Source organism: Melampsora larici-populina, assembly GCF_000204055.1.
Source record: "Melampsora larici-populina 98AG31 unplaced genomic scaffold MELLAscaffold_16, whole genome shotgun sequence".
Taxonomy (NCBI): domain Eukaryota; kingdom Fungi; phylum Basidiomycota; class Pucciniomycetes; order Pucciniales; family Melampsoraceae; genus Melampsora; species Melampsora laricis-populina.
The window spans coordinates 106,379-250,557 of NW_006768780.1; the positions used below are offsets into that span (position 1 = coordinate 106,379).

The 144,179-nt window shown below is 41.7% G+C and overlaps 16 protein-coding genes across 16 annotated transcripts; 5 read left to right on the plus strand and 11 right to left on the minus strand.

The window, feature by feature from the left end:
* Positions 1 to 2,734: 2,734 nt before the first annotated feature.
* Positions 2,735 to 10,354, plus strand: MELLADRAFT_85900 (uncharacterized protein; the record flags this gene model as incomplete). Its single annotated transcript, XM_007409408.1, has 35 exons — positions 2,735 to 3,121; positions 3,239 to 3,481; positions 3,534 to 3,736; positions 3,808 to 4,059; positions 4,366 to 4,432; positions 4,508 to 4,524; positions 4,700 to 4,850; positions 4,948 to 5,060; positions 5,137 to 5,224; positions 5,346 to 5,370; positions 5,440 to 5,469; positions 5,532 to 5,792; positions 5,864 to 6,127; positions 6,212 to 6,352; positions 6,423 to 6,488; positions 6,548 to 6,593; positions 6,660 to 6,696; positions 6,760 to 6,861; positions 6,946 to 7,321; positions 7,393 to 7,418; positions 7,498 to 7,618; positions 7,703 to 7,732; positions 7,804 to 7,894; positions 7,978 to 7,993; positions 8,060 to 8,144; positions 8,213 to 8,394; positions 8,439 to 8,553; positions 8,637 to 8,690; positions 8,766 to 8,924; positions 9,036 to 9,227; positions 9,293 to 9,319; positions 9,407 to 9,522; positions 9,630 to 9,950; positions 10,030 to 10,105; positions 10,185 to 10,354. 35 exons carry the CDS (start codon positions 2,735 to 2,737, stop codon positions 10,352 to 10,354), a joined length of 4,650 nt encoding a protein of 1,549 aa, XP_007409470.1.
* Positions 10,355 to 23,680: 13,326 nt separating this feature from the next.
* Positions 23,681 to 25,986, minus strand: MELLADRAFT_35703 (uncharacterized protein; the record flags this gene model as incomplete). The annotated part of the gene is made up of 7 exons (XM_007409641.1): positions 23,681 to 23,986; positions 24,073 to 24,177; positions 24,305 to 24,380; positions 24,483 to 24,622; positions 24,737 to 25,203; positions 25,322 to 25,741; positions 25,809 to 25,986. 7 exons carry the CDS (start codon positions 25,984 to 25,986, stop codon positions 23,681 to 23,683), a joined length of 1,692 nt encoding a protein of 563 aa, XP_007409703.1.
* Positions 25,987 to 26,517: 531 nt separating this feature from the next.
* On the minus strand, positions 26,518 to 29,755 carry MELLADRAFT_116329 (uncharacterized protein; the record flags this gene model as incomplete). The annotated part of the gene is made up of 7 exons (XM_007409640.1): positions 26,518 to 27,038; positions 27,126 to 27,235; positions 27,338 to 27,763; positions 27,839 to 28,126; positions 28,203 to 28,515; positions 28,571 to 28,859; positions 29,059 to 29,755. The coding sequence occupies 7 exons, from the start codon at positions 29,676 to 29,678 to the stop codon at positions 26,907 to 26,909; spliced, it is 2,178 nt and encodes a 725-aa protein (XP_007409702.1).
* A 12,393-nt stretch (positions 29,756 to 42,148) lies between these two features.
* MELLADRAFT_62745 (uncharacterized protein) lies at positions 42,149 to 44,580 on the minus strand (the record flags this gene model as incomplete). Its single annotated transcript, XM_007409639.1, has 6 exons — positions 42,149 to 42,161; positions 42,230 to 42,801; positions 43,756 to 43,791; positions 43,860 to 44,029; positions 44,093 to 44,436; positions 44,504 to 44,580. 6 exons carry the CDS (start codon positions 44,578 to 44,580, stop codon positions 42,149 to 42,151), a joined length of 1,212 nt encoding a protein of 403 aa, XP_007409701.1.
* Positions 44,581 to 49,878: 5,298 nt separating this feature from the next.
* Positions 49,879 to 50,605, plus strand: MELLADRAFT_71747 (uncharacterized protein; the record flags this gene model as incomplete). Its single annotated transcript, XM_007409409.1, has 1 exon — positions 49,879 to 50,605. The coding sequence occupies one exon, from the start codon at positions 50,231 to 50,233 to the stop codon at positions 50,408 to 50,410; it is 180 nt and encodes a 59-aa protein (XP_007409471.1).
* Positions 50,606 to 50,907: 302 nt separating this feature from the next.
* On the plus strand, positions 50,908 to 51,624 carry MELLADRAFT_71748 (uncharacterized protein; the record flags this gene model as incomplete). The annotated part of the gene is made up of 1 exon (XM_007409410.1): positions 50,908 to 51,624. One exon carries the CDS (start codon positions 51,007 to 51,009, stop codon positions 51,283 to 51,285), a length of 279 nt encoding a protein of 92 aa, XP_007409472.1.
* A 6,446-nt stretch (positions 51,625 to 58,070) lies between these two features.
* On the minus strand, positions 58,071 to 58,746 carry MELLADRAFT_62747 (uncharacterized protein; the record flags this gene model as incomplete). The annotated part of the gene is made up of 3 exons (XM_007409638.1): positions 58,071 to 58,493; positions 58,562 to 58,665; positions 58,716 to 58,746. The coding sequence occupies 3 exons, from the start codon at positions 58,744 to 58,746 to the stop codon at positions 58,071 to 58,073; spliced, it is 558 nt and encodes a 185-aa protein (XP_007409700.1).
* A 14,353-nt stretch (positions 58,747 to 73,099) lies between these two features.
* MELLADRAFT_62748 (uncharacterized protein) lies at positions 73,100 to 74,308 on the minus strand (the record flags this gene model as incomplete). Its single annotated transcript, XM_007409637.1, has 1 exon — positions 73,100 to 74,308. The coding sequence occupies one exon, from the start codon at positions 74,306 to 74,308 to the stop codon at positions 73,100 to 73,102; it is 1,209 nt and encodes a 402-aa protein (XP_007409699.1).
* A 693-nt stretch (positions 74,309 to 75,001) lies between these two features.
* MELLADRAFT_106012 (uncharacterized protein) lies at positions 75,002 to 77,394 on the minus strand (the record flags this gene model as incomplete). Its single annotated transcript, XM_007409636.1, has 7 exons — positions 75,002 to 75,103; positions 75,254 to 75,297; positions 75,327 to 75,343; positions 75,579 to 75,613; positions 75,688 to 76,028; positions 76,394 to 76,963; positions 77,211 to 77,394. 7 exons carry the CDS (start codon positions 77,392 to 77,394, stop codon positions 75,002 to 75,004), a joined length of 1,293 nt encoding a protein of 430 aa, XP_007409698.1.
* Positions 77,395 to 84,446: 7,052 nt separating this feature from the next.
* On the minus strand, positions 84,447 to 85,682 carry MELLADRAFT_85907 (uncharacterized protein; the record flags this gene model as incomplete). The annotated part of the gene is made up of 5 exons (XM_007409635.1): positions 84,447 to 84,658; positions 84,785 to 84,860; positions 84,920 to 85,072; positions 85,133 to 85,552; positions 85,614 to 85,682. The coding sequence occupies 5 exons, from the start codon at positions 85,680 to 85,682 to the stop codon at positions 84,447 to 84,449; spliced, it is 930 nt and encodes a 309-aa protein (XP_007409697.1).
* A 1,970-nt stretch (positions 85,683 to 87,652) lies between these two features.
* Positions 87,653 to 88,924, minus strand: MELLADRAFT_62750 (uncharacterized protein; the record flags this gene model as incomplete). The annotated part of the gene is made up of 4 exons (XM_007409634.1): positions 87,653 to 88,126; positions 88,149 to 88,301; positions 88,355 to 88,780; positions 88,856 to 88,924. The coding sequence occupies 4 exons, from the start codon at positions 88,922 to 88,924 to the stop codon at positions 87,653 to 87,655; spliced, it is 1,122 nt and encodes a 373-aa protein (XP_007409696.1).
* A 2,028-nt stretch (positions 88,925 to 90,952) lies between these two features.
* MELLADRAFT_106015 (uncharacterized protein) lies at positions 90,953 to 91,405 on the minus strand (the record flags this gene model as incomplete). The annotated part of the gene is made up of 1 exon (XM_007409633.1): positions 90,953 to 91,405. One exon carries the CDS (start codon positions 91,403 to 91,405, stop codon positions 90,953 to 90,955), a length of 453 nt encoding a protein of 150 aa, XP_007409695.1.
* A 4,025-nt stretch (positions 91,406 to 95,430) lies between these two features.
* On the plus strand, positions 95,431 to 96,100 carry MELLADRAFT_85909 (uncharacterized protein; the record flags this gene model as incomplete). The annotated part of the gene is made up of 4 exons (XM_007409411.1): positions 95,431 to 95,433; positions 95,523 to 95,668; positions 95,746 to 95,934; positions 96,013 to 96,100. 4 exons carry the CDS (start codon positions 95,431 to 95,433, stop codon positions 96,098 to 96,100), a joined length of 426 nt encoding a protein of 141 aa, XP_007409473.1.
* A 9,214-nt stretch (positions 96,101 to 105,314) lies between these two features.
* Positions 105,315 to 108,107, minus strand: MELLADRAFT_35660 (uncharacterized protein; the record flags this gene model as incomplete). Its single annotated transcript, XM_007409632.1, has 6 exons — positions 105,315 to 105,438; positions 105,484 to 106,581; positions 106,667 to 107,192; positions 107,367 to 107,535; positions 107,601 to 107,702; positions 107,775 to 108,107. Coding segments are annotated over 6 exons (2,352 nt in total), but the record flags the coding sequence as incomplete, so codon positions are not given.
* Positions 108,108 to 108,393: 286 nt separating this feature from the next.
* MELLADRAFT_106018 (uncharacterized protein) lies at positions 108,394 to 109,787 on the plus strand (the record flags this gene model as incomplete). The annotated part of the gene is made up of 4 exons (XM_007409412.1): positions 108,394 to 108,489; positions 108,598 to 108,694; positions 109,159 to 109,467; positions 109,762 to 109,787. The coding sequence occupies 4 exons, from the start codon at positions 108,394 to 108,396 to the stop codon at positions 109,785 to 109,787; spliced, it is 528 nt and encodes a 175-aa protein (XP_007409474.1).
* A 5,769-nt stretch (positions 109,788 to 115,556) lies between these two features.
* MELLADRAFT_116330 (uncharacterized protein) lies at positions 115,557 to 116,746 on the minus strand (the record flags this gene model as incomplete). Its single annotated transcript, XM_007409631.1, has 3 exons — positions 115,557 to 116,050; positions 116,292 to 116,476; positions 116,635 to 116,746. The coding sequence occupies 3 exons, from the start codon at positions 116,744 to 116,746 to the stop codon at positions 115,919 to 115,921; spliced, it is 429 nt and encodes a 142-aa protein (XP_007409693.1).
* Between the last annotated feature and the right edge of the window lie 27,433 nt (positions 116,747 to 144,179).

Below are 144,179 nucleotides of genomic sequence, written 5' to 3' on the forward strand. Positions count from 1 at the left end.
TCACTTGAAACGTGCTGACAAATCTGACTGTCACACTGTTGTTATGGTCCTCTATCACGGATCACGGTGGGCTATGTCACAGACTGCAACACTTCACCCAGTGTTGGGTAACTGGAGAGGCACACACCAGTTGTATCCCTTTTCCTCGTGCTACAATAACTATCATATGTGGATCACCTCACTCTCCCTTTGCCCTGACGCGCCAACACCCAGACCCGGGTTCTAACACATTGTTCCAATTCTGATTCATTACAATATCATCTTGAGGTGTTTTGTCTCATGTAACTTTTCTACATGATGAAACTCCAGAGGTTGTGATTGTGGGGACCCAATATGAGGATGTGAATGTTGGACCATCCCCTCACCCTCACACTTGACATTGGATTGGGTTCAGTACACTGAATTGTCTGTATATATGAGGTTTACAAACTGTTCTCACTACAAGCAATGAGATTGCATAAGATTGTGTTCATTGTGATCAATACATCCTTTGGTGGAATGATTTGAGAGGTGGATACATTTTTTGTTGGAAAGATTTAAGATGACACTTCCCTTCATTACCCTATGATGTTTGTGCTGCAATTTGGCCAGAGCGAGGAAGGAACATACCTCATAACTATCTACACGCTGCTGGTGTTTCATCACAGCAGACAAATTCGCATTACTCTTTTGGTAACATAAAGAATTTTATTCCCTTATCTTGTTTGGATTTTGTTTTTTTATCAATTGTCCATCTTTATAGGAAAAGGTGTGTTTTCCTCTTGACCTCATTATTGCTTGGATTATCTGCAAAGATCTCTCTGATACGTTATATATAAGTAGAAACATAAATAGCAAAACATAGTTATCACTCTAACCTTTTCAATACCTAAAACCTCCTTTGACAGACCAAGTCCAACAAGCCCATCACCAACACTTCATCGCAACTCATTAGTATTTTACTATAGAAGCCAGGTCAGTCCTTCAAACAACCATTGCTATTTCATTCGTCAATTGTTGATTTGCTTTGAAAGTGAACAGATCTACCTTATACATTGAAGATGAATCTTGCCAGCTGTTTACTCTATTACTTAATCAGTATGGAACACTTAGTCAATGGAATGCATTTGGCCCATCGCGTACCACCAGCAGACATTGGTGGCACTGGTACTCCAAGTATTGCCTTATCCTCCACAGCGGCTCCAATGAGTGAGGAAAAAATCAATAATGATCGACACCTTGCTGAGAATTTCGAAGTATATCAAAGCAAATATATGCCAGCTTCAGCCCCACAGGGCTTTCAAGACGGTTTTGAATCACTTCCTATTCATAACACGGAGGTGGAGCACAATACTTCTGCCGGTGATGTTTTCAAGGCAATTGGGATAGTCTTTGGTTCCCTTTTTGGTGTTTTTGGTCTTGGTTATGCGGCATGGATATCATTGGGCCCAATTGCTGATTGCCTGGATAAACTGGATGCAGAAAAAAAGATGCGTCAAGTTACTCCAGTCTAATCTCAACCACAATCACTCCTGCCAAAACAAAATTTGATTACACAACTTTACATACATGACTCCCATGGATTAGCATTGTGAAGTCATTTTTGGATCAGAAGGGTGTTTGTGTATGGTGGCTCTAAGGAGGAACCCGGAGAGCTACTGTAGAGGGGCATGAGTCACAAGATTTTATTTTCTTATGTTTGCTGTCAATTGCTGTGTATTCTACAGCCTCTACACCACACCACAAACTCTTCAAACTTGTGTAGGTATGGATTTCAAACCGAAAAAAGTGTTACGCTCCTGGCTGGTCATCCATGAGGCAGGAGCAATGGACTTGATCAAGTTTCTATGACTTTAACCTGTGGTGAAGTGTGTTTAGTGTAGGTCAATATTTTATGTCATGTACCTCAATAAAGGGTCTCCTGGGTCCTCTCCAAGGTGCCACTTGAGTCAAAACCACAAACCATGAAAATTGCCTCTGAAACATCCTCCAAATTCCTTGTGGAGCGTATCACAACCCTTCTCTGCTGCGCTGGCCAACAACTTTTTCATTGTCACTTCCCATGTGTGGCCAGTGTGTGTTCTGACACAGTCTCTCCTAATTGTATACTTTCATTTAGGTGTAAGGGGCTTAAATCACTCGTTTGGATGTAATCTATGAAAAACGAGACTTAAAGAGAAAGGTCTGTAGTGTTAGAGTTTGAGTTCTTTTGAAAAGAATCCTCACCCATTGATCCTTATCTTTTGAACCACCTCCTAACATTTGACTCTCGTCTTGGCCTCCTTCTACTTTTACTTCTTGAACCTCTGCTCTCTTTTTCTCTAGGGCAACTCATTGAGCTCTTGTAACCCTAGTCACGTTTTCTTCAGCTTTTCTTTCCAATAATAATTTTTCCATTTTGTTCTATGCATTCTTGAGTTTTTAAGTTCTAATTGAATAATGCTTCAAAAAAGGATATGATTTGAAAAAACTGAGCAATCAATGAGTCAAGCTTGAAGTTGAAGTGGTCTGTGGGTCAAATCTCGGAGAGTTCCGTGTAAGTAATCTCTCCGAGGATGAATTTCTTATTCATATTCCCTCGCGTACCCGAACCTCGGGTCGGCCTCACAGTCCCGCTCAATCCCCATGGGCTTACGAACCAACGCGTCGGTTCTAGCAACCTCAAACGTCTGATCGATATCTCGTCTTTTGCCACTCAAGTTCTCAATCAATAATCGTCTAATTATCAACGCCAGGTAGAAGCCAGACTCTTTGCATGATGGCCGATACAATCCCATCTATCGGTCTTTGGCTACTTCATCCCGCCTTCACATTGGGTTCTCTTTCGGCTCAGATTAAGCCAATTGCCCAGCAACAATGGGGAAACGCGATGACGATGTGGCTTCCAGCCGTCGCCCTACTTCTTGGCTCTCTTCCATGGCGCATGGTCTCGAGTCGTCTTATCGAAGACTTCGTGACCCTTTCAGATCTCGATACTGTGCACTTTGTGCACATCACGTCGCCTCGATGGAAAAAGCGTCTACTGTTGGTCATGAGCACTACCGCTATTCCACTTTCAGTTGGTGTCCTTGCGTTTCACCTGGTTAAAGACGGAATCCAAGGAGATTCAGTCCCATCGGATGTAGTTGCGCTGATGAGTTGGGTGGGTCTATGTCACCAAGGGTTTCGTGTTGCGTCTATTTGTGCGGCGACTAATTGCGCTCTCACCTGATGGTCGGCCCGATACGCGATGGCCCGCTATGGGATAACCATGTCACAGGCGTACTCATCAATCTATATTGTGCGGAATGATATTACGCGGCCTCCTGGTGGCTTGATGCTGATATGGCTCAGCCGGATTATCGCGGATTTGTCGATTCTTGTGATTGAATGGCTCCGAGGCGTGTCTATGGCCTGGCCATTGCTTGTTACCGCTATCCTGGCTGTCGCTGCGATCTGTGTAGCAGGAACATACCCTCTCGCTCCCGTCTTGCCAGCCAAAAATGTGGCAAAACCTGGATCAGTTCAGTCAGATTCCCAACGTCTTTTTCATCGATCCTCATGATTGAGTTCAGTTCGCATTATTCCAACAGCAACCGACGATGAGCGAGACGTGCCCGGAGGACGCGACCACACTTTGGGGTTGGATGACCTTTGGATTTGTCGAGCCCCTAATTCAATTGGCTGGCAAACGTACCTTGACTGAGGCCGATGTTTGGCAACTTTCACCATTCTTTCAACACCATAACATATTTCAAAAATTCTTGATATCACCCATGTTTGTGATCTCTCTGTACCATCATGCAACGAACTTCTATGTCTCTTATTTTGACGATTGTTCCCCTACAGGACCGGCAAGGAGCCCAAAGGTTGGATCCTTCGGCGACTTGTACGTTGGAATAAGATCGATTTGATGATCGAACTCTTCACCGAGCTTTGGTCCACAGTAGTGAGCTTTGTTGCCACCTACGCTCTCAAGCGTATACTGGACGCTCTTGCAGCGGGTGGTCAAAGAGAGGAGGCAGCGACTTGGGCAGCTGTCCATTTCTTATGTAACCTCAGTTTTGCTCAATTTGACCTTTTCGGGAGGTGGCACAGCCGGTATGTGACGTTTTCCCCTCCGTTTTGACCTTTACATCCGCATCCCCTCTTTCACAATGTGCCTGGTCTTCCAACTTTGCTTTGTCAATCTCAGTGCGTTCCACCTGAAAAGTACCATATTCGTCTTAAATCAAATCTCAAAAGACGCGTGCGAGGTTTCCCGTCTTGTTTGATATGAGCCATGTCCTACGCGCTCCCCAGATTGTGGCTGTCTGTGACTGATGTGAGGCACGCTTGTGTTGCACAATCTAAGCAACTATGTATTGTGGTCGTCACCTAAGTCCTGTTTTTAAGCCTAATGAGCAGCCAGACCCCTATCATGATCACCAACTGGCCAAAACAACAATTATGTTTGCCTAGTGTCTCAAATCCTGTGAGCAGATAGCCTCCACATAGCATATATATCTGGTCCAGGAATCTATCTGATAATCTCATACGCTCTCGCAAGGCCTGTGAAATTTCAGAGTATCGGAAATCGGCACAACGCGCGAGTGTCCTATTTACAGACTATTTTTTTTCTTTTTTCTCGCCACCGAAACACTCTTATCCATCACTTATTGCTACACATCAGCACCGTGGAGACCCTTGTGCTATAATTGCTAATTTCCGCGTTATGTCTCACATCGCTTTTGATGAATAGGCGATGCTACGAACGAACACGTGGTCAACTCTTCAGTATTCTGCATCACAAAGCGCTTCGTCGCAAAGATAAAAGTACACTGGCTAAAGCGATCGCGAACTCGAAGAAGGAGCAAGAGGAAGCGGAGAAGAGCAATGCGAACATCGGAAAGGTCACTTTCATTGTCCTACTTTGCGATATCCTATTTGAGCATTCCTCAATCTTGATGGGTTCGCCACTGTGATATGTACATCATTTGCTATTCACAGATATCAAATCTTATGGGCGGTGACGCATATGTCGTAGCCGAACGTTTTTGGGGGTTTGCGGCTGTAGTCACCTCACCATTGAAGCTGGCTCTATCGCTCATCTTCCTCTACAAGTCAGTCGCCGTTTGACGAGTTGTCGTGTATCTAAAACATCAATTCATTGAGACTTCACCTCAATTCGTGTCTCAGGTTGCTGGGAATTAGTGCGCTGTTAGGCAGCTCTATGGTTGCACTTGCCTACTTATTAAATTGGCCACTGATCAAATTTGATGTGATGGTATGCGAATTTGTCTCCACTTCAGCCAATTTCATTACATGTCTTGACAGATTCTGCTTGCATTCTGGATTGCAGTTTGCTCGGTCGTATTCTACGGCACGCGATAAAAGAATGACTATAGCAAATGAGACCATCCAGTGTAACTCGTGAGATCACTGTATCAATATCTTTACCAAATACCTCTGACATATTCCTTCTCGTGTCCCTGTTCACAGCAATCCGATTCTTAAAGTATATGGGATGGGGTTAATCAAATCAGTTTCTGCTCCAGTAGTCACAATCAGCTGAACCTCGCTGCATTCTTTAGAAAATTTGTGGGCAGGTCGCGTGGAAGAAGCACGTAGACTTGAGCTGAAACTACGAGTCAAACAGATGATACTTTCTACTGTGATCTCTTTCATCTGGATTTGGGTTCCAACAGCGATTCTCTTGGTCTCTTTTTGGTCACTCACGAGCTTCTTCGGTCGACCGCTTACCGTCAGTATTGCGTTTACATCAATCTCGCTATTCTCTCAACTTCAAGGAGCTCTAAGGGCACTTCCGAATCAAATAACATCTTGGCTTAGAGGTATAAGTCCTATATATGGAATGACCCTGGCCGTGTTCAACGTAAAGCTTACCTAAACTTGTATATTTTAGCGTATGTGTCTGTCAAACGTATTGAGGATTTCTTATCAGAGGAAGACGTACCACAATGGGTCTGCGGTATCAACGATCCTGGCCGCGTGGCCATTCCAACTGGCCAGATAAACTTTTGCGATGAAGCTATTTTCGCTTGGTCGAATCAGGCTGATAGTTTCCGGATTGGCCCACTCTCTCTCGAGTTGCCTGTGGGACGCCTCACACTGGTAACTGGACCCACTGGGTCTGGTAAGAGTACATTCCTTGCTGCGATCCTTGGTGGTGCGTCTTACTTCCCTCTTATTGCATTTGTGATGTTTTTCTAGCTGACCATAATCTTTGTCTTATTGCTTTTACCGATTGTAGAAATCGACTGCGTGGAAGGTCGAGTTGAGGTTGAGAAAGCTGGAGGCGCAGTAGCTTACGCATCTCAAAATCCTTGGCTTGAATCCATGACCATTCGAGATAACATTCTCTTCGAAACGACCATGGACACAACTCGTTATGGTCTGTCATAAAATCTAAAAGGTTTGTGTAATTCGGCAACTCATTCATACATGTTGGCTTTTATCTACAGAATCCGTAATAGATGCATGTGCTTTAAGGCAAGATCTAGCCATATTCCCCCACGGAGATCTCACAGGTGAGGAAGCACATCTTGAACAAGTATACCAAACACTTATACATCTAGCCTGTTCACAGAGATTGGTGAGAAGGGCATAAGTCTCTCGGGCGGGCAGAAGGCAAGGTAAGCCTCTGATTGCAACTGATCATCTCCATCTTGAAATATGTTCTTACGCTGCTTTCCCTGCAGGATTGCACTTGCTCGTGCACTCTATTCAAGAGCTAAGGTGAGGCTCATAACTCCCTTAGAGTTTTCATGTCAAGCTCTTATCTTGTTCCGGGCTTTTTAGACTGTTCTTCTTGATGATCCACTCGCTGCTGTGGACATGTTCACCGCGCGCAAGTTAGTCGATGATGGTCTGCGCAGCTCTCTTCTCAAAGATCGCACCGTTGTACGTTGCTGTGATTGCCTATGACATCATCCTTAATCACCACCTTCATGTTGAACTATATCACTGACTACCATCAATTTCGAGAATCAGGTTCTGGTCACCCATCACATTCGGCTATGTCGCTCCGCTGCCGACTTTGTCCTTGAGTTACGCGATGGTAAAGTTGTATATGCCGGCCCTCCCTCGGGGTTCGAGCAATCTTCAGCAGAAGAAGTTGACGATAATGTCTCGGGTGCTCAAGATAGTGAAGAAGTATCAGAAACCGAGACGATAAACACAACCTCTCTGAAAAAAGTAATTACCCCAGAAGGCGAAACTACAGGTGGAAATAACTTGATTGAGCCTGAGAAAAGATCTGAAGGTCGTGTGACAGGTTCGACCTATCGAACGTATTTCCGTGCAGCCGGCTTCAGGTATTGGTTCATGCTGGTCATATTGGTCGTGTATACAAGATTAAGTGGTTTGTAATATCACATTTCCAAGACTTTGTTTATTTCCGTTATCGACTGATCTTTTCTCTCCTCTCGATAGCATTTGCTGTTCAGTGGGCTCTAAAAGTCAGTAGAAATACCCCCGGGACACTAAGTCTTTGGTCTTGCTCTGAGGACTTCCCTTACCGATTTTTTATGTTGACAGACCTGGGGAGAAGCCTATCCACCAAAAGTTATCGCTTCCTTCCATTGGCCCGATATAACATCCGGTTTTCCGAGCCCAGACTTGGATGTACATCCTTGGCTGAACCTATACTTGATAATCAGTCAGTTCATCATTTCATTCTCTGTCTCACCTCAATTCGTTCAACTCACGGTCACCAAAATTTATGATAATTTGCCCTTTTCAGGTATCAACAGTGGATTGGCGATTCTTATCGGTCAGTTCAAAGAAAGCCACCCGATGCTAGTAATTGGGATTACATACCAAAATTTTGCTTGATCACATTAGGGCTATGCGTTGGGAATTTTATTGCGCTTAAGGCGTCTAGAAACCTTTTCTCTGCGATGTTAATCAGAGTTGTAAGGGCACCCACAAGATGGTCAGACATGGACTATGTCTCTTCACATATTACGAGATGTTGAAAACGGCTTGAACTGACCCCAATTCTTGAATCTGAGACAGGTATGACGTCACACCCGTCAGTGAAATTGTTTTCTGATATCCCATTCTCTAGCCCATCAGACTGATGCATTCGATGGGACAGACTGGTCGAATTCTGAATAGGTTTGTTTCAGATATTGATACAGTCGATTTCTCTTTGCAAGGCACAGCAGAGGGTGCGATCAGAGGTCAGCATACAAACCACCATTATTCGATGAAACCCCTAGCTGAGGACCATGATCAATGATGAAAAAAGGGGTCATTGGATTTCTTGTCTCCCTGGGAATTGTAATTTGGGTGGTTCCCAGCTTCACGCCATTGGCGATTGTGATCGCATGGCTTTACATCCGACTTGCACCAGCGTATGTGAAGGTGGCCAGAGATCTCAGGCGACTTGAATCAGTCTCAAGAAGTCCAATGTTTCAAAACTTTTCAAATGTGGGTACTCAATGTTCTATTTTGCTCAATCACTTTTGTAAGAGCTGAACTTTGGAAACGCTCAAAAACAGTTACTGCATGGAATACAATCAATTCGGGCGTATGCTGCAGAGGCCAGATACCAAAATCTATTCTACAAAGCCTGTGACACCTTTCAAAGTGCGTTGAATTGGACTTCATCTTATGATGTTTGCTGCCTGGTGACGCGAAGGAAGATGTGCTTGATATCATTTTCTTCACAGCTATGGATCATCATTATTGGTTGGCCAATTTTTGGCTTATGTGGCGCTATGACTGTGAGTTCGTCCCCTGCAATATAAATCTCAATGCATTTATACGACTCTCAACTATATCGCTTTCCAATGAAATAGGTTTGGGTTCCGTGGTGGTTTTCCTCACAACGATATTCGCACTCGTCTCTGGCGTAGATGAGGGATATGCTGCCATCAGCGTGGTGCAGGCAGAGATGTTCGCGTCCGCAACAAGAGCCTTAGTGTCGGTATTTGCTCAAGTAGAACTAGATTTCAACGGTAAGTGATTCTGATAAAAGTGACATTATTCCGAATAAGCGACCGAGTTGTTTCTTGAGAAGCATTGAGGGATATCTCTCCAAAACTAACTGACTTGGATTTGATTTGAAGCCATCGAACGGGTTACCGAGTATCTAAAAATACCTCAAGAAGCACCTGCAATAATCGAAGAGGCTCGTCCACCGGCTTATTGGCCTTCCGATTCATCTGGACTGATTGTCGAAGGTCTCGTTGTCAGATATGCACCACATCTTCCTGCTGCCCTAAAGGGTCTTTCGTTCAGCATTGCGCCAAACCAGAAAGGTAAGTACAGCGTACCTGCAGTAAAAGTATATCTCTAACATCCTTTGTCGTTGTGCATCACAAAGTGGGAGTGGTAGGTAGAACTGGCTCAGGTGAAACATCATTTCCCTCGTTCTATGTATGACCCAGAGCATGGTTTGATAATAAATGCTATGGTGTTTCTTCACGTCTGATTTCAGGTAAATCCACTTTGGCCATGTCTCTTTTGAGAATCATCGAAGCGGAGAAAGGTCAAATCATCCTGGACGGGATAGATGTGTGTCGAATTGGTTTGGACGACCTTCGTACCCGAATCGTGAGTCGCCGCATCTATCTACCTCTCTGATTCAGGACTGCCACACGTGGGGATCTATGTACTGATCGATATTGGATTTGGTATGCCCACGGTGATTGCGACTATAGACTGTTGTCAGTCAAGATGTGACTTTGTTCGAAGGATCTGTGAGGACCAACTTGGATCCGCTAAATCTCCATAGTGATGAAGAGATGTGGGAAGTGTTAAGGAAATGTAACCTGGCCAGTGTGAGACTAGAAGTTCCGGTGGACGCTGGTCATGATGATGCATTGATAGACAGCTTGGATATGAGATTGAGTGAAGGTGGGAATAGTTTCAGTGCCGGTCAACGTCAGTTGTTGGCATTGGCTCGAGCAATGTTGAGGGAGAGTAAGGTGGTGATCATGGATGAAGCTACTTCTTCGATAGATTTGGTGACGGACAATAAAGTGAGCGTTGGATCTTTTTTTCATCAAAGATTGATGTTCCTCACATGCTTCTCATTCAATACTAATCTGAAAATATTAGATACAATGTACCATTCGGGAATGCATGAAATCATCAATGGTGATCACAATAGCTCATAGACTTCTGACAGTCATAGGTAGGTTATCAAATAATCTCCCACGTGATTATTGAAGAAAAAACATCAGACTAGTATTGACGTCAGTGTATTTTTGTAGATTATGACAAGATTCTCGTCTTAGAAGAAGGAAAGATTGTGGAGTTTGATACGCCAAAAAACCTGTTGGCGAGAAAAGATGGTCACTTCAGAATATTATGTGAGATGAGCGCTGATGCGGATATCTTGTTTGAGAGACCATCTGCGTCTAATCAGGAGGTTTACATTTAGAAAGACATGTGATGCGTCTTGTGCAAGGATTCATAACTAACTTGAGTGCTGATGGGACTTGATTTTTTCACCTTTTGAAAAGTCTGTTGGGGTCTACTCGGTTTACTCAAAATGAAGTGAGGGATGTAGAACCAAGAGATATGATTATAGGCCTTGGATCAAGAGGGCCTGCTAAAAATAGACTTGTATAGATATGACTTCATTGTGTGATTATAGCTACAAGTACATTGAACAGATACAGAAAATAAATTGATCATGTTATATCTAGAATGGCATATGGTTGTAGACTGTCTCAATGCAAACATTTGGTTTTGTTTTGAGGTTGATAGTTGATTTCTTGGGGGTTTGTGTCTTACTGAGGTTTTGTTTTGATCGGGCAACTTTCTCGCTGGTAAAGCCCTGGCTACTGTTAGAAAATATCCAATGAATTACTGGATGGTGAGAATAGATTGTGTGGCTGCAAGACAAACCAGTGTGAGTGTCTCTTGTATGAGAGTGAGTAAATGTAGTGGGGGAAAAGATTGCACCTGTGCGTGATCATGAGGGAAATGTTTGGGTTCATGATTGCTTACTGAAGAGGCACCCAATATACCCTTGCTGAGCACATTTGATGGCCAAGGAGTGGGGATTTGACCTGGCGCAGTTGGCAAAGGTACTAAAATCAGGGCTGAAGAAGCATTCAATTCAGAACATGCAGCTCTAGAGCATTAACACACCTGGGGTGTGGACCTGGTAGGACAAATTGATACCTCAAGTAGTTTGGGTCTTGTGCTTATAATCTCAAAGGACCCTTGCCTGTATCTTAATGGGCTGGGTGATCAATTGGCTGACCTTTTAAAAATCATCCTTCAGGTCATTTTTGTCCCAATGTCACTTCAACACATGGGATCCGTTGTGGCCAGTCAATTAGCTTTGGAAGGAACTTCACCTACGCACAGCTAATTAGAAAGCTGGTTGGTGAAAGAATTGAAGTCCTTCAAATCTCAGAGTTAGCATTGTAATTCTTTGATCTCAGATTCTACACATCTTTCTCCTTTTTGGTACTAAATCATAAAACTAAAGGCACAACCATGTTTCTTGGCAAAACAGAATTAAACCCCTTAAGCCTCCATATGTCCCCATAAGCCCCTAATTTTCAACATCCTTCCTCCTACTTGATACCTCAAGCCTCACAATCATTGCCCAATTGCACATCATTCTTGACTGTCTGACCATTGTAAGGGTATTACAGTATGGGATTACAGAGGTACATTATCTATATACACCAGAACCCTGGCTCCACGTTGGGTTTCTTTCTCTTCACAAACCCCGACTGGAGTCAGGTATGAGAAAGCTTTCATCTCAATTCTCTTTCATTTCATTATCTTGTGTTAGAGTTGTTCTGATCTCTTGGGTTCTCTTCACAAACCCCGACTGGAGTTAGCTAGGGAAATTTGTAATATAACAGAGTTCTAGATAACTTCCAGTGGTTGTGCCCCCATGAGAACTGAGTCGATACCCCCAGTGAAGGTTTCTGTAGTGAACCTTACAACCATTTAGTGCCCTTCAACCCTGCAAGCAAGATCAATGCATCAGATAATTCACAAAATAACTGTGTGCTGTGCTTCAACATTTGGAATGATGAGTTAAAAAATCTCATCTGCCAAGCTTTAATGTGATACAACATTAATGTGGACAGAATTCATGGCAACAATTGCTGCCACCTCAATCCCTGGAATTGCTGAATTTGTCCGTGGTTACAACAATGCAAGAAGCAAACTCTCCATGTCAACACCCCCCCGTTCATGTGTGTAGATTCCCTCCTTGTTATTGTTGGTTCCCACTCTTTCATGTTTGATCCCAAGCTGGTAATAGGTAAGTAATTTCTGGATAAGCTTCCATTCATTATTTACCGCCCTATCTTGTGATCTAGAGTTTTGCATTGCCGCTTTGGTGGTTGTGTTGTTGGTCCACACGGTGAAACACCTACCACGTGTTTTGGCTACCTTGGCCAGCATTAGAATCCCTATATGGACTGCCATGGTCTCTACCCACACAATATTTCTTCTCACGCCTTTCCCATCTACCTTGTTCCATTCACCTAGTAACCTAAAATGTCCCCAGTGTTCACCAATTTTTACACCAACTCTGTATGTTGTTGAGGCGTCTCTATCCCAATCGATGTTGACTGCCTCTGCTGTCAGGATTATCCTCATATTTTCACATGTTGTCAGGACACTTGTCCACTCCTTGAGATCATCTTGCACCGTGTTTGATATCCCCCGCTTGGCACTAGGGTTCCTCCATGGTTCCTTCCAAGCGTACAGCTCTTTCATGTAGCATTTCATATCTGGCATGATATAAGTCAGATGGCCTAGTCTACCAACACACTTGTCTACTCTATCTTTCTTCAATTTTTCTCCTACCAGTAAGTCTTTTACGCTCTGTATCCTCTCTTGAAGTTTCTCTTCTGGCATCCTAACTGTCTTGTTGTGCCTGTTCCAGATGAAACCCAGGTACTTTTGTTCCTTGGCAAAATCGGAAAACTTGGTGTGGTTCGCTTTCACACCCATCTCAGCACTCAACTCCAGTACCAATTCCATCCTGATGTTGCTTCCTTCTTCCCTCCAAATTAGGTTGTTGTCCACCCATTAAAAGATTTTTGGGATTTTAAGTGCTTTAACCATTATCTCTTTCCAGACATTGGCAGCTCTCCCAAACGTCCCACAGCCTACGACACCTCCAAATCCCACTCAAGTATCTACCCACAGTAAACCCTTGAAGTCTAGAATCAACTGGAATCTCCATTGGGAGGGGTGTGTAGGTATTTGCCTATACGCTTGCTCCCAACCAAAAATTTGCAGTTCCCATCTCACATTGCTCTTTCTCAGGAAATTTGCCAACTTGTTGAAATCATCCCATGCAGGCTCAAATTCTGTTTTGTCCACATATGATTTTTCATTAGCTATTGAGTCATCTCCTTTTGGTTCTGATAAGTTGTTAATCATGCTTATACTCCTGTTGTTGTTCACTAAACTCCCCATGGGATTTGACTCTGAAGAACCCATAGTGTTCTCTAACTTCCTGGTGATTGAAATTTCTGATCATTTTCTTTTCATTCTTCTCTTTCTTTATATTCTTTTCTATTTTCTCCCTCGCCAGGTTTGATGATTCTTTACTCTCCAGTGTGTACCACAGCCAGTCTCATATTGAGTGGTCTGGTATCATGTATGCCTTGGTGGAAACCTCTCTCCAGGATATTGATCATGTCCCCCCGTTCATCCATGAGGTTGAATTCTGCCATCAATGCTTTCCACATTGGGGTGTTGAGCTTGCACACCACCTCTTTTAGCCACCGTGGATCTTGCTCAAGTCTTGCAAACATTTCATTGTTTGCTCACAAGACTCTTTGGGCTTTCCTAGAAGGAGGTGGGAGACTTAGGGGGGCTGGGGGACAGAATTTCATGAGGTGTTACACAACAGGGGTAGGGGAGGGCAGGACGGGTTCCGGGCACTAGGGTCAGTCTCACTTTGTCAAACCACTTCATTTGATGCATTTCATAGGTTCCTTTGGGCACATCTTGGTATGTAGACCTTCCCATTCTCCCTTCAAAGCTAAGTGCTACTAACTTCTTCTGCCCTCTGTCCCCATACCCATTGTCTCTGCCTCCTTGCTGATTTTTATTTCCTGTCCCTCCATTCCCCCATGAACTCCCGCTTGCCACCGGGTAACTTCCCCCTCCTCCACTATTTGCAGCTTCCATTACCTTCCTCTTGTTGAAGTTCCTATCAAAGTGCCTCCCCCAATACAGATTCCCCAGTTGGGTATTAGCCGAGCTCATTGCCGCCGGACCGGTTGGTATTGCCAACATGAAAGCTGACACTGCTGGTAACAGGTGGGATTTGTGTCTCGACTGAGCTCATAGAGTTGATCTCACTGACTGTGTGTTTCAATTGGCCTCAACTTTTTTGCCTCTCCCCTAGATGGGTCATGCCATGATCCCTTCCGACCTTTACGGTTTGTACTGTCTACCGGATTGATCATGGCCTTGACTGCTCCAAAGGTGTAAGGGTTGATGAGGTAAGTGTTGTTGTTCCATCTCAATTTCTCTTGTTCCCACCAATATCTGACATCTTCTCTTCAGGTCCAACCTTAAATGACATATACGCCTGTCTCATCTTGATGTTGTAGCGGAAGGTCACCATCCAGCAGTCTTTGTCATCTCTCTGGATTTCTAGGATGTTTGCAAAATGCCTTTTCATTTCTTCTGCTACCTTGTCTTGCTTGTAGTAGATAAGGTACTCCAAGAAAAGGTCTTTCTGGCAATGCCACTGCACAACTGTTGTGCACCACTTGCTTGGTACTGGGGAACCATTGTGGGACAAAGCGTCAGTGTCTTTTGTTTTTGCCCGGGATGATTTTGTTGACACCATGCTCAAGTCTTGCCTAAGCCACATGGGGTCAAAAATAGATAGAGGGATGTATCGGTTCAGGTTGCACATTAACAATGCCCAGTATCTTGGGAGGGGTGTGAGGGTGCGAGTGAGGGGTTTTCCAGATTTGACTTTAACTTTCTTTTTCAATTTTGTCTCTCCAAATGTGCTAACTGTTACTTCCTTCACTTCCCCTTTCCATTCTCTTTTCTCTTCTGCCAATGCCTTGTAGGTTTTGCAATCACAGCAGTCCCAGGCTGCCTCAATGACCATGTCCATTTTCCAAATCATCCTTTTGGCAGCCATCAATCCAACTGGTTCTGTATGCTGACAACCCACCAAATCAGTAGGTGAATCACTGATTTCATCTCCAAGGAGGCATTCCTTGCAGAGAATCACTGATTTCAATTCCTTTTCCCTTTTTATGACCAGTCTTCTCAGAGTGGCATTTCCAATCAAAGAAGGATAGAATCTCTGTCAAACAAGACTTGGAGGCTTACCATTGGACTCCACTGGGGTTTCTTCTAGTACTACACCCCCATCACTCTATTGTTCCTCTTTGTGAATACTTCTTGTTCATCTCCCTTCAACTCCTCCCTGAGTCCTCCACTGTGTCTGTATCCTTGTGGCACATCAACATGCACACACCAAAGACTTTTGATGCATACTTGAAAGATCCTATAAAGAGGTCTCCACAATAGTCACATCTCACCTTTGTCAACTGGGATGTTGACACACAGGTGACCCCAACTGCTGAAAAAGGATCCCCCAAATCTTTTAGTCAAATGATCATTCACAAAGGGTACTCAACACCAATCACAGGGGCCAAAATAGATACTCACATACATGTGAGCGTTGTAGACTTTTTGGAATTCTCCAAAAAAGATTCATTTTCTTTCAGATTGATTCAATTCACAATCTTGTTTGTGTTCAGGTGATCATCCTGTGGTTCTCATATTTTACTTGACATTTATTGAGAAGGCTCATTTCCATCTTGGATGAGCAATAACTGATTCCCAATGAGTACTCAGGATCAGCTCATGAGGCACTGAATACTCAGCAATTTGTTCAAAATGAAGATGAGCACATGAACTATACCTTCCTGAGGCTTCATTTTTCAGTGAAGAAGCCTGCCCAGGGGCGTCCCATTTGAGCTGCTCAGCAAATACTCAGTAGCATCCCCTGACTGGATCACTGATGGGCCGGACTTTTCTCAGACTTCCTTGCTAATGAATGAAGCCTGATAAAAGCGTCATCCCATCTGCTCATTGCTCAGCTAATCCTCAGTGATATCCCCGGATAAAGTTTTTCACACTGAGGGGCTGAGATCAACTGAGAAGCCCCTCAGCCAATACTCAGTGACATCCTTTGGATCCTTCTGATCCGGCCAGGAATGCCCCTGAGGACTAGCTGAGCAGGCCCTCATCCAATGAGCAGTGAAATCCTCCGAATCCTCCTGATCTCAGGGATGCCCCTGAGGAATAACTGAGCAGCCCCTCATCCAATGAGCAGTGAAATCCTCCGGATCCTCCTGATCTCAGGGATGCCCCTGAGGAATAACTGAGCAGCCCCTCATCCAATGAGCAGTGAAATCCTCCGGATCCTCCTGATCTCAGGGATGCCCCTGAGGAATAACTGAGCAGCTCAGTTGAATGAGCAGACGGGCCTCAGGCTTCATTCTGGAGCCATCAAGCTTGAGGCAAGCTTGGCGCTCTGTGGTCCATCTGGGGGATACTTCAGAGACTTAGCTAAGGGAATACTCAGTTCAGCTCAGCCCCTAAGCTATACATTGGTGGCATCCCTTGGAACTTACTGAACCAGGGAATGCCGCTCAGGATCAGCTGAGCAGATGGATCAGCCCTTCCTCAGACTTCTTTGCTCAGGAATAAATGCTGAGGAAGGCTTAGTTTGTCTGCTCAGTTCCTGATGATCACGTAATCAGCTGACAAACTGAAAGAAAAGGGAAACAAATGGGAAACAAATGGGAAACAAATGGGAACAAAACAGGAAAATTTCAACGCTCACATAGTTGTGAGCATCAATTTTTGCCCCTGTGAATCTCATTCTAAATCCTACCAAATGATTTTCTGATTGTTTTCAAAACTCTCTGTGTGTGTATGTTTACATGCTACAAGGATAACTTGCATTGACAGGTACCACCTTGGCTATGGAATGTGTTTGTGGAAGTACCTTGGAAGAGGAGATTTGAGACACTGGAAACAAGTGTAAGACAGATATATACTGTTCAATATGTGAAGAATTTTCCCATTATTGCACTGATTCAGAACACCAATATGTCACAGTGTGTCCAGAGTGTGGGCCACAAGACTGGGGCCGAGTATATGATTGTGGGAGTGAACATCCTGATGTAATTTGTTCTCTATGTGAATAGTAAGAAAAACTATGATGAGGATTGATTTTCTTCTGAAAGCAAAAATATCAACATATCTTGAATCACTGGGGTACTGGACTTAGACTTTCTGTCCAGACGGAAAGGAAAAGGTAGATGTTTGAATGAATCTAACATTCACTGTAAACATCATTCAACTTCCCCAATTTGGCAGAGGAAAATGATTAATAGTACAGTTTTTCATAAAAGAATCTAATACTGCACACCTGGGCCATTTCACCCACACTACATATGTGCAGCAAGCTAAGTCAATAGTTGTCTATCATGTACATACAGGTCTGCTCAGTTTTTTGCCCATCAGAATAAATAAATCACATGTTATACCACATGTAACTTTTTCGACTTTGAAATTTTTTTCCCAAAAATTCACTACATATAATTCTGTAGCTGCTCAGGCAATATTGTTGAAGCTATGTCTTAGTAACAGAAAGTGTGTTACATGCAGTTGAGTTGATGAGATCACACCAAAACATTGAGTCAGTGTATGTAGTCAATCTTTTGGAAGCTTTTTTCAATCTGAAAGAAGTTACAGCATGTATTACATATGAATAACTTGTCCTGATGAGCAGATAACTGAGCAGAACTGTATGTACATGATAACCACATATTCACTGAGCCTGCTACACATATGTAGTGTGGGTGTTATGGCTCAGGTGTGGAGTGATAGACCATTTTATGACAAATCATACTCCCAATCATTTTTCCCTGCCCACTTGGGGAACCCGAATAATGTCTGCAGTGATTGAGGGCCCATTCACTTAAGGAATTTCTGACCAGCAATCACATTCTGTAAATATTTTTGTGCAAAAATGAAACATGCACCACCAAATAGACACTTTGAATTTTGCAGAATGTGATTTCTGACCCACAATTGCTTACCTAAGGGCACGTTCACTTAAGCGATATTGGGTCAGAAATTGCATTCTGTAAGTTTGAAACACAAAAATGAACCATACTCCACCAGACCAGCACCTTAAATTTTTCAGAATGCAATTTCTGACCCAAAATTGTTGAAGTTCAATATGCAGGCACAAAAAATATTTCAAGAACCACACACAAAAACCACAAACACACAAACATGAATTTTGGAGTCATTCAAACCACTACCTTTTCCTTTCCATCTGGATGGAAAGTCTAAGCCTAGTAGCCACAGTGATTCAAGATATGTTGATATTTTTGCTTTCAGAAGAAAATCAATCCTCATCATACTTTTTCTTACTATTCACATCGAGAACAAATTACATCAGGATGGTCACTCCCACAATCATAGACTCGGCCCCAGTCTAGTGGCCCACACTCTGGACACACTGTGACATCTTGGCGTTCTGAATTATTGCAGTAATGGGAAAATTCTGTACATTTTGACAGTATATATTTGTCCTGCATTCAGTTCCGGTGTAATGTACCTCCTCTTTCAAGGCACTTCCCAAACACATTCTGTAGCCAAGGTGGTACCTGCCAATGCAAGCACACATAGACTGGCCACAAATGTCTGTGAAAAGATCATTTTTATTGCCTTCTGATTTTTGGGCTTTTTTAATAAGTCTGAAAAGTAATGCAGCTAATCTTTAATCCCAATATTGACAAATATGAGATTTATGTTTGCTCCTTTTTATTTGCCTATCCTTGTTCTTGATAGTTGGTCAACGGCTTTCACTAGTTGAAGTAAATATTTGGAAAAAGGTCCCCACAATAGGACTCTTCCTTCTTTGATGTGAGGATGTGGTCAGTTGTAGTTTCTAGCCAGAAAAAAACTCAAGTATCATTCTTCATAAACTTACAAGATTTAGAGAGCTGCTGACTTGTTCTATACTGGCTATATAAACTTTCAAAGATCCTCTGGCAGATTTTCAATCTGAATGCTTAGTTGGGTAGGCTTCCAATCAGTACAGCTAAGCTCTAGTGTCAGTAACACTGATTCCAATCTTTATTACTTACCTTGACTTTTTCTGTTGGTTGAAGAAACTTCAAGGCAGTCTTTGAAACTTAGATGTCTCTCTACACAATGTAAAGATATCATCATGACATCAGTTGCAGTGTGCAGTGAGACATACAATTGAAACACTGGTTTGGATTAACTTACAAGGAGTATAGAGCTGGTGACTTGCACTAAGTTTTTTCAAAAACTTTACAAACCTGCTTCTAAAGGTGAGTCACCTAGATAGAGCAAAGGAAATTATCAATCTTTGCAGCTTATTGGGGAGGGTTGGGTTTTATTGTGGAAAGAAGGTAATGATTTCAAGTGCTCATTGCAAGATGTGAAAGAAAGAGTTCTTTTCCTCACAAGAGACAATGGAGTGAAAAAAGTAATAGAAAACTGAGAAAGGGAATTGACCTTTGTTGTGGTACTGAGTTGGAAGAAGCTGGGACACAAGAACAGGACTTTGTGATTGTAGTAACACAAAGAAATGGATTGATTGGAAGATTTTAAAATATTTGAGTTGAATGAAAATAGAGTAAATGAATTTGCCTGTCAGTGCCAATGGAGGAAGATCAAGCCCTCAAATTGCTTGGGACAAGCAGCTCCCTTTATAATTTTCAGGCCATCATTTGCCATGCTCACTGATAAATGACTTGTAGGCCAGATACCCAAGACATTTCCTCAGAATATGGTGGGACAAGCCTTTTTCTCCGCAAGGGTCTTGGTGAATCTTATCAAAGACCGTGCTGCAATGTTTCCATGATATCCGCTGTCAATTGATACCTATGACATCTCCTCAGACCATGGTGGGGCAAGCCTTTTTCTCTGCAAGGGTCTTTTCGGATCTTATCAAAGACCGTGCTGCATGTTTCGATGATATCCGCTGTCAGTTGATACCCAAGACATTTCCTCAGACCATGGTGGGGCCAACCTTTTTCTCTACAAGTGTCTTTTCCGTATTGAAGACCATGCTGCGATGTTTCCATGATGTCCACATATTTTTTCTTGTGTATTTTGCTGCGTGGTGGAAATCACTCACGTAGGAGGCTCCCGAGAATACTTAGTGATAAGAATCCTCTATCTCACCAAGGCTTTAAATCAAACTCTGGCTTTGCGGGTTATGTTCCATTATCCTATTCATAGACGTCATCTTGTACACAATTTGCTTAACCTCAATTGCATCATGATGATGTAATGAATACCTTTTGAGACCCGACTGATCTTTGTTTCGGATACCATTCACGTAAATTGTAGGACGCTCCCGAGAATCAGTGATAGATTTCCTATATCACTCCGAGACCTGGAATCAAACTCTTGTTTTGCGGAATACGTTCCATTGTTCAATTCATAGACTTCATCTTTTACACATTTCGCTTACCCATCAATTGCATTATCATGATGCAATGAATGCCTTTTCAAACCCGACTAATCAAGCCGAACGGTTTTTGTTAGATCGTCTCTCATCACGTATCATAGCAGCTTTCACAAAGGCCTGTCCCCAAAATTCGCTGCCGATATGCCAGAATTTTACGGCAAGATTGGGCAAGCTGTTTGCAATTTAATTCATTCAAATTCTCCAAAAAAAGGTAACTCAGGTACTGATCAAATCTCAATCTGTCTGCTTGAGGCAGTCTTTTCCCCTCGCCGAATCTCTTTGGAAGCTTTGGAAATCGAAGACAGAACGCACCCCAAAATTAAACACATATTTACAAGGACCGAAAGGATACCTTCCACCTCATGCCTGAGAAGTTCTTTGGGAACACAATTCCTTTCTTCAGGTCAATCAACTTCTTGGTCAAAATATAAGTATTGTTGATTGTTTTCTCGTTGCAAGAAATTTTTCTCAGATTCTAGTTTGCCTGACTTGTTGTCAAGACATAACCCTTAAAACCCAACACCGAAAGAAATCAAATATCTTGGGTGAAGAGCATATTCAAACCTTTGGCAAAAAAACTATAACCTCTGAATTCTTGAAAATGGCACATAAAAGCTGAACCCCTGGCAACTGGCAATAAGACTTCATCATGATTTTGGCCCAAAAAGTGCACGTGAGTAATGTGTTTTACATAATACAAAACCGTGTGTATATCTTTTTATCTCTATTTTTTTGACAAATGCAGTTTTTGAAATCATCATGAATCATTTTGAACCTACAAAAAATATCAAAGAAACTACACACAAAAACCAAATGAAGATGTTGAGGTCATCAGATCCTGTAATGGTTTTTTGACTTCACTTGAAACCATAGTTTAGGACCAGTAGCCACAAAAATTTCAGTGCCAAAGGCATCACATAAGATTTTTGCTGTCAGAAATCTTGAAATTCAACTCTATCATAAATTTGATTCTAGTAGACATTTAGAACAAAGTTTGATTTTGTGGTCCTTCCAGGGGCATATACTAATTGGTTCTTCATCTTGTGGTCCATGAGTGTTACACTCCCATACCTTTTGCTCCAATCGATTTTGACACACACCAGACTGCATTTCACATTTAGAGCAATATATTTGTAGACCACAATCAGGTGTTCTGATTCTTTTGTCTAGCATTTGACCACAAAAACATTCAGCTAAGGTGGTAGATGCCAATATGAGCATCCAAAGACTGGCTAGAAGCACTCTTGAAAATACCATGTTTTATTTCTGATGTGAATGCTTTTTTGAGGAATTCTTGAAATTGTTTCAGTTATCTTCCTATCTGAGGATCACAAAATATGATCTTTCTCAATCTTCTCTATTCACCTATACCAGTTTTGGATGATTGGATTTCTTTTCCTTGATTGAAGTAACTTCTTTGCACAAGCTCTTTGAAACAAATTTATCTTCTTATCACAGTGTGATTATATCATGTCATCAGTTACAGTCTCCAATCAGATAAAGAAATGGAATCAACTTACAAGAACAACAAGAAAAAAAGAGCTGCTAGATTGCGTCAATCTTGTACAAAATCTTCACAGAGTTGCTTGTAAAGTTCAGTGGGAGCCACCTATATGGATCCAAGAACATGGTCAATCTTTTCATCTCATAGAGGAGAGGTAGACCATGATTGTTTTATCTTGGTGATCATGAGAGATCATTTCAAGATGTGAAATCAAAGGGTTTCTATCACTGGAAGAAACCGTGCCGTGTAAAGTACCAAAGGGAAGATGAGAGAGTAGGTTTACCTTTGCGCCACAGAACCTCGTGTGGGTTGGTCTTGGAGTACTAAGTTGAAATAAGATTGGATAGAAGACGTGGATTTGGCTATTTTATCATAAAACAAAGAAGATGGATTGATTGTGAAATATTCGGTAGATTTCGAACAAAAATGGAGCAAAGAGATTGATTTGTCAATCTTGATGAGAAATCTTTCAAATCAGCCGAATTGCGCGAAGCTGCAAAAGAAGAGCTCATTTTATGATCTTGAGCCCATGGTTTATCTCCATGCACAGCCAACAAATTTACCTCGGATTTATCAATCCGACGTATCTTTTGGCGCAGACCTAATCAAATGACCGTCTTCCCTCAAGTTTAATTATTCCTATCATATTGAAACGTATTGAGTCAGTGTTTTATGCAATTTTAGCGTTCATGCAATTTTTTTCCAAGAGAAAAAAAACATGCCTCGGATTGCCACTGGGCAGTGTTGAAACACTTGTATTCTACGCAAAAAAATTGTCGAAAGAAATTTTCAAAAAAAAGATAGTCAAGAGACTTTCCTCAGACCGTTGATCAGTAGAGTACAAATTTTTCCCCACAACAGGCTCTGTTCAGATCTTATCTAAAGACTTCTGCGTATGCTTCAATATTGACATGTTCGTGTGTATGGGAGGCTCCCGAGAGTCAGTGCTAGATCCCCTAAATCTTTCCGAGACATGAGATCAAACCCATGTTTCGCGGGATAAGTTCCATTGTTCAACTGATCATAGACTTCATCTTTCCCAAAATTTGCTTCACCTCTATTGCATTCTCATAATACAACGAATCCCTTCTTAAACCCAACTAATCAAACCGAATGATGTTCCTTCCTCAACTCCTTTCTCATATTATAACACCACAAAACAAGTGTCATAAAACCTATACCAAACATTTCCTGCAGACGCGCTTGCATCTTACGGCAAGATTGGCCGAGCTTTTCAATTTTAGAATTCAAAACTATAAAACCTCCCCAAAAAATCCAACACCACAAAAAAACCATGCCTTTCACATAAACCTCATAAACCTTTCAAAATTCATACACAAAAGAAAAAAAAATGAAAAAACAACTTTGAATGCTAAAAACTTGATCACTTTAATTCTAAAGAAATGAAATTGAAGTCAAAAAAACTCTATATTTTCTTTTTCATAAGGGCTCTTTTCAAAAAAATCATCAAAAGTTCAACTAAAAAAAATGAAAACACACACACAAACAAACAGAGAAACTCAAAGATAAAGGAAAACGCAAAGAAGAAGAAGAAAAGAAGAATCTTATCTAATTTGAAGATCTATTGGATCTTGATCTATAAAACCCTAACCATTTTACTTCCTACTCCAATTCCAATTCCATTCATGCTACGTTTTCCCAAACCATCTCAACTTCTCAATCCTTTTCTAACTTGCCAAGCTCTAGCCGGTAAACCTAAAAAAACAGAACCCCAAAATCAATAAACCAACCTGTTTAGATTTTTTTTGAAAAGAAGTGAATTTACCTTGTAATCTTTGAGCAGTAGGTGAAATGATTAATGATAATGAGATTGCACCAATTAAAATACAAACGATTTGCATAATATAATAACCATCTTTTTGAGTTTGACAAATCCCATTTAAATCTAAACAAGTTGATTTTCCTAAATCCGTCACACATTCTTTTCCTACATAACCAAAACCCAATACCCAAAAAATCAAAATCAAATTAGCAAGAGTAAACAAAAACTTGGTGATGTATGTCTCTAGAAAAGTGAAGTTCATAACTTACCTTGAAACTCAAGTTGAGTAGAGTTTAAAGCTCGATTAGTCACACTTTCATTTTCAAAACCACAATAAGCTTCTGTAAAATAATCCACTCCTTTCAAAACGAAATACTTTGGCCAAGTTCCTCCCAAGTTACAAACTGTATTCAAGAGCTATGGTGAAAAAAATATGTAAAACAAAAGACTCGTTAGAAATCCCGAAAAAAAAATCAACATGATCTTTTTTAACACGTCACAATCTTGGGTTTCTTTTTTTTTCTTTTGGCTTTGAATCACTTACTGTCATATATGTACCACCGATCAATGGATCAGCAATCTGTGTATGAAAAGCCGAAATTCCCACAAATTGAACCGTACTAAACCCAACCAAAAGAAATCATCAGTTTTTTTTTTCAATTTCCATCAAATCAAAAAACCAAAAGATTTCATGATCGAGAAAGAGAAAATGGTAAACTTACCTAGCAAAACTTGAAATCACCGTTGAAATGATGACCAAAACGAAGTATGAAGTCGAAAGTGGTTTAGAGTTTGGAAAAAAATAAACTAATCCTATACCCCAAGCAGCAAATAACAATCTAAACCACATTGCACAAATCCACTAAGATCGAGTTTTTCCAAATCATCAAAAATGAGAAAAATCAAATCAAATCGAATCAGTCAACAGGTAAGTTATTTTTTACTAGATCAAGAGAAGTAACAAAATCAACTAAACTGGTCTAAGAGGTTTTTCACCACTACTCCATTTAGCAGCAAAATAACCCAAACCAATCTGAAAAGGAAAATCAATCAAAACACTCAAAGCTAAATCTTCCTTACTCAAACCTTTTTCCAATAACTTTAAACTAGTAGCCGCATCATTAACAGAAGTACCAATCTTAGCAATCAAATGTAACAAAATAAACTTTTGAACATGTTTTAATTTACATATCTCAAACATGATTTTGTAAACTTTTTTGACATTCATTTTGGGTTCGGTTGAAGTTGAATCGTGGGTTTCTTCGGTTTGGAAAAAGGTTAGGTAGATGGTTACGATTAGGAAAGAAATGCCTCCAGACTTTAGGTAGCCTGAAAGGGTCATGATTGGGTATGATTGACTGGATAGACCGAACAATGCTCTCCATCTGTTATTACTGAATTCTAAACTATTGAAAGCTAAAAAGACAGTAAACGATAAGAAATCTAATGAACCGCATATCCAAATTCAAACCATATCAATCATTAGTTTTGGTTTTGGTTTTTTGATTTGAAGCATTTTGGGAAAGCTTTTGATCAATGTGAATAGGTTTTTGAAACTTACAACCGATATTTAATCCAACAGTTTGAGCCGTAGAAGCGTACGAAAGGTTATCTTTCGAAAGCAATTCCAAAGCCCAACCATCTACCGCAATATCTTGAGTAGCAGCAAAGAGTACCAAAGTAAAGAACAATCCGGTCAAAGTTTTCACATCAGGTACATCAGCTTCCATCAAGACTGTAACATTATTGCCTAACCACCATAACATCATTCCAACTAAAGCTTGTACAGGAATAATCCATGATTTACGTCTTCCTATCTTGGGGAAATAAATTGAATCTACTATTGGTGACCATAAGAGTTTTAATGAATATGGATATGAAGCTAGTGAGAATAAACCGATTTGGGAATAAGATAATCTGGCTCTTAGTAAGAATGGAATCGATCCAAAGGCTAATCCGACTGGAATTCCTTGTAACATATCTACATAAACAGAATCATATATTAGTATTTATCAAGATCTTTCAAAAAAATCCTTGGATTGACTTACATAAGATTACCAATAAGACCATTGCTTTTTTATCTTTTAAAGTTAAAGTACTAATAGAACTACTATTAGGAGTCACCAAACCAGATTCAGATCCTAATCCGTTTTGTCTATACTTTTTACTTTTCTCTGAATCAATCTTCTTTAAAGGTTTACGATGATTAGTTTTACTATTAATCATACTAGAATGTTTTTCTGATGTAAGTTCTTCATTGGGATTAGATTGAGATTGGATTTCAATGATTTCTTCTTTTTCATTCATGTTTCCTCTAACTCTTAAACTTTGAGAAGGTGAATCTAAATGATGTTTGGATAATCTTTCATCTTCTTGATCTCTAAGTTTTAAGTTTTGATTTGATTTATTTTTTTTCTTTTTGTTAGATTGTGATTGGTTTGGTGATGAATCTTGATCTGAATAATTATTAGCCAAGACTGCAAATCGATTTGATGATGGAGTTGATGACATTCTTGATTAAATCACTTGATCCTTGATCCTTGATCCTTGATGGTTGTTGTTGGTTGATGGTGTTGGTTGGTTGGTTGATGGCTCAGCACCCGATCGAGTTCACCACGTGTCTCTCTCTCTCTGTCATTCAATTTCAAATCAAATCAGTTCTCCTCAATACCCCATACTTACCTAAACCTATACCCATAATCATCCCAATCATCATCCATCATCTCTCAATCTCCTCAATGTATCTAGCAATGTTTTGTAACAGAAAAGACAATCAATTGACTTTCAAAATTAATCATCCAAAACCAAATAACGATAAAAATATAAACTTAAAACAAGACTAGTTGTACCATAAAATCAAAAAATCAAAATCAAAATCAAAATCAAACTAGCATTCTTCTTGAACCTTTTGATTCAAATGTCCAGATCACAAATCACAAAAAAAAACCAAAAAAAAAACAGAATATACCAAATCCAAAACCAAAAACTAAATGAAATCATGAACACACAAAATGCTTAAAGAATGAAACCCAGTTCTTTGGCGAAAAAAAAACCGAAAAAATAATCAATCAAAGAACCAACCCCTTCAAAACTTGCTTTAAATTGATTTCCATAAACAATCTGGAATCCTTTTAGCTTCTTATCTCTTACGGTTTTCCATCTATTCTTGTTAAGGTAAAAGCTGCAATCAATCCTTTCATTAAGATCACCATACAATAAGGTAACAAGATCCCAAACACACAAACATCTTGCCATAATCTTCTACCATTCAATCGTCTCTAAAAATCAAACCAAAATAAAAACATCATTCATCAAGATTGATTTTCAAAAAAAAGTCTTCTAAATAAAACATTCGTAAAACTTACTTGTAATTGTGATTCTTTTCTAACTAATAGTTCATCTTGTTGTGTTCTAGAATCCGTCACAAAAATAGATCTAGCTTTCCTAACATGAAATAAAACCACAAAGAAAATAGCTAAGATTGAAAAAAATCAAAAAAAAATTGGTCATCAGTTTTCTTTTCTCACTTCAAACTCAACATATCTTCCAAGGGAAAAGAAAAAACAGCCAAACAAACCAGGCAAGATACCCGTCATAAATGTAGATCCCACACATCCCAACATTTCAATCGTACTACCTTCACCACCATTACTACCACCCCAAAGCACAGCTCCAATCGAAACCCCAACCCAAACGATCATCGTCACTAATCTAGCACCCCAAACTTTGATTCCTTTTAATTCTTCATCTTCATCTTCATCATCCCATTCTGTATCAATCCCTCTTCTTCTTTCTCCTGATTTACTCGAATTCCCTCGATTCCTTAATCTCGCTCGTCTACTAGAAGCTGTTCTGATCACAAATGGAATTCGACAGAAATGGAAAAGTGAGGTGGTTGCTGCTCTTAATGAAAGTGGAATCGATGGTATTAAAACTATCAAAATTAATACTCGAGAGGCAGAGATCCATGGATCGGCAGACGGTAAGGAAGCGAGAAAATTCACTTGAAACAAAATTGTAATTTTCGAAATCATTAGTTCGACTGTAACTCAACTATGGTTCAAGAAAGAAGCATTACCTTCGTAACCACCATGATCCATACCCAAGTACCCTACCAAACCCCAACCAAGACAAATCAAACAAGCATAAAGTACACCTAGAAATGATGCTGATTCCCAAGAATATCGTCGAAGAGTATAACTTGTAGCAAAAGAACCTCGATTGAGAGTAGGATCCGGGGTAGCACCATGGCCGATGGGGACCATCGGATGATGAGCCGGTTGGGCTGGTAGTTTATTAATTCTTTTCAATGATCTAAGATGCGTGAATGTGTTTTGTGGAGTAGTGAGACAAAAAAGGATAATAGCTGTAACAATTCCAAGGCAATAGGTATTCCAGATTAGTACAGATACCGAAATGAGATGATGAAGAAAAAAACGTACTGAATCCACCCCAAACAGTACCACCCATAATTTCACTATAAACATCACCTTCACCACTTGGTGGTAATTTACGTCCAAGTTCTTTATTGAGTTGCCTTAATCTGAACCCAATGAGTCCTAGTGCGATCGGCCAAAGGGTAGTAAGAAGAAGCGGAAGACGTGAGAGAGTAGGAAAAGCAGCAGGCATGAAGATTGGTCTTCGAGGACGAATAAAGTTTGGGATCAGTGAAATTAGAGCGACAAAAACGATGATGAAGACTCGTGAATAGAGGATTGCAGCTTTAGGTGTGTATTGTCGAGTGAGTTGAGCAAACTAGATAGAACCAAGTCAGATGGTTCGATATGATACCTTAAAGACAAAAACTTACTAGGTCGGATACCATCATCATGTTCACCATCCCACGACCGCCAGCGATGAAAAGACGAGAGAGTTCAACCACCGATTCACCAAACCAAAGATTGAAGCCTTTGCATCGATCTGGGAAGACTGCAGATGCAATTTGAGCATAGGTTCGACCGCCTACATAACGACCACATACGACTAAAACAACATGAGAGAACCAAGCGAGGAAAGCTGAGAGGAAGAGGACTGGTAAACCGATAGGTAAACCGAGTAAGAGGAAAGCGTGTGGGATGAAGAGAGGTGCAGGTGAGAGTCTAAGGTTTGAGTGGATATCGTTGGATGATTGATTAAGAAGCGATTGATTCATAGATTCGGAATGAGATCGAAACATCGAAAGATGGGTATGGTTGGTAATTGAGATGAGTATCAATTAATCGAGTGATAAGGTGTGAAATAAATGGAAATTTCATTAGTCAGCATATGATCTGAGGATGAGACACAAAAGCCACTCACATATCACCAGCAATGCCTAAAGCCACTTCCCAAATCTCTAATTCACCACCGGCATCAAGTCTACCACCACCATAAACCCTACGTTTCTTACGTCTTTTGAGTTTTCTTCTACGTTCGTCAGATAGACGAGTAGAATCAAGACTGATATCAGGAGATTGTAAATCGGAATCAAAACTAGAATTAGATAAGATTTGAAGATTAGGATTAGGTATGATGGTAAGATGAGGTGTTTGATTTGAAGTAGATTTATATGATTTAATACATTTTGATATTTCAATTGATTTATCATCTTCATCATCTCCTTCTTCTCCTTCATCTTCTAATGAATCATCTTCGTCGTCTTCTTCTTCTTCATCTTCACTCCAATTTAGATTTGAATTTGAATTTGATTGTTGAGATTTCCAAGAGGAGAGTAATTGACCCCTTTCTGCATCTGCTTCTGAAGAGGTATGAGTATGTTGTTCGTCTTGATCTGTTTCATTGGGATGTTGATGATGGATTCGAATGGGAGAAGTTAGAGGTAATTGATAATCATCAGATCGATCTGAATCTGAATTTGAATCTGAAGGTGAGGTTGGTGGATGGACGGTTAGATTGGTTTCTGTCATGGTTGTTTTCATTAGTTGAGTTCTTCGTTTAATCTGTTTCTTTCGAGTGAGTTGGTTGTGATTGGTTTAAGTGATGAGCTGAAGAGTGGTCAAGGGTTGAGTTCAAAGGTAAAGAAGGGTACAGACTACTTTCAAATCCAAATTAAATTAAAACGACCAAATTTAACTACTTAAGTCAGGCTTTTATCTTAATATTTGGTACTTAGTAGACTAAACTTGACTTTAAACTTTAAAGTTTGAACTGCTCTGCTTCGTTCGGAGTTCCATGTGACTTTCTACTTGATCAAACATCCTCATCGGTTGTGAATGATCATTGCATCACACCGCAACCAATCTCATTGAGCTTACCTCTACACCTCTTCATCCTCGAAAAACATGCTTCTGGCCCGTCGAGTAAGCTCATATCGAAACAAGAATTTCAAGTCTTCAAGCTTTATCTCAACACATTCATCACGTCCTCGCCTTCACACTACAAGTCCCATGAAGACCTACACCTACACCTTACAAATTCGATCCAAAAAGCATCGATTTGTTATTTGAAGATTCGTGGCGGTGTTATCGATTTGGTTCATACAGAGTTTTTTTACTTTCTGGCAAACTCGGTCTGAGTCAAAGCATTCTGCGAATCCCCGCGATACATACCACATCTGAAGGTTGTCTGAGGTCTCGATTGGGGCGAGATAGGGGTCAGAATCCAAACTATCTTGGACAACTTGCTACTTTGAGTCTGATCATGACTTTAATCTTCAAACCAAGTTGCTCATCTTTTTTTTTCTTTTTAAAGTGCATAAGGCTGTATTGCATAAACACTACACCACGGGGGGATCCTGGGTCAGAAGTTGATCCTGACCGGTCTTCAACACGTCGAGTCAAATTCTGACCCGCAGATCGCCCCTGGGTAGACCAAAGGTCACCTCCGGCTGGCCTTTGTAGGCCGCCCCTGTTTGTGCCCAGAACAGCCTGCAGCCTGACTTGTAGGCGCACCACGCGGGCCCATAGGCGGCCTGTTTGGTCAGCAGTCGGTAGTTGACCTTCCCAAAACCGACTGCTGAGTCATTGTGCTCACATGCTCAGCAGTCAGTTCTTGCTGCGCTGAGCCAAGCCATCCTCGATGAGTTGCTCTGGGACTGCCATCAAGTGTCGATTCAGACTGATTGGATCCAAGGCTATCACGTTGAAAAATAAGATCTTGATAGCATTTAGTTTGTGGTTAACAAGCCGTTTTGGACAGCATGAAATCAACAACGTGTTATGTTATGGTGAGCGCGAGAGCCCAATACCACAATAATTAATCACCCAGTTCCGAACAAAAGAACATCAGCCTTGAGCCTTCTTGACTCGTTGCTGTCGAAGAATCTGCTGGAAATCTCTCAAGTTTCAGACAGCAACGACCAATCAGAGGCTGCATGATGGTCTTCACCCCTGCATATGATTTTTCTCGCATCGTGACCTCACCCCTGGGTAACGCGGTCTTCTCGCGTGAGTGGCCTTGTCCTGTCTTTAGATACAAACTCAACTTGTTTGTTTCCTTCAAGAATCTCTCCAAACTTTGATTTATCAATTGTTTTGAACTTGAATTTAAAACTTTCTTCAAACTTCAATTTATCATCACTTTCATCTCACTCACAATATGTCTTCTCAACAACAATCACGTGGAGTGGGGCCTTATTCGCTTGCAGGTTTGTCCATGAGTTAGTTTTCTCACTTTTTATCTTATTGGACTTTCACCCGGATTCAACATCAATCCTTCTTTGATTTCATTTTGCTTCATTTACATCGAATCAACAGGAGTCACCTGATGGTTACTTCTTCGTTGGTTCTTTCTTTAATATTATCAAAGTGAGTACGGCTGGTCTACTTTCTTTATGAGTTGGATTCTTTTTGATCGACTCGTTATAATTTTTCCCACTGAACGTGAGTCATCTAACAGTGACTTATTACTTGGTTCTTTGTGTAACACTGTTAAAGTAAGTTCAGCTGGTATGCCCTCTTTACAAGATACAGTTTTTTGATCGACTCGTTTCCTTTTTTTCTCTTTTGTTCCTTTTCTTTGTTTTTCTCTAGTTAGTCTCTTCATCCTCTTTTTTACTTTTCATTGGAATTCAAAAGAGCCACTGACCGACCGTTTGAAAAGGTGTCGCATAACATCCGCAACCCTCGCAAACCCAACATTCCACCTGAGGGCATCATCCCAAATACGAAGAGAACGATCTATTGGGTAGGCATTTAGTCAATTACTTTGCACAATCAAGATTCAGATCTGACTGTTCTTTGTATAGATCGCCAATGACTGCGGTGAGGAAACTGATGATCGCAATATTGACACCCGAGACCTTCGATCTGCCTTCCGAAGTTGGTATACAAGCGGAGATGGAAGGAATTGAAAATGAGGAAATTGGCGGGGACAATCAATGATGTCTTTTGATACGTTGCAAACAAATCATCCCCTTTTCAATTAATTCCTTTGTTATTGAGATGTAGCAGCGACATAGATAGAAGTTGTTCTCAATAATAATCGAGCAGACTGAAATCTTCTCTTATTCCATGTCAAAAATCAACAAATTGTTTTCATTTCTCTCTTTTTCAAATTCTCCATTCTCTCGTTTGTTTTGTTATCATTCAATGACCACTTTTTTTCAACTATTTGCCACCTCCTAGTAATGCACTCCACTTCAAGCCCACTATGATCTTTGTTTGTTTGCAAGAGCTGCTGTGACCCAAGTGAACCGAAGCCATTGGGGTTTGGCCGCGAGAAAATCCCGTCGGGCGTTGAAAATCGCCTACTGACCGTCGCAGGATGGCGCGAGGCCAAACCTCCGTCACCGCAAGGGCGCCCTCATGCTGGTCGGCTAGCCCTACCCTCGTTCGGCATGCGGTCGTCGCCAAACTGACTACCCGCAGGCCGTCAGTCTCTCTGCAACGAGAGGCGGTCTGCTGGCGGCCGGCTAGGATGGCCATTTGGTGGTCAGGGTGCCCCCGTGGTGTACCTGAACAAGTTAGGAAAAAGGAGACTTATACCTTAGGAGTGTTCGAACCTGAAAAGTTGAGATTTGGAACAAGATTTGGAAGCAAAGATTTGGAACTATGATTCTTGTACAGATCTGTACAAGAATCATAGTTATGTCCATATTGGAGTATAGATGTTGTTTGAGCTTTGAAGCTTTGCTTGCTTCAAAATAATAGGGGGGGCTCTCAAACCTGGGACTCCAAATTTGGAACACATCGTGCTGACGCTAGCATGTGGTTTTGTCCACTGCTGAGCTGCCGGAAATGCCTAACTCACGGCAACTGAAACACAGTGGTGCTCATCACACCCCTTTGCCTCTCGGTGACCAATCCAACCCTTCTTGTGTTGTAGCATCACACGAGCAATTCTAGTTGCCTACTACCAAACCCAACTCGCTGAGTTTGTCACTTTATCTTATTCAAAAATGGTTTGAGTCACTCGATGTAGCAGCCTACACTCGAACATTCGAGATGCTTGATCATCCTGGCTGATCATGACCCAGAGCTCATCCAACATACCAGAGGGGGCCAATTGATTTTAGCGGCTGCTTTGGCAGCACAGTCCCTGGTCCAACTTGGGGCAACCTTCAAGTTGGGATCCATTCGAAATGTAAACATATGTTACGCCAAGATGGCATTCTTTGGCCTGGCCATCAATTGGTTCTCCGAATCCTCTGAGAACTTGATTGAAAACCAAAGGCGTGTGCTGAGCACCGCTGTGTGTTTCAGTTGCCGTGAGTTGGGCATTTCCGGCCGCTCAGCAGTGGACAAAACCACATGCTAGCGTCAGCACGGCGTGTTCCAAATTTGGAGTCCCAGGTTTGAGAGCCCCCCTTATTATTTTGAAGCGAGCAAAGCTTCAAAGCTCAAACAACATCTATATTCCAATATGGACATAACTATGATTCTTGTACAGATCTGTACAAGAATCATAGTTCCAAATCTTTGCTTCCAAATCTCGTTCCAAATCTCAACTTTTCAGGTTTGAACACTCCTCTTGGAGAGACGGCATTTAGAGCACCCACTATCATGAGGGTGATTTATTGTAAATTTTGCGTTCCCAAGTGCAAAATTTAATCACGCGTGTTTTACACAAGTTGGTAAACACATGAAATCCACTACAGATTGATGTAACAAGTGATTTACCAATGATAACACATTCTTAAGACACTCTACACTCTATGGCAAAATCATGAACTGACTTATACTATCTTACCGCACCTCACCCAGCTCACTTCTATGCTGATGACCACGTTGGTGACTAGAAAGAACCAAAGTGAAGTCTTCAGTTGTTGACAAGAAAATAGCCAACAAGCTTTCTCACCTCTTGTTTGATCTCGGTGAAATCAATCCCGCGAGATCACTTTTTTTTCTTAAAAAAATACTTGTTCAGCAAGTTCAGAGTAAACAGTAACAAGCCGAGATCTTGAGGGGACAGGGAGGATTGAAGGTGTGCAAAGCTGGATGGATGCAGATGGATGCAGATGGATCATCAGGTGGCAGTTGACCAATTGGATGCGTCAAATCCTACAATAAATAAAGTTTTAGGCTTTTGTAGATTTGAACAAGCGCGATGCAAAATTTGATGCAGTCGTAGGGACTGCAAGTGTAAAACAGGCCCATAGTGGACCTGTGTGCAATTTAGCGGTAAAGTTATGATAAATCACCTCGTTACCGCAACCATAGTGGGTGCTCTTAGTCATAGCAGTAGTTTGGATGTCTTTAGATCTAAGGGTGTGTTTGTCTTTTTTTTTCTTTCATCAAACACCTTTATGTGAGCACGTCCCTACTGGGTTCTCAGTGGATTTTTTCTCCACCTCTATGCAAACACGTCCTGATTCGGGTTCTCGGTGGAGGAATTGCCTATAAGGTCTACTTTTTCACACTTTTTAGGTGTATCTTTCTTTCGTTCTTTATATATATATATGTATATATATATATTTACTCTTTGATGAGTTGATAGCTGGTGATTTTCTTCAAACACCTTTATGTGAGCATGTCCCTATTGGGTTCTTGGTGGAAATCTATCACACCTTTATGCAAACACGTCCCATTGGGTTCTTGGTGGAGAAATAGCTCATGAATCTGCATCCTTCGATCTAAGACATCCTTGTTCTGCCCTGCAGCCGTTCTCCTCGGTTTTGCTCCTGTAAGAAAGAGTGAACATGTACAAATCTTTTAGTCTCTAAAATGAAATCTGCTAAAAAAGGAAAAGCTTTTGGAGAATCCAGCAGCTTTTGGGAATTGTTCCAATTGACCTTAACTTTCTCCTTTCTAAGTTTAGCTCTCAGTGATTTACAAGCTTTAGTGTATTGCCTGCACAAATGATTTATTATCGACCGTCATACCACCGTTCATCATCTTGTCAATCAGATGATCCACGATTGTGTGACAGAAACCTTGAATCTCATCCTGCACATTAGCCCTAATCTTAGTGGATCCTCTAAGAATCTGAAAATAATTCAAACTTGAACAATCCATTGGCTTCATGACATTATACATCACACTTACAAACTTGATTGCCTCTTCAAGTGAGACTGTCGATTCACCATCATGAGCAGTCAACTGCATCATAATCGTACCCATAGTGTGGACATTGGAGGCCCCAGTGAACCAGAATTCACCTAAGCCATCCATGGCCAGCTCCTGTTTCGTAGAGGAGAAAAGTCAGCTTCTTGGTACCTGCGACCGGTTGGTTAATACCTCACAGTGTTCAAACATACCTTCAATGCCATATCCTCATCATATGTTCTTGACATCAGACGCCTTGAGATTTTGACCTTGAGATCAACATGATCATCGCCTATGAGTTAATATATTGACTTGAGTAGCTTCACTACTCTACGTCGGACAGAGAGGCCTTTGTCCTGTTGAGGAACAGAAACGGTGGTAAACGCCCGACCGTCAATCAGAGAAGTGATTCATCTGTTTGTGTATGAAATGAGGTAATATGAGCATGAGAGAGATGGTTGTTACCAAGTTGATGGAATAAGATCACTTGAGTTGCTTGCCAACAATGTAAGAATGGGACCAAGACCGAGCATACAACTCTCTTCAGGATCTGGATCCCGAAGCTCCAACCTCAACCTACAAACGGGAATTGCGGGAACAAGCATCTTTGCCCGCTTGAGCATGTTTTGACGGATCCCCCATGGGTTCATACAATCAGGGCAGGACCACTCATCCCAGATCATCAGTGTTGATGAAGTTGGACAATGGCTCAGTGCTCCTGAGGTCAACGCCTGAGTCTGGCGGCTGGGGATGGGGCAAACTGGGCAGGCTCAGCGTACCAATTTGGCCTGGAAAGAAAAATCACAGTTTTTTTAACACTTTTGCGCAAGATTGTTGGGCTCCCAACGTCGGGGGCCTCTGCCATGGGCACTGTGATGGAAGGGAACTGGCCAAGGTGAGAATTGAAATCAAAAAAATGTTCCATTTGTCAATTTTCACTTGTGAATTTCTTTTTATTTGATTTATTTCTTATGTAGATCATTTTTCTCCTAAATTATCTTCCCTTTTTGAACCCAATTGAATTTTAGTTCAAAGTGTCTTGCTTGTCTGCCAAAGTTTTACAAACTCACCAGAGTAAATCACAAGCACGGGCTCATTTGCCTAGCCATCAACTGAGAGCTCCCCATTTTGATCATCAATTCTGTGAAGGAATTTCAAGAGCTTATCAGAATGGTCAACCCAAACACCCTGTGCACCTGTTCTACGCAAACTTACATCTCCAAAATTATTGTAGATAGGTCTCATGTGACTCAAGCTGCTATCACTCAGTGTCTTGCTGAGGTCAATCACATCAGCATTAATTGTGATAGACGGACTTCACCGGTGTGGTGATCTATATACCCACGTCAATCAAAAATTTAAAATTCTAGTTTACCATCACTAAAACATCAAAAATCATCTTTTTTGCTTAAAGGTCTTTACTATAGTCATTTGATCACTTTAGAGGCTCGTAGAGGCTTATATAATTAATATTACATCATCCAATTTGTTCACAAATAATACAACTAGGCTTTGAAACATTAGTAAGAGATCATCATAAGAATAAACAATAAAGAAATAGTACTGAAAACTTGAAATTGGAGTTATCTCATCTATTGAAGATCTTAAGAAGGGTTGTAGCAATTAACATCCAGAAAATTGGATCCAATAATTTATGAATAAGACCTAAAACTTTAATTTTCACACTTATTAGAAAGATACACAGGCCTAAAAGTTATGAACCCCTGATTTTCTATTGATTTCAGAGGTATATAGGCTAGGTTATGGTTTTTAGGGTCTTTACAATAGAGTTATGGCTTATTTGAGGTTAGAAATGAAAAGAACAGTACTACATTATACCGTAGCAACTTCAAATTTGAGGATTGATAGGCGGAAACATTAATTATTACGGTAGAGGTGTCTTTTCGAGGATGGTAAACTGGGATTTCCGGCTTTAGTACATATGTAAAGGTGGTGTTACTTGTAAATTGAGGTTGTAAAGGTGTTTTCCGGGATCTTCAAGGTTGGAAATTATTACTTAAACATATTACAGTCAAAGAGAATCAAGTGTAAAGGTGTACAAGCGGTGAAAATGGGCCAAAAACACCGAAAATACGGGTTTTGCTACATTTACACATACAAGATTACGTCAGATAAGGTTGGTAGATAGCTCGTTCAACGCGCCATACAGAATTAGATAATGTACAAACTTTAAACCTAGAGTATTGGTGCTGTGTAAAAGAAGTTATGAGACATTTAAGTTCTAGTTGTGAACTTCGAACAACTACATGTATGCGGGTTTACATATCACTTTACAACATGAAAATTTACTTGACACAGCTTTTACACATCAATTACTCATCACTCAGGCACGGAAACATGATGATGTAATACTGATTATTGATCATAATCACAATTAGAATATGAATCAATTATGTAATCATCCAAATTCAGGCTGTAGAAAATAGTCAAAATAGTCAAATTAGGTTTTTAGCCTAAATACATCAACACAGCAAACTGTAAACATCACAAGAGCTACTGTACATCGTTTACATTACATTTACAACAGGTTTGGCTATGTAAATCACATAGATCATTAGTAATATCACACTACAAAAGATAAATCATGTGGTTTTTAGGTGTTTTTGACGGTTTTTGGGTAGTTTTGACTGTAGAAGAGGGATTTTGAAAGTCTATAAAGACTGTACCTCTTTTGTATGATCTTTGTCTCCTTTTTGAATTATCTTATACCATGTTGGAGTGTTTTTAATTATAATTAAATTACTACATTAAGTATCAAGTTCACTTAAATACACCCTTTATTACAATTATAAAGAGAAATTTACTTTAGTTTTATAGTCAAAGTGACTTTTGGGAATAATATCACAAATATATTGCTTTATTTCTCTGGTGCTTATATTGGAATAACACTATAGCAGTGTTGAGAATAGTGAAATTGTGTCTTTTTGAGTTAAATCCGCGGTTTTTAAAACCCCAAGATACTTTTCTCTGGTGCTTTATTCATTTCTCTGTGATGAGAAGGCGGTCAACTGGTGCCCCAGAGTTGATTTTCTTCAAGAAGGCAGCCTTAGGCAACTTCTACCTGTTACATACACGTAGATGATCCCTTCTTAGGTACTGTAACGCCCTTGTGGTGCTTCAAATACTACACCGGCAACATAGTCTTTTGGGAGTCACTGTGGATTGGATTCCAAATGATCTCAAAATGCGCCACACAACCCTGGTTTTGAAGACAATTGATGCCCCTCACATTGGCAAAAACTTGGCTACCCTCCTGAAACACTTGCTGGACACTTTTAACATTTCCAACTGTCTCTACTGCATCACTGCTAATGACACCTCCAACAACACTGTCATGGGTCAAGCGCTCCAGACAATTCTCTTCCACTTCAATGTGTCCAAACACCTTCATGGATGTGTTGCTCATTTTCTCAATCTGGTGGTCTTTTAATTAAAAGACCACTCCTTCCTTGGTCAATTCCCTCAATCTGACCATTCCACAACCTCCTGCTCCCTTGCTCATTGAGCCAACTCCGCATTCCAAGGTCTCTAGCATACTCAGTTAAATATGTGCCCTCCATAAATCAGGCAAGCACGGCAGCCAGCTTGATTGAGACCCTCAACAACAGCATAACCGTCTGTAACACTTTGACTCTCAGGGTTGGTTTAGTCCATGAACTTCCACAGGTACTATATATTACTAGTATAGTATTGGGGATACCTGGTATATTATTGCATTTGCAATACTGCAAAAAAAAGTATCAGTATAGTATCCTAAAAAGATACTTTACTGGATACAGTATCCCAAACCAGGATGCCTAAACCCCTCAGGGTCCAGTATAGTATCTCCTGTGGATACTTTGGATGCGGGTATCCTCAGGTATCTGCAGATACCCACTAGTATATTTAGTATCCACATTTGGGAGAGTATCAGATACCAGTATTCGATTTTGAGATACTGTCTTTGAGCACCTGGGAGTATAGTACAGCTGTTTTCAAAATAAATGTCATGGTGCGAGTTTTTCAAAAAAAAAAAAACTCGCAAGCCACGACAAATACAGCCAATACAGGCCTCCCCGAGCTTCCCCAAACTGTGACCAAAAACGAGTTTTGGTGAAACCCCGAACCGATCACCATGAGCTCCTCATTCCGATCCCGCCTCGTCGATTTTTTTTTCACTCCAGTATCCACCGTCTCCCATCCACAAATCCCATTGGCCGTTGGCCATTTTTCACTCCACCTCTACCATATCCCACCACAGTCAGCTCAGCGTGGTCCAATCTCTGCTAGGTACGTTTCCACCCTGTTTCACAACTCATAACCACCTGACACTGACTTGTTTGAACTTCCAGAATGGCTCGACTTCCAAGGGTTCGAGGCACAAAATACAAAGCCAGCATCAAAGTCTTGGCCATCCAGCACCTTCGATCAGGCAAAACCATCGCGCAGGTGCGAGACCTTCTGAAGTCACCCGTTAGCCCCCGCACGATCTCAAGATGGCACGCGCTATACCAAAGAACGGCATCTATTGTTCGTAATCCTGAAGATTACGAAAAATTGGGAAGAAATTTAAGGTTAACAGATGAAGATCGCGACTTTATGCTCGAGCTCTTGGATGGCAATCCTGGTCTATACTTAGACGAGTATCGACTTGCCATCTACCGGCGAACCGGCGAATGGATATCTCTACCGACTGTTGCCCGAGACCTCAAGCTTCAACTCAACCTTTCTCTCAAAAAAGCTCGAAATGTGCACCCTGCGCAAAGCACCACCAAGCGGGCCCGTTATCTACACGCTATCGGAGCTTTGACACCTAACATGCTAGTTTTTTTAGGTATGTCATACACTGCCTAGGTTTTGCTTTCTTTTGGGCGTCTCAGCTAATGTTTTCGACTACAGATGAGTGCGCGATCCAGGAGCGCTTCCTCAAAAGACAATTCGGCCGCGCGACCAAGGGTCAACGTACGAAGAGAGTGCCATGGAGCCAGGCTGGCAAACGATATTCACTTTTACCGGCTATCTTCCGGGGTGGTATCTTGGCGCTGGATTGCCAGGAGGGCAGCTACTTTCGTTGCGATTTCGAAGGGTTTCTCAAACATCGACTGGTAAGTGGCGGTTCAAGACCTCACCTCTCGGAACCTGCCTTGCTGACCCAAACTTGCTGATAGTTCCCAGTGATGAACCCCTATCCCCAAGCGAACTCTGTGTTGGTCATGGACAATGCCCGGATTCACAAGGGCGGCAGGATCGCCGAGCTAGCTGAAGAAAGAGGAATCCGTGTGATATACCTACCTCCTTACTCACCTGACCTCAATCCGATTGAGAAAGCATTTAGTGTGCTCAAATCGTTCTTTTGACAAACCCAATGTGTCAACGAAGCCCCCAATGCAGAGAAGATCAATGTGATTATGGACTCTACCTGGAACATTTTCTCTGGCAGTCTTATGCATCGTTTATACAGCGTGTGCGGCTATTGGATGTAGTTTTTTTTTGTACTTTGATTTGAGTCCGAAATCTTGTCCTATCTAAAGTGAAATGTAAGAAAGACTTGGCCTTGTTTTACCTTATCCTGATGACAATATGACAATATCACATATCATATGTGAAGATGATCAATATCACTTTGACGCTCACAAGTGACATTTTTAATCGCAAGAGTTTGGGAAGGTGTCTCAGTTGAGACCTTTTGACAAACTTGAAGAGGAACTTTTGACCGCTCAACAAATTTGGTACAAGCTTAAAGGAAGGTGTGTGTCACTTGGAACATTTTGACCAAGTTCAAGATTCAAGAGCAACTTTGGACAGCTCGATCAAAGTCTTTTGTAAAAGCTTAAGGGAAGCTGTGTGAACATTTTGACAAAGTTCAAGACAAACTTTTGTCGGCTCAAGTCTGGACTTTTGTCGGCTCCAGTCTGGACTTTTGTCGGCTCAAGTCTAGAACATGATTCAGACGTTGAGATTAAAAGCTCAAACAAAACAAAGGAAATGACATTTCAATTTGGGGATATCTAAGTTTTCAATCTAATTTGTGCGAGCAGATAGGCGTTAGAGAGAAAGAAGCCAAGGGAAATTTTTTGGGGTAGTTTTAATAAACACGTAGATGACATGAATAGACATTGAACAAAGTGAGCAAATTCTTCACAAACAAAGTGTGATAATTTTGGGAGTTTTTGGGATATATGAATCATGTAAGCTAAAACGACTCAGAGAGACTTGAGGTAATGGTTGTACTTTGGAACGGCCTTGAAAATGTCCTCTGCTTGGGCGAAAGGGATTCCCATCTGGTGGAAGGCCTCGATAGTGTAAGTACCTCGGTCCAACAAACGGAGGAAATCCTTGATACCTTCCTTAACCAAACATTGGCGAGTTGTGACCATGTCTAGTCCAATCCCTGCCTGGACGAGGAAGTTCTCAAAGTCGATCACAGTGTCAGGAGGAGGAGGTGATAACCGCATTGATTGCGCCGCCATTGAGGCACCATGAATAGGCGGAGCAGCAAAAGGAAGAGCCGGGTGACCGTAATAATTGTGATGAACAACGGCGCCACCAGTCACAGTTGGACTGCCAGCTGATGGTCTCGCGGGGTTCAAACCTAGGAGACGATTCTTTTATTCCTCGTAGTCGCTGACGGGGATCCAGCGAAAGCCTGGCCGCTTCATGGGGGGATTCACCTCATCCACACCGCGGACTCCATCAGCCTGCAAAGAATCAGCACAAGGTCAGTGACAAATCATGCAAGTCGAACGAAACAAGTGAACACCCAGACAAGAGGAGAAAAACCTACCCAGTCGTTTGCCCAAGTGCGAATGCGGGCTGTGTTGAGGAGCAAACATTCCCCAGAATTTTTGGGGTTAGGAACCGAAGTGACATTTTCACCTCGCTTGAAGTCCTGTTCGAATCGTTGCATCAACGTTCGAAGATTTCGTTCACCTGGGCTAAGAATGGCGGACTGATTTGTTCATGGGTCAGCGAGTGCCCCTGAAAAAGCCATTGAGAGAAAAAAAAAGCATGAAAGTGAAAAACTGACCCCATCAGAAGCCACGGACTCCTCACCGTCAGAGGCCTCAGATTCTTCCTCAAACCTAGAGTCTTTGAGCGCGCTAGCAAGGGATCTGCGTGCGTTCTCGGATGCCAAGGGGTTCTCGTGGGAGATGCGGAAGCCCATCTTCGTACCGGCAGATGCTTTTAAGGAAGCTGTGTTGAATCGGTCGAAGGAGTCGTCGAAGAAGGTGGGTTTTTTGATTGAGGCTTTATCCTGACCTTTGAACCCGTTTGAACCGGTAACAAACCCTATGATTGCAAGTCCACCTGCAACCCAGGAGTTCTCAAGGACTCGGGAAACACCCGGTAGGTGTTCATTGCAAGAGTCAAAGAGCTGTTTCTTGACGGTGTCGAAATCGGCGGTTTTTGGTGAATAAGTGATATAGGTAGGTACCTTCGGAGCGTAATTTTTGTACTTGGGCTTCGTCGATTTGCGTTGACTCAGGCGTGAGCCACCGGCTGTGCGCTTCTGCTTCTTAGGTTCGGGTTCAGGAGGGCACTCAGGTTGCCAAAGATTGAAATGTACCTGGTACTTGCGTTCTTCATCGGGTGACTCGGGAGCCAAAGTGGTGGGAGTCTGTGACACTACAAGAAAGATAATATTTTCTGGGCAGAAAATTAAATTATTGATACACAAAAATATTGAGAGGCCAGGAGGAGAGCAAAAAAAGAAAAAAAAATGCATCTTGTTCCCCGCGTTGAGAACTTCACTGTGCATATTTTTCCGTATTTTTACAGTCCATATTGATAAGTGTACTAACAATAAACCTCCACAATCATCCAATCACAACCTGTAACAAGCACTGAAATTTGGCTCATTAGTGTTTAGAGAAACTTTTGATTTCTGAAAATACTCATAACTTTTTCAATTCCGGTCCAAAACGCTCGATTTTGGGTGCATTGGTAAGCTGGAATTGTCCTCCAAATAGCTCATAATAGGACCACACAGCATGCTGGTCTGCTAAAAAAGATATCACCTTTTTTATACCTTTGTACATACAGATCCATAGAATGATTGGCATACTAGCTACATAGTTTTTGATCTTATGAAAGTTTGAGAGAAAGAGTTCAGCTTTCTAATGCACTTAAAATCGAGTGTTTTGATGCAGATTTGACAAATTTATAGGTGTTTTCAGGTATCAAAAGTTTCTCTAAACACTAATGAGCCAAATTTCAGTGCTTGTTACAGGTTGTAATTGGATGATTATGAAGGTTTATTGTTAGTACACTAATCAATACGGACTGTAAAAATATGGAAAAATATGGAGAGTGAAGCTCTCACCGCAGGGAACAAGATGCATATTTTTATTTATTTATTGCCCTTCTCCTGGCCTCTCAATATTTTTGTGTATCAATAATTTAATTTTCTGCCCAGAAAATATTATATTTTGTGTAGTGTGAGAGGTTGGCGGCTTGACCAGGAAGCACAGGAGCACTGGGGATGACCAAAGCAGGAGTGGAGCGATCTAACAAATTAAAGAAATATATCAGTCAGAGGTTGGGTTTGGACAGATAGAGATTGGTAACTCACAATGGTGGTATTCATCTTCAAATCGAGGTGGCAGTTCTAAAAATCAGAAGACTGTCAGCTGATGTTGAAATGTAGTAAAGAGATGAAAGGGATTGATGACTCACCATCGTCGTCGTCAACTTTTGAATAGACGACAGAAGAAGAATACAGTCGGAATAGATGACAAAGGTTGAATAAAGGGAGTTGATTGAACCATCTTGATAAAACGACCACTTACCGTTGTTGTTGTTCACGTCACCTTCGTTGTATTCATCTTCAAATCGAGGTGGCAGTTCTAAAAATAAAAAATGGGTCAGCTGATGTTGAATGGCTATAGCTAGATAAAGCAACAACTGACCATTGTTTTTGGTCATGTCAGCAGCAGGGGAATCGGGCACGGGGGCAGGTCTCTTCAAAGGGGAGCTTGGGAAACTCTGGATACCATCAGACGTTGTTCCAGAGGATAAGTTGCTGAACGAGGTTGAGTTTGAGGAACCAGCTGAGGAAAGGAAGGGGCTGATGTGAGGGTTGAATTCAAAGATCGAAGATCCCGGAGTCCTGGCCAAACCCGGGAAGGGAGTTGGACCCCGAGTGAAGTTAGGGGTGCAATAGGAGGGAGGGTCCACCAATTGTCCGACACTTGTGGGTACTGTTGGCGTGGGTTGCGGGATGACCGATTGGGTATGACCGGTCAAAGATGGCCTACAACAACCACCAGAAAGTCAATAAAATCCTAGTGGGTCAATCACACGCAGTGGTAAGAACTCACATGCTTCTCCCCATACTTTGATCGAGAAGGGCCTGGTGACTGCGAGTTCGGATTGACCGGCTCAAGGTGCGGCTCATGATGTCGATTTGACCCGCATCAGATGGCTTGCTGTAATAGATAAGAGAAAGACCATCAGTGAGAAAGTCACAGATTGAGCAGAAGAGAGAAAGATAAGGACGGACGAGATTTTTCTGTTAGGCATTTTCTTGGTTGGTGCCCTTTTGTGAATAGAGTCAAGGAATAACAAGTTATTCCTGGTGATTTTTTGGGGATTTCGGCGGTAAGTTGAGAGACAGGGCAGCCTTTTATAGTGAATCACGACGCGGTCAAGTTGTGCTTGAAGAAATCTAGGACTATAAGATGGTGGATGGTTTCCGATTGGGGTGTGAAGCATGATGTGGACTCGAGGCGTCAATAAATGAGAATTGTCCCATGCCGTCGTGGGTTGTTTGGACCTGTAGTTGAAAGGTGGAGCGAATAAGTGGTTCGGATTCACCTCCGGTGGTAGAGTCAAGTGGATTGGTTGAATTGTGGACCAATCTAGAGGCTTGCCGACCGGATTTTGTGACCTAATGTGGTCTCGACGCATTGAAAATTCATTTTTGCCCATGCCGTTGATGATTGGATCTGTCCAGAATGAAGCTAATTGTACGCCGTCGCCGCCGGTGGTTGAGACGTGTGGAATTGGTTTGTTTGATGAGGAGATGATGCTGTCGTGAGTAAATCTGGTGGGTTATTGAATGGTGGAACCAAACATTTGGACCGCCTCTCAAATCTCAAATCGGATATGGGTCAAAAGCTAGGTTCAAAAGCTAGGTACCGACCGGATACACCCTGCCCCCTACACGTTCAATACAGGCCTGTATTGACGTGGCTTGCGAGTTTTTTTTTTTTGAAAAACTCACACCATGACATTTATTTTGAAAACAGCTGTATCTGGTTTCTAATACCAAGTACCTGGATACTATACTTTGAAAAAAGATACTATACTACAAGATACTGATACTAGTAGTGTATCTGTGGCAGTGTTGCATGAAGTGTTTCATTGCTGGTCTTTTACAAACACTTACACCGCGGGAATCAATCAGTTTGAAACCTGATTGAAGAGAGTTGTGGTGACCGGGTTTGCAACTTTCTTCAATCACAGGTTTTGTTTGCCTTAGGTTTGCTGATTACCCTTGAGTCAGCGTCTTCCAGACGTCAGTGGTACATAAGCCGGAATCTCATGTACATGTAACTGTATGGAGAACAACGACCTGAGTCAATCTATTTTGCCTTTCTTTCCAATAATCACAGCTGTCAGCCTTGAGAGGTTCTTTGCTGCGCAAGAAACACTCCAAAGTACTAACAGACAATACCGATACACTCATTATAATTAAAATAGAAAAACTGATATATGTAAATACAAAATTAGACACCTCTCACACTCGAGTCTCAAGAGTGTAAATTTTTCCTATCTAATCAATAAAAGAAAATTATCGTCATTAAAGGTAACCAGGGACAATAATCAACATTAAACCAGAATAGCCATATCAAAGTCTACCCTGGACCAGCCCTGCTATACATCAGGGACTGGTCCAAAGGATGTTCAGTAACAAACCCTCTGGACCCTTGATTAAAACCCAGGACATTTGATTCTTTTCCACCAATCTAAACAAATCTCGTTACTTGAATAACCAGCTCTACCCTCGAAAGAACAGAGGATTCATCTCTTACCATTAACACTATTTTTACAAAAAACTCTACAAGTTTATCCCATTCTTGTTAAAGAAGATCAATTACCCTTTTCATTTTTACTATCTGTTTAGAAGTCCGATTAGCGAAGCCCTCAGGAAATACCTCAAAGCTTTCTTCGTCGCTCTTATCAAACTTCTGTTCAGATCTTTTTCTCTCTTCTGTTTCTTTCTATTTCTTCTATCCTAGCTATCCTGAATAGGACGTTAATGATCGTTTGGTAATAATCATTCGACTAAAGTTCCTAAAACTCGGCTCGGAAATCTTTTGATAAAAACTTGTTTTATCAAATCAACCCTAAAGCGTCACCCAGGATCATTTTACGCTCACTCGTAAGCACCTAGGCAGATCTTAAAGTGAGTGCACTTTTAGATAAACTGGCAGTGGTTCTCGTACCACACCAAAGACAGCTATAAAAAACAATTATAGACTTTTACTTACAAAGAACTGAAAATTAATTTCCCTCAGCATCTAGGAATAACTCCTCAAGCTCGATAAAATACATTTTGTAAGTACGTGTAGCGTGATACTAGAGTTTGTTCTACCCTTGCTCTTAGTCTCAAGCTGACAACAACTCTCTGGCAAAACAACTATACCGTGACTTTATCCCTGCTGTGTCTGGAAGAAGAGCTTGAAAACAAGTAAGAGAGCAGTAATAGTATGTATAGGTAGTTGTACCTACAAATGAAAGGTCTAAGGTTGAAAGGGGATTGTAACAATTTTTGTCCATACTGAGGGACAAAGAACGTGGGGTGACTGGTTGTATGTAGGGAAGGATTCTGTTGAGTGCAGAGTGATTGATATTTTATTTATCTGTACATATAAGGATATGCTGACTTGATGGGAATCAGCAAACGTAAGGCAAACCTAAGGCAAACAAAACCCGTGATTGAAGAAAGTTGCGAACCCCGTCACCACAACTCTCTTCAATTGGGTTTTGAACTAATTGATTCCTGCGGTGTTATCTTGATGATTTTTAAAACTTCAGAAGCCTGTACACCATACTTGTGAATGTGATCTGGCCCTTGAAGCTCATGTCTTTACCAATGGAGAATCAGAGTTAGTTGGAACCATTATCATGTTTTACCCCTGCTTGCTACAGTCACTTAATTTATTGAGGGTCATGAGTGCCCCACTTTTGCTTATGTTATGCTCAACTACCAGTGGTGTGTTGAAGGGCTTGAGTCAGTAAGCCTATTTTATGGGTATCTGTCGCAAATTCCCTTGTTCCCAAGCCTTCACTGCTGCATTTGTGTTGCTAATTTCAGGCTTGGCAGAGCTCTCAATACAATTAGTTGAGAGTGGCAGTCATGCATATGATGAAAAAGATTGTTCACTATTTCCAAGAGTTAGCCCAGGAGAATTCTGTTTACACCTGTTCAGCAATCCTTGACCCTTGTCTCAAACTCAATTCAAACAAAAGCTTGAATTTGGAGTCACTAGTTCACCATTTGGGCTGGCATGTTTAAACCCCCACTTATCCCAAAGTCAAAGTGTTGAATCCAAAGAGGACACCATTGACAACGATTGCCCTCCTTTATCAAGTGCAGCAAGACCGCCTGGTCAAACATGAAGTCACATAGAATCTGAGTGCACCCCAAGAAGACAGAGAGACTTGACCCCTCACCTGCTGGAAAGGTAATCAACACCACTGGCCCATACTTGGACACATGGCAATGGAATGGAAATGCTTGTGGTTTCTACCACTTCTGCTCCATCCAAGAGTTCCTTCTCTCATGCTTTGAGATTCATGAGTGATTGCCGCGCCTCCTTCACTCCAATAAATCTCAAGGCTCAGGTTTGTTTCAAGAGATGGGGCCAGGAATCATCTTGATAAGACTAATTTACATCCACTTTATAATCAGGCTCTAATATAGCTGCTTTGATGTTCTAAATATAGTGGGTAGTGTCAAAGCCTTTGGGATTTCAGACGGGGTAGATGCCCTGAAAAATGAAAATGACCCCGCGGGATCGAATTTCAAATGAGGGCTTGTTCCCCTCAGTGTCAAATCTCATGCAAGAACTTTGGATTTTCAAAAAAATATAAATAAAATAAATACAATAGAATAAAGTCATCATCGGATTTTGAAAAAAGCTATACATGGGAAGCGACCGGGTTAAGGATCATGATTCTGCTTTCAAATGCTCAAAAAGTTGAGATTGGAGTGAGAACATTGATTTTGAAAAACTGGATTATCCCGCCTGAAATCAAAGGCTTTGACACTACCCACTATAGGCTCTTGAAGCTAAATTCACTCTATGATTAGGCTTGCATAAAGCTCCTTTGATATTTGAGGATCACAATTTTTTCATTTCAATGCACACTCTCTAGCTTTACAAGGCTTTACACTACGGTCCAATCAGGACATCCGTCGGATGTCCTGTCTCGCAACATCCAACGGAGATCCAGCCGATCTCCGCTGATTATCCTTGCAGAGGAGGTCGCGCGGATGAGAGCGAGGACATCGGCGCAATATCCTTGCTTTAGGTTCCGCGCGACGCTGAGATACCTGATTGAATTGCAGAAATGCATTCAATAGGGTCTGGGTGCAGGAACCGCAGGCCAGTAAGACCTCCGGTATCTCGTGGTGGGCGTGGCGTGAAAAGCGCGCCTTTGAGGCGCGCCCGGGCGTAGACGTGAGGGCGCGCCCCAAAAGTTGAAATATGGGGTGGGCGCGCCCTTTCAGCCTGTTCTGCCGTTTTCGGGCTTTCTCGCTGTTTTCTTACACCCCACCACCTCCATTCATGCCAAAGGACAATACCGAGACACCATCTGAGTGGATCTCACCAACTGTAAACTTTGGAAACTGATGGAAAGGTTCCCTTATGTCGAAAAAATCAACACGGCACCAAAAACCGCAGGCTTGCTCAATGCCAGTATTGTAAAGTTACAATATTCAATTTTGAAAATTTCCATTGTTCTCCATCCAAGTAATAAATATCTGCAAGAATTTATCCTCAGGCTTCCCCTTGCAACACTTTTGACAGTTTTTTTGTTCCTTTTTGATTTTTTTTGATTTTTTTTAGTTTTTTTTCCATTTTTTTCGATTTTACATACTCAAAAGGCGCGCCCTTGACGCCCCCACTATAGGCGCGCCTTTGAAAAGATTTAAAAGGCGCGCTGGGCGCGCCCTAAATCCAAACCTCGCGCCCACCACGAGACTCCGGTAGCCCAGTGCGACCGTTGTAATTCTCGATTTTGGGCAAAGGGTCATTTGACCAGTCGTGAATTACATATGTATTGAGCGAGCGAGAAGAAAATTAACAAATTTTTTATTTCATTTATGGTTCTCAAACCTGTGCAAGAACTGTGCAAGACCGACGTGCAAGATCCGTGCAAGATTTCTTGCACCAATCTTGCGCATTAAATTTTTTGACGACCCCAGCTATTTTGTTCCAACTGGTACGAAAACCGTGCGAGACCGACGTGCAAGTTCCGTGCAAGTTCCGTGCAAGTTCTATTCATGTCTTGCACAGAAGTTGCTCGAAACTTGCACAAATTTTTGCATAGGTTTGAGAACCATAATTCAAGGGATCATCAAAAAAGAATAACAAAAAAAAATGACTCGAGATTACTATTCTTACAGTAAAAGTGAAATTGCTCGAAGAAGTTGGTAGTTCTTTCACCACTCTATCAGCCCCATCCACATCTACATCCTGATTCCTCAGCAGCTTAAATATTTTCCTCTTGACCAAATTGGAAAACTATTGCGTTTCTTACTTCTACTTCATATATCACACATTTCCATGGATTTTGATGACTAATAACTACATAATTTATATTGTTACAAAGGTCGAAATCTTCCCTTCAAGGATATCCGATTGCTTTCCTCAGTGAATCGCTCATACTACCAAAACTGTCGTCCTTATCTCTATGGGGTGATTTGATTTCCCTCCTCAAAATCTACGTGTCATGGTTGATCAATAATTGAAGAATCAAAATTTGATCTTGCATTCCAGGTTCTTGATTTTCAAAACTTCACGGTGAATGGCATGAAGAACATACTCAAACAAATCATTCCAAAACATTCAATTTACGTTAAAAAGATCTCTTCCAGAGTTCCTGAATCAGAGATACAAAAGTCTGAAGCTTTATGGGATATTAATCCATATGAAGACGAAAATGGGATCCAGAGTTTAAGTCCAGATACATACTTTTACTCAAAATCTTAGAATCTTGTCCACATCTACTCGAGCTCGATATCGATCTTGATATAGAACACTTTAGACCTGCTAGAGTTTCAAGTACACTTGAGGATCATATCCCAAACTTTTCCATTCAACCAATATCACAACTTACTTCACTTACTCATCTTTCAATATCATCTCCTGTGACGCGAAATCCTTACACAGAAACTTTCGTAGTAGATATCATTTCAAATCTTGAACAACTTCAAAGTTTTACTTGTTCCGGGATCATGGCTATTCATCCAAATTGTTTTCAAAATCAAAAGGATCATCAGCCTTGTCCATCTCCACTTGGACTTCATCTTGCTTCACTCAAACAACTTATTCAATTACATTTAATAAGGGCAGAATGTGTAAACGCGAATTGGATTCAATTAGATTGGAAAAGTTCTTTACATAAATTAACATTAGAACATTGTGAAACAGGCTCCCTATCAGCTTTATATAGAATCATCAAACCTTTTGAATCGACCTTAACCACCCTTCGATTAGCAAGCGGACCCAATGATCGTCACGAGAATGGTCAAGTTCCAGTCGAATTATCTAAGCTTTCTAAGTTAGAAGTCTCGGGTTATCATGCCATGAACATCTTGAGAGATTTTCAACATTCAAATAGTATCACAGCATTTTTGGTAGGTGATACTCCGGATTATATGTTTAAGTTTCGGGACCTAGAAACAATCATCCGAGAACAACCTTGGCCTAAATTAAAGAAGATTCAAATCACAGATCAATGTAATGCCTTCTCTTGTAAAGATATTCAAAATTTAATCGACTTATGTGGGGAATATGGAATTCAGTTGGATTGTGATGCTATAGGGTATGATGATTATTCCTATGATTATTGTGATTGCGAGTAGGGAAGGGATCCTTGGTAGATTTCACCTATGGAGGTTGCGGAGTTATTTTGGTGTGCCAACTTGTGCTTCGGTGCCGCCGCGGTGCTTTATTCACAGGTGGAAAAAGGTTTGCAACACCAGCTTGATTTAGGATAAGAGCAGCGTAGGTTTGGTTTACGTCAATTTTATAATCTGGTATCAGGACATTAATAGTCATAAATTTTTTTCCTCACATATGTTTATCCTTCTTTAATCTTGTTTGATATCTAGAAAAAAATACTTTTGATTCAACTCTAACTATGATTGCTTTATTTATGTGAATTAAAATGGAATGAAGCTATGTGACTAGCATTGACTTCGAAGTAGTTGTGATGAATAGCTCTCTTCCTGTCTTGAGCCAACTGATTTCAAACACCAGTTTTTTTATCATAATAACAAATATGACATGGACACATTTTTTCACGTGTTAGCTGAGAAAAATTTGGTGTAACATAAAAAACTATATGTACATGCCCAATCTTAATTGAAGTATAAGAGTCTTCTATTATTGTTTGGGTTATCTAATATCATAGTTGATCCTTTTTCTTATTCGTTTCTCATCTTATACTCATTACATCATATCTCATTTATGATATCATCTTGCTGTGTTATGATGTAACTTGTGACCGTACTCGAGAGTTTCTAATCGGTATAAATAGTCGTTGTCTTTCGTCTACTTTCTATTTTCTTCTTCACCGATTTCTACTCTTTCATTCGAGCAGGTTCGCTATTGCTTGCTCTATCGGTCACTAAGACTAATTGTCTTACTAGTTACTAACTAGTACTTTCCCTCAGGTTAATATTTTGTTCTTACTTATTGTTTTGCTGCTCTTGTGTTGATGAATATAAATCTTACCGATTTCTACTCTTTCATTCGAGCAGGTTTGCTATTGCTTGCTCTATCGGTCACTAAGACTAATTGTCTTACTAGTTACTAACTAGTACTTTCCCTCAGGTTTGCTATTGCTTGCTCTATTGGTCACTAAGACTAATTGTCTTACTAGTTACTAACTAGTACTTTCCCTCAGCCTTATAGCCAACTCGCAATTATCTTCCTGAAGGTCAGCTTGGAGGAAGAATTTTATCCTTGAACCGATATGAGGTGCTAAATGCAGTACCGGTAAAGGCAAATCACAATGGTCCTGGGACCCAGTATGAATTATCAAACATTGACCCCCTTGCTTTTTCCTAAATCCAAGAACCTAGCAAGGTACTAATCTCAGCTCTTTGGGGACAGGAATGACTAAGACCAGCTAAGACAGGCCCCCGGATAGCTCCTATTGAAGGTACTGACCAAAAAGGTATCTTTTTGGTTTGGGAATTTCTTGATGTTAGGGACAAAAAAGGTATTTTTTGACCCCGTTGGAATTGATCATAGCGACCTCGGAGGAATTAATCCAAAATTTCTTAGCTTTTCCTAGGCTAGTTTTGCATTTTAGGGACTTGCAAAGAATTTTTTGGCATTTTTTTGTGATTTTTTCCACAAATGTTACCTACAAAAGAGGTATTCTCGGCCCCCCAAACCCTTGAATTCAGGTATGAATAACTGAATTTTGAGGTTTTTTTGTTGGTATGCTTCATAGGAGCTATCCGGGGGCCTGCTAAGACCTCAACTAAATACCTGTCATATGTTCAGGTCCAATATGTCATGGATATCATGTGTGCTGCAAGATTTGAAACATGGGTTCCCACTCTGACACACACAAATGGGGTAGAACCGATTTTCGTATTTTTGCTGAGAATTCTCATACCCCTCTGAGAATTACAGCTTAAGTCATACCTAACCCAAAAGTATGGGTTTTGCTAGAGTATAGGTTACCTCAATCTCTTTCAAAAGCCATAATTAAATATTTGCAGACAAAATATGGGTTATGACAAAGATTGTACAAAACAAAAAATTGACTTCTTGGGAAACCTTAAAAAACATATCAGAAAGAGTCTGCTGCACTGCTTTGCAGCTCTAACATGTGGATTGGCAGTGTTTAACAGAGGCTCGGGTGGCCCTTTCATACCCCTGCACTTCTTGTGCATTGTCACTTTCCAAGTAAGATAGCATGATATCTGAGGCTTTGTCGTGGTGGTGGAGGTATATTTCCTACTATAGATTCTTTTTCATTTGCTTCTTGTTGCATATTTTCAAATTTCTTGAAATCTTCCCTAATCTTCCTCAATATTGGCCACAATGTATTTGGACAGTTTGGAGGAAGTATAATATAAATGAGTTTGTGATGTGCGGTGTGTGAAAGCTAAACAAGGTTGAATAGTGTTAGTATCAATAGAGTTTGTCTATAAATATTTATGTTTACAGTTTTTCAAATGACCCCTGACTTTTATGGGTTATGAACTCTGGTTTCCCTCAAAAACCTTATGGGTTATGGGGTACTACAAAGTTATGGGTTATGCACCCACTTTCCCTGCAATTTTTCTGCAGATGGCCAGATTTGTATGAGTTTTGATGGAGTATGGCTTACAGCACAGATGGGTTATGTCAGAGACGACTGTAATCAACTTCGAACACTTACAATTGTTGATAAATTTCAATCACAACATCATTATGATCACCCTAAACACAACAGATGTTTTCATTAAAGACCCCATATTGATTTTTTTGTGTCTCCAAAACCTAACATTCCTTTATTGTTAGATTGATGAGACAATTATTTTTCATGTTTAGGATTCAGCTTCAAGTTTGAGAATGGAAACAAATTGATGAAGATTGAATGGAAGCCTTTAGAAATGTATTGACATCTGATATGATGAGATAGGTCAAAAAGCAATCAAAAATATCTTAAACTTATGTAATTGATTCACAAAAACTTGGAACAGAGTAGAGATTTACTGAGAAATAAATAGATATTCTTGTTAAATGATCAATGAAATTTTCTAACTTTACAAATTTAGATACAAACAAAACTCGTATTCAATGACTATTTTATGATTTATTTTTTTACATCTTTGCTTTTTTGGACTTGTATTCCTTGAATTGATGAGATACATCTTAGAAGAAACATAATGAAGAAAATTTCTACATCTTGCATGACGGTCACTCGCAGTCGAGTCTTTCTTGGAGAACACGGCATAAGCCAAACAATTTCAATTTCTTGCTAACCTGATGAATGATGATTCCTAATCCTACAGTGTCTACGGGTAAGAAACCGTAACGGGAAGGATTGTCAATATGATAATCTCTATCAATAAAGGACATATAAATGTAATAAATTTTTAAGATACCTTATCAAAGCATCTTTTCGACTGAAGCATCCTTCACATTCCTTGCAAATCCATTGTGGTTTTCTACCACTACCAGATCCTTCTAAATCATGAATGGTTTCTTTATGTCGAGCTAAATCGTATGGTCTTCTGAAGACTGTATTACATATTATACCACTTATTTCGTCTATATGCTCGCATCTTATTCCATCTGATGGTGCTTGATCCATCTTGTAAGTCGATTGAACTCTTGCAGATCTTGTTGGTGCTGAGGAATTTCTGGTCCGTCCATGTCTATTTGGGGTTTTGACACCGCCTGATTTACCATTTGTTCTGGATACTACTTTTTCTTCGAGTCTACTAGAAATCATTCCACGGCGAGTAGCTCTATGATCAGACTCCTCGCGAAAGCCGGAATTTCTTCTCTTGGCATTAATATCAAAATCTTGTTCCTCTATGCTTGAAGAGTCATCGACATCTTCTTGTTTACTCTTTAAAAATGAATGTGAACTGACCCTTCCAAAATCTTTACTACTTTTTGAAGTTGTAATAGTATCTTCATATTCGTGATTAGACAAAGAGTCTGAATACTCTTCATTTAAAAATTTTCTGTCTCGTAATGATGTCTTTCGAGCAGATCTTGCCGGTCCTTTTCTCTTTTGTGAGGTAGTAGAACTTGATGCTACCACATAGTTTTTCCCTTTGGTCACCTCGTCACGGAGATTCTGATCACGTTTTGATTCCTTCTGGTCCGAATTCTTGTGCTTGGTGCTATCACCGGAACTGACTTCTGCGTAGCTCTTCATTGACTCAAGATGAGATGATACAACATGAGTTTGGCTAGGTAATATATCATCACTGATAGTTTCATCGAATTCGATTTTCTGTCCAGGTTGTTCCTCCAGAATGACCTCGACTTTTTGATTTGTGTCCGCTCTATGGCAAGGATCTTGTTTAACTGCATCGCTCTCGTCTTCTGGAAGAAGTAGCTGACTTAGGATCAAATCCCCATCTTGGTTCTTACTTTCAAGTAAAGGAGTAGCAAATACTTGGCTTTGCGTTTCCGGGATTTGAAGAGTCTCGGGATGAGGATGAAGTAAAATTGAATGATCATCGCCATGACATTTATCAGAGCCTTGATCCAATATTTGAACATTTGGTGATGGAGGCCTAGTCAGGTCTTCTTCTGATGTTGATGAAAAGCCATCGGCGCAATTAGTCAACATATAAGGAAGGCTGGGCGTCGCATACGCAGTTAGGGGGTATTTCGGAGACTGAGAGGTGTCGCACTGAAGGTTGAGTGGTTCGATAGGCAGGCTGCTTTCGCCCTTTTTCGATTGCCTGGTACCAATTGAAGATAAAACTTGATCATCTTGGTCTTCGGTAAACTTGGTGCGTCCACCTTCGGTACGTGCCTCGTTACCTCCTATGAGACTGGGCCTGGAAGATGAGGATACAGGTATCCATCGGATAGCATTTTTAGGTACGCAGTGCGGAGGAAGGTCGAATGAAGCTGCTGTTTCGATAGATGCCTGTTTAGAATGAGTCGTGATACTACCTTTTCGCTGCAACTTGGAGCTACTTTCACTGTAGCATTTTTTGGAAGATGGTAAGGGAGAGCGGGACAAATTTGATTCAGGGAAATATGAAGTCCCATGAAGTGGTGTCGGGGGATCGGTTGTGGTGGGATTGGCCATTCCAGAAGTATTGCTCAGACTGGCTCTTCGGATAGCCTCTTCTTCCAATCTATTGGAGACATTATCATAATCTAGAAATGCTTCTTTGGGACTGACTGTCAGATCAGTTAGGGATGAAAATTTGTTGGAGTCTATTGGCGGATTGGGACTCCATGGATTGAATAAAGAATGACCTGAAGATAAACTGGAATCCCTCGTTGGGAGAGACGGCTGCGTCCAGTGATGTATCTCGGTGTCGACTTTGCATGTTGTTGGATCTTGAGCAGACAAGTTCCTTTTATTAGGGATTGATGCACATACAGATATTACATCAGATGTGTTGAGACTCGGTTGCTGTGATTGTATATTTGACCATGTCGCTGGTTTGTTCACAAGCCAGATTTAACAGCAGAAATCAACGTCAGAGGACAAGGATAAAAAATAGTCAGCATGCTATGTCATCCACCACTGGTTTGTGCGTCACGCAGCCAAAGTGCGCCCTTAAATAGGCATAAGCAGCTTTAGACCTACTCTGACATCTGGCCTCCTCTCTTCCCGCTTTGAAAGCTTCTTCTGATGTAAAGTTGGAGTTGCTTGGGCGAGGCGAATCGGAAGCATCCTGGTTGCAGAAGTAGGCAGTAATATTCGACATTGAGCAGAAGATTGATAGTTCAACAGATCATGACTTGAGGGTCAGGCAATCAATTTGGCCAGAGGCGTTGGGTTGATCTGCAGCCAAAATTCAACAAGATCCAACGAATGCGTCAGAAACATTTCAATTGCGTCAAAAATGCAACTCGGACCAACGACACATTTTATAATTCTTGTGAGGAAATCACACCTACTCTTTTTTAGCCAATATATAGAAAGGCTGCTTGAATTAAGATAAGAATGAAAGCTTTTAAGTAGCAACCATTGAGAGGTCAATAATTCAATTTCAGTGTGTGGTATGAAAGTGTAATTCAATTGGATGATCTTGAAAACATGTCGGAACTCACACAGCTCCGAACCGAAGTTCAAGTCAAGCGATACCGTACACTTTGCGAAAAATCTCGGAAGTTGAGACAAGCCAGACAAAAGTCTGGTAAATGTTTCATCACCCGCTGAAGGTCTTTTTATAAAGAGTGCCTCAAGAGGCGGACTCAATCAGCTCCTGGACAAGATCTCTGAAGGCGAGGCCGGTGCAAAGCAAGGTGGTACAGATGAGCTGATTGAGCGCAGTCTTGACCTTTTGTGCCAGGCCTCATGACTTCGTTAGATCACCGTGTTTCAATCGAAAGTTTGTACAGGTCAACATAAATTTCATGCATCGCTTTGGGTGGAACACGGCCGCGGTCTGTTTGTAGTTTTGATGATAAGCTTAGCTAGGCTGAGCTAGCGATGAAGACGAAGCGCTGGCTATCCGGATCATCAATCTCTTATGACTCTGACGGTCCTTTACATCCACTAGCTATGGAATAGGTGTACAAAGGTTGCTCCTTCATTACGGGTCCGGGTCACTCGAAAAAGGTGAAATAGATGAATGGCGTAGACTTTGTCTCTTATAAACTTCAATTATAACTCTTATGCACTCGCCGTACAATTGACTCCAAGACTGAGAGTCCATCTTGTCATCGGGGTCAAGCACAACTGTCGAAAATGATGAGGTCCACATCTATCATTCACTTTTCCAATCATAGAAGCTGAGAAAGCTCGAGGTGCACATTGGGCGGACTAAACAACAAAAACACACTCGTTTCGTTATGAACCTCAAATCGCAACTAGTGCTTGATCATCCATTATCAGGTGCGACAAACAGAAGTCTCACTTGACTACAAAAGCCCACAAAAGCGACAAAGAAAAGCCTACAGTTCATGGCCATAAATCTTTACATGCCCTGATCTATTTAGAGTAACCAGCAGAGACTTGACCAGAAACTACAATCAAAGGATCGCTAGAAGTAGAAGAGTCATCCTGTGGCGTGGAACATCCGGATGGTGGAGAAGGATCCTTGGGAGGTTGTGGGCTGGGATATGGTTTAGGCTTAGGAGGAGCTGGGGTAGGGTCGTGAGGTGGAGATTTCGGAGGGCCCGGGTACTTGGGTGACGGGTCAGGAGTTGGATCAGAGTCGTGTGGATGTTTTGGGTGATCGTGGCCGTGCTTGGGGTGGTGAGGATCATGGTGCTTGTGCTTCGGGTGGTGAGGATCATGGTGCTTGTGCTTCGGGTGGTGAGGATGATCGTGCTTGTGCTTCGGGTGATGAGGATGATCGTGTTGATGCTTCGACTCGTCGGAGTCGTCACAGTCACAGTCGATCACGGCATCCTACTCGTCTGAAGGTCAGATCGCGTTGTTCGAGCTAGGAATATTCAATATCTCCTGTATTGACTCACCAGCTTCTCGTGGCGGGCTTCCAAGGCCACCGCACCAGCACCATCCGCTATCGCATTCGAGCTGAGTCGCGTGAGGAATTTCGGATAGCACGTCAGGGTCTCAGCTTCAGAGGCAGGTGACTGAGCGAACTCGGAAGGAGGATTAGACACTCACCGTTTATTAGCGACGTCAAGAGGTGAGCCATTTGTTTGATCCACCACTCCCGCTACGGTGAGATGTCCACCGGTGGAGATGTCCCAAGTGAGTTAGTTATGGATAATTATAATGCAACTTCAAATCGAAGGCAACAAAGGATATCATTCGTTACCTGCAAGCGCGAAGACGACAACACAAGCAATTCTGATGAACTTAGTATTGAGAAACATTCTGGAGGTCTGAAAGGAACTGAAGAGCAAGGGGAATCAGTGCCAACGGGCTTAATCTGAGAGTAGAAGGATCGAGACTGACAGTTATGATTTTGCCTCAAGGATTTGGGGACACTGAAGGTGTAAGAAGCGAAAGCTGGAAATGAAAGTGGATGGGTTTTGATGACCGGGAGACTGTTGAAAGATGAGTCATTTTATACCTGTCTTGTGTTACTTCTTTTTTTTGCTTTGCTCATACGCTTTGTGGAGGCCTTTCCCGACCCTGTGGATGTGAGTCTACGGCCTAGCCTTCAAAATGTCACCGACGGTCGCTGAAAAATTCCACCCTCCCCAACTCTGCCCATCTCACCTCGAATGTACGTACAAAGGTCCTCAGATCCGAGCCTGAGGGTGCTCTGTGTTATGGTAGCGTTCTACTCTGCAGAGCATAGCTGATCTGTTCATGGATTTGTCCACCAGAGGCAAAAGTCAGACGGAGCTTCTCATCACGCTTGGAGCACGGCAGCAGTCGCATGGTTTCGGCTATATGGAAAGTACGGCGAGATTTGAGGAGGACAATTTGACGCGACATTTTGGTCGGGCCAGAAGTTTATGAGCGTCAGCGTCCCTGCGATAACTAACCGCATCACAGCGAGACACATGTGCATCCCGTGAAGACTTTTTGAGGGCATCTATTTTATGTCTTGTAGGGATATGTATTTCCGAAGCCCGTGCTCAAAACTATGGAGTGTGAGTACATATCACAATCGAACGTCGACAATAAAATCTTGGATGTCGAGTTAGACTTATGTGTAGATGGTTTTTGTCAATCAATCGTACGAGAGAAATCAGGAACTGTGTTTCAATCCAAGATGATCATGCGAGACGTAGAAACATATTTACTCGTGGAAACTTTTCCTTATACTCTAGACATAAACTCCAGCTGCAAGTGTACGCTCAGATTGTACACAGCCGAATTTTGAGGATTTTTCTGCGACGGGCAGCAGACACCCTCACGCCAAGAGGACCAAAATGGAAGGCTGAGGAGTGAACTGACACCCCCATCGGCATAAATAGCAAAGTGAGGGTAGAGGGTTGTAGCTGGCTCCGTGCGAAAAATCATCGGGGTCTGAACAGTCTGTATAAATCAGAGTTGTTCAACATCATTCTGGGCATGATAAATCCACCCTACAACACTCACATCTTCAGTGTGAAGATACCTCCAGGGATCCTTGCATTCTTTATTATTGTTGAATGCGCCTGTGGGGTCTCAAAACCTGCTTGGAAGGGAAGACAAATTGGATACCAAGGTTCCCTCTTGTGAGATGTAGAGATCAGAGTCCTAGGTAACAAAACCTGATTTAAGAGTTTGTCGCCCGCCCCAGGACTCAGGAGACTCCAATTATATTAGCCCTGGGCGAGTGCCAGATGAAGATACAAGCCTATGTGAGGAAGTGAAGCTGCTGATTAAAAAGAAGACCCACTAGAGAACATTTGATCTGTGAAATGTCTGTGATATGTTACCCAAGACTTGCCCGTCATCTACGAGTATTTACCATTAACAATTGGAAACGACTCGGGCCACACTCATCTTTGCTACAGCCACACTTCACGTAAGGTGGCTCTAAAGCAAACTTAACATACTCAGGGCCGGGTCACAGCCCTAATGTGTAGCCAAGTCACATGAAGTACGGTGGCTCTAAAGCGCCACTTGAGTCACTTTGTCAAAATTGACAAAAGCAACAAAAATGACCCAAAATAAGCCCCGGTGAACAGGTGCCGACCCTGGCCGACCCTGCTTGGCCAAATCATCAGATTCTCCTTTGCCTTCTCATCACCAAATTTTCTGCATCGACTTCAGCGGAGTACTTGAGGAAAACAATAGTTAAAGTTGTTGAAGCATGATGAACTCCAAGATCAAGACAATAATGCTATAGGATTAATGAAAACAAACTTTATAGGAATACAGCATATATAGTCAATTGAATCAATTGATTTTCTTTGACGAGTTTATTGTAGGGATCCTCCTATTTCCCTTCTATTTCTCTGAAAGACAGCTGGTCTTCCTAGAAATTGAGGGTGCTTTATCTCTTTCAGCTCATATACATAGCATACCTTACTTGAAATCACGGATTGAGACACATTTTGCTAGATGTCCGGCGATAAATTGAACATTCACTGCATTTTTGACAATGTCTGACTTATTTAAACAAGATTGTCAGATCCCTGAAAAATTATCCTCTTTGTTTCATCTCTCAATCCTTACAAAAGTGATGAATATCAACAAAATAACGTGCTGATAAGATGGACTGAGACCTCGATGAATTGAGGATTGCCACGGGTCTGGACATTGTCCAGGGTCGGCACCTGTTCGCTGGGGCTTATTTTGGGTCATTTTTGTTGTTTTTGTCAATTTTGACGATGTGACTCAAGTGGCGCTTTAGAGCCACCATACTTCATGTGACTTGGCTACACATTAGGGCTGTGACCCGGCCCTGAGTATGACAGGGCGGCCCCGGGGCTTTGCCCGGCCTTGGTCAGACCCGAGGGGATCCAGAAAACACTCAGGGCCAGCCAGGGCACACCCTGAATTGATCTCAAGAGGTAAAAGGGGCCATATGGGGGGATTTCTGGCGTTTGTTGCACATCTAGGTGTATAAAATTGTACATAAACCTTATATTGGCCTACTCAAACCTTGGAGAGAGCCATGGGACCCAACTCAAAAGGCAATTTTTTAGATTATTCAGCAAAAAAAATGACGGGCACCGGGGCGGACCGGGCCCCCCGGGTGCTCACAGGGCTTTTATGACCCTTCTTAAGTAGGTTTTGGTGTGTCAGGGCACGTACTGTCTGCTTCCAGAAAACCAGCAGGCACAGTCGGCCGGGCGGGGCCAGGGCCGGGTCACAGCTCTACTACACATACTGCATACATGTATTTACTAGCCTTACAATATACGTTCCAGATCAAAGATCCAGGGAGAACCACCACAGCCATTATCACAACCACCATCTCTAAAACATTAATTGGACGTACGATAAAAGCTTGATATGATCATTTCATGAAAGCTGAAATGCTTGAACAACAATTAAAAACTCTTGAAGAATCTGATCCGGAAGTTCATCGGCGTAATAATGCTCAATCATGCTCACAGTCGCCATCGACTTAAACTGGAGGAGTTTGCAAATCGACCCCAAGCTTGATTTTACTGTTTACCAACTACTTAGTCGAGGTATGAACTTGTGTATCACTAGGCTTGCTGTAGCCTCCTTCACATAATATGATCACTTTGATCAAGTCTAAATCCTTACAGTCTTCTATTCCTGAGAAATCCTTGGGTGATGCGAGAAACTCGGCAAACTGATCAATGGTCTTGACTAAGCATTTGATTCCCTATGTACCCCACTCCTGTACCATCCAACTCAAACTGACTTTCCAATAACCTTCCTCAAGGTCTCTTGTTATCTACTGTCTTGCATCACGGAAACAATTCATTGTAAACAACTCAATATACAATGCATCAAGCAATCATGATCCAACCCGATCAAACATGACTGTTCAACAATTACATTTTTATCATCCCTTTTCCACCTTGCTCTTCCTGCTTGTTTCTCAATCCTTTGATTACCGGCGAAAAGCAAATGCACAGTTACATGGAGTGTGGTTTGTACTACTAAAATTCTGAATACAAAATACATGTACATATGTGTAGCCAAGTCACGTGAAGTGTGGCCGTAGCCAAGATGAGTGTGGCCCAAGTTGTTTCCTTAAAAATTAACTAACAAAAGAAGTGGGGCTACGGTAATCCAGCTCACTTTCAATCTCAATCACTTGGTCTCATCTCACTCAGCAATTGTTGTTTTTTTCCTTAATTGTTGCAAAGTTTGAGCCTTTGGCCTACTGTATAGACAGCTGTTGTAACCTCAGCCAAGCCAGTGGATTTGTTTCACAGTGCCCATGTAGAGGCTCCTAATCTAAAACTATACCCAATTCCAAGTTAAGAGATAAATCCAATTGACTCATCAACTTCAACTCCTAACTTTATTCAAAAACCATCCACTCAATTCAGATGATTTCTCACTATCAAATTTTCTATCATATTTCCATTGGTTTCAATCCAGTTGATCAAATTTATTGACTGTTGCTAGACACTGCCCACACCCTGCACCCAGGTAGATGCTCTGTCAAAGTGTGGGCGCTGGTTTCGTGTCCCTAGATCCCTAGAAATAGATGTAGGCGCCAGAGATTACATTTATTTTTGGAAAATCTGGCTAGTAGGCGCTGGATTTCAGGCACCTTTATCCTTTTTCATTGGAAAAAAATATAGGTGCCAGGAATATAGTGCCTACATCCTCAAATATGACTGTTGTGGTGCATGCCTCAGCGACTACTTCAAGTTCTGATGTTTTTCAACTTGCAAAAAACACATTTTGAGTTAGAAGTATGTTTTTCAGGTAACCAAAAACATATTCTGAGCGACAAGCAACACACTCTGCCACAGCAAGCATGTTTTTTGGTGTGTTGCTCTGAAACACACAACAACACCCAGCAGCAGACACTGCGTTGCGGTAAGTACCTCAACAACAAAAGTAAAGGTTGGGTTGTGTGGCACCTTGACCGTTGCACAACACATCATGTGCAACAGCGCCAAGGAAATGTTGAGCTTTGAGTTGTTTTGGCCAGTGACACAACAAATGTTGTTGCAGCCCAAAAAAACTATCAATTTGACACATCTGTTGGCACAACGGGTCAGGCCACAACCTAGAGTTTGATTTCTTGGTGTGGTGTGGTTGGAAAAACCGCAACGCAAGCCCAGCGCAGCACACAACACCTGTGTTTCTGGCCCAGGCTTGTTAGAAGTATGTTTTCTGAGTTATGAAAACATATTTTGAGTGATGAGTATGTTGTCAGTGACTCAAGCAACATATTTTGACTTACAAGTATGTTTTTTTAATTTTGAAGGACATATGGGATGAGGTGGATCATCTAGGGGGAGCCGTTTACACAAGCAAAACAGCATGGAGTAGATATCCAAGGCAGTCCACCAATCAAGCCATACCTTTGCATTTGGAAACAGGAAAAAGATAGTGTCAAGCATTTGAGAGTTGTGCCACTAGGTTTGTCAAGTTGAAGGAGGTCAAGAGCCATCCACTGTAGAGCTTATAACCCAACAAGGGTTATACAGAGCGTGAAGGGGATGATCTACCAACAAATTACTAGTCGAAGATGTCTAAGGACTGCCCTCCTAAAACAAGACAATCAGAAAGGGGAACTCTGTTGAATTGAGTACTGTTAAGGCACCAGAGAAAAGCAACTTTAAAGGATTAAAAGCACACATATTTTAACTCAAAAGCACAATTTTTATTGCTCTCAACACTGCTATAGTGTTATTCCAATATGATAGCTAAGAAAATAAAGCAATATCTTTTTGATATTATTCCCAATAAGTCTTTTTGACTAGAACACTAAAGTAAATTTCTCTTTATAGCTGTACTAAAGGGCATATGTAAGTGACAAAGTACTGCTAAAATAAGTTTATGATGATAAACAAAATGATAAATGTGTAGATGATAAAGAGAAAAGGGGAACAAAAATCTCAAAATCATCCTAGATTATATATATTAATGTGTTACAACTCTTACAATGGTCAACAGCTTCAAAAACCAATCAACTTTGACAAAAAAACCCTAAAAACCAAATGTAGTGATTGTTTTACTAATATATGATGTAATTTTCACAGCCAAAAGTGATCAATGATGTAGTTCAATGATGTACAACACTTCTTATGACGAATACAGGTGATTTTTTCCTTGTAAACTGACTGAAAACCTATTTTTAAAGGTTTGGGTTTTTCCAAATGGTGTCCAATTTTGGATTACTAAAGTGCATCTTGTAGAGCTTGTGATACTGATCAATAATTGGTGCCATATCATTTATTTCTGATGAGAATGGATGAGTTATTGAGCTGTGAAGGTAAGGTTTTTGTATGTAAATGTGGTTACATGTATGCATGTAAGTGTAAATTTTGAAATCCACACCAGTTTCTTATTTCCCTTATACGTTCTGTCACACACCTCTGTTACTAATGATTTAAAGTTTGTACATTATGTAAATACCTTGTTTGCGTTCAATGAGCCATCTACCATCCCATTCTGACGTCATTTGACATATGTAATAAGCTAAAAACCTCCATTTTTGGCAAAATCCACCCATTTTTACCACTTTACACAGCTGTTGCTCCTTCTCTCTTGCTCCTGTAATATGACATCATCATCTATAACTGTAAAAATCCCTGAAAATCCTCTTGGCACCCTTAACTATTATCACCACCACCATCACATACGTAAACGGCCTGTGAACCCTTGTTTACCAACTTCAAAAAAGTACCATTTCCTCAATAACTTCCATTTCCCCTTATCAAACCTCAAGATTAAAATTGTTACTGACTAATATAATGCTTTTCTTTCATATTATAACCTCACAAAACCCATAAACCTATTATTACTACCCTAAAAACCATTTCCAAGTCTGTATACCTATATTGTTGAATTTTCCTTATGTTTTTCTTTCTTTTCTTTTTGTAATTCATTGATAATAGTGTATAATGATCTTAGTAAGTTGTGTGTGATAAAGAGACATAACAATGACATAATCAATAATACCTAGGCCTAAAAAGAGCTTCTATTGATCAGATTCCTTCAATTTTGAGTTTGCTTCCCTGCTAAACTTTTCCAGTAAACTTGGTAAACTGCTTTCATTAAATTCCTGTGATTGATCCCATAAATTGATCACCACAATGGGCTGAAGGAAATGAATGGCAATTAGTCTTCCCAAAATCAAGCTGTGACATGAAAGTGACAAGGTATGCCCAATACCAGTTGTTTGTTATCAATTTCCAATTATGCCGGTGTTTTGTATGACAACCAACAAAGGCCAAGTGAAAAGCTTGAATCTGGTCGGAGTGATGTTACCAAATCCAGTTTTCTCCCATGGACAATTGTATTTCACTCTCTCAAGATGTACCTCTGCTTCAAATGTACATGTATGTATACCATTGGCCTCTGGTGGTTTGCAAACCATCAATATTGTTTTCCATCCTGTGTTAATCTTTTAAACTGTTTTGCCTTATTTCCTAAGCACCTTATATTTGTCATGTATTCCATTACTGTGATGTTGGTGTTTACTTTAAGTTCTCACCATGCAGCCAGTTGTATTACGTGTTAGCTCTTTTTGTATGTGCTTAGGTTGTCTCCCCATATGGGTGTCTATGTGATGGGAGTTTCCCATCAAACCAAGTGATTATTTACAATGATTTAGTGGTGTGTGATGCCTCAAGCACTAATTTTTGGATGGTGATGTTTCATTATACTATAAAGCTCAATTTTTGTTTTGAATTTTCAATGAATGTCCAATTGTTTTTTTTTCCATTGTATGGCTGCATGTGACATAATTTGATTTTATTTTCTTTCGTTGATTACTGCTACTTTGCTTAGATTTGTCACTCCTTATGGGTTCATCATATATTATAATACATTCATGTGTGATTTATCAATATTTTGCCACGGACGTTGAGCCTTCACCCTATAGAATTGGCAATGACACCCAATTTCCTTATTAATTTGTAGTTGGCATGATTTTGGCTCTTTTGCTAAATTCATGGATATACGGTTTCTTGTTTCATATGTGATTCCGCAATTAATAGCAACTTACATGTTGTCTATGAAGTTTGTGACTTCATTCATGGAGCCACCTCCTACAATGCAAATATAGGTGCATCATTCAATCTCACATGTAACTTACTTTGATTATCTTTCTCATTTTGAATTAGTGTTGTATGAATTTCCATGTGCATGGGCATCATGGTCTTATGCAGTGATTTTTTGGACAGATCTCATCGGACATTTCACATCTGTTTCCAAAACAGTCAGACTCCCCCAAACCAATCTGAAATAAATTTATTCAAGGTCCTTGACTGATTCACTTGATTTCAATCCTTTGTACTACACTGGATTATGAGGTGGTGATGTATCTGTCATTCATTTACTATTTTCCTTATTTTTTCTCCATTACTTGGTGTTACTTTTTTCACCATTGGGTCCATTCTCCTAAGCTTAAACTGAGCTATGTGTGGGCTGCGTTCAGCAATCCAGCTCTGCTGGATCACTTGATCTTTCAGAACGGCTTTGCCTGTTTCTGAAAGGTCTTTGAGTCCTCCCCATGATGCGCCTTCTTTATGTATGTCAAGGAGGCGCAGGTTGGGGTAGTGAGGGGCTCTGGCCCTGAGGCTTGGTTTTCTTAAACCAACTGGGTTGGTTTTCTCAAACCAACCCTGCCTCGGATGGAGTCCCCCATTGGTTTGGTGGGTGGGACTGTAATTTTGCTGGGTGGGTGGGGTGGAGCAAAAAAGACCACTTGTGAGTGGTGTGAGAGTTTAAGGGATTGAGGCATCTTGCTGACAGAGGTCAGAGTCCTCTGATGAAAGTTGGTGTGGGGTGAAATTCTTTTTGCACGGTCATACAGAGTGATTGTCCCTCTCTGACTGTGCCACCTGTCACATCCACCTTTGACAGGTCGCGCGAGTTGTCTCATGGACTACTGAACCACCTGTGTTATGGTGGTTCGATGTAGGAAATGTGGCACGGTATATGTCCGTCTTTGGCTTTGATTTTGGACCCAATTGCTTCATCAGGTCAGTGTTTGATTGCTCTACATTTGTGGCTGGTTGTCACTTCGGTATTGTGAAATTCTCAATTCCTCTGAATTACCTGATGTCTAGATCCCAAGTTGTGCCCAATGTTCTGCATTGTTGAAGTTTGTAGACTTTGATTCCTTCTTATGGTATTGGGGTATTGGTGTTTCAATGTATCTGCTAATTGATTTTTGATTCTCTGCTTTCTTCCCAATATCAGACAGCACCTTCTTCTTGATTGGGGAAACAATGGTATGTTACATGTCCTTCCTTGGGTTCCAAATGAACCCCATTTGAACCATCTGGTTAGTGTTCACTCTCTATGTTTTTTATTTTTCACTGTGTTTCTCTTCCCCCTGGCACTTATTGCCTACTTATACCTGACCTACTTCCTGTTTCTTTGCGCTTAGGACTCTAGCTTGTGGTCATCTTTTGTACCTTCATATGGATCTACCTGTGATACCTTCCAACACTCTCACACCAATGCACTATATTGCCTCAAAATCATTGCCTGCTGAAGTAATTTGATTGATTATGTCTTATTTAGTTTTAGATTTGCCTTTAACACCTTTGGACCCTTTAAATAGCACTGATAGGCCTTTTGTTAATCATACTGCTATCAAGGAAATTCTTAGTCTTTGTTTACTTAGCAGATTGTGTCTGTTGGAACTGGTGATTATTAATGAATCTTTGAACTTGATTACTCCTAACATGTCCAAGTCATTGGTGATGATGTCCAGAATGACATTGTGGTGAGCAAGATCTCTACTTAAGCAAAAAAATTTAAAAATTATGTGGAAACTCGAGTTTTTGGTCAAAGGCACTATTATTATTGAGGTTGTTAGTCATCAAGGTTATTAAAGTTGATTCATTATTTTCATTTCATTATCTTTCAGAATATATATTTACATAAGCAATTGATAAGATCATTTAAGAGCAAAGAAAAATTCGAAAAGATCAATAAAAATAGTAAAAGAGTGAAAATCATATTAAGAGAATTAGTAAGAAGGGATTTGAGGAAGAAGAACATTTAGTTTGGATCTTTAAGAATGGAAACTGTTATGAAAAGAATGAAAGAGGAAGAAGAATATAAAGCAAGTTGGAGAAAAATTTGAAAATATGGGTATGAAAGCTTGGAAAGTGGTTTTTAGCTTATTAATAGAAGAGATATTGGTTCAGGAAGGTTTTATTGTGAAAGAGAAGGATCACATTAGTCATCAACAACTTTAATCATGAGGATTGATAAGGGAGGTGTGAAGTTATTCAAGAAAAGGGAAATTTCGAAGAAGGGTACTATGGTATTAATTCCTGTGTAGTGATGTCATTGATGGATTGGTTGCGCCAAGAGTTTTTCAGAAGGATTTTAGTGCTGTGTGATTGATTGGAGCGCTGTGGAATGATCTTTTGATAGAAGGAAAATCATTATTAGACGTGAAAATAGTCAAAATTCATCAAAAATGGGAGTTTTTAGTTAATTACATATGGTAAAACTTGTCAGAATTGGGTGTGCAATAGTTCATTCGACGCAGAATCATTGTTTTCATAATGTACAATCTTTAAATCATTAGTAGCGGAGGAGTAGTGAAAAAGTTATAAGGCAACAAAGAAACTGGAGTGAATTTCGAATTTGGAGGTTACATGTGACATTTACATGACAAAACCTTATTTTTGCAATCTTTACAACTCAATAACTTATTCATCACACATCAGAAATAGGTGATATAGGGGTGATAAATGATCAGAATCACGAGGGCTATCAAATGAGCTATAGTAATCCAAAATTGAACAACTTTACAAAAAATTTGTAATTCCAAAAATGGATTTCAGCTATGAATATTAGGAAAAAATCACCTGTATTCATCATAAGAAGATCTGTTCATCATTTATTCACATCAATTGATCAAATTCACGCCTTGAATCATTACAAACAATAATCTTTATGACATCATATGATTACATTGGAGGATACTCTGTTGATTTTGACGGTTTTTGAGGGTTTTTGGAGGTTGTTGACCATTGTTGAAGGTTGTTGGAGAGTTATATACTATTGTTAAGGATTTTACGGGCCTTTGTTCCCCTTTTTACTCATCTTATACTTTTGTTAGAATGTTTTTAATCATTATTAAATTACTTTACCAGTACTAAGTTCACTAAATAGCCCCTTTACATCAAAGGAGAGATTTCTTTACGTGTGATAAGACTACAAGTCTTCATTTGGAATAACAATCAAACTGATTGTTGCTTGCTAGTAATTAAAATTGTGTTTTGTTGTGTTCAAATTGGAATAACACTACAATAGTGTTGAGATTTCTTTATTTCTAAAACTCACGGGAATAATACTTGAATTAAGTATTGAGACATATTTCTCTGGTGCCTTATCCCAAAGAATTCAGCAAAACCCCGTGTTGGTTCTTTCAAAGAGGCAGTCTTAGGCAACTTCTACTAGATACTTTATTAGTAGATTATCCCTCTTTAAGCTCTGTAAAGCTCTTGTTGAGCTTTAAGTTCTACAACGTCCATGATTTCGAGCACTCATGAATTGCAACGTCTGTGCTTGGGCCATGCTCTGTTTTTACCTGATTTGATACTCAACTCTCTGCTTCTGGATGGGTCAAAGGGTGGCACAGTCTCTTCATTCAAAAAACAGCACTCTGTTGAGATTCAATTGACACAAGCATATATCATATTATGCTTATAGGAGATTTACCTCAATCTTTGTACATATATATACAACAACAAGTTATCTTCCATCAGTCTTCTTTTCCCATCAATGAAAAGAAGACTGTGAGTGAACTATTTTCTTTAATTCTTCAATCTGGATCTTTGTGACCTAGTCTGACCTATTTTACTTTCTTATAGTCTTTCTTGTTATCTTTATCAGACTTAAGATGAGATTCTGAACTTGTTTGCTCTTCCCAACTCAGACCGTATTCCAAGACTTTTTGCCCCTGCTTACATCAAAACTCATCTAGCTTTTATTGATTTCTGCCAAACTACAGGCAGGAACATAAGGTTCTGTGAGTGTTTGTCACCAGAATCTCATTCTTTGTGTGGTTATATGATTGTGGCATTGAAGCACTCTCTTGAGATACTTTTTGTCAATACAGTCCCAGATCAGATCAAATTTTTTGTCTTAGATACACATTTTCCAAATCTCAAGATCATTTGCAGCATTCATGCTACTACTTATGTTGGTTGTTTGTTGTGGTTACGACGGCCTATCTTCAGTTCTCTTGAAATTTGCGTTACCAGTTATTGGCATGGAAGAAGTTATTGGCAGAGAGTGATGTCACAGGTTGACAAAATACCAATTTACTTTCCTCCTAAACTCAAGTACATCATCTTTATCAGTTGGAATGGTAATAAGACTGCAAACGACTCCCTTGTAGCGCTATTTTCCACCAAGAAAATCAAGTGCTTATTCAGATATGAAGTGACAACCCAGCAGTTGTTGGTAAGTAATTTTATAAATCTTGAGATTTTCCCGTCCTGACCTCTATTTCTTTTTGGGTATTTTCAGGATCTTACCAGTGGTGTTGGTTTGGAAGACTAAGTTGAACACTCTGTCCTTGCTTTGAGATTGATTTGTAGTAGTAGTTCAATTCTTTGATGGTGCTTGAATTTTTAAGGTGACAATCCTTCTACTTGACATGCACTATATAGCTTGAGTAATTATTATATCAATTTTTTCACAATTCATCTTTTTTTCCTTCTGGTTTTTGTGTGTGTTTCTATCTTATTTGTTTCTTTGGTGGTTGAAGGTGGCTGTGCCGCACCTATTTCTTCTTCTTTTTCTTTTGTGTTGCCAATTGGTTATATTAATTGTTTGTTGGGAATGCAATTGTGTTGCTGTTCTTTGTCTTGGTGTTTACTGATTGTGGTATCAATTATGACTTGGCTTCCTTGTGTGCCATTCAATGTAGCCTTCAGCTGCCTTTTTCACTGTGATAGTTCCGCTTACTTTGGGTGCCTGATGATATGTTATCTTATTCTCCAATCTTGCATGTGCCAAATTTTAACAGGTGCTTCAAATCATAGTCAATTTTTTTGACCTGGATTGTCAATTCATTCTCTCAACAGTGGCACCCACCGCTTAAATGCTAGTCAACTTTGATTGATAAATGATAACCATTACAGACAGAAGATTAAATTATTGTAGAAATCCAGAAAAAGATGGCCATAGTGAATTTGATAAGATCATCACAAGATGAACAAGAATAAATGGTAAACCAAGGATAAGTTTGTTTGTAAATGGTGACACAGTCATGATCATGAAATGAAAATACTCAGCACACTAGGATAATATCAATTTGGCGGCTGGGCGCCGAACATCTAGTCAAGATCATAACAAGAATACAGAGACCCAAGTTTAAAACACATCATACACTCCCTTAACCCTGTTTATTGTGATTTGTGAGCCTTGCTACTAGGATTTAACAAGATTCATGATACTTCAGAGACACAAACCAAGATATGGAAGTAGTAATAATATTAAATGACCAATTTCTCCAAATTTGAGACAAGGATGGAATCAACAGCTTCAGGGATTGATGTGCACAAAATGATATATGTGAACCAGCTTCCTTTGTTCTTGTTTATCCCTTTCATGGTACAAAATTTTGAAAACTCAAGGGGTTTCCCTCTTATTCCTTGTCAATAACAGGAAGGAATTTTACCCATGCTATGTGCAAACTGCATGAGTGAACTTGGAGTGTTCCCAATGAGTATGTCATGTGAAGAGGAATAATCATGGATCCAGGTTGAAAGTGGAATACTGGAGATGGCTTTTAGGTAGACAGGCATGATATGCTGTTGCAGCAAGTAAATGGTCAAATAACAACATATTTATGGTGATCTATAGATACATGTAGCAAATAGACATTACTAGCAAATTGCGGCGGGCGCCGCCACTCTACTTTGGGGCCAAATCAAAACTACACTTGGAAAACTCACACCAGGTCAAAATCAGGTACAGTCATTTTATCTGATAATGAGCACAAGATAAATTACTCGCAAAGACACCAAATCACATGATAAAAGGAAGCAACAAGCAAACATAATTTTATCTGCACATCAAAGCCATATGTTCTAAAATACGTGCCCACAACAGATAATTATCACCAGTTTAACAAGTTAAGCACAGTTAACCAAGGACAATCCTCCTGACTGTCAACAAAACTATAACAATTCCGCAGCAATACCACAGCCACCGTGTAACACTTCACAACACCCGATGTCAAGGGGTAACAGAAAAAAAATTTGACTAAGCAAAAGAAATCAAAAAATTCAGATAACCTTCACATATGAAAAACCAAAATTGAATGTATTTATAGATCACCAAGAGATAAAGCAGAAAAAAATGCCTCACAAATCATAAGACAGGATCGCTTTTCACCTCATTAAGCAAATTCTGTTCACATTGTATATACAGAAGACAAAGTCAGACTTAAGCTGCAAGTGATATAATGATCACTGAGCACGTACCAATAAATCCGGCATTGATAATCAATGTCTGAAAATACACAATAAGCCGTATTGAGCACATAGCTCCACCAACTCCGGATCCTTTTGGCCTGAGCCATGGCATGAAGTGAAAATAATGTATTTGAAATTGCGAGGTTTTTGGAGCGAATGAACATTGGGACGTTTTAAAGCTGTGCGCCAATAACTACCTCCTTCGTGATAAGTTGTGATGAAGTACTCCATTTTGTCAAACATACGCCATAATAACCAAGAGAGATTCGAATGCTGCGGGTCGCAATTGACTGCACGTATCACTCGGAGTCGAGGGAAGACTTCAACCCCTATAGCAAGAGGTATCACATGTGTAATAAATCCCAAAGACAGAATTTTGAGTGAAGGCCGTAAGGCCAAGATCATATCACTTGATTTGTTCATGTCACGATGAGTCCGGCACTCGAAAAATTTCACATTCCTTCCTGCAGTACGACAGAAATTTGTAATTGCATCCACATTATTCGAGTTACACTCCACCCACAAATGATGTAAATTCGGCAAAGCACCAGTTTGCAAGGTCAGATCATCGAAAGATGCACACCCAATAGACAGAGACTCCAAGGAAGGCAATGAGTTGAGGACCTGTCGCAAGGAATCGCTGTTGTTACGAGTGCTTGCCACACTGCTACTGTCGAGAATCAACACCTTGAGTTTCGTTAGTCCCTTCATAGCATCTATCAATGGTTTTGAAAAGCCAAGAGCTTCCCTATAAGAGAGTTTCAAATCGACGAGCGTAGAGCTGCACAAAGCAACGAGATCTGTCACAACATCCATTTGAATGACGTAATCGGAGAGACCGGTATTAATCGAGATGACCTGACTTCGATAAGATGATCGGCTTTTGAGGCTTGAATCGTTTTCCATATGACAAGGTAAGAATTGTACATGAGCTAAACATAGACGTTGTAGATAAACCATGCTAGGCATTGACAACGGATTCTTCCACATCATAACGAAACTACTGGCACTTGATGACTTAAATAGACACAAGGAACGATAGGCCAAAGGCAATATCGCAACAGCCCAAGACCTTCCTAGAAAACGTAAATTAAGTAGACCCCTAATAGACGAGAAGTCGAGATACGCAACATCGACGGTATTCGAATCACTGGAAGGATGGAATGGCATATTGCGCATATAGTGGCCTAGAATCAACTGCACTAATTCTACAGGTAAATAGTTTGAGCCAGGCCTCATGATTTGAAATAGTGGATAGGATAATGCGACGAACAAGGCCCAAAATTGTCAACCTTATAATCAATAAAGATGTCAGTTAACACCAATAAATAACACACAAAATAAGGAATAAGGAAGTTAGCCCCAAAGAAAATTGTACCTGTTGAAAGTCCACAAAAACAATGTTACCAGGATAGAACATCAAGCAATCCATCAAACGGAGGATACGCACAAAAATAATTGGGGCGGAATCAACATGAATGATACACATCACACCATGCAGATCAATTCCGCATAGTCTGTGTATCCAGTTTTCAACACTACACCAGTATCAAATCACACCACGTTCCTTTGCCGGAAGGCCCCGCCACGACACGTGTCATAGAAAGCAAATATAACGCCCAAGGAAACACATAATACCAGAATAAAACAACCCTCGTGATAATTGGGCATGGGTTCCAACATATGCTATCCCTAATGACCAAAACAAAGAGTTAATTAACACAGGAGGACAGGAACAAACACGGCTCTTGACAAAAGAAAACCAACTTGGCAAATTTGATAGGCAGCAGCTGCGAGTCAGATACCAACATTGTGCGTGACGTTCTTGATGCTGAAGAACCAGAACTACTTCACTACATTCAATACCTGTTGTATACCTATACACATTAAGAATTGGGGCAACCTCGCAATAAACCGGCCATTGTAAGCATTCTATACCCAAGTCACATAGTAGAAGCACAGGCCCACAATGGTGACGTAAAAATCATGCAAAGGGGCGGATGAGTAAAATCCCAATGCTGGATTACCAATGGCCTAAAAACGCCATTGCAAATTCCAAAACCGAGTACATCAAGGAATCAAGGACAAATCATTTTTTATGCCATTATCACTCCTCATACAACAAACAAATAGAAAATGTAATATAGTTGGCCAAAAGCCCTGGACTCAACATTATCGACGCACACAAGTCGCAATCATAAACGAATTAACGTCTGCAATATACAAGTCTTGTAAATCATACGTTCCATCAACTTACAATATGATCCAAATATTCTAACGCTCAAAAAAAAAATCACCTATGATTATTTGATTCATTGTCATAATAAACCCGCACCAGATCCTGATTACAACATCCCCTATCAACAAAAACCCTATGCTGCTATCATAAAAAAGAAAATGATGTTTACATGAGCGAGGTAATAAGAGTGGAAAACAATATGACACAAACAGAATATCCTTACTGCATTACTTTCAAAAACTAATTATCTCCAAAGTTCGCATAACTTACGATACAAGGATATCGCCAAAAAAAAATTTATAATCCTGGAGGCACGTAAGACAAAGTATTAATCACCAGTTCAAAGAACGTAACAAAAATTAAAAGACATTAAACATACCAATAGTTGCTTATATGTTAACACATGCCTAAATAAACATTCGATTCCGAAGTCAGCGCATAGGCGCACTAATTCTGCATCCTCCTCCTCACAACCATGCCAAGTAGTAAAAACTATATATTTGAATTTTGTAGGTTTCCTAACCGTATGAATGTCCGCCCGCTTCAAAGCCTTGCGCCAATACTTGCTACCATTGGAATAATCGGTGATCAATAATTCCATCTCATCAAATAAACCACCTTGCAGCCAAAATAAATTATATTTGAAAGACTTCCATCCTGAGCATCGGATAACCCGGAGACGGGGAAACGTGAAGGTGCATATATCAATAGGTAAATCATCTGAGATGCAATTAAAAAACAAGATTTCGATTGAGTCTTTCAAAGCCATAATTAATTGCCCTGATTGCTCTGTCCCATCAGCACTGCCAGCATATTTGGCTCCGAGACAAACGTCCGAGGAGTCCTTGGACAGCGCCCCCAAGGAAAATGGCACCCGAGGGCTAATTCCGAGGCAAATGTTGGCCCTGGCCGTTGCCTCGGATTGGATCCTTGGATAGGGGTTAACTCGGAGTCAGAATCCGAGGAATCCTCGGATTTTTGGCTCCGAGCCAAATATGCTGGCTGTGCAGGCGTTAGGCATTCCAAGAAATTGATGTGCATTCCACCTGTGCGACAGAATTCAGTAATCGCGTCAACATTCTTACGATCACATTCTACCCATAAGTGACACAGGTTTGGCAAACAATCATTCTGTACAGTCAGACTATTGAGAAAAGCACATCGAATCGAAAGAGACCGTAAGGTAGGACACAAGCTCAGAAATTTTCGCAATGAATGGCAGTCATTAATAGTGTTTCGCATGCGGCTACCATCTATGATCAATACCTCGAGACCACGAACACGTCCCAAGCCACTTATCATTCCAGCGGAGAAACCCATTGCAGCAAAAAAACCTAAACAAAGACTTAATAAAGTCTTGCCACACAAAGTAATGAGATCCTCCACTACATCAATTGGGATCATAAGGCCACTGATATCGTATAAAGCCACATCTCTGGTATAATGATAGTTGAAACTCAGTAATCGATGACCACCGACCGTAACACAATCAGCGACATAGTGAATATTAGTTAAGCCAAGATTTGACAACCGAAATGTGCTCGTCATGAACGCCGGAGTTTTCCACATAATCACCAGTTTTCGCGCGTTGATGGCCTTCATAATGAGCAATGAGTTATAGACATATTGTAATACTGCCATATTCCAAGATTTCCCTAGCAATCGGAGACAAAGAAAACAAACCGCAGAGTTGAAATCTGAGAATCGGATATTGGCACTGTTTGATTCGTTCGGAGGAAAAAAAGGGATTTTGTCTACGAGATGAGAGAGAATCATATGCACTAATTCAACAGGTAAAGTTATTGACTTGGACGACAACATTTTGTGAGTCAATAAGAATCTCGATGCAGTAAGAGTGAATCAAGATGCCATAAAATCATCGAGTTAATAACAAAAGCTCACCAAGCATTGGGGCGACACCAAACGAGTTCATCATAGGGATCGATTGCTCTTGATTAATCTCCGTATCCACTTTGGACTCTACATCCCGGTTTTGACAGGGAGATAGGTGGAAGAGCAAGAAACAAATGGGGCGTATCGAAACCATTGGGTATTGAGTAGAACAATGAAGATGTGGCCGTTTCATGAAGCGTTGTTGGAATCCAAGAAGATAGGTTGAAAAATTCAAGATGATGTACTACAACAAACGAAATCGTTAACGATTTCAATGCGGTGAAAACCAAGCACATTCCAAAGTTGCCACAGCCAACACATGACAAAAAAGTTACACTGGCTTATTTACTATGATCGTCCTCTGTAAGTTGGTCCGATCATTCCATTGCACAAACGCAATGTAGAGGTAGTTTAAGTTCATACCCATATATTTGGTGCGACCTGTGCCCCAACTATCCACAACTTGCCAACAGATAGATTTGTATTCGGTCACAGGATAGCCTGATGACAGCTAAGGTCAATAATAATTCGTTTGTTCAATTGAACGTAGCAGTGGGTAACAAGGGCAAAAAGATCAAAAATAAACCGAACAAAAAACATGGATTGGTGATATAACTGATATATTATAAGTTGGCAGAACGTACTACATTTGAAAATATACTCGAGCAACAACCAAATCAATTAGACAATCATATGCCTCGCGGACTGCTGCAACATTAAATAAACCATCAATAAAGTGTTTCAAAAAATAGACATAAGTAATGTGATCAATTTATCACGAATCACAACAAAACAATACACATGAAAGACGACCAGGGACATTAATAAACAATCAACAGGAAAAAAGTGACCCACAAACCAAGAAAAATGGTAGGACAACTAAATCAGTTAACACCGGGATAAACAACAAATATCAACATAAGTAACCACTAACACAAACCTAAAAGAGTGGTAGGATCAAGAGAAAAACATGAAGCTTACTTGTGTAGAGATTCAGAATTCCAAAACTGGGTGAAATACGATGTTAGTTGTACATATTCCATCTGGGCTTGATGGAATGCAAACCTGCACATTGGACGCATTTGTGCAACGGGATAAGGCCACATATAGCTGGCCGTGTGAGAAGACCGGCTTTGGCAATAGCACTACGACTCTATCCAAACTTTGACCCTGGCTCTTATTGATAGTCATACAAAACGCTGGCATAACAGGAAATTGATGTCGGTAAAAAGGTATAGGACATTCTTTGTTACCTTGATGATGCAATGTCATCTTAGGTAGACTGATTGCATTACCTTCCTGTCAATATTCGACAATGTAGAGCATTTGGTTTACATTCCGTTATCAGCAGTCTTGTACCATTGCAAATCCCATCCGTGAGATGCAGATTGCGCAAGACCATTACAGACGCTCCAACTTTCAAATCCAGTTGATGAGCAGGGAAACCAGCAAAGTTGAAAGTATTTAAGACCTCGATCAACACCGGATCACAGAAAGCTTGATCCATTTTATCAACTGAGGTAGAGATATGTGTCTTGCCAGGCAAGGATTCCATAATCCGTTCATTCAAAGCACGCACAGTAGCATTCAACGGTGTGATTAAACATCTTCTTGAATACAATTCAGTTAACTCTCGCCAGTTTTCGCAATCTATCAAGTGATTTAGTCCTCCATATTCCGTGCTCAGAACTTGTTCATCTATGATCGAGCCTGGAGAAATGAGAGAAACATTGCAGTGTTTCAAGACTAATTTTTCGGCGAATTCTTTCTGCAAATGACCCGAACCCATATCTAACAGCCACTTCGCGAAGTCCATGTTACTCCTATTAGGTACTGCCATTGTACCACCAAGCCTTATATTCACGGAGAGCGAAAATTTTTCAATTTTGTTCCATAAATACGATGCTTTCAATGTCGCCTTTGCTTGTTCCAAGAGAGTAGAACGCCTAACAATCGGTAAAGTTTGTCGAAAATCTCCGGCAAATAATACTACCTTTCCACCGAAAGGAAGGTTAATACCGGTCAAGTCTCTGAGTGTTCGATCGACACATTCAATCCCATGACGATGTTGCATCGCTACCTCATCCCATACAATGAATCTGGTCGCAATCAACGTACGGCCAAGCATCTCACCAGGCGAAACTGGGCAAAGAGAGTCATCGTAGATCGGAATTGGAATCTTGAAGGCGCTGTGAGCTGTTCTACCGTTCAACAATAATAAAGAAGCTATCCCCGCAGCCGAAACCGCCTGGAACTCCACAGTATTCGCATTGCAATAATGCAATATGCAATTCAGCACAAAGGTTTTGCCAGTACCACCTGGCCCATCTAGAAAAGCTAAGTATGGCTGACTTGAATCAATAGCTGTAAGAATAGGTGTAATTACTGCATGCTGTTCGCGAGTCAATGTTCGTAGCATGGAATCAAATTTGCGAGCGCTTTCAGTTGGATCAATCCTCTTGTCTACATCCAGTCTATGGCTATCCGGTAGTCCAAGTTGAAAAAGCAGGAAAGTATCAACTTGAGGTAAGCCAACATCCTCTAGATTCGTATCCGTCTTCAGTAATGTCTTTTCAAGTAGGTGAAGGCCGTAATTATGAATATGCTCTCGAGAAGGGTTTGCATTAGGATTCAATTTGAGTATTGCATGTTCACAATCGTCACAAATGTCGTCCGCATGACCAGTCCACAGATCACGCGGATTCAAAGGTGAACTGTGACATAGTATGATAGCAAACATATGTCTCAACTGTCTTCCAGTTTGCCACGTTGCCGCTTCATTTAAAGATTCGTGATAGTTTCTATCATCCAGCAAAAGCCCCAATTTGTCTGCAGTCTCACAAAAGGTATTATAAGTGATACCGTTAACAGTACGTAAATACGCGAAAGATGTAGGACCGGGCACATGACAGAGTAACAAACGAAGGAAGTAAACATCACCACGTTTTATGTTTGCAAAGTAAACGCGCCCTATAGATATGACTGAATTTTTGCGAGCAGTGAAGATAAGATCATCCTCGTCCCAAGTGAAATGTTTAGGTACTTCGTGGTACTTGAGGGATCGAACAGTCCCAGGTGAAAACGGTAGCTCGATGTTCTCTTGGCACAGACGGAAGAACTCGGTCAAAGTTGTCCGCTCGGCACGGCCTGTCTCGAGGGACCGTCGTAGTCCATTCTCGTCCACAAAATAGATTGTTTGGCCATTTTCCAGATGCAGACTTAGTCGCTGCACAGCAGGAAATCTACCTGACATTTCATACATCATCAAACGCCACACCGCTACAAACATTAGTCAGCAAGAGAATCTAGCATGAATTAATGAAACTAATAACCTTCTGGAGCGCTTAAAAATCGAGCATCTAAAAAAGCCTTGATCTCGTCCTTTGTGTCCTCACACTCGACAGTTGCCATTGTGCGATCGTGACCTTTGAGAATGTACTTGAATAGATACTTGATTGCCCGGATGCTGTGCGCGACTTCAACATTGATATGACATTTGTACTTTAGAAGCAGAAATCGATTGTGTGGTACAACACTCCCATTGTCAAATCGATCAACACCTTTTTGGAAAAATTGGCCATTGTTGGGTCGTTTGTAGCAAGGGTAAGAGGAGTCTGTCAAAGTTGTATGTTCGGTAAATGGCCTTGGGTAACCTAGTTTGCAATCCGATCCAGTCCAACACTTGTACAATTGGCAAGGTCCATGCAACATGTTTTCCGTGACCAATTCGTACAACAAAGGTTCGTGGACAGGATCTGGTAGCTGTGCCGAAATTAGGCAATCGACTTGTTCAGGTGTATCGGGTTTTGAACCATGATGTAGGAAAAGTATCAGATGGGCGTGCGGCAAACCTCTCTTCTGGAATTCGATCGTATAAACATAAGCAGGGCACTCTCCAAATCTAGCGAATTTTGTCACATCATGCAGCATGCTGTGGAACCTGTTATAAAAAGCCCGCGCAACAAGATCTGGCCTGTCGTATGAAGTCTGGTTGTCCTCAAGGGTGTCTGTAATTTCAGGCCAATCTGGGTTAGCAGTCATCGTGATGAAGAGACTTGGGTTGCCATATTTGGACACCAAAGTCATTGAGTCCTGGTATAGCTGTTGCATGCTCCTTGGTCCTCCAATAAAGCTTGACGGTAATACAACTCTTTTCCCTACCACCTCTTCATCCACTTCATTACCTAGAGCCTCTACCGCGCCACTATATACCTCAGCTCGTAATTTCTTTTGATTGTATCAAAGGTATTGGAGCCTGGAGTGCTCAACACAAACATACATGTCCACAGCAAATTCTTGAAACAATCGGCCGGAGGCTAGTATAACCAAATACGCAGGACGTTGAAAAAGAAGGTACGCAAACCATTGCAAGTTTGAAATTTTACCCGATTTATCTAAGTTAAGAAATCCGCCAGAAAAAATCAGATGCGCGACAACCACAACCATAAAATCAGGTGCGGTATGACTTACTTTTAGGGGTTGGATTCCTGTATGCCTCGTGCCACATTTGTGAGCCATGCAAGAACAACAATGGATACCGAAGCGCAAAGTATGCCGTGTGCAATTCAGAAATAGGTTCTGTCTCGCCGCTCTTCCTTCTCAAGATGATATCGCGCTGACGCTTTCCCACTTGCCCATCACCTTCTATAATTGCTGCGACTTCATTGGCCGTCGGTTTGTTGTAACGACGATGATCCCTGCCGGGAGCTAAAATAGTCTTAATCCTCAGGGTACGGGGAATTTCACGAGACTCGTTGCATATCTCGGCGGCCGACTTGAATACACGTGCATAAGGATTGTGTTCATACATGTATTGTTGAAATAGGAACAGTATGTTGGGATTGATGTTGGAATTGCTACGTCGCACGCGGAGATTGGCTTCGTCCATACCGCCACCACCGTAAATGAATATTTGAGCAAAACCTGGATCTGTTCCATCCAAGGGCATCAACGATCCTATATTATGAGTTATCCCACCGTGCATTCTAAATACATACGGGCCACGACCGTCAAGAACGGTCCTGTTCATCTTTACTCCCATCGAAGTGAATGAAAGCGCATTGTTATAATTTTGAATTTTCTCGCGAAACCCACACGAACCTGTATTGAGTAGCAATAGAGTCACAACACTATCCACAATCGAAGCAAACACAAAATATCAAAAAGTGCTCACGTCTATCACGCCCACTCAGTAGGTCACGAAAGAATTGGGGAATTTGTTCACCAACATCGGCAGGAAAATAACGAAGAGGGAGATCAATTGCCCCATGCTTGCAGCAATTGCGAAAAGAAGCTCGAGCACGATTTGCGTCCGATTGACGCCGCTCAATTTTCCACCTGAATGCACCACAACCGGTACAACTATCATCAGGACCCACATCGTAAGGCATTTCTTGACTGAACCGATACAACAAATTTACTTCAGATCCGTAAATCTCTTCTGGCACCGCTAACCCCTTTTCGCGATGACGAGGAGGCATTTGGCAAATTGAGATGAATTGCGAGAAGAATAAGTGTAAGCAGGGTATGTATGAGTGAGACAATACTAAATTTGTCACAAGGAGGACACCAAGCCCATCAAAATATCAAATTGGTCTTTATCATGCGATTTCATTTACAACAAACAACCTCATGTTAAAAAAAGGAGCAAAAATGTGCATCCATAAACCGGCCAATTGTCAAAATCACGCCTCAACCCGTGCCGTGTGACAAAATTGTACATGACATTTGAAGGACTATCCGTGATAATGTATCTTCATAAACCACGCCGCATGACACAAGGTAAAAGTACCGCAATCAATAACGGACAACACCGCCTATCAGGCAACTCGTATGGTTTGAACGATCATAAATTCGTACTGCCTATTGGATTGTGAGGCAATTATTGGACGCGAATCAGCAGATTGATACATATAACTGCATAAAAGGCAATTTTCAATTGTGTATGATATCTAATACATAATCCTAAAAACGTAGAGAAAATAAGACAATCAAACCGAAATGCATAATCGGAGACATCGGTATGATTATCCATAGCTCGCAGACATATACAACGTATCATCCGTGGCAGCGGCTGGAATTATCACGGTGTCGGGGATGATTCAAAAAGTGGCGCTTATGAGATGCGTATCCGCTGAAAAGAATCCAATACGTTCGTGTATTGTACTTTTCATTCTTAGTCATAAAAGCCATCACACTGATTGTGCGGAAACTCCTGATCGTTTTGCATGATAGTGCGAATATGAAATACCATACTCGAGTCACCTAATACAGGGTGTTGGAGGATCACAAACCGCGATTGAATATTTGTATGAAGAAGACCAACTGAAAACAAGTTGCACGATATAATGGATTATTGGTCAGTCACATATAATGAGATAACCAGGTAAACAACTCAGAATCACGGTGACTAACAAACTTGTTACACTTTGTCTGGATCGTAGTACGCCCCGCGACGACCCGGTCCGTGGTTACAATGAGGTACTGTTGCACTTCACATTTCCAGAGTTTGCATTGTATGACACACGAGTTGATTTAAGTAATCTAGTTGATTTATCACGCACCTTGTATTGGGAGTGAGTTAGACAACACATTGCAAGATAAGCTTACTAATAGCATATGGCATACAAAAATATTTTGCATGGTATCAAAAAAATATTCATGTTCATAGACTGTTACATGCTTGGTATCCTAAGGGAAGGATACTCAACCCTGAAGTGTTGCACAACGTGGTCCACAAGATCAGCTTCAGGGCGCAAACATTTAATTTACTCATGTACACAGCCAAGCCATTGCACGCAAACACAAGGTAAGGGCATACCTACTTGAGTCAACATAAAGAATATTTTGATATGTGTAGGACAAAAAACACAAAAAATCAATGTAGACAACCAAATTGAGATAACAATTTGTATATCTGACTTGCCATAGTAAAACAAGAAGACAATCACAAATACAAGACAGGAAGGGAAGGGTTTCGAAATAATATGAAGTATACAGATACTAAATTTGCTATCTTATGATATGTAGATCTTATTCAATGAGCCACAATCAAATACTTGGAAGTACAGAAAGGTCAAGCCGCGCGCTCTACACAAGCAAAACAAAGGTTACGACGCGATGACCACTAATAACATATCAGATATATAGGAAACAGAAATAATAGCAGATCAGTCAAAAGTATCAAAAGCGCTACAGCAGAAAAGAAATGAAATTGACAGGTTTGGTACTGACAGTTCAGGTTCATTAGGGCGAGACATCACCCGAAGCGGTAGATAACTTCCTTTTGGGTTGATATCGAGCCCGCTTTTTTACTTCTGCAATTACTGCCTCCTTTGGCATACCAGAGTTGTCGGAGGCAGAAGACAAGGAAGCTGATGGGCCAGGGGACGGTGGCAATTGCGAGTCATCATTCCGTACCCCAGCAGCTTCTCCTTCGGATTCAAGGGCCGCTTTTTCTGAAGGGAAATCAGCGCGTGAGGTGATCTTTTTAACAACAAACCTAGAGTAATTGTGATTCAATATTGACGATCACAAAAGAAACAATAGTTGCATTGCATACTTTGGTGGTTTTTTCGATTGACCTGTCACAGGGTCCAAAGTGGCCGTTGGAGCGGATTGTTGTTCTTGAAAACCAGTGGTCAAATGAATTTTGTTTACCTAGCCGCAAACATTGTCATTAGCATTGCCAGGAATGTCAGAAGTGCGCAAGGGCTTACAATCACTACATAGCAAGCAGTGTCCTGATTGTAATCCTTGATATAACCGTGAATTTGACATTCTTTTCCGACTATAATAGAGTCAATGTTTCCCGCAAGGGCGCGGGTAGGCCGGACCAGATACTCCATCTTGCTAACGCGCCTAGACTTCAACTTTTGAAATCATAATTTCAGCTAGCGACAAGACATGTTAGTAAACAAACAAAAACTTACTATTGGATGATAGTCTGCATGCTGGACAGTCAAGACAGTGGTCCGGATTCCGCCCTCCACCGCCGGAGTTGTTACCAATTGACGGCACTTTTCCACAATTGTATCTATACCAATCACAATTCCTAGAGAGGTGACACCAACCGAGTCCACTAAATCCACTTCGCAACTTTTGCAGGCTGACACTACGTTTGCATCACTACCCTCAAACAAGAGCTGATCATTTTCCGTTTCAGGGTTGTTTGACGGAAAGAATGAACCTCGTAGGTAGTAGATGTAGTCTTGAGACAACATATACGTAGGTGAGCTATAGCCCTTGGCCTTTATCTCATAAAGTAGACGTTGATCGCGGTCCGCGCCACCACAACCGATGTAAGTTACATATGTGCGGTATTCGGATCGCCATCCATGGTTCGGTGAGAGCTACAGTGATAGCAAGGTGAGCATAATGCGGGAAACACCTCGAGAATGAGCCCCGTCTTACCTTCTGTTCGATTTCAAAATTACCGGATAGATATATTCCATGGTATGTAGGATTTGAGTTGTCGGACATGATTAATGCCGCCAATATTAAAACTCGATGAAGTCACTGAAATCAACCTAAGCAGAACAACGGAGAACAGACATGGCCGTAAGCACGTATTCATTTAAAATACAAAGAAGTGGGTAGGAAGAGAAATTTATAAGAACCACTAATATCTCAAACAACACACGCAATGCCTGGTAGTTGATATGGGATTGGATGGACGCATACGTGATTTTATAGCAATTCCAAAAGCAATTTTGATATTTGACTGCTTGACCCCCAGGCTTGGCCCCAATGAATTGAAAGCAAAATCGTCCGGCGATTGTGAATGTGGGGACGGAGGGAAATCGACATGGTTGAGTGTTACACCGCGTGGCATGCCAGGAGGAATGTAATGACAGGCATTTTCGGGGTGGGCACTCTGAAATAAAAGTTGGTCAGGTACTAAAACAAATCACAATGCAGCCAAAGTGGACTAACAAGTTTCCTCATCGTGACTGGACGTGGCATATATTACGTTATCAACCAATGTGTTGATTGGCATTTTGAATCATGTGCACAACCAAGAATGTTGACAAAGCGTAAGAATATATTATATAGAGGGGAAATGAAAGGAACTCACCGCGACAAGGTAATCAACCAAGGAATAGTATGTAGAATTTATGATTAGCAACTATTTTCCAAAATCAAACTATATCATACACAACAACACCCCAAGGTGTTATCGGACGCGAATCCACAATCAACCAAACTTGCCGTCCAAACCGGTGACTATATACCGTCAGCAGTGCAGATGTGTGAAATCACAAAACCTTAAAAAAGTTAGGTCTTACAGCCCATACGGCCTCATGACATAGGAATAACATTTGAAGTCAAAAGGGTAGAATGCAGGCGCCAAGGTTAATCTAAATTCATCCATGCCGGGAGATTCCAAATCTAGCTACTGTGACCGAGAGACGTTTCATCAAGGCAATCGGAGAATAAAGCACGTGATAGTATTGTGTTGGTCAGAGGAGCATTATGGCAGCACTCATGCGGTCTAAGTCCAATGGAATCAAAATGGCAATATTGTGGCCCATACCAATGGTTCGAGATTGGCACATGTAAGGATACAACGTCGGATTACAACATGTAATTACTGTTACAAGTACCAAGTCATAAATATCAGAACTTGAGTGTGTAGAGCAACTTTTCCATTATGTAAGTCGTGCCGCGTAGGATAAAAATGTATCAACTGCTGCAAATAAAAATTTGCGCCGCTCTTGAACAGATTGGATCAACCCAGGAAGCTTGGCAGGCTCATATATACCATTATTGGACCGAGTAACTTGTGTGTGTCAAAAAATTTTGGAGTTGGACACGTAAGCCAACCCAGATCAATTATTCAAATACATGTTCCAGTAAGTCTATGTGAACTTTATTTGTATGCAACACCAAGTCTATATCATGATTTTACATTAAGTTGGCACCCAGGTAGTGTGAAATAAAAGCATTTAATGTAAATGCAGGCTAGTGGTATCAAAAATATGTTAAAGTTGTCAACATCTTTTGATCTTCGAGCTGAAATTTCAAAATTGCACTCCAAAAGTTGTATATATACAATTAAAGACGGGTTAGGCCGTATAATGAAATATAAGAGAGTCAGGAAACATCAGGTGAAAATTACTATCATAGGACAAAATGGCAATCATTGACAATCCTAGACATTGCACTGAAGGTGGAATGAACCTCAAGAAAGAGTTCATTGCTTGAAAAGTAATAAGGCAAACAGAAGATCAGGTAGAGGTTTTACCAAAAAGAGCATGATAGTTGGTCAAGATATAACGCAACACGACAAATAAACACAATATAGCATAGCTTATGTGGCCGCATGGAAAGGGAATTTCTTTCATAATGAATCAGGAATGGATACAATGTTCTGTCATTTAATATTTATCACACAATGCGTAAAAAAAACCCTAGCAGAGTTTAAGTGACCACAGTGAAAGTGATATTTTTCATCGTGATTTAGCAATAGTGACACTCTTCTTGGCCTTGGCTTTTGGAGGAGCACGGGCTCTCTTTTTTGGTGGTTGGCCAGTGGTCTTTGGGCCTTTTGGAACACTGCTAGACGTCGATGGTAATGACAAAGCGGGGGAAGAACCGGACCCAGATTCCACTTGCAATTCGGATCCTTCACCAGACCCAGAAACAACTGCCCGGGAAAAGCCCGAAGTAGGAATGGGCGATACGAATGGTGAGGAGACCGCCCTTGATACAAACCTACTTGAATATGTAAGCAAAGTCCAGAATGACAGGGAGAAACATATGAATAAATGCTGACTAACTTGACTGGCTTCTTTGATGGTATACCATTTCCCACGGTTTTTGCTTTGGTGGGTGCTGTTAAATCTTGATAACCACTTGTCATGTATAATTTGTTTGCCTGCATGATGAATGCCATAAACAATAAATGACAGGACAACCCAGAACTGCAAGTATAACAGTACTTACTACAACGACATAGGAGCTCGTTTCCACATTGAAGTCTTTGATATATCCATGTATTGCGCATTCACGTCCCGTTTTCAAATAAGTAGCAATGCAAGCAAGATTTGGGGTGGGCCGAATTAGGTATTCTACCTTGCTCATGTGAGTCTTTTGACTCTGAAATAACGAGTCAGTGACCGGCTACATCAAGGGGAAAAGTAAATACCTACAATGGGGTTAAATTCGGAATGTTGCATAGTAACAACTGTTGTTTGTAGATCATCCTCCTGGCCGGTTTTTTTGAGGTATTGACAACATTTCTCGGTGATGTGTTCAATGTTGATAACAATGCCGAGACCAGATATACCAACCGAGTCCACGGATTCTCCCTCATAGTTATCAAGTGATGCTATCAATGTAGCGTCAGCACCCTTGAATATAAATTGATCACTTTCAGTCTGAGGTAGGTTTGTGGGGAAAAAAGGACCACGGAGGAAGTAGGTGTGGTCCTTGTAGAGTTTATGTTCATCGGCTGCGAGACCGGTGGCCCTGATCTCGTACAGCAATCTTGCATCACGGTCAGCACCTCTACACCCAATTGAAACAGCATAGGTAATGTATTCAGGGCCAGAGCCAGCGATGGTGATTGGGGATACCTGTGTAGAGCAGTCGGACTATGTGAGTCTTGTGTTTGCACTTAAACTACCGAGCAGAAGAATGTCTGTACATACTCTATTTTCAATCTCGAAATTGCCAGAGACATAGATGCTGTGTTGAGTGGATGGTGATGTGTCCAACATTTGGTCTGATTGCAAAGTTGGAAAAAAAGTATGGATGAATGATATCATTGGGAAAGAGAAGTGTCAATAGAGGCAGAGCAGACAAACTTACTGTTTTGCAAGTTGGTGTAAATAGAAAGTAAGTTGCGCCCAAGCTAATAGCCGTTGGACCTTGGTGAGGAAACAGGTACTGGATGGTTTGATTTTGGCAGCAGAATCAAGGGACATGCGTGTCTTATATAGCTTTCAAAATGAAGAGGCGGATTCTCGTCAGTGAAGCATAGGACGGGCATTGGGAGAGGGAAACTCGTGAACTTTCCAAGGAGACAAATTGTTGTACCATGTTTTTCGTGATATGATTTGTCATATCATGCTGTGCCTATGTGAATCCATTCTGTCGGGAATTGTAGGAGGACATCTGCCGGATGGCGTATACCAAGGCGACTTTTGTGATTGGGTAGTATGTAGGTGATTACTGGAAGCAATGCGTCCACACCAACGTGTATGGAATTCTCGACATAATGCGACGGACAAACAGTGACAATTTGACTGCGCAACATTGAGTGAAATAACAATAAAATCTGGGGGCGCGAAACGTCAAAAGGAATTCCATGTCAAGAGACAGGGTATTGCAAGTTAGGTAGTCGCATGAAAGTTGCCTAAATTCCTTGGTTCAAGATTGTAATCGAGTTGATGCAATCATGGGGAGAGATCGCAAATGCATTTATGATGCTCCAAGCCGCGAAATACTTCCGGACACCTCGATACCAAATTAAGATACAGAAGGTGGCTGTCATGATCGCGCAGACATTTTAGTATGCTCTGATACTTTGGTGAGTTCAATATGGTATGGGCCCTGGAAGTTTGCGATGAAAGTGGATGAAAGAATATACGGAGTTGGCTTTACGCATGTTGAATATTGTTTGTTTGACGTAAACATCAAGGTGTACGGTGATAAATGACAAAATTCTACATGGTGGCCTGGTAAAAGTGGTGTGAAATTCGTTTGTTCAACACATACATCCATCAGGTGGATGGTGACATATTTTGAAACTCGATTGAAAATGAGACTAACGGAAATGATTGACGGATTGCCATGTTTCCGGATGATTTTGGACCAAGGTCCTAAACTCTTATAGGGGGAAGCTTGTGTATTTTGACGAGTTTTGTAAATTAAGTGGCTTTGGGATTAAATGTTATGATATGCTCCTTATTTAAACACTTTTCAGTTCCATGTCAAGTCTTTATATGTCATCCAATTTACTTGAGATTTGTTGTTCTCTGGATGTTTGAAGTCATTCTTGTCATCTATTTACAGAACCACCTTACTGTCAGTATCTATCTCTCTTATTTATCAGCTTTACCTTAATTTCTTCATTAGAAGGATATGGACTCCTTGGAAGACTTGACCCATTCATTGGATTTTCAAATATTTTGTTTGGTAGTGTTTCAATGGGAAAAGAGTGGAATGGCACAGCTGACTATCTTGACATTAAAAACCATTTAATCAATTGTTATGCTAGGCCTAACTCATGTCAGTTCAAAAGACAGCTGAACAAACCAGAAGGGAAAGGGTTTATAGCTGGGTCCAGAAACATTATATGATAATCTTCTGACAGTGTGAAAAGAAACTGGTATGAGAAAGGACAGGTTCAGAAAGGAAGAGGAAACAGTACCAGAGGGTAAAGACCAGATTTCAAAAGATTAGTATTAACTGTGGTAAGACCTGCCATTGCAATGTGTAAGCCTTACACCTGTAGTTAGATAAAGCCTGATACATTAAGGCAAAAGATAATATAGAGAATCAACAGGAGACACAAAACAGTTGGTGTAACCCTTTCAAAAACAAATTTCTCCAATGTTGAGACAAGGGTGGAATCAAGAGCTTCAGCTGGTGGTGGTATAGGAATAAAAAATATGAACTAGCATCTGTTGATATCTCCTTTCTTTCCAATTTGATCACCTCAAACAGCAGTATTGTGAACAGTATATGTACCTCTGAATATATCACACACTAGCACAGTTATCCAATCAATCCTTTCCTCTTTTTTAGCCTTGTAATTGTTGTAACAGTAACTTCATAAACCCATCCCACCTAAAGTAGCTAAACCACCAACAAAGTGCATCACAGACTATCCTGGTTCCTCTGAAATGATGACCACAACCACAATTGCGCTCCCCATCAATCATACAACTAAGACCTGGTGCAGGGCCATCTTGAAAAATCTGTGGGACTGAAGTTGGCATGTAGTTATTTTGGTATGCTTTGAAATTTTCCACAAGGTATTGACCATTAGTAATTTTCTCCTGATGTGTTGGATCCATTGTGGAGGACAAGGCAACACTTTGAGTACCCGTTTCACCAATGTCTACTTGGCTTGGGTGAGCTTTTATAACCATTCCATCAACCAAATGTTCCATACTCATCAAGTAAAGAAGGAAACAGTTCCTGACATTTTTCTTGAACATAGAAGCTGTTTTATTAGGCATCTCAGTAATCATTGCTATAGATACTTTAAATTTGTAAACCAATCAACAATTGAATATAACTGGATGGTTATACTTGCTTGAAGAAACAAGCTACCTCCTATGGCTGAATCTGGTTGAATTGGGATATGATTTTGGACTTGGTTTGCAAAGGAGATTTTGAATTGTTGAAGAAAAGATTGATAATTATGATTTTATTTATCTTTGAATCCTGTTGATCTGCTTCTTTAAGTCCCAGATCTTTAGAGATTGGCAGTCGGTAAAAAGCCAAAAATACAAGGAGATGGAATTTTTCTTGTGACCAAAAGAATGAGGAGAGTTTATGTGCATTGATGACACATCTCAGCAGCATTCCAATAGTTATCAGATGTATGCTCTCACAGGTCTGAACAATTTATAGCACAAACTTCACAGGGAGATGAAGTTGAGGGAAGCAACATCTCCAATCATTTCACCAAACTATGTATCAATGGAAATGAGCACTTCTTTATGTCACTCTATCTTTTGTACATAAGTCAGCGCAGTTTGTGCAGCTCTTCTATACAGGCAATCAGAACATCTGTATCTGATCCCAGATATTGTATGAGAATAATTAGACTGTCTGAGATTCAGAACCTTGTGTTTGGTCTCATTGAGAGCAGGCTTTGAAGCTCACTTATGTAGGAAAGTTACATGAGACCCCATCTCAGGATGATATTTTGATAATCAACAATTGTATATGGCATTGGGATCAGACAAGCATGTTTTAAGTGACTGCATTCTATGTGACTGATATATAGAGACAAGTAGGACAAGGTGATATTTTTATAGACAATCAGTCTTCAACCAAGCACTTTGAATTGTACGAAAAAGGTCAAAAAGATTGTGTAGAACCAACACTCATATGGTAGTTGACCAAAGTTGCTCTCTCTTTGCCAAACAAATTGTAAATGTCTTTTGGGCCACAAATGGATCATATTTTAATGGATTATTTTTAAAAAAAAACTAGATAATGGCATATCCTTTGCTGTGTTGCAATTCTTTTTTTGGGTGGTTTTGGAGCTTTGTACATATCTCAGCAGATTTTATATAATTGTAACAACTCACATGTGATGGCTTACATGCTGAGCCAGAAAAACCCTGGAAAAAACATTCAAAAAGGGGGATGTTGTCCTTCACTTGTAACTTTTTTCTGGATCTGTGTTGTTACTTTTGGAGGATTAAAGGAGTGCACAAGTCCTGCATTTTTGTCCATTGTGCTAAGAAAAGCTTGAAAGTCACCAAACTGAGTTCTTGGATTTTTCATATCCACCAAAAGCTTCCAACAGAAGGAAACTAGCACAATTTGACCTATCTGATTTTTTCAGGTTCTTTGGATCAATATGAAGCATGCCATTTAAATTGCTAGTATTGATCATTTTTCAGTATGGAAAAATACATCTTCTTTGCACTGTATAAGTAGCTACATCTACAAGAGCTTTTTGTCACAAACCATTGCACACCTAATGCATTATAATTCATGTAGAATCAGTGATTCATGCTTGTTTTGTTGAAATGTAGTCTTGTGGTTGTCCCTGCATAACCCTTTGGCCAAAGCTTGAAATTGGAAATTGAATTTAACAATTAGTTTTGCAAGCTTTTTTGGATCACACAATGGAACCCAAGGGGGATTTATCCAAAACATCCTATGGTAAATCATCTATGCCTGATTGTTGAATTGTAGTGCTTGTTTGGGTCCCTACATAACTGTCTTCTGAACTGCTCACACCCAGTGTTGTCAACACCCACAAGTAAAACCATGCAATAAGTAGCTACATCAACAAGTGCTGTATGTAATGAGCAATTACCCACATGAATCTGGTGGGGGTGCCTTCACTTAGCTACACCACCTTTGGCTAAGTTAAGGTACCACAACCAGTCACACAACCACTGAATGATTGTGCAAAAAGATTGAGCACCTGGCTGCTAGGTGGTTTGGCTTTCAACTTAGTACAACTTCAACAGCTAAAACCCTAGACCACCTTCAGTGGGTCAAGCCAATCTCTCATCTTGAGCCTGGTCTTGCCAATGTCTATGCCTTGTGCCCTGCCTCCATTGCACAATGTCTGAGTGATTTTGTGATGGCCACCTAGCTGCTAGGTGTTCTAGCCTTAAAGTTAAGATAAAGTGGGTACCTTGACTTTAAAATCCAGGCCACCTAGCTATTAGGTAATCTAGCATCTGCACAATCACTCTGCAATTGTCTTCTGGTTGGGGCCAAGATCCTATCTCATCTTGGCCCTGCCACCATTGCACAATCCCTGAGTGATTGTGCAATGGCTAGACCACATAACTTCCAGGTGGTCTGGCTTTCAAAGTTGATGTTAAGTGGGTACCTTAACTTCAAATGCTAGCCTCTGCACAATCACTCAGTGATTGTACAGTGCAATGGAGACTGTCAATAAAGAAGGTCATTGAATAAGGTATCAACTCAAAAGATTGGTAAATAATTTGCTACAAGTTTATTACATATATTTTCAATATGTAGGACAGCACTTGACAATAGTAGTCAAATTGAGAAATAACAGAAATAACACAAATCTGTGGCTACTAACTGTAAACGGGCTCAAAGGGGTCTTGTGAGGCCTCTTAAAGGTTAATATGGATGGACTGGCTTGCTCTTAAAGCCGTGTAGACTTGATTGTACTTGTAGAGGATGAGAACAAAGAACAGGAAAACAATCAAGGTTTTATATACTTGTCAGAATAAATAGTAAAGCACACAGCAAGTGTTAACAAACAATGCCGGTTCCCGGACATTCAACACAATCACAAAGGTGTTCCTTCTCAGTGTAATTACCGGGAGCTGATTCAAGGCCATCTTGAAAAAAATGTGGCACTGGAGCCGATGTGATTGTTTGGTACTTTTCAAAATTTTCCTGAAGGTATGGCTCATTGCTGATTTGCTTCTCTCTCATTGGAGCTGGCGCAGAAGACAATGCAACACTTGGACTACCAGTGTGGTGATCTATTTATGAGATCAATCAAGAAAATCAATCATCATAACTTTATCAAATTATTAGGAAACTTTAGTATAGCAGGAAATTTGAAATGCAGGTTTTCAGATCAATTGAAGCTCTTAGAGGCTTATGTAAACTTATTAATTCAATATTATGTCATCTTATTTCAAAAATATTCTTAAGATCATTATAGTTTACTTACAAAGTTATTACAAAAAGACAGGAAAAGAAAAGATAAGAAAAATTTGAAAATATCACAAGGACCGCCAGATCCCCCCTTGACGTCGAGGGGGGCTAGAGTCTCACAAAAGTCTCGCAATTGCGTGGCAGTTGTGTTTAATCTGAGCAGCTCAGATATGCATGGTTCCGCCTGTTCCACCGCCTTGGCTCAATAAGTATTCATGAACAACCCTGCACGTTCAGCCATTGCTCTGAACTTTATGGAACATAGGGCTGTCGAGAGGACCAAGACTGAGTCTCAGTTGCCATTTCACAGCCTTTCCCAACTGTTTCATGCCCTGTGAAATAACTCACACCTCTGACACACACATAACCTGGCATGGCACCTTTACCGCAGATACAACATACCGATTCCTCAATCATCTCAATATCATATCATCGTCATCCAATTGTGCAATCAAAATGGCCAGAGCACCGTCAACAATGAAGGCTGTCTCAAGGTCAAGGAAGCCTACCACTGCTACCTCAATCCCTGAAGATGCTCCAGTCGATGAAGTCGAGACGGCTAGTAAGAAAAATGACACACTAAACACAATCTCAAATTCAATCCTTGCGATCTTCAACCAATCTCAAAACTCATTAACTGGTCATCGAAAATTAGTCAACAATCTACACAAAATCTTTCTTTTGGCTAGTGCAATCTTTGAAGAAACTGACAATGATGAGATGCAAGATGCTGAAAAAACTATCAAACTCAGGGGCAAGAAAACTCACTGAAGCAATTTATACCGTACTTGAAAATTTGGTTTCAACTAAAACGGGATCGTTGAGGTGGATAGAGTGATCAAGTTTATTGGAGCGTTTTGTTCATTTGCTACTGATCATGGTCAGTCTTCTCTTCTACACCCTATCCATTGGTTTCCGCATTGGCCAGTGGGAGTGACATTTTATCATTACACATAAGACCCTCTCAAGGATTCTTCAGATCAAACTCCTACCAATCGACTCTTACTGCACATAATCAAATATCTCAATCGCGGGTTTGAAGCTAAGAATCAGATTGTCAGATTCAGATGCAGCCAATTGCTGGCTTATGTGGTCAATAGTCTAGAAGATATCGAGTGCGTTAAGAAGTTCGAGCTCATATCATTGATTTTTATTGATTGTGCTTATAAGAACTTCTCCTCTCTATCCGCAGTGATGATCTCTTTAGTGAACTCAAATCTAAACTACTGATCCGAAGTCATGATAAAGAGAAAGATGTGCGACAACAAGCTGCCATTGCTTTGATGAACTTTAGACCAGTAGGTGAAGAAGAGGATGAAGACGAGGACGAAGTGAATGTAAATGACGCGCTGATTGACCTCATGATTCGTGATCCATCGTCGTAAGTAAATTTGGTCACTTTAAGCCCTGATCCTGATGGTGTGACTAACCTTGCCGAAAAACGCGACATTGAAACCAGTGAGGTCCGCCGTACTGTTTTGCATAAAGTATGCGAAGTACCCACCTCGATCATTGCCCGCCGTTATGACGAGACTACGAGATGTTGACACTCTTATTGGCTTACCACCGTTTACATTTAGATTAGTTTTCAAAGACGGATCCGAAGTTTTTTTCATACGGATGATTTGGATGGATTTACTTCATGGAAAAGATTTTTGACTCAGTTGATTGGTAAAGTTCATCATTTACCAGTTTGGGTTAGTGGTCCTTTTCTTTTACACTCTTAGGATCATGTCTTATGTGTGACTGATGTGTTTTTCTGTTTTGGATGAATTACTTCGACTTGAAATTGCTGCTAGACAAGCTGCGATTGCTCAAGAACGTGCGACCTCTAACTCTTCTGCAGACTGCCCCTCACTCCACCAAACTTATCAGTCTCGCCGATCCCGAACAAAAGAAACAAACCAATCATAATCATAGATTCTCATGTAAGAGATCATTGAAATCAAACCAATCAAGGATTTGATCAACAATGGTCTAAATCAATCTCAACTTTAAGAAAATCATCTATTGAACTTCAATTGAATTCACCTGAATCTATCAATTCTAGTGTATTACAATCTACTTCTACTTCAAACTTAAACAATAGTCAATCTGTTGCACCTTTCCTTGGTTTCATTTTTATTCATAATCAGAATTCAATGTTAGAAGAAGATACAAAATTGTAAGCGTGTTTCAAATTCAATCAAAGCAGTACAAGTGACAGAGAGACCAACTGATTGAAAGTTTTGCTTTTCTTGCTATTTAGGAAATCATTCGGTTTGGGTTTGATTGAAATTAGTCCAGCGTTAGGAGAAATGATATGGGCACCATTAAATGAAGGATCACTGCAGACATTATTCGGGTTCCCCAAGTGGGCAGGGAAAAATGATTGGGAGTATGATTTGTCATAAAATGGTCTATCACTCCACACCTGAGCCATAACACCCACACTACATATGTGTAGCAGGCTCAGTGAATATGTGGTTATCATGTACATACAGTTCTGCTCAGTTATCTGCTCATCAGGACAAGTTATTCATATGTAATACATGCTGTAACTTCTTTCAGATTGAAAAAAGCTTCCAAGAGATTGACTACATACACTGACTCAATGTTTTGGTGTGATCTCATCAACTCAACTGCATGTAACACACTTTCTGTTACTAAGACATAGCTTCAACAATATTGCCTGAGCAGCTACAGAATTATATGTAGTGAATTTTTGGGAAAAAAATTTCAAAGTCGAAAAAGTTACATGTGGTATAACATGTGATTTATTTATTCTGATGGGCAAAAAACTGAGCAGACCTGTATGTACATGATAGACAACTATTGACTTAGCTTGCTGCACATATGTAGTGTGGGTGAAATGGCCCAGGTGTGCAGTATTAGATTCTTTTATGAAAAACTGTACTATTAATCATTTTCCTTTGCCAAATTGGGGAAGTTGAATGATGTTTACAGTGGATCAAAAGTATTAATCCAATACTTAAACCGAATCGAACTCATAATGAAGTCAAATCCCACAAGAAAATTACTAGGATGTTCATATTCAATCCAATCGGCAAATCATAAGCTATCTTCTCTGATTGATTTCTTAACATCAAATGAAAGGAATCTTTAACTTGTTTACCTTTGATTATCTGTAGGAAATTGTTTATTGAATTAGAAGAAGAAATCCAAGATTATCAAACTTCAATCAGTCCATTATTACCAAACATAACTAATCTTCATACAAGGGTTTTGATTCAGTTGATCATATGTTTAAGTAAGATTTTGTTACATGAATGTTTTATGATCAATGGGAATCAAGAACAAGATCATTCATTTGAGATTTGTTGGAATTTGGCAAATGGAATGGTTCAGATTGGGGTTTGGTTAATGGGTTTGAATGGTTTTGATTTTACTTTACTTCATCCGTAAATCACCTTTCTCTTTCTTGATCCTTCTGATATACTAATCCAGCCCTTGCATCTGTGTTTTCAGGTTTACAAATTATTGTTGGGCAACAACAGCAAGAATTATCATTAAATCAATTAACCTTTTAAATCAAGCTGAAGCAAACCAACAAAACTTACTAGAAAAAGTTTATCTCTCAATGAATTTCATTAATTATCAAACTGATCATCGGAATGCATCTTCATTAGCTAAAACTTATCTGAATTATGTCAAAGATTTGATCCAGTTTAAAGATGCAATTTCTAGAAAACCTTTGGTGAGATTAGTTCAAGTTGAAAACAGTTGACAAAGGTTCTTTTCAAGAGGACTTTGGGATTGGGGAGTTTCGGATCTAGAAGGTTCTTTGGGAAAGATTGTTTCTTGTGTTTGCTTTGATATTGGGATGGATCATAAATGAAAAGATCTTATGTATAACAAATTATGTGGGTTTTTGTTTGTTGAATGGAAAACATGATTGTTCAGTAGGATCAAAAGACATTGTATGTATGCTTTATTTAGAAACACGTAAATTGATTTTTGATAATTTGAAAAATCATAGGGTATCTTGCTTCAAATACGTACCACTGACACCGCTAAAATACAGTTAACAACTGATAAGCCTGAAGTCACTTTGGTTTTGATACTATCAGAATAAACAAAATCTATAATTACAGTACCATATCATGCCTGAACATGAAAGAAAATGGAAGGTTATTTTACAATGAATTCAGTGAGATAGAAAAAGAAGCAATCATACCAAAAGAAAAAACAAGAATCATATGAAAAATCTCACAATCTACCAATCAAACAAACTCAAAAGAAAAGGTAAAGAAAAAACAATCGATCAATCAAGAAACCTTGAGAGTATATATTTATATATTTTTGTTTTTTACGTTTTATCCCATTTCCAAATTTTGTTGGTTAAGAGTTTAATTGCTTTAGAAACTTGCTTACTTAAACCAGAAGTAATATTTTTTTAAAAATTCAACATCTTTATGATTTGTTTTTCATCTTAATTGACAACTTGATCCAGATAATAAAATGATTTCTCGTACTACAAGATATTCTTGTCGTTTTAAGTACTAGCAAACCAATTTAGAAGAAAAAAAACCAATAAAATCCCTCAGGCTTTTCTTCAGGTTAACTTTAGATTTCTTTTCTTTTGAAAATGTGTACCTTTAGCATTTCCATCGGAAGAGTAAAGCGTAGTGTGATTCGCTTGTTCGGGTCAGATTCTGGTTGTGATTCACTAGAGTTCTGCTCCGTTTGACTAGACCCACAAGAAAAGTCTGACTGTTGGACGATCCAACAAAAAACAAAAAAACAAAACAATGATATCAGAATGAAATCCAAGTCAGAATAAGATGATAGATTTTGAGAAAGGACCCATGGAATGGACACTCAACAGTTTGCTCAAACTTTTTCCTACTTTTTGCTTGAGTAGCTGGAAGAGGACTTGATCTTAACTGAAATAGATAAGGTGTCAATTGGTTAATAAAATCAAATGGTAATTTGGATGGTTTGAGGTTAAATGAATCGAGATCATCTGATAATGGTTCATGAGCGGAAGTTTGTTGAATGAGGAGTTCAGCCCAAGCTGAGAGCTCAAGATCATCAAGCCCACTGATCATGAAATGTATGACTAAGCATGGGCTAGCGCTAGGACAGGTTAGGACACACAAAGTCAGGTGGGATTAGACACTTTTGCAACACTTTTGCAGCACTTTCAACCCCCCTCGACGTCGAGAGGGGATCTGGCGGTCCTTGTGTATAGGTGTAAAAGTTGGAAAATGGTTTTTAGGGTATTAATAATTAAGTTATGGGTTTATTAAGGCTAGAATATGAAAGAACAACACTTTATTATACAGCAACAATTTTAATCTTGGAGGTTGATTAGGGAAAACAGAAGTCATTAGCAGAAAGGTACTTTTTCAAAGATGGTAAACAAGGGTTATACGTGTAGTTTACATATGTAATGGTGGTAGTAGTGGAAATTAAGGTTGCCAAGAAGATTTTCCAGGATTTTTAAGGTTGTGGAAGATTATTTCATATTACATGAGCAAGGAAAAGAGAGTAGCAGCTGTGAAAAGTGAAAAAAATGGGTGAATTTCATCAAAAATGAAGGTTTTCAGCTAATTACATATGTCAGATGACGTCAGATCAGGTTGGTAGATAGCTCATTCAACGCAAAAGAGTGTATTACATAATGTACAAACTTTAAATCATTAGTAACGGAGGTGTATGTAAAAAGTTATACGGGAAATAAGAAATTGGGGTGAATCTGGAATTTACAGTCACAAGTCAACATGTAACACCAAAAACCTTAACTTCACAACTCAATATCTTACTCATAACTCATCAGAAATAGGTCATATGGGTGTCATAAATGATCAGTATCACGAGGGCTACAAGATGCACTATAGTAGATCAAAATTGGACCACATCTGAAAAAATTTGTAATCTCAAAAATTGGTTTGCAGCTAGTTTACAAGGAAAAAATCACCTGTATTCATCTTAAGAAGTGCTGTACATTAAATCGTTGTGTCATTGATCACTTTTGGCTGTGAAAATTACATCATACATTAGTAACAAGATCATTACATTGCATCATTACATGGTTTTTAGGGTTCTTTAGGCACAGGGGCAAAAATTGATGCTCACAACTATGTGAGTGTTGAAATGTTCCTGTTTTGTTCCCATTTGTTTCCCATTTGTTTCCAGTTTGTTTCCAATTTGTTTCCCTTTTCTTTCTGCTTGTCAGCTGATTACATGATCATCAGGAGCTGAGCAAACAAACCAAGCCTTCCTCAGCCTTTATTCCTGAGCAAAGAAGTCTGAGGAAGGGCTGATCCATCTGCTCAGCTGATCCTGAGCGGCATTCCCTGGTTCAATAAGTTCCAAGGGATGCCACTAATGTATAGCTTAGGGGCTGAGCTGAACTGAGTATTCCCTTAGCTAAGTCTCTGAAGCATCCCCAAGACGGATCACAGAGCGCCAAGCTTGCCTCAAGCTTCATGGCTCCGGAATGAAGCCTGAGGCCCTTCTGCTTGTTCAACTGAGCTGCTCAGCTATTCCTCAGAGGCATTCCTGAGATCAAAAGGATCCGGAGGATTTCACTGCTGATTGGCTGAGGGGCTGCTCAGCTAGTCCTCAGGGGCATTCCTGGCCGGATCAGAAGGAGCCAAAGGATGTCACTGAGTATTGGCTGAGGGGCTGCTCAGTTGATCTCAGCCCCTCAGTGAGAAAAACATTATCCAGGATATCACTGAGGATTAGCTGAGCAACTGAGATGAACTGAGCAGATGGGATGGCGCTTCTATCAGGCTTCATTCCTTAGCAAGGAAGTCTGAGGAAAGTCCGGCCCATCAGTGATCCAGTCAGGGGATGCTACTGAGTATTTGCTGAGCAGCTCAAATGGGACGCCCCTGTGCAGGCTTCTTCACTGAACAATGAAGCCTCAGGAAGGTATAGTACATGTGCTCATCTTCATTTTGAACAAATTGCTGAGTATCCAGTGACCCATGAGCTGATCCTGAGTACTCATTGGGAATCAGTTATTGCCCATCCAAGATGGAAACAAGCCTTCTCAACAAATGTCAAGTAAAATATGAGCACCACAGGCTGATCACCTGAACACAACCAAGATTGTGAATTGAATCAATCTGGAAGAAAATATATCTTTTTTGGAGAATTCCAAAAAGTCTACAACGCTCACATGTATGTGAGTATCTATTTTGGCCCCTGTGAGGCAGATTTGACTGGTTTTTGAGGCTGTTGACTAATGTAGAGGTTGTTACACGTGGATATAAGTACTCCTTGATGATTTTGGGATTTTTGTTCCGTTTTCTGCATCTTATACCTTTGTTGTAGTGTTATAAATCATCATTTATTTACTATATTTGTACTAAGATCACTTAAATCCGCCCCTTCAAAGCAAGGAGAAATTTATTTACGTGTGTTAAAGACTATAAGTCAATTTGGGGATAATACTTAACAACAGTATTGCTAGTAATAACATAGTGTGTGGAATTTTTGCGCTTAAAATCTGGGAATAATACTACACAACAGTATTGCTTTATTTCTCTGGTGCCTTTGTCTTTTTCTCTGTTATCACAAAGTGGTCAGCAAGTGCCCTTGTGCTGGTTCCTTTGAAGAAGGCAGTCTTTAGACAACTTCTACTATATTACATGTAGTAGATTATCCCTTCTTAGGTGTTGTAAAGCTCTTGTTGAGATTTAAATACTACACCGGTCCTGCCAATGTCTTCTTGAGTTAGCCAATGCCTTAAATATCCTCCATTTACTAAATCATACTCATTAAATAAAGAACAAAACAGTTTCTGATGCTCATTTTAAGTACATAAGCTTCCTTTGCAGGCATTTCAGTGATTATATTGATGTAGATCTGTTCAGTTTGAAAACCATTCAACAACTGAATATACTTGGATCCTTATGCTTGATTCAGGAATTGGGTTGGCTTCTATAGTGGAACCTCGTTGGCTTGGGATAAAGTGGTGGGGATGGTCTTGTTGGACTTGATCTGCAAGAGGTGTTGAGAGACTAGAGTGATAACTATGATATTCTATATATAGTTCTCCTTATATATGTACCAGATAGATTTTTGGCAAGCAATAATGAGCTCAAGGAAACATTGGACCTTTCTGCGGAGATGGACGACTAGTAAAAAAAATCAAAACTCAAGAGAGATGAGGGAAAAGAATCATTGTTGGGAACAAAAGAATAACGTGAATTTATGTACATACTTTGATGAAACATCATCAGCATGCAGATAAGCATCAGGTATATTCTTTCACAGGTCTGGCCAAGTCGCAGTACAAACCTCACAGAGTGATAAATGGAAGCCTCATCCTAAGTCATTTCGCCAAAGGATGTATTGGTAACAACAAACATTTTTATGTGATTTCATCGCATGTAAGTCACGCTCACACCCGGCGGCTTTTTTGGGGCCCAGGGCATGGCCAGGGCCATGGCCCAGCATGGTGTGGCCCAATGTGGCCTTCCATTCAGAGAACCTCAGATCTGCATTTTTGGTCGCCATTCCCTGCTTAAGACCATCTTTAGGGGGACTTTGACTGAATTCCATGCCCGTTGAAGGCCATGAAGGGGTCGGTGTGTAGGCCACGGTGTGGCTTAAGCCCTGGCCCTTGCCATGTGCCCCTCCAGGGTGCCTTGTGGCGTCGTGGCACCGGGTGTGAGTGTGACATGTAAGTGAGCCCAGTTCGTGCAGCTCATCTACAGCCGTTCCAAGAAAGGTTGACAACTTTTTTTTGGAGAAAGTTGTCTCCGCAGCGGCTAAAACCAAAGACAAAACTTGATTACAGGTTTATTATTTCCTGTATTCTTCCAATTAGCGGAGAGACAAAATCAAGTGAGGGACAAAACCCGGGTTTTGCACATTGGCGAGATTTCCAAAAAAATCAATCTTTGTTGGAACAGCTGTATATTGACAATTCAAATAATTGTACCTGATCCAATATCATGTTCAAGGATGAAGAGACTGTCCTGCACTCAGATCCTTGCGTTTGATCTGAGTCAGCACAACCTTTGTAGCTCACCTTCGTAGAAAAGTTACACAAGGTGACCTATCTCAAGATAATATCTTGATGATCAACAATTGTACACATCGTCATGGTCAGATATGTAAGCATGTTTTAAGTACAGTCTGTGCAGCTGATGACGATTTATAGACAAGTTGGTAATCAAATCTTCCTTTGATCAATTCTCAACCAAGCCCTTTGAATTGTATAAACAAACTGCGCGCATGACATGTTGAGTTTGGTGGTGAGGGGTCAATTGTACCTTTGCTGGGGAGACGCGCTAGATGTGTTAGGAGGAGGATGCTATGAAAGTAAGGCGATCCGCCCCTCTTGTAATACGCGCCCCTAGCCTGAATCAACTCGATCAAGATGATGGAAAATGTATATCATTCAACTTTGATTTATCGTCAGCTATGGCAGCCTAAGTCTCCGAGCCTCCAAACTTGTCTATCTGACCCACATCGTGTTTGATCAACTCTATCATATATGATTGATTGATTGGAATTGATGAAGAGACATGATAAACTGACAAGATACAAAACAAAACAAAAAGCTACAACATATTAATTGATCTAAGACTACATTCGTACAAAAAAGATTATAATTCCAAAAATCACGTAAGAAAATGATGAAAAAAGAATCCAATGAAAAAAAGCAATAAACAAGTTTGAAAAAAAGAATGCTATTCCAAAAGAAACAATCAATTCAAGAGAATCAATCCAAACAAGATTCCATCAAAACAAACAAGCACCATGATCTCTTTCACAAACTTCATCAATCCGATCTTTAATCCCCTCAACCACTTTCTCCCAATCCTTTCTCCCAATAGAATCGATTTCAATCCATTTCTCTCTAATCATTTCTTCCCACCAAATCATCAATTTATAAACTTTCTCTAACTCTTGTCCACTTTTTCTTTTCTTATCTAAACATTCAAATAAAAACTTTTCAATTTGATTGATGATTTCATTTCTTTCTTCTTCAATTTTCATTTCTAAAACTTCTTCATCTTCTTTTACTAATTCTTCAATTAAAACACTCACTTCTTCAAAACTTTCAAGTGTTCTTTCTCCTTTTTCTTCACATATCATTAAATAAGGTCTTTGAATAAATTCTAATGTTAAGACTTTTGATGCTTGACCAAATCGTTTTCTCCAACGTCTCCATCTATCATTTGCAGCTGTAACTTCTTTAAATCGATCTTGATGGGTTTGATATTGATCATAAATCAAATCAAGTTGAAAGGCTCTTGCTGAACTAAGTTCTCGAAAGAATCGAACGTCAATCTCGAGTGCTTCCAATTGTTCATCAGTAATGCGGTTTGGTGTGGGTAGCATCTGATTCGTCTCTTGACTACTGTCTTCCAAATCAGCAGTAAGATCTATCGGCTTGGGTTGAGGCCTTGAAATGAGTTTAAAGGTCCTTTTGCTTATCAATCTCTGACTCGGCCCAATAGGCGTGACCCGATGAACACCGTTTGTTTTCCGATTCGATCGTGTATCTTTGACAGGAAATCGAAGAGTAAGGGCCTTACCCTTTGTAGGCTGGACTCGGTTATTTAACTTTTTTTCAGTAATTGACTTCTTGGCAAAAACAGGCTGTGGTGGTGGCAAGAGAGCCCGATCATGTTCAAGTTTGCGTTTTTCATACAGTGCCTCAATTGGTTTTCGAACTGAAGATGGCAGCTCGCTCAAGAAGGCCCAATCAACTTGGCTAGCTGACGGTAGCTGATCATAGTTTGTACTGGCTTGTGGAGCGTGATTCACGGGGGTCTTCATTACGGTTGATGAGCGGGAAAGGTTGATCGATTTCATAACTGTGTTTCGCATAGGTGTAGGAAGTGCATCCACCACCTCTGGGTCGATTTGAGATGAAGAAGGTATGATAAGCTGGGTACAAGGTGCTGGACTTTGTAAAGTTTGTTTGGAAGTTGACGCCTTCGGAACTGCAAACTTGTTCGAGTGGTTCGGCTTTGGTGTGATAACCTGTACTGCTTTCGGTGAATTGTTTAAGTCGCGGACAGATGACTGAAGTTTTCCAGGCTTGAATGTCAAGGTGGATTGTCCTTTGGTATTGTTAATTTGACCAACTGTAGTTTTTTCTAATTTTTGAATTTGAATTCCGATCCCTCTTAAATCTTCGGGTGGAATATTTAAATTCTTAAGTAACTTCCATGCTTCTTCACAAATCCTTGACCCATCGTCGATCGCCGAGTCACCTGGTCCAGATATCTTACTGGTTCTACTCAACTCATCACACACTCCGTGCCCCATGAATTTCGCAGATTCGATCGGCGCATTGGCTGCCCTTTTCATAATTTTCAAACTTAGGTGGCGTCCACGTAACCCAAGTTCTACTAATCTTCGACTGACTTCAAGACTAAGCTCCTTGATAAACTCATAAGATTGTTGATTTCCACCTGATTCTTGATTCTTGAAACGGATTCCATAGTTGACGACTGCCGAGACGGACTTTCGATCATGATGACTAGATTTTAAAGGTCGGTCATCGATCCCTTTCGAGTAAAGATGTAGAGTCTTGCCTCGGATTGGTCCCATGACGTCAATAAGTTGAGAAACTGAGATTTGTCCTAATTGTGCTACATTTGAAACTTGGAAAGCGGTTTCAATGTCGGCCTTTTGAGCCCATCCGACTCCTGGTAAATCATCAATTTTGAGATCACCAAGTAACTGAGCGATCTGAGGCCCATGTAAATGATAAGTTCCTGCCGGTTTAGCCTTTTTGGTTGCTAACTTGGCTAAAAGGATGTTATGCGAGATACCAATCGAGGCTTCGCATCCAGTTGAGGATCGTATTTTGGTACGGATCTCGTTTGCCAGTTTAGTCAAAGCGATTTCTTGGGTCTCCATAGAACATGAAATGGGTTTCTTACTACTGATATCAATTAGGCATTCGTCTACCGATACAGCCTGTAATTCATCAGCATATGAAAGCAAGATGTTGTAGAATTTCAAAGAGATTTGTTCATAGAGTGTAAAGTCGTATGGGATGGTCTGAATCTGCGGACAAAGCTCTCGGGCCTTTCCAAGCCTTGAAGTCACAAAGTTGACATTCTCATCAGAAAACATAGGGACAAGGGATTTTTGATGAAATTGGTCAGCATAAACGGGCTTACGACTGTCCGTTCTTCACTCCGAATGCTCTAGCCTCGTAGCTACAGCTGGCGATTTCACTTGTACTCCTCTGACCAGTAGGTTGATTAGTTTGAGCATGACAAACAGCAACGGGCTTTCCTCTGAGATCGGGTCGTTTGATGAGTCCAGCTGAGATGAAAAAACAGTCAAAGTCGACGTGCATGATCGTTCGACCATCGGTCTCATCTCCAATCAGCTTCTTTGGAAGGACGTGCCTTCCAGTTTGCCCCACTTTCTGGTCGAACAATGTTGATACTTTTTGTAAAAGATCAGCCTTCCAGGTACTCAGATGATGAAGGCGTGATTGCCTGAAATATTCTTGGATGAAGTTGGGTGCATTAGAGTCTAAAATGGAAGTCACTTCATCTTGATGATCAATAAGTTTGATTGAATTCGCAGCGTCTTGTAGAGGACCACACGGGTTATTTGTTGAAGTCTCGCTCTGTATTTGATCGGGTGAAGAGGTAGTGGGAGCTGAGGTGAGAGGTGGAGTGGGTGTATATTTCGCTTTGCCTTTGTCTGAGACTGCAATAAGGGTTACAGCATGGTTTTGATTCGGTTTTGAGATTGAACAAGATTGAGTTGGTTTGGGGGTGGCTTGTGTGAATCCAGGTTTTCCAGACTCCTTAGACATGGAGAATAACGTCCGCTGAGCGCCAGGAAGACCACCGGTGATCTCACCTCCCATGATGTTTTTGGAAATATTTTTGGTAGCACTATTGAGCGTGTAATCTGACCAGGGGAGAAGTCTTCCAGCTTCGACACTATCGACCAACCATGACGGAGTGACAACTTTATATAAACGGAACTCTTCGCGTTTTTTGGGAGTGAGAGCAGTGGCGATAATGTGCTAGGAGATGGAATCAAAGGTTAGCTTGTGGCGAGTTTTTTTTGAGCTATCAGAAGTGAACTGACAGTGATAACAGACTTGTGATCTAGATAAGCCATATAAGTACCGCCGTGGACCACAATCATCTTACGAATTTCCGAAAGAGGTGGAGTGGTGTAGCCATTGACCTGATTCAAAACGAGGCAACCATTAGTATACGCTTTCAAGAAAGTTACTTAACGTGGTATATTTAAGCTCACATGGATCACCAAACCTGCCATGAATTGAGGCCTTGAACCTTTCAAACCATCGGCGTCTCGAAGAAATGATTCTTGAACTTTGAGTTTAAGTCGCTTGTTAGCCATATATTGACCTATTTGTCCGAATTGGATGGCATCATAGCAGTTCGATTGAGTCGAGGCATCATTGTTTGAGGTAGGTATTTCTTTCCGTTTTCGAGATTGAGAATGAGATACAGTTGAGTTGGATGAAGTGTTCGGATTGAAATCAGGTAATGGTAATGTAGCAAGTAAATTATCGAATGCTTCATCAATGCCGAATTCATCCTCTTCGGGATCTGTTGAACCTATCATGGTTATTCTGGTTTGAGTATGATTATCATCAGATGGGTATGGTTGGTATAAGAATGAGTTTTCTTGAGTAATACGGTAAATGAGGGTAAATGGTCAATAAGATTGTGCTGACCAGTTGGAATTCAATTTCGATTTCAGATATATGCGGGGCGGGGTGCTAGAGGGTGTTACTCCGGCTCACCCGGGCCAGTCAGGTCGGGATGTTAAATTTGACCCGAAAATGATTTTGAATGAAGATCGAGTTTAAATTTTGCAAAGTCAGGTCTTCCCTATTTCTTTGACCAATATGACAACAATAACTTCAAGTCCTGATTCAACCGGAGGCCCTTCATCTCTACCTCCTACTAACCCACCAAAGCTAACAACATGGGAAGCTTTTCAGGTACATTGATATCTTCAATCTAACACCTTATTCACATCAATCAAAGTAAAGGAGTCGTTTTAGCTAATCAGGTCCTTAAAGTCCTTTGATTTATTTGACAGTCTGAAGGGTAGATTTGCAAGGGTGCCATGTCAACGAAAAGCACTCTTATTCGGTTTGGTTGGTGGTTCTGCAATAGGTGGTTTAAGACTGGTATCAACTAAACGTAAGATTCGTTTCTTCTTCCTTTGTTCTATTTTCTTGAGCTTCGAAGTGATGAACTCATTTACTTATGTTTCTTTCATCTTTCAAAAGGTGTAAGATCGTCAGCAAATTGGGGTTTTTATTCATTTATATTCCTTTCATCTATATCCTTTTATAATTGTAGTAAAAAACATGAAGTTGAAGTTCAACAAATTCAATCTGTAGTTGAAAAACTAAATCAACTCAAACAAAAAGATCTTAATTCAAATCTTACAAATCAATCGACATCAACTTCAAAATCTATTGATCAAGATCAATTGAAAGGAAGGGATGGAAATGATACTATCCAGTCGGAGAATTTACATGGTTCCTCAAATTCGACATCCTCCACAGCTCCTAAAAAGTCATGGTGGTTTTGGTGATCTGTTTCAAGTCAGACTCCCGGCGTCAATTTTTCGCGTATCATCGATATTCGCCGGGTTGTAGGATTGAAAACAGAAGACTTGACAAAAAAACGAGACTTACAAATACTTGTTGGCGCATACCTTCATTCCTACATCATATTATCGCCGAATTCGGTTATATGTACACATGCTTGTATGAAGGCAATCAATCGAAATCATCTCTGGGAAATAAAAAAGTCAGAAGATCGATTTAAGATTGTGGGAGATCCTTTTAAACGAAAGAAGTCGAAAAAGATGGATATCTCAAACTTGAAACAATTTAGTGGAATTGACGCATTGTTTTTATGGAACAGTAGACTGAAAAAACGGTATAGATGGAAATTGGAAGAGGGTGAGTGATCCGCAAAGATCCTTGTGGAGAAAAAGGCTTGTCCCACCATGGTCTGAGGAAATGTCTGGGATATCTGGCCTACAAGGTGTTTATCAGTGAGCATGGCAAATGATGGCCTGAATATCATAAAGGGAGCTGTTTGTCCCTCAAATCCTCACAATTTGAGGTCCTTCATTGGTACTGACTGGCAAATTCCTTTACTCTATTTTCATTCAACTAAAATATTTGAAAATCTTCCAATCAATTCAATTCTTTCTGTTACTACAATCACAAACTCCTGTTCTTGTGTCACAGCTTCTTCCAACTCAGTACCACAATAAAGGTCAATTCCCTTTCTCATTTTTTTTCACCCCATTGTCTCTTGTGATGATAAGAACTTTTTCTTTCACATCTTGCAACAAGTACTTGAAATCATTACCTTATTTCCACAATAAAACCCAACTCCCCCCTATAATCTGCAACAATTGATGATGTCCTTTGCTCTATCTGGGTGACTTGCCTTTAGAAGCTTTTTGATTTTGAAAAGACTTAGTGCAGGCCACCAGCTCTGTATGCCTTGCGAGTTAATCCAAACCAGTGTTTCAATTTTTTTTCTCACTGCACACTGCAACTGATGACATGATGATATCTTTGCATCTTATAGGGAGACATCTTAGTTTCAAAGACTGCCTTGCAGTTTCTTCAACCACAACAAGAAGTAAAGGTGAGACATAAAAATCATAAATGGTGTTGCTGAGACTAGAGCTTAGCTGTACCAATTAGAAGCCTACCAAACTAAGCATTCAGATTAAAATTCCCCTACAAGATTTTCACATGTGTGTATAGCCACTCCAAAACAAGGTAACAGCTCTATAATTCTTTCAAGTTTAAAACACCATTTGAGTTTTTTTCTGGCTAGAAACTGCAACTGGCCACATCCTTGCATCATAGGAGAAATATCCTGTTTTGGGGACCTTTTCCCAAATATTTCCTTCAATCAGTGAAAGACACCCAACTCTCCAGGTATAGAATAGGCAAATAAAAAGGAACAAACAGAAATCTCATATTTTTCAATATTGGGATTTGAGATTAGCTGCATCACTTGTCAGACTTATCAACAAAGCTCAAACATCAGGAGGTGATCCATATAAGTGTTTCATGGACATTGGTAGCCTGTCTATCTGTGCTTGCATTGACAGGTACAACCTTGGCTGGGCAACGTGATTGTGGAAGTCCTTTGCAACAAAGCATTACAACTTGCAGCATTGAATGTAGGGCAGATATAAAATGTTTGGTATGTCTTGGATTTTTCCATTCTTGCACAAATTCAGGACGCCAAGAAGTCACAGAGTGTGCACGTTGTGGGGTACTAGACAGTTGCCAAGTTCTTGATTGTGGGAGCAGTCATAGAGCGGCAATTTGTAATCTATGTGAACTGCCAGCAAAACTATGAAGGAGTTTCATTTTCTTTTGAAAGCAAAAATCTCAACATATTTGAATCACTGTGGCTACTGGGCCTAGACTTTCTGTTCAAATGAAAAGGAAAAGGTAGATGTCTAAATGATTCCAATATCCATGTTTGTGGCATTTATGTGTGATTCTTCTATTATTGTTTGGGGGGTCATATTGATTTCATGTTATGACCCGGCTTCAGGGGGTCTGGGGTTCGTGGGCAAAGGGAAAGAGAGTGATATCCACGTATGATAGCTATTGTAGCATAGGGAGCAAAGCATGGATGGCTCGAGAGCTGGTACAAGTGCGGCTCTGGGTCTTGCCTGTCACAGGATTGTGACATCCCTATAGTCCCGTGTCAGAGAGATCATAACACTATCCCCCGTTTTAGGCCCGGGCTCCCTGTTTGCGGCCCTGCCTCCATCCCCGGGGTGGTATTAAAAAACCCGGTGGGAAAAAACCGTACCCCTCACTTACACCTTTCTCCTTCTTCGGTGTTCTTCTGCAGCCTTCGGAAACTGTCGATCAAACTCCTCGATCAATTCAATAGCGTTTTTAAGGTTAGCTAGTGGCTCCCATGTGTCATCTGCGCGTCCAAATCCCTTCCAGCTGATCAAATACTCATCTTTGTTTCTTCTTCTTCGTTTGTCTAATACTTCGTTCACCTCCCATTCCTCTTCACCCTCGACTTGAACTGGCTCTATTGGTTCTTGCACTCGGCCGTCAATCGAATCTGGATTGTGCTTTCGCAGGACCGACACGTGAAAGACCGGATGGACTCTACCCATTGATGCTGGTAATGATAGTCGGTATGCTGACGTCAACACTCGCTTGGTGATCGAGAAGGGGCCAAGCCAGCGATGATCAAGTTTTGTGCTTGGTCTTGTCGTCGAGATATGGCGACTACTCAACCATACTTCATCTCTGATGTTCGATTCCGGGGTTGGTCTTACTCCTTCGTCAAATTGTGCTTTCATCGACACCTGGGCTCTCTTCAAATTTTTGGTAAGCTCCTCTTGTACTTCTTCAATTACCTTCAATCTTCTTTCAACTGCTGGGATACATTGCTCATTTGAATGAATTCGTCCTAACGACAGGTCATGCCCTAAATTCGCCTTGAATGGAGATACCCCTGTAGAAGAATGAGTACTATTATTGTACGCGAACTCGGCTAACGGTAAGAGTCCCTCCCAGTCGTCTTGCCGGTAGCCTACGAAATGGCGTAGGTACTGCTCGATAGCTTTATTGACGATTTCAGTTTGGCCGTCCGATCTTGGGTGGAACGCCGTCGACGGATGCAACTCGATCCCTAACTGTTTGTTTAGTGACTCTGTAATCTTTGACACAAACACACTTCCCCTATCCGATACGATTGTCTTAGGTGTACCATGTAATTTCCATATGTTTTTCAACATCACCGTCGCCAATTCTTCTGCGTTCATCTCCGTCGTGCATGGAACGAAATGGCCCATCTTTGTCAAACGATCAACGACTGTAAGTATGCAATTCATGCCATTGGAGAGAGGTAACTCAGGAATCAAATCATAGCTAATATCGGTCCAGGGCCCTGCCGGTATGGGTAAAGGTTCCAGTGTCCCAAAAGGGCTTGCTGTTGATGACTTGGTCCGTAAGCACAATTCGCACCCATCTACGTAGCGATTAACATATGCTTTCGCCGATGGCCAAGTATACTGACGTTGGACTAAACTCAGGGTCTTTGCTCTTCCGGGATGTCCGGCTAACAAACTGTCGTGCCGGCTCCGAAGGATCTCGAGTTTCACCTTTGGGTCATCTGGCACTTCCACGATTCCCTTCCGATACAGCACCCCATCCGCAACAACATAACCGACTGGTAGATGTTTGCTTTGTGCCTCAACCGCCGACATCAGGTCCTGCACTCGTTGGTCTACCTTTGATTCCTCTTGAATTCGATGGAGAATCATGTCGTCAGTCCATAGGGCTCCATTTGAGTTAGGCGTACGATCAATTGCGTCAACATGGAGTTGATCGGGTACGTGGTCCTGCTTGATATCTTGTTCGAACCACTCTTCGACCTCTGAATTCTCGATGCCTTCATCTCCGAACCACGCTTCAACATAATCAAGTTCAGCCGTGAATGAGGACTCAGATAGATTAGAGGGTTTCAGCAGAGATCCGAACGACCATTTCTCGTCGGTCGTTGGCTCTAGGTCCGGTCTGCGTGATAGAGCGTCTGGTTTGGTCCCTTGCCTTCCAGGTCTGAAACGGATGTGGAAGTCAAAACACCCAAGCATTTCCGCCCATCGAGCTTGTCTTCTGGTAAGTTGCTTGTTCGTCATGAATGTTTCTAAATTTTTATGATCTGTGTACACTACGACTTCAAGTCGATTGGGGTTTCCCTCAAGGTAATGTCTCCATTCCTTGAAGGAGGCAACCACTGCTAACAACTCCTTATCGAATATCTCATAGTTCCTCTCAGCCTGGACGAGCGACCGGGATAAGAAGGCGACTGGGTGTAGTACTCCGTCGACGTCCTCTTGGGATAACACGGCTCCGAGTGCGAAGTCAGAACAATCGCACTCCAACACGAAGGCCTTGTAAGGATCGGCTATTTTCAAGATAGGCGCGGTGGTGAAGGCCTCTTTCAAGGATTCGAAGGCTTTGTCCCGTGCTGGTGTCCACTCAAAACGTACGTTGTCTCTCGTCAATTCATGCAGGGGTTGGGTGATTTTGGAAAAGTTGCCAATAAACCTTCTGTAGAAGTTGGCAAAACCTAGGAATCGTTGGATTTGGTTCACTGTTTTTGGTGCTGGCCATTCTCGTACCGCAGATACCTTGACTGGATCCATCCGTACTTGGTTTTTTGAGATTAACAGTCCTAGGTACGCAATCTCCTTTTGAGAGAATTTACATTTTTCGGGTTTTAACCATATTGAATGTTCCGCTAATGTCTTCAGCACTTCTTCTACAACTTGTTCGTGGTCAACACCCGCCGGCGTATAGATGAGGAGGTCATCGAGATAAGCAGCTAAGTCCTTTCCAATCCTTTCACGGAAGATATCTGAGATGAAAAACTGAAAGTATCCTGGAGCTCCCGTTGGGCCAAAGGGCATCACCAGTGGCTCGAACTGGCCCCTTTTACAGATGAAGGCTAACTTCGATTCATCTCCTTCGTGTACCCGTAGGTTATTATACCCGTTCCTCATGTCGAGGGAGGTATACCTTTCAGCGTTACGTAGGCTATCGACGAGTTCCATGGTTAGGGGCAACGGGTATCGGTTCTTTACGGTCAGTGCATTTAATCTTTGGTAGTCAAAACACGGCCAAAGGTTCCCATCTTTTTTGCCGGTAAACAGGACTGGGGCTGCCCAAGGAGATTTCGTACGTCGTATTGTTCCCTTTTCAAGACCTTCATCAATCATTTTATCTAATGCAACTTCTTGTTGGGATATAAGGATATATCTGAGGTTTGGTCAAAGATCATTACAAAGGTTGGAAGTTACGAGTTAAGGAAAAAGGTAGTTGGCTGGTAGGAGGTTGAAGTGTTTGTGTTAAGTGTTGGTTAGGCTAGTTTGGAAAAGGCAACTCGATGCAAGTTGATGTGCTGTGAGACTAGTGTGGTTGTTGAGGAAAGGGGTGAATGTTGTCACTGCAGACATTATTCGGGTTCCCCAAGTGGGCAGGGAAAAATGATTGGGAGTATGATTTGTCATAAAATGGTCTATCACTCCACACCTGAGCCATAACACCCACACTACATATGTGTAGCAGGCTCAGTGAATATGTGGTTATCATGTACATACAGTTCTGCTCAGTTATCTGCTCATCAGGACAAGTTATTCATATGTAATACATGCTGTAACTTCTTTCAGATTGAAAAAAGCTTCCAAAAGATTGACTACATACACTGACTCAATGTTTTGGTGTGATCTCATCAACTCAACTGCATGTAACACACTTTCTGTTACTAAGACATAGCTTCAACAATATTGCCTGAGCAGCTACAGAATTATATGTAGTGAATTTTTGGGAAAAAAATTTCAAAGTCGAAAAAGTTACATGTGGTATAACATGTGATTTATTTATTCTGATGGGCAAAAAACTGAGCAGACCTGTATGTACATGATAGACAACTATTGACTTAGCTTGCTGCACATATGTAGTGTGGGTGAAATGGCCCAGGTGTGCAGTATTAGATTCTTTTATGAAAAACTGTACTATTAATCATTTTCCTCTGCCAAATTGGGGAAGTTGAATGATGTTTACAGTGTGTACACAGGGGTTTTTCTTCTCTTTATATACTTCTCTCTCAGTTTCTCTTCGCGTGTTCTGATTCTTTTCACTGTCGAAAAGAATCAGTAAGTGATTTTTATTCTTGTTAGAGTCTCTTTCATCTTTGATTACTAACTACTCTTTCAATTCTCTATTATCTTCGTTTCTACTCTTTTCATCTTCAGTTATCATTAATTTGTCTGTTAACTGTTTCGCCACGTGCTCCTCACGAATCTTTCTGAGCTCGCAGGTAGATGGCTTTTATCTTTTAACTCTTTGTTGTGTGTTTTTCTTTTCTGATATCTCTTTCTCTCTAACACTTAGGTCAGTTCTTTAGAGTCGTTGTCGACAAGCCAGAAGCTAGTCTGATCAACGTACCCTGTTGCCCTCAGGTGTGTGACTGTCGAAAAGAATCATTATCATTAATTTGTCTGTTAACTGTTTCGCCGCGTGCTCCTCACGAATCTTTCTGAGCTCGCAGGTCAGTTCTTTAGAGTCGTTGTCGACAAGCCAGAAGCTAGTCTGATCAACGTACCCTGTTGCCCTCAGGTGTATCCATTTTTGAACAGCTTCTTAGGCCGTGATCTATTCAGATCAGAACTGAACTTCTCGAGGCACACGTGTTTTTACATGGTAGCGAGAGAACTTGCGATCTTATCGACCAGTCCAATTTTATGAATCTCAAAGATATCGACTCCGAATCTTTGGATCATTCTACCGTCACCGAAGGTTCCACTTCGTCCAACTCAGCCGATTCATTTCGAACGGTTCATCCAAATCCTGCCGATCTTACTTCTGAAATGACTAGTTCTTTACCAGGTACCAACTCTACCATGCCGGGATCTTTGGATTCCAGGACTTTTGGGAACTCTGTGCAAAAGTTCTCACAAAATATGGTGAACTCTTTGAGCAAATTCAAAGTGTCAGATGTTCTCACTGCCGAAAATCATACCGAGTGGAGCCAGTCCCTCATGGAGGTGTTTATGTCACTCGATCTTCATCAGTTTGTTAAAGTCAAGAACTTTGCAAACGATTCTATGTCTCCAGAAGAAAATGAAAAGACTAAATTCAATCTAACGACGTACATACTAAGTCATCTTCATCAAGTCAACAAAGTTCGAACTCGGAATCATCTCACTAACCCGGAGGATGTTACGGAAATCATTTACGACCCGTATCTCTGCTGGTCCTTCCTCAAGGAGTACCATAATCGTATCTCTGAAGACAAGCTCGAGGTTGTCACCAGATCCTTGTATGCGTGTCAGATCAGCAAGTCCGACACTCTCACGTCGTTTGTCGATAAGTTCGAAAATCTTATTCGAGAATTCTACCGGTTGAAGGGAGAAATGTCTGATGTACAATCAGCTCGAATGCTTCTCTCTGCGATTCCGTCTCTTTCAATCGAATCGAAAGAGTATATCCACAATACTGTTGTTCCCCTTACTAGGGAAGGTGTAGCTAGGTATCTCCGCAGATACGAAGAACGCCATGGTTGGTCCTGTTCTACCGTCAGGGAAGTCCACTCGGTTTCAGCTCGAAACGCAAAACCGGATTCGTCAAATGGCTGTACTCCTGATAACTGCGTTGGACCACACATGGCTAAAAATTGTTGGTCCAAACCTGAAAATGCGGACAAACGCAAAGCTTTTCTAGCGAAAATTCGTGGTCGTTCTGGAACCTCATCCGTAGATACCTCAAACCATCAAGCTTCTAATCATACCTCATCTTCATCTTCAGTCAGGGGTGTTAAGAACGTGTTCGATTCGGATGTGAACACTGCCTCCGCTAGCTTCGCGTACCTCTCTTTGAACATTGAACTTGTTGAAGGAACTACTCAAGTGGCGTTAAAAGATGACTCAGTTTTCTCTGCTTCGCCATCCGTGTTTGAGGAAGACCCTACGGTTGAAGCTTCCGTATCCGCTGCTCTGTCAAATTCCCGCGACTGGGCCCTTCACGACACCGGTGCGACTCACCACATGTTCAAAGATGACAAATTCTTTGACAAATCATCGTTAGTTCGGATCGATGATGCCAGTAAACGTCTAAGACTCGCCGGTGGAGACATGACACTGTCAGTCCACAGTCGAGGTGTTGCAAAACTTTTGGCTGGTGATGATAGTCTCTTTGAATTAAAGAACTGTCTTTATGTTCCCGATTTATCCCGAAATCTCGTTGCTGGTGGACTTCTCAAGAAACTGGGAGTTCGTGAGATCTTTCACGACAGCAAGAATTTCTCCTTGGTCTTGGACGGACTGGCCATCTTCAACGGATTTATATCCGATAACAACTTGATGTTTATCCTACTCCAACCTGTGAGTCAGGTCACTTCATCTTCCGCCTCAACTTCAAACACTGAAATCAACTCTCTGCTTCAACATCGTCGACTAGGGCATGTAAGCTCTAAATACATCAAATTGATGGAAAAGCATGGAAGTGTTGAGGAGTTGGACCACTTTGAGGATATTGGAAATTGTGAAATTTGTTCATTGTCTAAAAATACCAAAATCCCACATAATCATACTCGTCCTCGTGCTAGAACCTTTCTGGAAAACGTCCATGTAGATGTTAGTGGTATCATGCGGAACCCAGGCCTGAACAATGAAAGTTATTACATATTATTCTGTGATGATTTATCCTCGTTTCGACACATCTATCCTCTTTCACATAAATCAAAAGAAGAAGTCTATGATGTGTTTCTGGAATACATAGCTGTCTGTGAGAGACAAACTAGCTGCTCAGTAAAACAGTTCACCCTGGATAGGGGTGGAGAATTTCTTAATAATCTGCTCGGTTCTAAACTCAAAGAACTGGGAATTGTTTTACACCTGACGGCCGGTCATGAACCCGAGGCAAATGGCGTCTCCGAGCGTGGTAATCGCATAGTGATTACCAGGGCGCGCTCGATGATGCTGGATTCCGGTGTTCCCATTTCCTTCTGGTATTTAGCTTGTAAAGCTGCGGTGTTTCTTACGAATCGTTGTGTAACAACCGCCCTGAACGCTGGTGTGACCCCATTCGAGATGTGGTACTTTAGGAAACCAACTATCTCCCATCTACGCGTGTTTGGTTGCCAAGTTTTCGGTCTTATCAGAAAAGAACTCAGAGAAACGAAATTCTCACCAGTTAGCTCAGAGGGAGTTCTTGTTGGGTATGAACAGGACAACTTTAATTATCACATCTTTGATCTCAATTCTAGAAAGATTTACATTACGCATCATACCACTTTCAATGAAGATATCTATCCTTTTAAATTACTTCCCTCTTCTCGTCCAATGATTTCATCTGATCTGTCAATCAAACTTCCTCCACCTGTGCACGTCAAATTCTTTGATGACGAAAGCAATGAAGAGTGTCAAGATTCTGTTCCTCTTGTGACCATTCCGGACGAAAACCAAGTTTCCCAATTACCTAATCAACCATCTGATAAAGTCCACCCCCCGACAGAAGCTTCGGAACCTAGACGCTCGACCAGAACTTCTCAAAAGAAGCACAGCACCTTAAAAGGAATGTGTTCTGTTGCGGAATTTATTGACGATTTCGTTACTGAAGCGGTATTTAATTGTTTACCTGCTGAGTGTTTTAGTGCAGATGTTTTCTCGGTGCCTGACCCGAAATCGTACAAGAAGGCTATGGAGTCCTCAGAGTGTGATCGTTGGAAGGAGGCGTGTGAAAAAGAGTTCAACTCTCTGAAGAACAAGGGGGTGTGGGTTCTTGTGGATCGTCCAGAGAATCACAACGTGATTAGAGGAATGTGGATCTTTTGAAAGAAGTCACTAGTGGACGGAAAAATCAAGTTTAAAGCTCGTTATGTGGCCATGGGAAACACTCAGATCCCAGGTCAGGACTACGGCGAAACCTTTGCCCCTACTGGGAAACCTGGCTCTCTTCGACTCCTTGTGTGTATTGCATCAATCTACGGATGGGAGATACACCAAATGGATGCAGTTACTGCTTTCCTTAATGGCAACATCGAAGAAGAACTCTATGTCGAGATACCTGAAGGATACAGGACTGCTTCAACTTTCAAAAAGGTTTGGAGAATGAAGAAAGCTCTTTACGGTTTTAAGCAATCACCGAAGATTTGGCAAGATGACGTTGAGGAGTTTCTTATTGAGATTGGTTTCGAACAATGCAAAATAGATCATTGCATTTATATCAGATCTGACAAACCAAAGAACCTTTTTACTGCTGTTTATGTACATGTGGATGACTTAGCTATCACGGGTAATGACATCATCAGATTCAAGAAAGAAATTTCCTCTAAGTGGGAAATGGAGGACCTTGGTATTGCCAATACCGTGGTGGGAATTCAAATTCAACGCCTAAACGAATTCTCTTATTCAATGTCTCAAGATCAATATGCTGTGTCTGTTTTGAAAAGGTTCAACATGTTGGATGGAAAACCTGCAGTTACTCCTCTCTCTCCTAACGTCAAACTCCTCAGATCGACGGATAAGGAAGCTGAAGATTTTGCACTCACTAAATTACCCTACCGAAGTGTTGTCGGCTCGTTGATGTACCTAGCGCAGTGCACACGACCGGATCTTGCTCACGCGGTTGGGGTGCTGTCTCAGCATCTTGAACGTCCTGGAATGCAACACTGGACGGCTGCAAATCATGTCCTCCGTTATCTACTTCATACTGTAAATGTGGGGATAGTGTACTCTGGCGTCGCTAATTCTGTGGTTTCTGGTCAACGAAGTTATGAATGCCCGGTGTCTCACTGTGATGCAGACTGGGCTGGGGACCCTAACACTCGCCGTTCGACAACTGGATATGTGTTCGTTTTGGCTGGTGGTCCCATCTCTTGGCGTAGTAGACTTCAACCCACCGTAGCTCTGTCGTCTACTGAGGCTGAATACCGTGCCATAACAGAGGCGGGCCAAGAACTTCTATGGCTTCGTAACATGATGCTGCGTTTTGGCTTTGAGGATCCCAACCCTACTGTTCTCCAGAGCGACAATCTCGGTGCTATTCACTTAACTTCAAAATCAATATTTCATGCTCGCACAAAACACATTGAGATACACTATCACTGGATTCGTGAAGTTGTCAAGAAAGGTGATCTTGTATTGAAACATTGCCCGACGCACCTGATGGTGGCTGATCTTCTCACAAAACAATTACCGAAAGATCAATTCTCAACTTTAAGAAAACACCTAGGTCTAAGATTTTTAGTGTAATGCTCTTTGAGGGGGTGTGTTGGGATATAAGGATATATCCGAGGTTTGGTCAAAGATCATTACAAAGGTTGGAAGTTACGAGTTAAGGAAAAAGGTAGTTGGCTGGTAGGAGGTTGAAGTGTTTGTGTTAAGTGTTGGTTAGGCTAGTTTGGAAAAGGCAACTCAATGCAAGTTGATGTGCTGTGAGACTAGTGTGGTTGTTGAGGAAAGGGGTGAATGTTGTACACAGGGGTTTTTCTTCTCTTTATATACTTCTCTCTCAGTTTCTCTTCGCGTGTTCTGATTCTTTTCACTGTCGAAAAGAATCAGTAAGTGATTTTTATTCTTGTTAGAGTCTCTTTCATCTTTGATTACTAACTACTCTTTCAATTCTCTATTATCTTTGTTTCTACTCTTTTCATCTTCAGTTATCATTAATTTGTCTGTTAACTGTTTCGCCACGTGCTCCTCACGAATCTTTCTGAGCTCGCAGGTAGATGGCTTTTATCTTTTAACTCTTTGTTGTGTGTTTTTCTTTTCTGATATCTCTTTCTCTCTAACACTTAGGTCAGTTCTTTAGAGTCGTTGTCGACAAGCCAGAAGCTAGTCTGATCAACGTACCCTGTTGCCCTCAGGTGTGTGACTGTCGAAAAGAATCATTATCATTAATTTGTCTGTTAACTGTTTCGCCGCGTGCTCCTCACGAATCTTTCTGAGCTCGCAGGTCAGTTCTTTAGAGTCGTTGTCGACAAGCCAGAAGCTAGTCTGATCAACATACCCTGTTGCCCTCAGGTCAGTTCTTTAGAGTCGTTGTCGACAAGCCAGAAGCTAGTCTGATCAACGTACCCTGTTGCCCTCAGGTGTATCCATTTTTGAACAGCTTCTTAGGCCGTGATCTATTCAGATCAGAACTGAACTTCTCGAGGCACACGTGTTTTTACACTTCTTCGGCAGGTGATAGTGGTATAATCTTTCCGGCTTGCGGTGTGGCCCCAGGGATCAGATCGACTCGGAAATCGTAACGTCGGTGCGGTGGGAGGGTCATGGCCTTACTCTTACGAAACATGTTGATGTAACGATGATACCGGGTAGGGACCAGCTCTTCTGCCGTTTTCTCAACCGTGTCCTTACTTGCGTCGGCCGCCAACTTCGCTGATATGTTCCATGACGTCGTTGTTGCGCAAATTGCCGGTCGGTCACTATTCCAGGGGCGTAAAAGATTGTTACCTGCTTCAAGGACAAGCGATTTTACGGGATCATGCTCACATTGCGGGGGCTGTATCTCACTGATATGGTCCTCAGTGAGAGCCCCCTCGTCACGGTTCCTAGCGGTCCCCTTATGCGACTTAGGACATTCTGGGGTGTTTTTCGGTCCGGACGACGCTGTGTCTACGGCGGCAATTGGGTCTGTTGGTGCCACGGCTAGGTCTGGCGAGTTGTGAGTGGTAATCTGTGTGTGTATGTTATTCAGGGGACGTAGAGGGTTGTTATCTGTTACAACGGTAAGTGGAATGGCGGGATCATGCTCACATTGCGGGGGCTTTATCTCACTGATATGGTCTTCAGTGGGAGCCCCCTCGCCTCGTTTCCTAGCATTCCCCATATGCGACTCAGGACAGTCCGGGGTGTTTTTCGGTACGGGCGACGCTGTCTTCTCAGCGGCAGTAGTGGTGCTTTCAGTATGCGTTTTCGGTGTCGGCTTGTCAGTTCCAATGGTTGTCTCTTCGAGTGGTGTTTCTTCGTGACGGTTAGGCTGCTTTGGATCATAAGTTTCGGTGAGTGCTTCTTCAATTCTTGGTTCCTTGACATCTGTCGTCGTGTCCTCTGGTGGGTGGCTAATCTGTTCAAAGTTATTCCGGGGATAATCCAGCTTGTCATCTGTTATAGCGACTTTGGATAGGGTCAAATCAAACTCACATCGCGGGGGCTGTATCACACTGTTTGGCTCCACAGTGTGAGCCCCCTCGCCTATATTCCTAGCGTTCCCCTTGTTGGATTCAATACCAGTTGGGGTGGTTATCGGTATAGGCGATGCGATGGATGCAGCATGGGCGGTCGTGGTTGAAGCTTCAGCTTTTGGACGGATTTCGCCGGTCTTCCAGTTGATGCGGTGGCCGTTTTCGCGAAGCCACGGCATCCCAAGGATGGCATCGTACGTATCCTTGATCTTCGTGACGAGGAATCTGGTGGGGTGGTGCTCATTGTCGACAAAGAGCTCAGCGTCGTGGGCGACAGTTCGGGGCTGTCCGTCGAAGCCATATACGTCGCCGGCGGTTGCTAGTTCGGTCAACGGCAGGCCAGCTTCACTGGCGAACTTGGTACCTAGGACCTCATGCGTTGAACCGCAGTCGACGAGGGCTCGTGCTGTCACACAAGGTTTGGGTCTGGGGTCATTTTGGGACGTGGCGCAGGGGGACTCTGATAATGAGATAGTGGTAAAGATCCGTGGGTCATTTGATTTCTTAATTGCATGATGACTATTACCAGCTATCTCTAAGAGTTCCTCTCCGTCTCGGCTTGGGGGTGGCACGTCCGTCACTCTCGAGCATCTCCATTTTTTGATTCATCAGACCTACTACCCTCTCCAACTAAGGCTTGGACCCGGCACCAGGACCACCCGAGCGGGCCCGAGCGCGGGCCGGGCTCGGGCTCAAACGGCCCTTTCAAAAAGCTATGTGGCCCGATAGCGCCGTGCTCACGGGCGGCCCGAAGGGGCCCGAGGGGTTGGTGGCACTAAAACGGGGGCTCAGCGGCTCGGAAAGGGGGCAAATAGGGGCAAGCGGACTCAATAGAGCAAGAAGATGAGGTTGGGGCACATATTCAATTCAACTTTGACTGATGTATGTATACAAAGTAGAGTTGATTAAGTAAATTTATCAAAACTCTTGAGGCATACCGTTGCTTCAAGAGTCGAGATGTGCATTGAGGCGCGAAGATCAGTGATGATCCTACCCGCAGATGAAAATGATCGTTTGGATGGGGTGCTGGTGGCTGGGATAGCTAGAAAGATTCTTGCCATCTTGGCAAGAATGGGAAATCGATGGCCCTCGTCGCTCCAATAGTTGAGTGGGTGATAATCCTCGCTCTCTCGCTCGGTTGAGAGGTATGTTTGAAGCTCAGCCTCGATTCCTTGAGCCTTCTTTTTGGTGACAAAGGATCGAGGGCGATCTTCAGGCAGTGGTACAGGTTCTTCGGGGTTGACCGATATGCTATCTTGATGAAATTTTCTACACTCGTTCAGAAAGAGTGTTTTCCAATTGTTACAATCATCGATTCCGGCAAGGACTAGAGTTTCATCAGTCAACTCTTGGTCCTTGCTACGTGGGTCAAGCAGAAGCGCACACAAGTACGCTGGCTTTTTGAGGACCCTCTCGTAGTACGATTCGGTCTTGGTTTTCATCGGTTGGATGGCTTGTCGGAGCTCTTGAGCATCGTAGTTACACCAGCTCTAGAAAAGTACAAGTTTATCCAGTGAGTAAAGTGAGATTTAAAAAAAAGATCAATCAAGAAATGCAATTGAGAACACAGCATACCGAGTTCAACTTCCTGATGATCCATTCGTATACTGGGATCACATCGCCAAGGCTCGGGTATTTGCTTGCTGAGAGATCCTTGGTGGCAATCTCAAAAGGTTCAAGAAATTCGACTAGGTGCCCTATAAGCTTCCATTCATCATCTGAAAAGGCATACTGCCTGTAGTCGGGATCGTTTTGACATTTCGTGTTGATAGATACCCGTAAACGATATGCTCGGCGATAACAATCAAGGTCGGAGTTCCATCGTGTGTCGACATTGCGGACAAGGTGGAGAGCATAGCCTAAGTCAGCCTCAACTTGCTTGAGGAAAGATTGTAAGCGCTGAGGTGATTTGTAGATCCAAGCAATAAGCTTGTGGAGTCGAGTAAGTACCGAGTTGACATCAGAGGTTTGCATTGGTTCAAGAAGAACAGCAAGGTCGCGTGGGACTGGTACATCTTCACCAAGTCTTTTGGAGAACGCCTTGAGTCCATCTCGAGCAACAAGGTTAATAACATGTGCAACACATCCAAGGAGATTTTGATCTCGCTTGAAGTTTGGACACACTGCTCCAAGAGCATCAGCCATTGTACCGTTTGAACTGGCGTTGTCAGCAACAACACAGAAAACCTTGTCAAGTATCCCATACTCTCTAAGAACCGGAATAAGATGATCCGCGATGTTTACACCAGTATGCTCGCCATCAATCTCTTTGAGACATAGTATGACTTCTTGAAGTTCAAATTTTTCATCAATCCAGTGGGCAGTGGCACCTAAGACAGATTTTTGATTCGGGGATGTCCAACAGTCACAGGTGATGCTGACGGATATTTGCTTTGCAAAGACTTCCTTCATAACTCCTTTCATTTTGCAAAAGTTCTCTTGTACTGCATCTCCAAGAGCATCCGAGCCGACTAGGAGTGGTGTCACAGCCGGGTTACACAACTCAAGAAGTTTTCGTAGGTCTGGAGAATCGACAAAAGAAAAGGGAAACTCCTTCATGATGGTGAGGCGAAGGAGTCTTTGTTTTAGGTTCTCGCGGGTGAGCTTGAGAGGCTAGGATCAAAATGGATTAGTCAGAAAGAAAACACAAAAAAGGAACATGAGGCTTGTTGAGTATCAGCTCACCTTCTCAATCTTGCCATCAGTCTGTTAGGACCTGGAATGGAGGATGGAGCGCTGAGGTGTAGTTGCTAGTATAACTAGATTGCAACGTGAAGACTAAAAGCTCAGTGAGAGCGCGCGCTGGGATATAGCTAAAAGGTACAACACGCAGCTATAAGCATATGCTACTAGAGAGACCATAACACCATTCCCCCTCTATACCTCCACTCCCTTTTGTTGAGTTAGGTATCTTTCCACGGGTTGGCATTAAAAACCCATTGGGAAAAAAGCTCACCCTCTCTCTCATCTTCTCCTTGTCCTAAAGTATCTTCTTTCAGCTTGATGTCGTTGTTGTCCGGGACTACGACCTTGTCTTTGTAATACAATACTTTGTCCGTGATTGAGTAATTTGCGATAGCTTTTGAATTTGGTAATTCTCGACACAGTTTCATTATCTCATTAATCTTCTTGTCTTTAGCTGACTCCTTTCTGATTTCTGCTACTATTTCATCATCTGTCCAGATCTCCTCTAACAATCCAATTGTTTCAATTTCACATTCCACCTCTTCTTCATCTGAAATCCAACTTTCCATTGCATCCAGGCTATCAATGAATGCGTCTTGAGGTAAATTCTCAGGTTTCAGTAAACGCCCAAAGGTTAGTTTGTCACCTGCCTCCGGTTTCAGATCGGGTCTTCTTGAAAGTGCGTCGGGTTTTGTGGATTGCTTTCCAGGCCTGAACCGGATCTCGAAGTCAAAGCTTCCAAGAATCTCGGCCCACCTGGCCTGTCGTCGAGTGAGTTCCTTTGTAGTCATTAGTGATTCGAGGTTCTTGTGGTCTGTATATACGATCACGTTCAGTCGATGTGGGTTTCCCTCTAAGTAATGTCTCCATTCTTTAAATGCTGAGATGACTGCTAATAATTCTTTGTCGAAAACTTCATAATTTCTTTCCGCTTTGATCAATGACCTCGACAAATATGCAACAGGATGTAGCTCATTGTCCTCATCTGACACTTGGGACAGGACCGCTCCTAAGGCGAAGTCCGAGCAATCGCATTCCAGGATAAATGGTCTGTACGGGTTTGCTATGGTTAGGACCGGAGCCGTAGTGGAAGAATTCTTCAGGCTTTCGAAGGCGTCGTTGCGTTCCTGGGTCCATTCGAATTTAACATTATCCTGCGATAGTTCGTGGAGCGGCCTAGCTATCTTCGAAAAGTGGTTGATAAAGCGCCTGTAGAAGTTTGAGAATCCTAAAAATGTGAGTACTTCAGAAAGGTTCTTCGGTGCTGGCCATTCTCTTACTGCCTTTACTTTAGTCTCATCCATCTTGATCTGATTTTTTGAAATAATTAAACCTAGGTACGCCACCTCTTTTTGAGAGAATTTGCACTTCTCAGGCTTGAGCCAGACATTTTGATTCCTAAGGATTTCAAGGATTTCTTTAACGACTTTCTCGTGATCTACACCCGCTTTCGTATAAATCAGGATGTCATCTTGGTAAGCAGCCACATCTATACCTATATGAGCTTTTAAAATGTCTTGTATAAAAAACTGAAAGAAGCCTGGTGCGCCAGTAGGTCCGAACGGCATCGTCAAGGGTTCAAATTGACCTGCTTTACATGTAAACGCCAGTTTAGCTTCATCCCCTTCCCTCACCCTCAGGTTATTGTAACCATTTCTCATATCTAAACTAGTGAATTGATCAGCGTCGAGTAAGCTATCTATCAATTCCATAGTTAATGGAAGAGGATATTTATTCTTAACCGTAAGTGCATTCAGTTTTCGATAGTCAAAACAAGGTCTGAGGTTTCCGTCCTTTTTACCAGTGAATAGGACCGGCGCCGCCCATGGAGAGGTTGTCCGTCTCAAGGTTCCATTAGCTAATCCTTTCTCTAACATCTCATTCAAGACTTCAGTTTCTCTTGGTGATAATGGTATGATTCGGCCTGATTGGGGGGTTGCTCCTGGGACTAAGTCCACTCGAAAATCGTACTGACGATGAGGCGGAAGAACGTTAGAGTTTGCTTTCTCAAACATTCCCAAGTACTCATGGTAGCATTGAGGAACTAATTCAGCGGCTGTCTTTTCAATTTTGTCCTTCGAAGCCTCTACAGCTAGTCGTGTCGAAACATTCCAAGAGGCCGTTGCGGCATCAATCATTGATCTAGTCGGCTGAGCGGTGAATTTGGTACCTAAGGTTCGTCGGGTTCCTATTTTTCCATATCTTGCACAAGGGGAAAATTGCTTGCCAATATTTTCAAGACGAGATGATTTAGGATCGGTAGCAAACTCACTCTGCGGGGGTATTTGCAAGTTATTTTCAAACTCTACCCCCTTCTCGATGTTCCTAGCTTTCCTCTCAGGCCTCATTACGTGGTCTGTCGAGGTTTTCGTCGGATTATCGAGCGAGTGCTTTTCGTCTGGGTTGTCTGTCTTAAAATTCAAAGGAGGATCCTGATCGCTAATCTTTACTTCTTCTTTGATAACATTAGGGACATCGAACTCACATTGCGGGGGCATTTGTGAGCTATCTCTAGACTCTACCCCCTCGTCACTAAACCTAGCGTTCCCCTTAGGCCTCAATACGTGGTCCTTCAAGGGTGTTGTCGGTAAGGACGAAACTGTTCTCACAGTCGCAATTTCAGTCATTTCTTCATTCTTCAACTTGGCTTCTTCCCAGTTGATTAGTTTGTGATTACGTCGAATCCAAGGCATTCCTAGAATGACGTCGTACTTGTCACGTAGGTCGGTGATGATAAAAGTCGTCTCTTCATCCTTGTTGTTCACACAATAATCTCCAACATGAGTTATTACAGATTCGTGACCGCTGAAGCCTGTAACACTTCTCTTTTGTGGGAGTTCAGAGGTTAAAAAGTTGGTTTGGGCTACATACTTTCGACTCATAGCTTCGTGTGTGGCTCCACTGTCAACTAGGGCACGGGCAATTTTGGTTGTGGCAGATTTGGGATCATAAAGGTGTATCATATCAATAATTCTTGTATCATGCATTTCTAAACTATCAATGATGTTTCCTTCCAATCCCAAATTTTCTATGCTCGAGGGTTGCACAACCTTCAATCTCGAGCATCGCCATTTTTTGAACTATCAGCTCTGCCTTCCACCTCTTTTCCTTTGTTCAATTGAGTTTCTAACGCATCAATCTTTGCCTTAAGTTGAGATTCTAATTCATCAATTCTTGAATTGCCATTGCCTGAATAATTGCCTCTTCCTCTTGAATTTCCACAATTGTAATAGCCACCTGAATATCCACCTCTACCTCTTCTCCTTTTCGGACAGTCTCCTATAAAGTGACCTGTTTTACCACATGAATAGCAAGCACCACTAGACCCTCTTCTACGATATTCGTCTTCAGTTATGTTCAGACGGTACGCCGAACAGTCCATGGCATCGGGATCGGGCATCGAGAGAGGCGTTGACAGCTGAGAGGTTGACGACGGTGCGGCTGTAGCAGGGTTACGTTTATGTAGCTTGCTGTCCAGTCTGATAGCCATCTTCGCCATGTCTTCAACCGTTTTGAATTCATCTCGTATCATATGTACAGTGACTTCCGATTTTAATCCTTGTTCAAAATGTGAAATAAGAATGTGTTCTGGCCACTTAACTACGAGCGACAATTCTGAAAACCTTATCCAGTATTCTGATACGTCTTTTGTTTGTTTCAAGTCTCTGAGTTGTTTCTCAGCTTTGCTAACTCTCTCCGTGTCAAAAAACGTGGCTTTGAAGGAATCTACAAATTTGCTCCAAGTTACCAAATGTCCATTATCCCCATCTAAGATTTGATCCATAAGATGTTGTCCCCATATGTTTGCCTTCCCCGTTGTGTACGACAACGCGAACGCAACCTTTGCATGATCATTGACAAACGCCAACGAGTTCAGTTGTAGATAGACACCAAGTTGATTCAAGAAAATTTCAGCCTTGGATCCCTTCGAGCCATCATATTTGTCAGGAGTGGCTACTTTAGGTGGTCGTGGTTGTACAGCAGGAGGTGCCGGGACGTTGTTCAGCTGCTGAGGAGCACTTAATCCTGGCGTGGCATTGGCATTAGGGTCCGACATGGTGGTGTTTTGCTCTTGTTTTAACCGTTGTATTTCAAGTTCAGCTCTTTGACGTAAAGCAGATTCTTTGTTCAGCCTTTGAGTTCATTCAGCTAACTGACGCATCACTTCTTCCATGTTCATATTCGACATGTCTCCGGCAGTACTAGCGGCTTCGGTGAACGTATCTTCAGAAGATGACGAAGAACAGTCTCCGGGTGGTTCAAACTTCGGTGTTTTGGCGGGTTTGTGTTGGTTGATTGCGGGGTAATGTTAAGGTTTCTGGAGTGCTTGGAATTCTCGGGATGTTGACCAAGATCTGAATAACTTTTAAGCGTGAGAGATCTTCTTTTCAAACTTTAATCAACTTCTAACTTTTATCTTGATTTTTCTTTCGTTTTCTTCTTTTCTTTATGTTATTAATCTTCTTTTCTTCTACCGCTCCTATCCTGAGTAATGGGTAGACGTTGCAATATGTTAGGACCTGGAATGGAGGATGGAGCGCTGAGGTGTAGTTGCTAGTATAACTAGATTGCAACGTGAAGACTAAAAGCTCAGTGAGAGCGCGCGCTGGGATATAGCTAAAAGGTACAACACGCAGCTATAAGCATATGCTACTAGAGAGACCATAACACAGTCAAAAAGTTCCTCATAGTCCCGGCTTTGGCGGCAGTGTCTTCAAATATTTTATGATGGCGTTTCAAATTTTGGGACATGGATCTTGTGCTACAAGATTGATCAACGGTCATCACAGCTCCACATACTCTACCTCCCTCAGATGGATGAGGGACTTGACAGATATTCTGCTTGACCTTTGACCCTTTGTCGTATTCAGTTATGAAATGCTTCCAGACCCATGAGACCTTGTGTGAGTTGTCGAGTTTGATTTTCTTGCTTTTTGTAGGGGTCTTGACTTTTAAAGGAGAATCTGATATCGTGATCACTTGTTCATTGGATGAATGGGGGCGTTTAGGAACCATGATGACAATATGAGGGACCTGGATTGATCAATTTCCACGTTGCTGAACCACATACATAGCACAAAAAAAAATTACCGGGCCGGGCCGGGCAGCCAAAAAACAGGGGGCCCGATCAGCCCATTTTTTGAAGGCCGGGCCGGGCCGGGTCCAAGCCTTATCTCCAACTCGACTCTGCAATGCCGCTATCTTAGCCTCCAACTCCGCAATCTTCCCCCCGCTTCTGCCTTTGCCTTTACCACCTTGGCGACCACACCATCTGGCTCTATGACCCGGCTTTCCACACTTGTAGCACAATCCTTCCTCTCCACGGCGCTTATACTCGTTCGACGGGATATCAAAACGAGTGCTGGAGACGTCCATCGCATCAGGGTCTAATGGTCTAGCAGTCGATGAGGAGGGGTTGTATTCTCCACGGATGTCGTTGTCAATGGCACAAGCTAACACTACAAGAAACATAAAATTTTCTGGGCAGAAAATTAAATTATTTGTATACAAAAATCTGGAAAGGTCAGAAACAAAGTGAAAAATATGAAAAAATATGCATCCTGTTCCTGGGTTTGTGATCTCCAATCTGCATATTTTTCTGTATTTTTGGGGTTCATATTGGTGAGTGTACTAACAATAATCCCTCATAATCATCAGATTACCACCTGTAACAGATGCTGGAATTTGGCTGATCAGTGCTGAGAGAAAATTTTGATTACTACAAAACCCCATAACTTTGTCAATTATGGCTCAAAACACCCAACTTTGAGTGCATCGGAAAGCTGGTATTTGCCTGAAGATAGTTCATAAATGAAGCAAATACGTGGTGGGCCTGCAAGGAAAGATATCCCTGATGAAATTGAATTTCACATACCATCAAATAGAATGTCAGTCATTGGGATCACACATTTTGTGTTGCAATGAAATTTATAGTTCAGGAATTCAGCTTTCTAATGCACCTAAAATCGAGGGTGAGCCAGAATTGACAAAGGTATGGGGTTTTATAGTAATCAAAACTTTCTCTCAGCACTGATCAGCCAAATTTCATCATCTATTACAGGTGGTGATCTGATGATTATGAGGTTTTATTGTTAGTACACTCACCAATATGAAGCCCAAAAATATGGAAAAATATGCAGATTGGAGACCTCAAACCCAGGAACAGGATGTATATTTTTTCATATTTTTCACTCTGTTTCTGACCTTTCCAGATTTTTGTATACAAATAATTTAATTTTCTGCGCAGAAAATTTTATGTTTCTTGTAGTGTAATGCTGTGATGGCGGGAAGGTCGGTAAAAGACTCGCGGATCATAGCAAGTCGTACTTCTCGCTTCAATCCTTGACGGTAGTGGCTAATCAGGGTTGGGATTTCCCACTTTGTTGCAGGTGCGAGTTGATTGAACAAGACCGTATACTCAGCTGCCAATCGAGTTTGCCTTAGGGACCTGAGGCCGGCTTCTGCCCTTTTTTGGCGGTCGGAGTCAAAGAAGACTGACTCAAAAGCTACCGCGAATTCGTCGTAAGTGACAACATTGTCTTCCTCTGGGTTTAGGACACGAGTGAGGAAAGGTTGTGCCCATTTGACAGCATCGCCGGTGAGATAGGACAGAGCAAATGTGACCTTGGAACGGTCCGACGGGAATAAGGCCTTGTTGGTCAGGATGTAGAGACCAACTTGACTGGCAAATGCCTCGGCCTTGGAGCCTCGGGAGCCATCGAACTTATCTGGTGTCGCCACCTTTGGAGTTCTAGCGACGGGTGCCGGAGGCGGTGGAGCAGGCGCCTGTTGGGCTTCAGCGGCAACTCGACGTTCGGTTTCGGCTGCAAGGGCGGCGCTCAGTTGTTCGATGCGCCTAGCCATAGACTCTAGATTGAGGGGCTCGACTGGTCCACTCATGTCTGCAACTGATTCGTACTCGGTCGTATCAGAGTTAGATGGGTCGGCAGATCGCACGGATGGTGATCGAAAAGTCGGCGTGGTGGCTTGGTGGTGTGGTGGGGGTATGGGTTGCTAGTTGTGGATGTTACTTCTTGTACTTTATAACTTCTTCTTTAACTTCTTCTTCGTCTTAAAAAAAAAAAAAAAATTCCGCTTCTAATCTGATTTTCTTAAAATAACTTTAACTTCTTTTAAAATTTTCTTCTTCTTCTTTTAATGATATCTTCTTTTCGGTTTGCCTTGATTTGATGCTACAATGTGTTATGACCCGGCTTCAGGGGGTCTGGGGTTCGTGGGCAAAGGGAAAGAGAGTGATGATATCCACGTATGATAGTTATTGTAGCATAGGGAGCAAAGCATGGATGGCTCGAGAGCTGGTACAAGTGCGGCTCTGGGTCTTGCCTGTCACAGGATCGTGACATCCCTATAGTCCCGTGTCAGAGAGATCATAACATTTCAGACTTGAATTAAAAGCTGTGTTGAAAAAGAAATCACAATTATAGTGAAATTTTTCTTTTTTTGAGTTGATGATGGTTTATAAGTGTTATGAACTGGTTCTATTTCACTTGAGTGACATATTCACATTACATGTCACAAGCTCGAGAACCATCTTATAGTTGTAGATACATTGCCTGTACAGATTTTCCCTCATCCGACAATCCACATAGGAAGACTGGTAATAGATACAAATCCTCACCAGAACTCCCTTGACCCTCGTCGCCGAAAACCCCCAAGTCTGTCCATAACATATTGTCGGATCTATAGACGAGACTCAAGGACTATAGATAGATCACCAAGAAGAAACAAGTAGAATTGACTTAAATCGAAAGAAAACCGAACCTCAAGATTCAGAATACTAGCGAATCTAGATCTCAGAAATTCAAAGTTGAAAAGACCCAAGAAACTATTCGAAATCGAAAACCTTATTAACTAATCTGCATACGCTGAAACCGAATCCACCAGAACCTTATCTTACTTACTAAAAACTCTGTCGATCCCGACTGTGATCCCTGGACTAGCAAACGCAACCACGTCTCCATCTTACCGTGCTCCTTTAGAGGAGGAGGACTCTGATAGTGAAACTCCGATCCCTTTTCTCGACGCCGATTCTAGCCTTACCGGTAGCGAGATCGATATGTCTGACACCAACATGACCTCTCTCGAAGACATACAACGCAAGCTTGCGGAGCTTTCCACCTCATTGGCTGAAGAACGCCTGATGCGAGGACAAGCTGAAGCCAGATACCAGCAGTCCGAAGCTCGTTTAGCGGCGTTGGAATCCCGAGGCCCATCTGCACCTGCTGCAGCCACTCAACCACCCACTGCGCCACAGCCACCACCAGCTGAACCGGTCCTGAAGGGCCCCAAAGTCTCGACGCCCGATAAATTCAACGGCGCTCGAGGCGAACCCGCAGAGATCTTTGCGAGTCAAGTCCAGCTCTATATGCTGGCACACCCCTACCTCTTCCCCAACGACCGAAGTAAGGTGGTTTTCTCGCTGTCTTACCTCACGGGAGCAGCCAGCAGTTGGGCGCAACCCTTGACAAAGGAGTTATTCGACCCCGCTACCGCCCACCTCGTAACCTTTGAACGCTTCGTTACAAATTTTAAAGCTATGTATTTCGATACTGAGAAGAAATCGAAGGCGGAACGCGCGCTGCGAAACTTATCGCAGAAGACCACCGTGGCCGCGTATACCCATGAATTTAACATTCACGCAACTTCTACTGGCTGGGAAACTCCGACGCTCATTAGTCAATACGAGCAAGGTTTGAAAAAGGAGATTAGAGTGGCAATGGTTATGACGCAAGAGGATTTCACGTCAATTGAACAAATCACTAATTTAGCTATCAAGATAGACAGTAAATTACACGGCGCGACCAACCCAACCTTCCATACGCCAAGCACGAGTGCAGGAATCTCAGACCCCAATGCCATGGATTTATCAGCCGCCTACGTTAGATTGTCCGAAGAGGAACGAGCACGACGTATGCGAGCGGGTTTATGCTTCCGCTGCAATGGCCAGGGTCACATCTCCAGCGCATGTCCCGATTGTAGAGCTAGTAGGAAAGGGAAGGGTCGAGGTGGTTATCAATCAAAAATAGCTGGATTGGAAATTAAAGTCGCAGAGTTGAGTAATCAGAGGGTGAATCATACCAGTAGTTTAGAAGGAGTAGGACGAGCTGAAACTTCAAAAAATGGAGAAGCTCAGGATTGAAGGTTGTGCCCATCCTGAGCCACCTGGAGAATTTGTCATCAATTAATGTGGGATCTAGTAGAATGAACTTGTGCAATACAAACGACCCGCGCATTTTTTTACACACCACATTATCCATGTCCCAAATTCCCCGAGCCACACCGTCCCAAACATTTCCCGCTACGTTCCTCATTGATTCAGGTGCTACGCACGATGTGCTCAGTGAATCATTTGCCTACCACGCTGGCTTGATAGCCGGTGCTGATCGACATGACCAATTGATCACTGGATTCGACGGCTCTGAGAGCCGATCTTCCTTCAAGACCCACCTTTTTATCAAATCCGACCCATTACCGACCCCATTCATCATTACAAGACTCAAAGACTCGTACGACGGCATACTTGGCATGCCATGGATCAAGAAAAACTTTCACCTGATTGACTGGAGTAAAAGTATGGTACACCCAGCCGAGACTCACGTTGCAACCACTTCATTGGTTTCGTATTGGCCGAAAACACCCTTATCTGGCCACTCGTTGGACCCCATGAGGGACGCTAGGCACAATTACGAGGGGATGTGTGTCAATTCTGACACGTTAGCATCCCCGCAATGTGAGTTCGAGAGTCCAGTTAATCCTAATCACCTTGAAACAGATGACAACCCTCTATCTCCCGATAGTTCCCCCCTTATCACGATTACACCCACCACGAACAACGAAAACCACGAACACATCACGACACAAGACCCGGATACAAGCATTGCGGCCGTAGTGAATACGGCCTCGTCCGTCCCGCCACAGAACCCCGACGATCCCAAGGAGGAGCCTCAGGGGCACGCAAGGAACAGTGACGAGGGGGCTAATGTCTTTTTAGATATATCAACGCCCCCGCAATGTGAGTTTATTACTGATTCCAACCCATGTTCAACCCGAACAGCTGGCAAGCCTGTTTCTCCCTTGAATAACACATCAATCCAGGTCACAGCAGCCAAGACGTCCTGGTCAACCTCAGCACGACTCGCCGCCGACAAAAAGAAACTCGAACCCGTCAAAGCTCTAGAGGAAATTGTCCCGTCTAGGTATCATAGGCACTTACACATGTTTAGGAAGTCCAATGCCCAACGCCTACCCCCGAGACGCCGCTACGACTTTCGTGTCGAACTGATACCAGGAGCTCAACCGCAGGCTAGCAGGATAATTCCATTATCACCAGCCGAGGACGCTGCTTTGGAGGAATTGGTGAATTCAGGCTTAGCCAACGGGACTATCCGTCGAACCACTTCGCCATGGGCTGCCCCTGTGTTATTCACAGGGAAGAAGGACGGCAATCTGCGCCCTTGTTTTGATTACCGTAAGCTCAACGCCCTAACCGTCAAGAACAAATACCCACTACCGTTGACTATGGACTTAGTCGACAGTTTGCTGGATGCCGAAGACTTTACCAAGCTTGATATGCGCAATGCGTACGGTAATCTTCGAGTAGCAGAGGGTGATGAGGATAAACTGGCCTTTATATGCAAACAAGGCCAGTTTGCACCTCTGACTATGCCTTTTGGGCCAACAGGCGCCCCTGGTTATTTCCAATACTTTATTCAAGATATCTTATTGGGACGTATAGGTAAAGACACCGCGGCCTTCTTGGATGACATTATGATTTATACAAAGCCTAAAGTAGATCACGAAGGCGCTGTTGATGGCGTACTTGACGTCCTATCCAAGCATACACTCTGGCTGAAACCCGAAAAATGCGAGTTCTCGAAGAAGGAAATTGAATACCTTGGCCTTATTATCTCTAAGAATAAAATCAGAATGGACCCGACGAAAGTGAAAGCCGTCAAAGAATGGCCAGCACCCCAATCAGTATCTGAACTCCAACGCTTCATTGGATTCGCCAATTTTTACCGACGTTTCATCGACCAATTTTCAAGAACCACAAGACCACTTCATAATCTGACCAAGCTCAACGCGCACTATGTCTGGGATGAAAAATGCGAAAAAGCCTTTGAGAGCCTGAAGACCTCCTTCACCACCGCACCCGTACTGAAGATAGCCGATCCATACAAGCCGTTTACTCTGGAATGTGACTGCTCCGATTTTGCATTAGGAGCAGTGCTATCACAACGCAGCGAGGACAATGGAGAACTCCACCCAGTAGCTTACCTGTCCAGATCACTAGTCCAAGCTGAAAGGAACTACGAGATCTTTGATAAGGAACTACTGGCGATTGTCGCGTCTTTCAAAGAGTGGCGCCACTACCTGGAGGGAAACCCCAACCGCCTAGATGTGATAGTCTACACGGACCATCGTAACCTGGAGTCTTTCATGACAACCAAGCAGCTTACCCGCAGACAGGCTCGATGGGCGGAGACACTGGGCTGTTTCGATTTCGTGATTAAATTCCGACCCGGCAGTAAAGCTACCAAACCAGATGCCTTATCTAGAAGACCGGACCTGGCGCCTACTAACGAGGAAAAATTGACCTTTGGCCAGTTGTTAAGACCCGAAAACATCGGCCCAGACACGTTCCCGGTCGAGCTTGCTAGCGTAGAGGGGTTCTTCGAAGATGAAGTGGTTGCACTCGACAATTCTGAGCACTGGTTTGAGGTGGATGTATTGGGCATCGCTGAAACTGACACTAAGGCACCGGACATTCCTACGGATGATCAAATTATACAACGGATCAGAGACGCAAGCAAAGAGTGTGACAGGATAGGGGAACTGATGAACGCAACCTTGAACCCGATATCAGCCAAGACGAAAGCAGCTTTGAAGCATTACAAAGTACAAGATGGTATCCTCTACAACCAAGGTAGAATAGAGGTACCTGACGTCGACGACATCAAATACTCAATACTAAGAAGCAGACACGACTCATTGCTTGCGGGCCACCCAGGTCGAGCAAAGACTCTCGGATTGGTCAGGAGAAGCTTCATCTGGCCATCTCAGAAAGCGTACGTCAACAGGTACGTGGACGGTTGTGACTCTTGTCTAAGGGTTAAATCAACCACACAGAAACCCTTTGGGACTCTGGAGCCATTACCGATACCGGCTGGCCCGTGGACGGATATCTCATATGACCTTATCACCGGCCTCCCTGCATCAAACGGCTACGACAGCATATTAACCGTGGTGGATAGATTAACGAAAATGAGTCATTTCATTGCTTGTACTGAATCAATGTCGGCTGAAGACCTAGCAGATCTCATGATGAAGAACGTATGGAAGCTTCATGGAACTCCCAAGACGATAATCTCAGATAGGGGTAGTATTTTCATTTCACAGATCACGGAAGAAATTGACAAACGCCTAGGTATACGCCTTCACCCGTCAACCGCTTTCCACCCACGTACAGACGGTCAAAGCGAGATCGTCAATAAAGTAATCGAACAATATTTACGACATTTCGTTAAATATCGACAAGACGATTGGGAAAGTCTACTGCCCACAGCTGAGTTCTCGTATAACAACAAAGACCATGAATCCACGGGCATTTCACCGTTTAAAGCTAACTATGGATTTAACCCATCATTCAACAAAGTACCATCAGCTGAACAGTGTGTGCCAGCAGTAGAGAAGAGGATGCAAACACTCGCCGAAGTGCAATCTGAATTAAATCAATGTTTAGAATTAACTCAAGAGAAGATGAAAGAACAATTTGACAAAAGAGTACAACAAACACCAAGATGGGAAGTAGGAGACCAAGTCTGGTTGAACGGACGAAACATTTCGACAACTAGGCCAAGCCCAAAATTAGAAAATAGATGGCTAGGTCCTTTCTTCATTATCCAAAAGATATCAAATTCTACTTATAAATTGAATCTCCCTCTTTCCATGAAAAGCGTCCATCCTGTATTTCATGTCTCTGTACTCAGGAAACATAACCCGGATACAATACATCAACGAAAACAACCCCCAGTCGAACCAATCATAATACAGGATGAAGAAGAATGGGAAGTCAACGAGATACTAGATTGTAGAAGAAGGTACAACAAGAAGGAATACTTTGTGAGTTGGAAAGGATTTGGCAAGGAAAACAATTCATGGGAACCCGAAATCAACCTCAAGAATAGTCAAGATTTAGTTAATGAGTTTAATTTAAAATATCCCGACGCAACAAATAAGTACAAAAGGAGAAGGCGGAAGAAGTGAGAGGGCTATGCTTTTTCCCACTGGGTTTTTTAACGCAGCCCGTGGAAAGAATGCAGAGCTTGCAAGAGGAAGCTTGGGCATTAAAGGGGGGATAATGTTATGAACTGGTTCTATTTCACTTGAGTGACATATTCACATTACATGTCACAAGCTCGAGAACCATCTTATAGTTGTAGATACATTGCCTGTACAGATTTTCCCTCATCCGACAATCCACATAGGAAGACTGGTAATAGATACAAATCCTCACCAGAACTCCCTTGACCCTTGTCGCCGAAAACCCCCAAGTCTGTCCATAACAATAAGCTGGTATAATCATATACTTGGGATCATTTGAGTATGCTCACATTTATTTATCCTTGTCTTTTTCGTGGTTTTTGATTTTGCTTCTATCTCTTTAGATATTGGTATAGAGTATATGATATTGTCAGCTCTTGAGAGAATTTCTCCCAGTGGCACAGGAAACAAGAGACAATTTCCCCGCGGGAAGACTCATTACACATAATGTAGTTTCTGAGCCATAATGTACAAATAACATAGATATAACACCAAAATAATACATTTTGGCTCATTAACTGAGTCAGATACAATTGGTGTTCCCGCGGGAAAATTGTCCCTTGTTTCCTGTGTGGCCCTGGAGTTTCAACCAATGTAAGAGTCACATTAGCCATATTGGACACTTCCAGGTTGTAATCCCGACAACACAATCCACCATCCAAATAAAGCTCAATTGCAGGTCAGCTGTGCAACTCTATTATTTTGGAATAGACCCACAGATTCTTTGAGGATTTCTGAAACACTTTTTCTGAAGCTTTGAGGACCTCTGTACAGACTGTGTAACACAACTATGTCCAATGCATTCATTGCCTGCCTGTATTTATGTTATCTTCATTCTATCCAAACAAGATGATTACATTCTTTGGAGATGGCTGGCAGTAATACAATTGCAGAGCAGGATAGACTGTTCCAGAGGGCTGTAAGGAGTACACTTGTACGCGAGCAGTCATGGCTTTAGATTATGGGATTAGTTAGGATGGGATATATCTTCTTGCTCAACGCCCGGTTCCAGATAGTCCTCACTCCTCAGAGAGCCTTCTATTGGACTTTCTGGAATCAGGTGAGCTTAGTTCTGTTGTTGATTTCACTTTATTCTCTTTCATTAGGCTTGTTACTGACTCCTCAGAGAGCCTTCTATTGGACTTTCTGGAATCAGCTCGTAATTTATATAACGAAGTTCCAAGTTAATTGTCCGATCGTGCTCTCTCGAGAAGTCGTGCCGGATTATCATCCGGACGCTAGTGAAGGTTCTCACGAGAACCTTACACTTTTTTTAACTTGATCACTTCGAAAGTTAATTACAACAATTTTACATTCCATCATCATCACTATTATTTTTTCTCTCTTACTTCTGTCACCCTCGGTCTTCTTTCTGTCAATCTGCCACCCCTGTCACCTGTCAATCAAATCATCAGTCTCCAGCTTGGTTCAGTCAGACAAACCCAACAAATCCAGCCACCCGGATCAAACCTTGAATACAACTCACCTGCCAAGTTCTCAGACGTGTCGAATGAGCGGCACAGGATCTCTGAAGCCGGACAACTTTCTCGACGATCCCGATATTTTAATTCGACAAGCTCGGAAGGAGAAGAAGAAGGAACGCTGTGAATCCCCTCCAGCTCCTGCTGCACCAAGATATCAGTGGAGGCCGGACGCCTCAGTCTCAGGATCGCCCGCTCCTACCGATCGAATACTATACGCATCTAGTCATCGAATCAGTCCTGCCGAAGTTTCAACAGTTCACTTTTCACCCCCTACGATATCACCGTCAGCGTCTGAGAAGACAATTGTCGACCTACATTTTCAGAAACTACTCGGTACAAACGTACAGACACCACACCCTCCTGGGTACCTAGAAACGGAAACACCTAACGCAAAACCTTCCGATTCTTCAGTGAACGCACCAACCCTGACGTGTGCATCCGCAAACACCATGTCTAACGATCAGGAAACCATCGACTCACTGCGACAGCAAGTCGAGAGTCTACGAGTCCAGAACGAAACCCTAGCTCAAGGGCGTCAAGAAACACTATCGCTGCAGCGTATGGTGCGAGAGTTGATGGCGGAGCGATCACAAGCGTACGCTAGCCCAGGATTCTTAGGCGGTACGAGCGCTGGAGCCGGTCAAGTCTTCAACCAATACCTCAATCGCAGTCCGGTATCGCCTAGTCCACTACCTAGAGAATCTGCGAGACCTGAGGAAGGAACTGCACCCTCAGAGGCGGGGCCTGTCAATGCACCAACATCAGGCAACGATCAGCCCGACGACGGCGCCCAATACGCCCGAACTCCTCAGCCACCTGCTTCGGCGGCAGCTCCTGCGGTAGGGTACCAAACATCCACACCGGTATCAGATCACTTACCGACAACTGGTCATACGCCGTATCATCAAGCCTACTATCCGATTCCTCCATACCAACCACACTCAGTCGTACCACCTCCTATGACGGCAGACCGCATCAAACTGAGCGATCTTCCTAAATTTAGCGGCAGATATGGTCAGCCAGCGGACTTGTTTCATTGGCAAGATATCATAGAAGAGACCTTTGAAGTCAAGAATCTGTCCGACGATCAAGAACGATTAAAGCTCCTCGGATCTTTGCTTAATAATGAAGAGTTGTCAGCCTGGTATCAGGCAAACAAGGATTCCTTGCGTCATCAATCTTGGAAGACGGCGATGGAATTGATGGCCAAAGGAACGCTACCGCACGCTTGGTTATCCGATACCGAAGAAGCTCTGCGACGACTTCAAATGAAACCGTCAGAAACCTTTGATGCTTATGTCACTCGAGCTCAGGGTTTGCACCGCTTAGTGAAACGGTTAGGTGGAGTGTCAGACAAGAACTTAGCCGAGTACATTACCTGGGGGGCCCCTCGATTGTTCAAGAACTGCATTGAACGAGAAAAACATTTGCAAGTCGAACCTTTCTTATTTCCGGTCTTCAAAGACGCAGCCGACGGTATTTGGAGGTTCCTCACGGATAGTAAACTCTTACCTGAAGGATCAGCACGAGCTCGCCCAACACAAGCGCCTGCTGCTTCAAACTCTTCTGCGACCCCTCAATCTCGTACTTTCAATCCGCCCAGAGCCAGGTCCGACGAGGAAAGAGCAGATAACGCATGGAGGTATCATGAATACCTTCGCCAATCAGGCATCTGTGCGGTCTGTAAGGACAGATGCAACAATGCGAGCTGCTCACGAAAGAACCCACGATTCCTGTCCATTCCTGCTGATTTCAATCCTGGACCAAGACCCACGCGAGCATCGACGACGCTTAGTCAATCCAGACCTCCGGGAGCACCAACCCAGCGTCCAGCAGGAAGACCACCAGCTGCAGCAGTCACAACACGGGTAGCAGCTGTTGAAAACTTCACTGACTTGTTAACTGAAGATATCGCAGCTTATGAAGAAGCAGACCGATTTCAATCCAGTCAAGTCGAAGAGCAGGCAGAGGGATCATCAGGGTGCGTAACACCAAATTCAGTAGCTCCAATCATATTAGAGCTGACATGTAATGGAAAAACTGTGCGGGCGCTTATTGACTCTGGAGCAGGAACCAATCTACTATCCGACCGCATGGCGAATGAGTTGCGCATTCCAAGGAGGCCATTAATTTCACCTGTGGAGGTACGCCTTGCTATCCCAACAGAAGGCACTCCTTTGGTATTGAAGGAGTTTGCAATGGCTAACCTAAAATGCGAGAACCCCAGCATGCGCTTTGGAGCAGTCTTCTTCAAGTTATCGCCTCTCAGTTCATCATACGATATGATTTTAGGTTCACCTTTTCTATCAAAATTCAAGTCGGATGTTTCGCTTCATAGGCGCTGCGTAGTACATTCACCAAGTGGCAAGACTTTGTATGAAAAAGAAATGCAATTAGAAATGAACAGAGTTTTGTGTGCTATTCAAAATCTTGACAAGATCTGTACTATGCAAGAGCTGAGTAATCGGGAATCAAAATTGCTTAAAGAATTTGAGGATCTTTTCCCGGCAGAGCTCCCTCCAGTAGAGGAGGGTGAAGCACCGGATGAAACATTCCCGGAAGGCTTACCGGATGTGAGCAGACAAGTTAGGCATAAGATTATTCTTACTGATCCTAACGTGGTGATCAACGAGAAGCAATTTGGCTATCCACGACGACATTTGGAGTCCTGGAACAAATTGATCAATCAACACTTGGCCGCGGGTCGCATCCGGCGTTCTCAAAGTCAATATGCCTCCCCATCAATGATAATTCCGAAGAAAGACCCCTCAGAGTTACCTCGATGGGTTTGTGATTACCGTACTTTGAACAAGTACACGGTTAAGGATCGCGCTCCACTACCCAATGTGGATGAATCTGTCCGCCTGGTGGCAGCGGGAAAAGTATGGTCGGTGGTGGACCAAGTCAACTCCTTCTTCCAGGATCGCATGCGCGAGGAAGACATCCCGCTGACGGCGGTGAAGACCCCTTGGGGATTAATGGAGTGGGTTGTAATGCCTATGGGACTCACCAATGGTCCAGCAACGCACCAAGCGCGAAATGAGGAGATCTTGGGCGAATTAGTAGGAAAAATTTGTGTTGTATATATCGACGACATAGTCATTTTTTCTCAGAGTATTGAAGAACACGAAGATCACTTGAGACAAGTCTTAGAGAGATTGCGACAGGCTAAGCTATATTGCTCAGTTAAGAAGAGCAAGCTTTTCAGAAAGGAAATCAAGTTCCTCGGTCACCAAATCAGTGAAGCAGGTATCTGTCCAGACGATGAGAAGATTGAGAAGATTTCAAAGTGGGCTTCACCGTCCAACTCAAAACAATTACTTAAGTTTTTAGGCACTGTACAATGGATGAAAAAATTCATCGATGGTTTATCTCAATACGTAGGAACCTTGTCACCATTAACTAGTACTTCACTGAAAGGCAAGCCTTTTAAATGGGGTGAAGCTGAAGAGACAGCATTCAATAATATCAAGAGACTCATCACAACTTTACCAGTGCTTCGAAATCTGGATTATGACTCAAATGAGCCGCTTTGGTTGTTTACTGACGCTAGTGGCACTGGATTAGGTGCTGCGTTGTTCCAAGGGTTAGAATGGGAAACGGCATCACCCATCGCCTACGAAAGCCGTACTATGAACCCGGCAGAGAAAAACTACCCAGTTCACGAGCAAGAACTGTTAGCAGTCATCAATGCGCTTAATAAGTGGAGATTATTACTGCTAGGGATGCGAGTCAACGTAATGTCAGACCACCACTCACTGTCAACCCTTCTCACGCAAAGAAACCTCAGTAGACGGCAAGCTCGGTGGTTAGAGACATTGAGCCAATTTGACCTAGATTTCAAATACCTACGCGGTCAGGACAATACGGTGGCAGACGCACTCTCGCGAAGGGAGGAGGTTGGAGTGTGTGAAGTACGGGCAAGATTAAGGGATGAGGAACTCCATCAGATTCGAGAAGGTTATAAGCAAGATAAATTCTGCATCAAACTCCGCAAGGTTTTACCATTAAGAGATGATTGCATTCTCAAGGAGGATCTCATGTATCTGGATGGCCGTTTGGTAGTTCCTTTACACGGAAACCTACGGAGGGATTTCATTGACCAAGCTCATACGGCATTAGGACATTTAGGAACACTGAAAACTCTTACACGACTCAGAGCAACGTTCTTCTGGCCAAATATGACTAAAGAAGTCGAGAAACAATTGCAATCTTGTGATTCCTGTCAACGCAACAAGGCTCGGACTGCGGCGACGACGGGAAAGCTACAAAGCACAGCGGTACCAAGTCAGCCAATGCAATCAATTGGTATTGACTTCATTGGTCCTTTTCCAAAGATCGCAGGTTATGATATGATTCTTTCTTGCACATGCAGACTCACCGGCTTTGTTCGTCTC